Here is a 140,921-nt window from a genome sequence, read left to right as displayed (position 1 = left end):
CCAGACAGTTTGGGGTTTCATTTTCTTGATGTCAAGTAGCTGGTGAAAGTTTTATCCCATGTTAGGTGAGCTTGCTGCTCCTCTGTGTTCCACAAAGCTCTCAAAGCTGCTGCTTCATCCACCACTGTTACCTTAACTTGTGATCCCCTTTGCTGTGTTGTTTGGTTCTCTTCACTGATGCACAGTCAACAGACACTCCTGTAACATCTAAAATTGTTGTGAACGTGGACACTTTGACTGTATGCTTACTTGATAGCATGGAAATAAGACAGCATCTGCAGAAACATGTCTAAGTTGAGCTGCTTCCCAGCACTGCTTTTCTGAGCAGCATGAGCCTTCCAGTCTGCTCTTAAAGAAACATTTCTCCCTTGATATTGCTTAGATACAGTCTGCCTTTGATACAGTCCATGTCCTTTCTCCTAATGTTTTGCTTTGCAGTGAAAGGTTTGCTAGCTGCAGCTCCATACTGCACAATAGTCTTAACAGAGCAATGGTATTTGCATAATTGTTGTTACTAGAGAATTTCTTAGCTTTAAAAAGTGTAAACTCATTGTCTGCATAGATAATAGATTCTGTTGATGTTTGTCTGTGAAATAATACGGGCTTGGGCGTTGCTAGGAGAATAACTAATAAACATCCCCTCTTCTCCTTACTGCAGTGTATTTGTAGAGCCAATATTAAGCAGTTTCCTCTTTGTACCTTGGCTGTGATGGCTGTGTGTGCAGCTGGGTCATGTACTAAGTTAGGAATTTGATCTGCTTGGAAAAAAAGAGTGCGAAAATGCTCTTAACCTGAATTTTCCTTGATCTATTTTGTCCTGTGACCACACACACTGTCCTGTTTGGTACAAACACAGAGTAGGGTCGAACTGCCGAAGAGAAAATGAGTGTAAGAACTCTAATGCTGACTTAAGTATCTCTGTTGCTGGAGGCAAAAAAAGGAGCCTGAGGGTCATGGAAAAGAAACAAGGGAAAAAAGCCTTTGTAGCTAAGTTACCCCAGAAAAGCATATGCCGTGTCCTAACTTTTTTTTCTGCACAGTGTGCTCTGATGTTGGTACAATGATACTCTCAATTACAAAACAAAGAAAAGTGAAGGCATTCAGACTTTCTGAAAAATGGGAACTGAAACTCTTTCAACAGGTGTCGTGGGGAAGAAAGAGTAAATAATCCAATAACCTTCCTGAGAGAAAAGACTTCTTTCTTATCAGGATCAGAGCTTAAGACATGGCACTGATACCTTGTTGTTAGGGTAGCTGGGATAGCTAGGGTTGCTGCAGCTTTAAATCTAGAATTGTTCATAGAAGAAACCCTTTGGAAGAACAGTAGCTGGATGGGTCAAATAGAATCAATATGTTTCTTTCCAAACTAGAGCTTCTCTCATTTATTTTCTCTGAGAACAAGCTTCCAGTAATAAAGTAGGAAAGATTTCATTAATGGGGCTAGCCTGCTGTCTATGATATTCTTACAATATTCACCACGAGAAACAACTTCCTTCTAAGACTAATGGAGCTTTGTCTTCTCATTCTTATACTGAACTATTTGATGCTGCCAGCAAGAAAAGGCTTAAAAATTGCCTTCCTGATACATCTAATGTCTGTACAGAAGTGTTGGAAACAGTTAGACTGTCTACTTTACAGGAAAGCCTCTACTTTATTCAAACTTTGGCTAGATGCATTTGTAGTTGTTGTAGTTGTCAACTATTTCACTGGATGTATCCTGTCAGCCCCATATGGACACCAGTGTACTGGCACACAAGTTGCTTTGAGACCGGGTGTTTCCAATGGAAGCCATATTAAACATAGCAACTTTGCACAGTGCAAAGTGAGAAACTGTAGTGGATAAGTGATTATCCTCTGGATATGTCCTAAAATGTCCTGCAAAAAGTGTGCTGGTGCTTGGAAGGCCTCTTTGAGCCATGGGCAGCTCATGTGTTGGCTTCTAGAAGACCTCTACTGTTCTAAGGAAATCATTAAATTGATGTTAGAACTATTGCTTCTGCTTCCTTTTGAGAGACATCACAGAACTTGTCAGTGAGACTGAACTCTTCAGTGTCCTGGGACTTCTAGCTGAGCAATCAATGAAGTCACCAAAGTGCTTTTCGACCAATTCAGTGACTTCTTACTGTATATGTGGCTTGTGAGCTGGTAGCACTGCAATTTGGAAACGCTTTTTTCTGTTGTATCTCTTGTAAGTTTACAGTGCGAAGGTCAAGTTAATCTCAGTGCTCCAAGTTCACTCCAGCTCCCTTAGAAAATGTTTTTCCTCTCATCTAACTGTAGTATGTTCCAAAGAAGAGTTGTAACATGCCCCAGATAGTGACAAACCTTCTACCTGCATGTTCATGAAATACAATAATTCGTCTTTTTTTCTGATGGTATATCATCTATCATTTGAGAGCATGTCTGGATGCATGAATCTTTCCTTATGCAGAGTGCTCTGTGCCAACAAGAAAAAGGCTTAAAAGGCACAACAAAAAAAAAGAGGTATCGGTTGGCAAAACTAGAAGCGACTTTCTGGAAGCTTTAATAACTTTAGGGGTATGAAGGCTGCATGCCCAGGGAGAAAGATGTCTTTTTTTATACCTTCTCTAGATCCTTCACTTAGGTCGTGCAGTTTTCTACTTACAGTTCAGAGTTTCACTGTGTTAATTTCATAGTCGTCATTATGAAAGCTTCAGCTTTTTGCACATTCAGACTTATTTTTGGATAATTTGCTTCCCTTTTTTTTTTTTTCTTCTATAATTCACTTTCATGAAGATTAAGGATGTACGTCATTATCAGTAAGAACAATGATGTATGTACTATTTTGGGGGTGTCAGAACCCATGGATCAACATGACTTCAATAGGCTCTTTGTGAGGAACGTGAGAGACATCACTGCCACCTGACTTCTCACTGTGTTTCTTGCCCTGCAGTATAATTGTTTGATGTAGTAATGCTTCAGTTTCTTTTCTGATGGATGTTTTCCAACCACTCTAAACTTTAGGAAGTGCCTTGGGTGGGCTGTTTATCAGAGCTGGAATTACGTTTCTTGCCTGTAATTGTCAGGTCTCTCCTGCCTTTACAGTGGTGTGGAATAGACTTTTTTGGGAATCTTTAGAGCTTTGTACCTCAGAAAAGAAGGAACACTGTTACGTATTTTGACTTAAGGAATACATTGTTTAATGATGCTTTTCCTGCAAAGGAGAAAAATCTTTGGAGAACAAATGGAATTGTATTATTCCAGGAATACACGAGGTGAATTTGAGCTATACAGAACCTGACTCATATTCTGGCCAAGGTACATTTTTAATAAAAACAACCAATCTTGCTGTTTGAGATAACCTGACTACTTCTATTTCATTTTCTAACCACTTAACATTTTTCTTCTGTACAAGAAAGGAATTTTTGAAAACAATCCACCCATGAAAAGCCCTGGAAACAAAGACACAGTGTAGGTGAAGATTAACTCTTAGGACTCCTCTTTTTACTAACTGTAACGAAGCTTTTAGTTTTGTTCACGTCCTCATAGGTTGCTAAAGGACTCTTTTTCAGCAGTATTGACTAATTACAACATTACACTGTTGGTTGGCTTTTATTTTTTGTATCTTGTCAGTCCAACTCAGGGTGGCTGCTCGAAGAACACCCCATGTGCTGAGCACAGATCATGGTGGAAGCTTTGGAGGAGCTTAGTGAATTCACCTGGCACATCTCAGGACCACAGCTGGCTGCAGAGCATTTATACTGCACAGGACTTCTCTATATGAGTTAAAACAATGTAAATGCAATCTTGTGCTGTGTTGTAGGCATGAGGAAGCCCACTAGATGTTAAGCTGTATGTTGAAGTCATTCTGACTGAACTGTCCATAGCTTATAGATCTCCTTCTGCTCTTATTCACTTGTTGTCTGTTTTGGCCTACTTGTGAACTGAGTCTTTGGGACTTCTTCATTACATTTAGGAGACTGAAAAAGTTCCTGAGAACTTCATTTAGATTGTGCAAAGTGGGAAAATGAAAGGTATAGTTGGAGGAGATGTATGTTTAATAAGCTTTGCTCTCCTTTACACTGAGTTAAAATCACTACTCATATTTCAGTTTTGTTACCTGCTGCCCTTAGCAGCTGATTGACACTGAAACATTTAATCTTCCTTCTCCTGTTCTGTTTCACGTTTATTTGAAGTTGAGTAGATCACTGAGCAAAGAGCTGCTGATTTCTTGCTGTTTGTTGCTGCAAGTCTAGGTCCCTCTCTTGTTACATAGGAAAAAAACATCATCCCTAAATGGTGCTTCTCTGCTCTTTTATGTGGCTTAAAACATCTGTTATGATATTGCTGTGTTCATCAGAAGCCTAGATTTCCTGGCTGCAGTGATTTGTGCAGCTACTTGTTGTAGCAGTGCTGACAGAAACTGCCCATAGCAGGCTGTAGAAATGCTCTGGAATAACTTGTTTGAATTTTGAAACCCTTGGCTGTGTTGCCTTTACAATTCTGCTTTACTTTCTTGTTTTTTAACGTAATCTATTTTAATGACCAAGCTACGATTTAAAGCCTGAAGTCATAATACAGTGTTTGCTAATTTGTGTTTCTGGAAGATCTGACCTATAATGTTGTTCTTTAAGTCATCCAGCTGATCAGATAACCATTGAAGTATTCAAGTAATTGCTGCTTTTTCATCTCTGGTAGGTAATTTGAGGTGTGGAACAACTCTTTCCTGATGTACTACCACCCAGTGAATGTAGGGTACGATGCTCAGCAACTGATAGAGCTCCTGGTCTCATAATGAGCAAGTTAGTGCAATTTAGTGTCATCTCAGAACTCATAAACATGTCAGGTGTTCTGTGAGCATCTTGATGATTCACGTGACTGAAGAGTGCTGGTAAATGAGGAATTGAAACCCAGTTTTGTAGATGAACTTCTGTAAACAGGTCAAAATCCAATAGCTGCTCTCTGGCTTTGAACCAGGAAGGGCCTCAGCAGATCTAAGTAACACTTGCCAGAGATCAGCCTCATAGATAACACTAGTTGTGCTAAGAGCCCTATTGTGGCTGGTATCTACAAATAACATAATACAATGAGATAAACTTGCAGCCGTATCAAAGCTTCCAGAAATCCAAGTCTGTTCTTGCTCTGTGCCCCAAGGTGGACCGTCAGAGTCATTGCCTTGTAACAGTGTGGGTAAAAGCATCTTCCTACATCTGTTTTGAAGTTTGCGGTCTTGTTATTAAGCACCTTCCAAAAATTGAGCTCTTTTGGTTCTAATTGAAGTTCTGAATCGCCCCTGGCTCTTAAATCTTTGCCCTAATTCATGTTATCTCACAGTTCTGCTCTTCAATTACTCAGCTATTGGTGTGTAACAGCTTGGAGGAAAATAGATGATTTGTCAGGGTTGAGCAGGAGCGACCTGACTAAAGCTCAGCTTACGTTCATCAGGCTGCAGCTGCATGAATTGCTGAGTACTGAGGTATTCCTAATCCCAAGTAGCAGCAATATCTCAAAGGGTAGTTTAGCTTTTTTAAGGCTTTGAAGAAGCTGTGCAACAAGCCTTGTTGTTTGACACTGTACAGCTTAAACCCAGTGCTGTTTGCTGATGGTGAATTTAGTACATGGGAGACCGTGGCCTCTTGTTGCAGCTTTGGGTTACTGCTCTAATTTAGGAGGTTTCTGGACCAGTGGGAAGTTTCCCTTTATTTTCTCCAGCTCTTCTCCTGTTTGGTTCTGTGTGTGACTATGTTTAGATCAAGTAACCTTTGCAGATCCCATGTGGAAAGAAAACAAGCTGCAAAAGCCTGAGGGCATTCTTGTGCTTTTTGTAAGATCATTCCACAGGTCTTGTTTTGTGTGGCTACACAAACAGTAAAATACTAAAATGTGCATGCTTACATGTAATGCTTATATATTTGAGAGATGCTTTCAGTAGAGTCTGGCCTAGGCAAGAAAAGGAGACCTGTGGAATTTGCCTTAGCAAATCCTCCTTGCACCTCACCTAGCAGGAGTTGCTTGGTCAGGGCTGTCACTGGTGCTGCCCTGGCACTGCGTGTTTCCCATATCAGAGCCAGAAGTGCTGTGGGTTGTCTGAATTGTTTGTGTGGCTTTTCAGTGTGGGATGGTCAAACTCCCCAGACAATCAGTTCCTCCACAGCTGAATGTTTTATTAGCATGTTCACCTTCGTCATTTGAAGACCTGTCTGCTGGATGTTCAGAAGGGGTGTAATCTAATAAATGAGTTTAAATGCACTTTGTGTTGTGTAATGCAAGAAAATGGCTGTAAAACTGATTTTCACTTCCATAGGGACTGCTGGAATAGCATTACTTCAAGTTTTTTTTCCTATTTTTGACCCCTTTTGACTGGAGCCACTTAAAGAAATGTTCAAAGTGATGATTTATGTTCTGTTTTGAATTATATCTAATGAAGCCACAATAATAATACTGTGTGGTTCTCCTATATTGGCATAGTTCTAAGTTAGAGAAGGATTAGTGTTCTACTGCTATTGTTTGTTCTTTGCGTGTTGGTTTGGTTGGTGTTGTGGAAGTTTTTTTCCATACAGAAAACAAGGAAATAGTATTGATAAGAAAACACAATGCTGATTCTGGGACTGTTCCATGAGATAAGATTTAGATTTTCATATGTACTTGAACTGGAGTCAGTCATCCTTTGGGTGCTCAGCAGCTCCAGTGTAGCTCCTCTGAGCTGAAAAACACCAATGAAGCCTAGCAATGACCTGCTGAAAAACACCCTGGTGATGGAAAGGGAAAGGCATCAGCAGGACAGCATTGCCTGTAACAGCATTACTGTGAAGAGGTGTGTTGTCCAAACCAGATTAACTTGTTCTGTAGATTTTTTTCCAAGCCAGTTTTAAGTAATCTCCAATTTAGCTCTTCAAATTATTACATGGTGGATCTTGCAATTAAAAGCAAACCAGTTAAGCAAGCACAGAGCATACAAGCATGTTCATCAACCTAACCTCGCACCTATTAATCTCTTTCAGCCCTTCACTATACATGGATGAAGAGGCTATGCTCTTTTTGAGTGAGTGGTTCATGCATTTAAAATGGAAGCTTTATGCAAGTAGTCTGTTGGCAGTTCCTCCAGGTTCTTATAATGTGCTTTTGTGCCTTTATTTTTCAGTTCCTGCCCTTTATCATGCCTGGATGGTTCAGCCATTCAAGGCTATATAAATTCATTTTCATGTAGCATCTTGCTTCTTTTCAATTGTTTACAACCCTCAGAAGTCTGTTTCCTTCATGTGAAATTTGTCACATATAAAACCCTGATTTCAGTTGAGCTCTGTTGATGCACAGTAGGTAGGAGCTTCTCTTTGTCATGCAGTTGATGTGTTTCAGCTGAGAGATATTTGAAGGAATGCTCGTGTGAGGCTTCCTTTCTCACAAGAACCTATTAATTCCCTACCCCTCATACATATTTACGATCGAATAGAAGGAAATCACTATTTTTGTACATCTCATAATACATCAAAGCCATAATTGTTGTTGATGTAATGACACTTATAGCCTTACGTTTCAGAATTTTATGGTCTTGGTCCTTGGAGGCTGATGCTTCTTAGGGGTTTCAAAGCATAGCTAGAGTTCAGTGGTTCTGCCCAAGATCTCTATCTGAACTTGTAGTGTCAGTTTCCCAATCTCCTCCTTTTTGAGCATCTGGATGCTTCTAGGAAGGCATGCCTTCTTTTTATTTCCTCCCAAGCTAACACAGTGGAAGAGCCTCTGTAGTAGTTCGTCTCAAGATACCTTTTCTCTCCCTAGCTTAGGCAAAGTATCTCAATCCTGCTGATATTTTTGCAACTCACATGTTACATGATTTCTCTTCTGATGAACCCTTCTTAGGTTCATCAGAAGGGCTGTGTTGTGCCCAAAGCTGCCTGCACTTCCAGCAGATCTAGGAAGTTGTTGGTTTTTTTTTTATTACAATTAAAGCCCATCTAGTAGGTTGCCATCCTCTTGACAGGGAGGCCACACACTCCCTTTAGACCTTGTGCTTTCTTTCCCTACCTTGTGCTCATTTACACTGCCTGCTTGCACCACTCACTGTCATTCGGACAAGAGTCATGTTGTTCTTTGCAGGGTTACAGTTCAATTAGGAAAGGGTCCAGCGAGGCATTATAGCTGGTATGAGGAAGAAAGCAAGACCATAAAGAGTAGATGAGTCCTCTCTTCCTCTCTACTCTCTTTCTCAAGGCAGTAGGATGTTGGTTTGACTCATCTGAGATATGTAAATTCATCCTAATGTGGCAGAGAGAGCTGATTGGCTTTCACTGGGTGAAAGCTTTGGCTTTCCTGTGCTAGCTTGCTGCCTAGGCACACGAATGCTAGTTGAAACATGAAGGAAGGACTGAGGAGTGCACCCAGATATAGGGGAGGTGGGTTTGCGAGAGCCCTCAATTGCATTACTTTACGCTTCCCTGTTGCTCCTTGACAGCAAAAAAAGAGAAACAGACCCTAGAATGTTTGTGGGGAAAGGGAGTGCAGACAGTGCTGCTGTATAGTTGATGTTCTGGTTGTTGGAGTTACCAGAGATGCTTTGGTTCCAACTGGCAGCAGTGATTTTTTTTTTTTCCTTTGGAAAGGTCAAGAAGAGAACTGCAAAGGTTTCTAGGGCTACCAAGAGTCAAGTGTTTCAAGTAGAGAGCATTGAGTGAGTGACTCTAGAAATGAATGGTCTCCATCGATGTGAAAGTAAACTGCAGAAGCCCATATTGTGATTCAGTAGCAAATCAGTGTCTTGTGTGCTTTTGTGAAGCACCTGGTGGGTTCCCCCCTTTCAGCAGTGCAGGCCCTGGGTGCAGGATTTCATCTGTCCTGCCAATGCATGCAGTTCATGCATGCCCAAAAGCTGTCAGGAAGCAGCAAGAGTACATTCTGTCAGCACCTGGAGTGTTTTTTTTCCTTTTCAGCTTCACCCCATTTGTTTAAGCAGAAATATGCCCTAGAACTTGGCTGGCTTGTGTGGGTTTTTAAACTGCACTAAAAAAAAGTAAACAAAATCTGTTTGTGCACAAATGACCTTAGCTGACTTATAAATCTGGACTGAATTTCAGATAATAGATTGGTTTGTTTCCAAAATTACATCTGTGGTTCTTTTTTTTTTTTTTCTTCATTAGATCAAGCCTCAGAGGTGCAGGTGACAATGATGCTGACTGAAAGTTGCAAACTCAGAGGACTTCATCACAGGTAAGCCAGGCTGTGTTTGGAAGCACCTCTGTGAGCTGACAATACTTGTGTCTTGGTTTTGGTGTGCCAGACTGAGCAGTGACATTCCTTTCATTTTCAGTTACTGCAGAAGCAAAGTGGCTTACACTGCTCTTTTTGCACAGGCTGGTTGTTAAATGTGATGTTTCTGTGATAATGAGGAGAGTAAGGATATAGACAGGTTGATTTTGCTAATTTACCAGTCTGTCTTGTATTTCTTGCATTTTATACGTGATGCAGTAGGCTGAAATTGTTCTTGAAGAGCTTCGTTGCCAGCAAGGATGCAGGGAAGAAGAAACCAACACTCACCATCAGGTCCCATGGCTAGTAATAGTTTGTCCTTTTCACTGATCATGTGAAGGAAGTGAAAAAGTAGTTAAAAGGGAACTGTTAATGCCACACTGGATTTAGAAGCTGCCTTTCTAAGAATTATTATAGTTAAGACCTTGCCTAAAAGACAGAATTGTATCAAAAGGAATAGCAGTGTATTGAGGAAACGTATTTTAAAATGAAAACAAGGTGAAATAACTCCTCTCCCACCATTCAAAAGTGAGTGTTATCCTTTTACAACTCTTTAAATGTCCCACCTTGATAAACATCATGCAGAAGAAAAGCTGTTAGCACCTCTTACTGAAGATGGAGTTAAATGTGTATACAGTTCATGGATGTAATGCCTGACTATCAGAGTTATGAAAATGTGAATTTTCCAAGTTCCAAACAACAACAAACCTCACTGGGAGCTTCCTACTAGGTTTTCACTAGAAAATATAGTGTCTTAAAAATGTTTCATGGAAATTTTAAACCATATAAAGTTTGTTTCAAGTTTCTGTGTTTTTTCTTATGTTGAACACCTCAGAAAGGTGTTTATAAACAATGCAGGAGGAAGGTTATGCAGTCTGGAAGGAGGAGAGAAACAGCCCTGATAGAACTCCTAAATTATTTCTGCATTCATGGTACACCCCTAAATCTCCTGCCGCTGCCCCCACAGCCCCACAATAACATCTTCTGCTTTTTGTCCTTTTTTCCTCCCCAGTGTCTTCAGTTACTTGGAGGCTTTGTGCTCTGCAATCTGTAACACAAAGCTAATGGTTTTACTTGATGTTGAATTACTTTCAGTTAGGATGTTTAGGTGTTGAGAAGATTTAGGTCAAGTTACAGCTTGGTAAAAACAAGAGATTTCTGTCCCTGTCTTCCAGGAATCTGCTGCCTATCACTCATGTCTGTATAGAAGAAGGAGAGAAACCAATGGTGCTGCTGCCATACATGAACTGGGGGAACCTTAAACTATTCTTGCGACAGTGCAAGCTGGTAGAGGCCAACAATCCTCAGGTAAGCTCTGAAATCTGCCACTTCCTGCCCATTCAGCTTTTACTCAGAAATCCTGGTTTGTTGGCTGTACCTTAAAAGGAGTAGCTGCAGTATTCATCCTGTCCTGTGACAATGAAAGAACTGACAAGCAGGTCCTTAGCATGTAATAATTTTGATTCATACAAGGAAAATGTTCTTGGCTGCCTTTATTATAGCTACTGAGAGACTGTACAGCTGAGTTAAAGTCGTGTTCAGGGTAGCAGCTGGTATATCAACCCATCTAACAAAGTAGAGGAAATGATATATGATAGTGGGTTCAAGTTGCAATACACAGGAGGAAGTTGTGTACATAAAAAAATATCAGATTAAATGAAATGTTTTTTGCAGAATAGATGATGTCTGAATGCATGGTAGTTCATTGTTTCATAAGCATAAAGCAGTTCTGCTAAATGTGGGACGTGCTGCTGTGGGTTTGCTTTACAGTAAAACAATTGTACTTATTTACCTTGAAAGTTGGACAAATGTTCAGCCATGAATTTGTCTGTATTTTAAGACTATCCCTCCTGCTGGGGTTGCCTTATCTTTCCTTCTCTTCAACTTCACCTTGGTTTGCCTCTTCGAATTAAATCCAAAATGAATTCTGATTTGCTGAGGGCAGCATTTGCCCCTGTTATGTGCCAAATTTGAAACTCTCAGACAAGATCAATAAATTGTGATAAGCTGCTAGGATCTTCCAGCACTGACTTACCTGCTTTGCTACTTAATCTGGGTTATAAATGTCTGTTCAGCACAGCAATGTCCCTTTCCAAGAATTCAGAAATGGCATTTGTAATCTGCATTACGTCAAATAGGAGTTGCCTCTCAGTGGTATCGCCTTGCTTCCTACTGTACCAAAAACTGGAATGTTAGGTGTTGTACTTATTTGAAGATGAGCATCTGTGGAAGTAACAAAAACAAACTTTTGAGTTCTCTGAAATAATGTATTCTTCTAGTTCTTATTAAAAAGCTGTTAACAGTAATGTATTGGCTTCTTAATTTAGCTTAGTATTTGCTTTATTTTAACCCCTTGCAACTGCTGTATCTACCTACACACTGAAGCTTCAGAAATACTGTAGAAATGAAAGAGAGAAACCAAGATATAGATGTAATGCAAGAGTTTTATGTAACTGTGACACTGGTTTCCAAACAAAAGGAAGGGAAAGTGTGGTGAGCAGGTACAAGTGACCATTTTTTGCCTGCGTTCATTGCTAATCCAAGGAAAAGCTATGTAGCAGTGAGGAAAATTGCAAATTGGGAATGCTTGCCCCTGACATGTCAACCAGGGGGGAAAAAAAAAAGCTAAAAAGTTAAAGAATCTGCATAAGTTTTCAGAAGATGGTAATGTCTGTTCAGCAGATGGTAGTGTGTAATCAGCTCTAGAAAATCGTCGGCTGCTAAAGGTTAAGAGAGGGAAGGGCCCTTAGACTACAAATTAAAAGTTAGCCTGTTGTGTATTGACTGTTGTTCTGTGCTCCTGCAGGCAATTTCCCAGCAGGATCTTGTACATATGGCTATCCAGATTGCCTGTGGAATGAGTTACTTGGCCAGACGAGAGGTCATTCACAAAGACCTGGCTGCTAGAAACTGTGTGTAAGTACCAAACAAGACAGAGTCATTGTGCAAACAGTGTTATGTCAATAACTAGGGCTAAGATGGATTTCCTTTAACTAACCTGATCTCTGCTTCAAAACATACCACTTTTTTTTCCCCCCTGTTTTGTGCAAGTAGTTCTGTCAGTGTAACTTTCTTCTTGGTATAGGGTGGAACAGAGTGCTTGGTTTTTCAGAGTGCAGAACATCCTATTCTGGAAGATTTGTGTTAGATTTTGATTTTCCTTACTTTTTGCAAATGCTCACCTAGCCTAAATGACTTCCTTTAAGCTTTGATAGTAACCTGGAGCTTCTTTGGCAGTTTGCTAATAGACAGATTTTGCACCAGATGTTGTTGGACAGAGAAGGCAGAAGCTTCTACCCCTGTAGCCATCCCTTGTGCTTCTGAACTGATGCCACTTAGCCCACTTAGCAAAATCCTTTGTGGCTCTTGTAGTATGTGAGGATGCTCACTTTGACAGAGTTTCTTAAAGGTTCTTTTCATCTGTTCTTACTACTTTTTCTCTCTGATGAATGTATTAAAGAAGCGATAGCCCAGAAGGCAAACATCATAAGTAGTGCTCCAGGGAAGCTGCTTTGTGACAGCCTCTCATTTCAGTGCAGCAAACTATTTTACTTGTGTCATTCCTGTGCAAGGTTGAGCATTCTGACAACTTTACTCCCTGCCCTTGTAGGGCAAAGTTCAGCTTTGTTTTAGTTGCCGTATGCGTGATCCTGAGTGATGTCAATATAACTCAACTCACAGTACATCTGGCACTCCTTCTCTGTGGCAAATGCAGGCAGGAGCTGAGCTACTGACCTCTTGTTCAGTACAAGAACATTTGGACTAGCTTTGGCTTCTTACGTAGAAAAAAAAATATGAGATTGCCAGTAGCCAGGATTCCATGAAGGGCTTTGGTCATCTGCCACTCCTTTCTTTCCAAGGTTTATTCCTGAGAGTATCTCCATGTGGGGAAAAGCTGGGAGGAGTTGGTATGCAGTGTATCAGATCTGTGTGTCTGTGCTAATATCGGGAAGGGAGCCAAGACTGCGGTGCTCTTGGCAGGTTTGTGAAGGGGTGAAATACTTTCCTTCTCAAGTGTCTTGGGCCCAATTAGAATGGCCATGCAGATTACACAAGTCAGAGCTCGGTAGTCACTGGAAAGGTATCCTCTGTACTTGTTTATAGGCAGATCTTCTAGGAATTTCTGTGAACTTCATCTGCACGCTTAGGAGTGATTACATACGGAAATTTCCTAGTCTGTAAATCTTGAGGCCAACAAACAGACCTGAAAATGCGTAAATATGGGATAAATAAGAAGGTACCTGGGACACTGAAGCAGCAAAGACACAAAATGAGCATTTATTTTTTTTTTTTCTTATGAAAATAATATTAGACCAAAATGGAAGGACAGCAAACACTAGGTTAAAAATAAAAAACCTGCAATATTCATGTTTTTGTCACAAGTTGTCAGAACGAATGTCTTGCCTGTATTCTGAAGTCAAATGTTTGAGAACACTGAGCTTTGACTTCTTTTTTTTTTAAAGCTTAATTCACACTCCCTGAGGGGCAGAAAGGTAGTAGGCAAGTTTATGCCATTAAGAATCTGCTAAAGGCTCCTCTGTGCTAATTAAGGCATCTCTTGTTGATTACAAACAAGTCTTAGTCAGTGTTCAGCTTCTGACAACAGTCATATCTTTTGCTGAGGCAGTGTTTGTGGGAATAAATATTTTATTAGAGCAAATAATCACTTGATTAGGGGCAAGACTTTAGGCCGCAGATGATTGTGGTTGCTTTAACAAGATACTGCTAGATCTTGTTTAGCCTGAGTCTTTAGCTCTTCATTGGTACAGAGGTATCATAGCTAAAATAATTTAATTCTATTGCGGATCTCCAAGGGAGCAATAATAATTAAGGGAGTTGTTTGTTTGCTTTAGCTGTACTTTTCTGCATTTGTAAATGTTTGATTTTATTTAATCTAAGACTTGCAGTGCTTACATGCTGGCACAGAATAAAGACTTCCTTAAGTAGTATTTGATAACCACAAAGTAAGTGTGTCTGAGTCTAGAGCAGTGCTAACCCTGAAATGTTACGAGTGCGATCAGTATTCCTCGGTGGAATTAAGGTAGAGCATAAGTGTGGGCTGTGAAACTGTAGTGCCAAGTTTGCTTAAATGCTTCTATTCTTTTAAATTAGCATTGATGATGCACTTCAGGTGAAGATCACGGACAATGCGCTATCTCGAGACTTATTTCCTATGGACTACCATTGCCTGGGAGATAATGAGAACAGACCTGTTCGATGGATGGCTCTGGAAAGCCTGGTTAACAATGAATTTTCCAGTGCTAGTGATGTGGTAAGTTTGGTTAGTTGGTTTTGTTCTTTTATTCTTTGGGGAAAAAAAAAAAAAAATCGTGTAAATTAAGTGTGTGCATTTATTTTGACAATTTTTCCCTGTAAAACTTTTTTCAGCAGTTGGAGGATGAGAAAAGATAGCAGTGATTTATCCAGAACAGAGCTCTGCTCCTGTTTCCTCCATTTCCTGTGCAGGATAGATCATTTAAAGGCCGAGCAGATGCTTCTCGCATGGCACCATTGTCTGTTGCACCCTGTCCTATTTGGAAGTATCAACAGAAGAGAGAATTAAATTCAATGAGAAACCTGTATTGGTTCATGTCTGCTGTGATTCACAAAAGATTGATGGGAGCTGTTTCTTGAAAGCTTTCAACTCTAGGAGATTGGCTTTGAAATTCTGATCACCAGATGAAATTGTCAGCGTTTTCTCTTGTACTGGGAAGCGCCAAGGTGAACAAAGAACTTGGCAGGCAGGGAAAAGATGGGGAAAATAACTTCCCTTGAGTCACTGGCTACTCTCACACTAGAGATGTAGAATGCAGTTGTCTTTTTGCTTCAGGAACACACTGCTGATACGTTCAACTTATTTACTTAGACCACCTGGTCCTCTTCTACAAAGCTACTTTCCATATAGTCAGCCTCAGCCTGTCCTGGTGCATGTGTTTTTCCATCTCAGAAGTTGGATTTTGCATTTGCTTTTCTTGAACTTTGTGATTCAGTCAATTTCTCCAGTTCCTTGAGGTTCCTTTGCAGAAGGTTTGACCTCCAGCCTCCCAGCAGCTCTGCCCAGTTTGATATCATCTACAAACATCCTGAGGGTACAGCTTGTTAATGGAGATGAAACAGAATTGATTCCTGAGCAGTGATGCTTATAACCAGCTGCTAGTTAGACTAGTACTGCTAATCACAGCAAAATGTGTCCAGAAGTCCAGTTGCATTAATGAGAACATCTCCTTAATTTATCTTTAAGATGCTATGGAAGATGATTTCAGAGGCCTTGCTGAATGTGAGCATGCATCTCACTCCCTCTGTTCACTGTGCTCTTAGCTGAGTAGCAGTCAGCTTAACCTTGCAGTTTACCCTTGGTAAATCCACGCTGACTGTTCCCAGTCACTTTCAAGCTTCATGTGCAGTGGTGTTGTGCATATTGTGCTCTGTGCCCATCACAGGTGCAGATGTTCAACAGCTTGGCCTGTAGTTCCCTGTGCCTTACCTCCTGATGAAGATGCCTTTTGTCCAGTGATCAGCTGCCTTCCCCAGCTCCTGTGGCCTTTCAGCAACATTGAGACTATCTGGATCAGTGGCCTTGTGATGCAGTTTGAGCTTTGGTTTTCCAGATTCCATTACTGCATACCCAGGCATTCTCACTATTTCTCAGGCAGCTTTGTCTTACATCCACCTTCTCTTTTCTTCCTTAGTGCCTGAACTTTGCCACTGCATCCATGGGGGCCTTCTACTATACTTGCTCAGCATTCTGCACAACAGAACAGACAGTTCTGCTGTCCTTGAAGATTATCAGCCTTTGATTTGAGTAGTAATTATCTGAACCACTTCTAAGGGGATGTTTCCTTTGATAAGGATGCTCTCCTTAGAGAGGCTGCATCCAGACATTGTCATCTACTTAGAAGTGGCTATGTTAGGAAACTTGTGAAAAGCTCTGTTGTGTTCCTCCTCTTTGCCATTCTCTCTGTCCTCAAGCCTTATAAACAAAAAAAAAAACTGAAAGAAAAAGGAGTCGGCTGTGCTCCAGAAATACTTGTGTACTCATTGTACTCGTGTGGAGTTCTGTTACACCAAACAAATCAGGAAATGGAAATTGCCCATAAGTGCATGTTTTTATAATACCAAATGAGATCAGTAGAAACATTGATTTCTTCTTACTCACTTCTTGAAATCTGGAATGTGAAAGCATTTGCTGTTCGTGAAAAATGGGCTTGGAAATAAGCTTATATAGCACTGCCAGTACAATTTTGCTAGGAAGAAGGCATCTCAGTCTCATAACTGTTTCAGAAAAATTAGTGCAATTCAGCTTGTATTCTGCAGTATCTTAACACGAAACTCCCATTTGCCTTTATGTCTTCGTAATACAATTGGCTTCTAATATGTGGTTCTGTATTTTACATGCATGGCTAGTGAATTTTACAGCATGTGAAGTTAGATTTTTTTTTTCTGGGTGTAGAAAATGTGTCCCAGGTACTCTGTGAAGTATCCAGGTAAATTCAAAACCAGCGTGCTGTTGTCCTCTCACTTGGAACAGTTCTAAATATCAACTCCATGCAGCTTTATTGGTGATGAAATCTGTTGCAAACAGTTTTAGGTGTTGTCTGTTAAGATGCAGTTAGTGTGTGTTCTGGGCTTGCTTTTTTGGATGTGTTTCTTTAAAATAGCTTTCCTGGCTTGAAACTTTTCTGATGCATTCTTCCTCTGCCAGCAGTTGTACTTGTCAGCCAAAGCATATAAAATCAAAATATAATTCCTGTTGAACTTTAATTTCCTCTCTGTATGAGCGTGAGACTCCATTTTTTTTGTCATTCACATGTGCTTCCTTTATAGATTTAGAAGTAGCTATATTCTCAAAATAGTTTTGCTTGAATTGCTTTTTATTGTAGTTGCAGCGTTCTGCTTGTCAGCTTTCTTAACTGCAAATAAAGGCATCCTCCCATGCCTTCCTCCACTGCTAATAGTTCAGAGCCAGGCCAGATCTGTGCGCTTGCCATTCTCTAGCTCAGGGCTTCTCATCAGTGTCCACTGGCATCATCCCTCAATTTAGAAATCCTCTGACCAAAGCCTTCTTTTCATTAAAGCAAAGAAAGTGTTAAGGCTGGAAGAAAAGGCAGTTCTGCCTCTTTTAAGAGCAGTCGTTATGCTCTTGGCACTTGTAACCTCAGCTGTGAATCTTCAGTGTGCAGTATCAGAATATTCTGTTTTTCTTTGGTCTTTTGATACCAAGTTGTAAACCGTTTTACTTGTACTGTGCTTGTTTGATTGTTCAATTATTTTTATTTGTCATATTTAGTTATCTCATAAGCTCCTCTTAGTAGGAGAGGCTGAATGCTGTGTTGAATGCTGATCCAGGTGCCAGGCCTGCTTAGATAAAATCCTTGTTTTCCCAGGAGTTGTACTTCTGAGCCTATGCTCAAAATCTACTGATGATGTTCTTTAGGTTTGTTAAGTGTTCTGCGTGCTCTCTTTTCAGTGGGCCTTTGGAGTAACACTGTGGGAACTGATGACTTTGGGACAGACTCCGTACGTCGATATCGACCCCTTTGAGATGGCTGCATATTTAAAGGATGGCTATAGAATAGCTCAGCCAATCAACTGTCCTGATGAACTGTAAGTGCACGTCTTTGGAGACAGGGTAAAATGTCTCTGTTGGAACCGGCATTTTAAGCCAACCATATCAATGAAGCGACCAGAACTTCCTCCTCCTTGCCTGTTTATCTGCCTGTATGCTGATTGCTGTGCAGCTTTACAATGACCTGCCTTGAGGAATGCAAACTAAAATTTTTTGTTGTTGAGTTTCCCTTAATTCCCACCCAGCTCTCTTCCTTATTCTGACACGCTGATGAGATGGTGTTAATCAGCAAGATGAGAGGAGGGAGGTCAAGAGGCTAGAGGCTTTCTGCTTAGTTTTTTGGAGGGCTGCAGTAAGAAGCCACTGGTTTTATAGGCAGAGGAAGTTTCAGTTCTCTTGGCAAGGCTGAAGATAGAAATGCTCTGTGTAGTGGAGCTCAAACAGCAGCACTTGCAATGTTTAATCGTGATCTTAATGGAATGGAAGAAGGCAACACAGGCATCACCTCTTGCCTCTCATTTTCTTCCAAATGCCCTTCCTACAAACCTATCACAGAAATGCTTTAGCAATTTCCAGTGAATTATGTATTGGTTCCTCCTGAATTGCCTCTGACGTATCCTAAATCAAACCTACACCTCCAGTCATAGCACATTTATTGGCCATTCAGGGTGTCGGTCTTCTGCAGCAGTGAGTCAGCATAACGTATCAGAAGGGGCAGAATTCTTTTTTTGCTTTCTAGTGCCAAACATCATTTTTTGTTTTCAGGCTTGGGATTGTTTGTCAGGAGTGCGCTCTCATGGCTTCCATTTGTCTTTGTCTTTCAGATTTGCTGTGATGGCCTGCTGTTGGGCCCTAGATCCTGAAGAAAGACCCAAGTTTCAGCAGCTGGTGCAATGTCTAACTGAATTTCATGCAGCATTGGGAGCCTATGTCTGAAACTGCAGGAAAAGATTCAGTTCACCAATTGGGAAGAAGGCATGGCATACATTTGCAGCTCCATGCATCACTCGGACTCGCACACGTGATGTGTATAAAGCAACACTAAAGGGAGAAAGCACTTCTTCCAAAACACCGTGCCTTAGAATGCTTTAGTAGTCTGAAGTTTTTTTGTAAGACCTCTTGATGTTGAATATTTTCTAGATATCACTTTTGCTAAGTTAAATTGAGACCTTTTTATTTGCCAGCAGGATTTTTAAAGTGTAGTGATAGTGAACTTGAACACAAGGTTTGGATGAACTTTGCACTCTTACGACAGACACGTGATTTTTTTGAAGGGCATATGGAACTGGTAGAGAAGTGAGGGTGGGGGAATTAATGCAAAAAAAAAAAAAGAAACACTACAGAAAAAATTCCCTGCTTCTAAAAAACATTGAAACTGAATCTTTCTGACCAGCTCTAGTGTTTGTACTTTGTATGTATCTGGAATAGCTTGTTAGTATCAACTACTTCTATTTTGAGACAACAGCACACTGTGGTTGGATCCACAAGCGGCATCTCTTTTTTGGTTTTTTTTGTTTTAAACCCATTCATGAATGTGTTTTGGAAAAGCTGGTCTTCAGGATGCAATGTTCCCTTTTTAAAGCAGTAAGTGGTGATGTAAAAGTGATTCCAGTTTACCTCATTCGGAGAGTAGTAAATGGGAGGGGATAGGGGTTAAAAATGGTGCCCCCCCTCCCTTGCAGATGAAAGGCTGATGTCATTTTTAAGATGGTTTTATGTGCTAAATAGAGGCCTTCAGAGAAGTGCCAAAGCAGCCCTTGTGTTGGGAGTCTTTCACCTCAGACTTCTGGATCACAGTTTCTCTTGTTGAAAAGGTACTGGTTGTTTTTTATGGGCTTTTATGGCCTGAAACGGGCTTAAATATATAAATATATATTTGTAAAGACACTTGCAGAGTAAAGAATGTTTTTCTATTACATCTAATGTGAAAGCTTGGTCCCTCGCATTGCCCTGTGTGTTAAGCTTGCAGGTTGGTGGTTGGTGCTGGGGTGAAGTTGGTATGAAGGCAAGGTGGGTTGCCTGTCTCCCTGCAGAACCACTTCCTGAGACTTTATATATCATCCTGCTGCCTTCATTAACTCAAATATCCATTCCATTCCCAGGTTACTTTGATTGAATATAAAGAGGACTAAACAAGATGCTCCGGGAAAATGTGTAGTGATGCACTGACTGAGAGTCAATGACTTTCAAATTCTATAACACAAAATTACATATGGGATAACCTTCAGTTCTCCACCATTCTCCACATCTATTGTAGGCTGTGCCAGGAGACAGGTTGCACCTTAGTGCAATATGAAATGTGAAAAATTGCCTTTTGTGCCATCTTCTGAGTAAAGCACCCATAACCTGGTGTGTTTGTGCAACTGCTTGTTTTGGGAGCACTGCCCTGACAGGTTCCATAGTGATTGTGGCATTTTAGGAGATTCTAGTTCGCAAGTACAAGCAGCTGGATTTGGTTGAGTCCTGCATGTGTGCAGCTTTTCTTCTTTCCAGGGTTTCTGAAAGCTGAACCTAGTTGAAGGCAATTAGTCCTTTCTAATTAGTACAGCACACTGTTCTCATTCTGACAGGCTTTGCCTTGTTGAAGTAAAACGGGGTGTCCTTCAAAATGCAGGAGCTTTGCTATCTGGTGCTACTTGTCTGTGACTACTGATCCAAGTCTTGCTTTATCCTGGAAGGAAATTATCCTGCTGGCTCCAATATACCTCAAGTTTGGGCATGTTGTGAGTGGCTGTGTTTACTGGAGTGAACTGTAACTGCTTTTATTTGGTTGGCTTTGGAATCATTGCCTTTGAGGGTAGCAGTAAGGGTTTGTTTTTGTGGACTTCTGTGGTCTTTCTCCTTTCTGACCCAGAAAAACTGCCCAGTGTCACAGTGTCAGTACTTGCTTATGATGACTTTATTGTTAGAGCTATCAGTTGTTTGGATCCAGGTCTTCGGTATGATGGGATCTAAAGATTACCTGAAATTAGAAAACAGCTCAAAGTGAAGATGGTATGCATTATGCAGAACAGCATGTAGTGGTCACAAGTGAGATGTATATCTTGCAAGATGAATTCACCTCTGATAGGTACCTGAAGTGACAATTAACTGCTGTGGTCTTGAGATGGGTTATGGATGAGCTGCAGTTCTAGCTGCTCCATTTGCTCAGCGCTGGCTGGGGGTATGGTAAGCTACATCAGCAGGCAATTTCTTATCTGCTCTCAAGTGAGTGTGAACATCAGTAGAGACAAGGAAGTGTTTAGTATTATGTAGAGTTGCCAAAACAACCTCAACTTTCATCCCAATGTGCTTCACCTACAGGAGTTGAAGCTAAAGTATGCATTTTACTGACAGCAAAAGTACTTGACTAGATGCTGTGCAGGCACTTACTGTAGCTAAGATTCCAGATAGCTTTCATGGTGACATTTTTCTTAACTGCTGCATGTTAGATCTTAGCTCTGTGATGCATTAGAAAAACTGAGGAGGAGGTCATTTAGGTGAAAGACTGAAAATAGAGGTGTTTTGGATGGAGAATATTGTTAGTAGCTGCTGCTTCTTTAGACATGAAGTGTAAAGACGATGTTTTGTGGAAGGGCTAGGAGATGAGGGCTGAAGGAAACAGCTGAGAAAGCACTAATCAGATTTCTGGAGAAAGGCAGGATGGGCCGTGAAGTTTTCTCTCTGCTCACCTCTCTGGAGCATGGCAACTGCTTGATGTGGATCTGCTGTAAAATAACATCACTGGAGACCTCTGCAAAAGCCATTTCAAATGAAGTACTGGTGTTGAAACTGTATGGGAGGTGTTAACACAGGGGACTGGGGAGGCTCCTTAGGGACAAATGAGTAAATAAAGTGGGATGAATTGTTTTTGGAAGCTGTAGTGTTCCTATCTTGAAAAGAGCCGAAGGAGAGGCTTAGGAGAATTCAGTTTGTCAGCAGCGACAGGTTGAAAGGTATGGAAATGATACATAAGGGATATGAAAGAGAGCTGGAAAGCAGTTCCAAGGGAATGGCTGCTCCATGAACAGTGTTTTCATGCAGCTCAACCAAGAGAGACCTCAGAGGATCATAGCGTTCTTCTTACCTGTCTTGGCCAGCCTTCACGTTCACGTTGTCCTCTGGTCCCACCACAACAGTTCCTGGGTTTTCAGGGAAGGGTGAGGCTGACATGGCAAACAAACAGAGCAGTGTGAAGGTGTTGCCACTTGTTTCTACTAGATATGACCTTGTTTTATTGAAATTTATTTAATTTTCTTCTTGAATTTGGCACTGGGCATCAGCACTCCACCCCAAAGTGTTAGTCTGTCAGCCTTTGTGCTAGGATTTGTGAATAGGTTTTCAACTCTTTTGCTGGAAAAGATGTACATGGTGTACTCTAAGCATGGGAAAGGACTTGAGTCAGCTTGTGTTTTCCAGAAGAAAGTAGAAGAACTGCTGGGACTGTGGAATCTATGTGAGGGCACTGAGTTCTGTGCATTTTTTTTGCAGCGGAAGACAGATATGAATCGTTCTGGAAAAAAGCAGGATTATAAAGGGGGCATTGGAAAAGCTCCACAGAAAGATTGGTATGAATGCAGCAATCTATACCAGTGCTCCTTGCAGGTAAATCTGCATGCTGGAATACTAAAGCAGGCAAGTCATACCACACAGAAATACCATAATGTGCTGACATTAAAACTCTCACTTGACGTGAGAACTGATGCGATTGAGGTTTAGTACAAATAGTTCACCTGAACCACAGAGAATCTGATAAGGAGTGATCTGGCAGCAAGAATCTGCAGTGTGGCTGTTAAGGGAGTGAGACTCCTATATGCTTGCATGTCCAGGTAGTTAGAACCAGATAAGGGCATTTCTCCAGCCATTTGTGTGTTTCATGTGGTGATGCTCTTGGTAATTTCTTCCTCCTCCCTGGTAAGGATGTGGAGAGCAAGTCTTTTCTCTGCCATGCTTCCATGCAAATAGCAGAATGAAATGGCCTTGCAGGGAGAGTATGTTCTGGGGGTGGAGGGAATGTACTTCATTTCTGATGGCTCATCTGTCTTCTGTATTGTAGCTTTGTTCCTGTAGGGAGTGGACCTTGCTTATCGTGACCTGTAACTGTATCCTGCCATTAAGCAATATCTTGTGTCCAGCACTGCTAAGCATTTACTAAATATTGCCTGGTGGAATGAAGGAGCTTGTATTACCATGCAGCAGCTCTGACGTAGAAGGCAAGGTTTAATTGTAAGACACGGTGGGTTTTTTGGTCAGTTTTTGCCTGATTGATGTTGAGTATACAAGGCTTAGGACCTAGCAGAGCTCAGTATGTGTTCTTACATGCTGGCTTATTCTGGTGGCATACAGTCCCACCAGGGCTGCACCAGTCGGGTGCTCTTTTGCTTGCTCTTGTTTCAGCCATCTGAGCTGGAAATGGCAGCACTGTTAGTTCTGTCTTCTTCCTTTCATGGCAAAGAAGCTGTCCCCAGTTGCATAACTAAATGAGCTTGAACTCATTAACTCTAAGCTAGGTCTCTTTCCAAGTTTGCTCCAGATAACAAGTACCCTTTTTAGGGCTGCATGACTGCTGAAGCAATTGGTCAGGCTTATAAAAGCTCCAAAACATTTTCCACTGATAAACCCAAGAAAAATGTGAAGTTAAACCTCATAACTACCCCAAGTGTATTTCTGATTCAGCTATCTTGTTTCCATGCATTCCTGGGATAGGAGAAGCTGGGTGCATTAAATAACCCTGTCCTCTCCTCTCCTGCCCCCAGCCTCCTTTTTAGCTGAGAAGGCTCATCTGTAGCCTCAGCCTCCACATTTTCCTCACTCTCAAACAAGAGATACCACCTTGCAGATGGCAATTAAATGGACTTGGACCAAAAGGAGCACACCTTGTGGCCTCCATGCTTGGTGATGCTTCTTCTACAGGCTGCATTTGAGCTGAGCTTTTCCAGGCTCCATCCTGTCTGCTTAGCAAGTGGGGGGAGGCCATCAGTGCTGTTTATGTCAGTTCCCCTTGCACCTCAGATCCCTTCTTTAAGGTACAGTGAAAGCTGTCGATTTTGGCAGCCCCTTGGGACAGGGGCATGCTGTGATCCGGAGGAACATTGCATGGTGAGAGACCTGGGTCGTGTGCACGGGGCTGCCCTTGGAGAGCTGTCCAACAACTGCGAGAAAAAACAAAGGTATTTTCAACATTTCTATTCTGGAGTGGATTTTGAGAGGTGTGTTTTTGTTTCGTGTTGGCAGTGGTGATGGGTTGCTTTTTTTTCTTTTTCCAACCAAGTTTTGTGCAGATCCTGGGCTTGCTTGTTAACAGAAGCTGATCACTAAGGATGATGGGTAGGGATTAAAGGTGAGGCAGAGACTGCAGTACGTTAGTCCTGCTTCTTCCTCTGAAATAAGCTCAGGGAAGGCTGGAAGCTGGAGGTCTGGGTGCTGACTACATTTTTTGCAGTGAGGTTTGCGTGAAAGCAAGTAGGAATCTCTTCTGTGTGTGCTTGACATGCAATCCCCTGTGCAGGCATATTATCTAATGGCTGTCATTGAGTTTGCTTGATTCCTTGGGGCTGCCCTGCCTGCTGCACTGTCCATCTCCACCTCACACCCCTGTCTCTACACCCTTAGTCTTGTGCTGCTGTCACTGCCGTGAGCGCTTGGTGATGGTCTGAACCCTTTACCCATACCTCTGCCTTCCAGGTAGCAGATTGGTTCCAGAGATGCCCTTCCCCTAAACCAAAAGGGAGCTGAGGTGGTGAGACTTAAAGTAAAGCTGTCCTTCAGCTCTTGGTTTTGAGCTAAGAGAAACCCGCAGATATGAGAAAGCAAAGTGGGGGATGATTCATGCTCTAGAAGGAAAACAAACAAATTTTCTGTCCTCAGTGATGCAGATGGCACAGTAGCTGGCAACACCTTCCTAGGAGATGCTGTAAAGCAACTGAATAATAGTGTTTGACTGAGACAGGGCTTGAGAAAACAGGGAAGTGGACTGACTGAACTTGTCCTTGCACAAGTGTTAGAAGTCTTGGAGGAGGGGAGGCAGAAACCTGACTGTAAATGTGAATATTGATTTGATGGGTGTACGAGAAGGAAGATAAATGCAGCAGAAGCAGTGAGATAGGCAAATAGCAGGTGGTGACGGGAATGTTGACTTGACAAGAGACTTCGATCTTCTATATTGGGCAAATGTTGTGGCATGACACTGTCCACAGGTTTTTGTTAATGCATAAGCAGCTGTTTCCATGAAACAGCTCAGCAGGACCCTGCACAAGGACAGAAAAACATTTCTGCTTATCTTGAGCAGTGCGTAGGGCCAGCCATAAAACTGCTGAAGAGCAGTTTGTAAGCTGAATAGCTGCTTTGTACCAGTGACCAAACTGTGCTGCAACTGTGCAGCAGCCCATTTGTCTGCCTAGCTCTTGCAAAATGTGCTTTTGCTCTTCATCATGCACAGACTGGTGCCACCTGCTTTGTAGGGCCAGAGGAAGGGTCTTGGGTAGGTTCAGTAGAGTCAGTTCTGCTCCTGCTTGTGTTTAAAACTGTTTAGCTTTGAAGAGGAGGATTTTGAGTAAGAACAGAGTGCAGCTGATGGACATGCTGCTGCCTGCGTTGCAGTATTGCCAGCGAGTTGGTAACAGCATAGGGGAAATAAGCGTGCGAAGAGGGATTCCTGGCAGGAATGGGATGTTTTAGGGTCCAAACATGGTCACTGTCAGGCAGCCCTCATCGTGGGATGAAGTTAAACCAAAGGCCACTTCAGGTCAGTCACCTTCTCTTCCCATGTTATTTTAAGTTGGGATGTCTCAGCCCTATCTGTGAAGGCTTTGTTTTGGCAGTGTCCATGTTGGGATATAGCAGAGAATGTGAGTTCTGGGAAGAAGCTATGAGTTCCAGCTCCACTCAGTATTTGGAGAAAACGAGTGGCTCTGACGTAAAATCGTGTTGTGGTTCTGTAGGAAGTTCTTGTGCCTCAGGGAACCTTGCATTATGTGTGCTCCTGCTCCTTGAGTAGCTCAGGTTGGAGTCGGCCCTTACCCAATCTCATTGCTTGGTGCCAACTTTTGCACGACGTCTGACCACGCTCATAGCTTGTGCTTTGGCTCTTCATTGCAAATGTAAAAAAATTCTTAGCCAGAAAGGAGAACTGGAAAGGAAACAGAAAGGAGAACAACTGGAATACCTGGGAGCAGCTTCTTTCCTGGAAGTAAGAGGATTTTGCTGGGTCAGAACAAACTGCCCTCGTGTTAACGTCATGGATCTTCAAAGTTTGCCTATTTATGTGAGGGCCAGCTCTGGAGCTGTTTGATGCACCTGCTGCATGAGGGTGTTTCAGTCCAGCAGCAGTGCTGTAGGGACTGCATGTCCTCTGCCCTTCCAGTGGCTCCCAGCTCACCTCAGGTGCTATCTTCCATTCATTACTTTACTTCAGCCAGCAAATCATACAGCACTAGCAAGATAGCTGAGGAGTCATAGACTCAATGAGGTAGGAAAAGACCCCTAAGATCCCCGGGTTCAATCCCAGCCCACCCCACCATGCCCACTAAACACGTCCCTCAGTGCCACATCCCCACGGCTCTGAGCATCTCCAGGGATGCTGACCCCACCATGGATAGGCTGTTGATTTACCCGGTAGTAGAGAGAAAAAAAAGAAATGCCATTGTATCTTCTCTGTTCCTAACCTGACACTGGGTTTCCTGCTGATCTGATCTGGTGTTTCTGGGTGTTGGAAGTGCACTGAATCTGTTCCACATCAGTGGCAAATGAAAATGCTGTGTTATTGCCTGTCTGCGTGGCTGTGTTAGGACTGCCCTTCTTGTGCAACGCTCGCCTAATGAGCAGCGCATCTCATCATCAACAATTATCCACAGTGGGAGCTTAAGCATGACTCCCAAACAAGTTAAAAACACTTTAATAACAATAAAAAGAGAACTTAATGACCATAGCTGTTCATGCAAAGCTCCAAGTTTTATTACAAGAAGGGACTTGTGGATATTGTCTGAGTCTTCATAAAAATACATCACTTGCAAACCTCCTTTGTTCCTTTGGATAGTTAAAAACCATTCTGGGTGTGTTTCTCTAATCTTGAAATCTATGAGCTTTAAGGAAAAAAAAAAAATTAATTACAACATTTTTTTTTGCACATATTCTTTCCTACTGTGGTACCAAACTGTGCAGCTGGCTGCAGGACAGATTCTTCCATCAGATTCTCCTGGCTCCTGTCCTAGGGCAGTGACCACTGCAGAAATCTTGTGCTATTATCCTTAAATCTCTGCTTGAACGTTCGTATTTAGCTTTTAGTGGATGATATCTTATTTCTCAGCGTCTCTGCTCAATAGAGGCTGAGTCCCAGGGGGCAGATTTGGAGCCATAGGAAGCAGAGGTGGGTGGGAGAGTGTATCAAGCCGCCTTCCCTCCCACAGCTACATTTCCTTTCTGCAGCCCTTGATGAGATGCTCTGTAGTCCCAGGGAGTTCAAGTGCTGCCACTTCTTTTTATCTTGTTCCTGTGTTCTGGCAAAGTTCATCTGAGATGAATTGGCACAAGGCTCGTGCCTTCCTCTAGCTCCACGGAGCACAAACGTTCCCCCTTTTGCTTTGCCATTGCCAAACTGACTAATCGTTAGTGTAGGAAAAGACCCCTAAAGTCATCATGTCCAACCCCAGCCCATCCCACCATGCCCACAGATGGGGTCCCTCAGCGCCGCATCTCTGGAACACCTCCAGGAATGATGTGTGTTAGCATTTTTCTTCATTCTCCTTCTTAAAACACCTCATCTGTGTCTGTAATCGCATCAGGATGTGAACCTTACCCAAGAACCCCCAAGGCTCTGGCCCTGGACCAGTTCACCTCAGTAGGGAGTGAGTTGGGAGCAGCGGGTGGGTGGGCAGGAACCCAGCTGTGAGCATCCCTGGGGGCAGCGCACAGCCATGCTGGGCACTGGAGACGTCTCACTTCTACATCCACTTCATTTGCTGCGTATAGAGAAGCCAACAACAAACAGGATCATTCCTCTTCTTTCGGAGGGCTGTTTTTCAGTTGTGCAAGGAGCAAATACCGGTAAGACATAAATCCTCCAGCAGTGCCCAGGTCGCCTGGACGGCTTGAGCACAGGAAATCAGGAAATTGTTGCTGCTCAGCGCTCGGCTGCAAAAATACTGTGTCTTTCGAAACCATTTGGGGGAGGAAGTGGGTTTTAAGTGTTGATTAATTGCTTATATATATATCTTTTTTAATTTATCTTGAGCATTTTGATTTCCCACCCTCAAGTTTTCATGCTGTCTCTGTCCCCGCACTTCGCTCCATTTGGCTGCAGAACCCCCCAGCAGCCCTTATGCTGCCCAGGGAGCATTGCTGGGGCTCCATGCTGGCAGCAGGGTGCTTGTCCTGGGGCTGTGTCCCTGGGGGGCCTCAGGGACCTTGGCAGCACAGTGAGGAGCTGCACGTGGCCTCAGGCACACCAAACACCCTGCTGGCTGGTGGAGGGGTGCAGGCTGCGATCTCCTCAGGGACCATGTGGACCTGGGCAGCCCCCCACCATCACCCTGGCGTTACCAGAGCATATCTTCAGGGTAAGCTCCTTTACAACTCATGGGTTCATCTCAGCTGGAAAAGACCTTCGAGATCAAGTCTAGTTGAATCACACAGAGCTGACAAACAAGAAGCAAGCACTTTTTTGCTTGTGTGGGCGCGTTTTTGATTCCCAGAACGTTTCAAGTCACCACCCAGCTCTTTGCCCTCTGATGGAGGGTCACGCATGCAGACTTGCTTATGTCCTTGTGCTCCTTGGGACTGTGTTCTGGTCCATCCACCAAGGTCTTGATGGCCCCACAGGGATGTCTACTTGCTTCATGCCCTTTGTGTAAACAGAGAGATAGGAGCTGTCACGCTTACGGTAAGGGATGGTGCCGTGTGCCCTGAACACACAAAGCATGAGGCAGCTGGTATGTGGGTGAGGAGGGCTTGCAGGATGAAGGCACCCAAACGGTGAGCTCTACTGCTGTCCTCAACTTGGCTCACTGCTGGCAGAGGGATGCTGCAGCCCTGCAACCCAAAGGATGGTCAGGCAGAGCTGGTAATTATCAACCACGTGGCAAACCTGGGCTGAGGAGGCCTCCCCTGTGCGTCACTACAGCGTGGTCCCAGGCAGGTCTGTACCACGCATCGGACGCTGCGTCCCAGCTCCCTCACAGAAGACGGGGCTCACGTCAGCAGGATGGTTTCACTCTGCGTGCAGAGATAAGGCAGAGCCGCAGAAAGTCCTCCCAGTTAAATTGTCGGGTGACTATTTTGTTTTATTTGCTGACAGAGATAAGGCCAGCGTGAGCTCAGCAGTGTGGGGCGCGTGGGGTTTTTACAATTGCCCAGAGGACGTTGGACTGTTGCACAACACCAGGGCACGTGAAAACAAACTCCATTCCTTCCTCTTTTCTTCATCCTCATCCACGCTGTTCAGGGGAAATGCTGATTTGTTTTGCTGGCTGAGATTGGTGTTGCTTTTGTCTGAGCTCTTTCCAGGAAAGCTGCCGCACTTGAAGGACAGAGAACACAGCAAAGGTTTGGGTTCTTCGGGGGAGGAGGAGGTGATAGGAGCAAGGGCAGGAGCTGGTCCATCTAATGGGGCCAGCAGGCAAACTGCAGCCTTAGGGGAGGGATGGAGGAAAAGTGGATCAACAAACATTTTCTTTGTCAGTCTGTCTTTACAGGATAGAAACCTGCGTGGGAAGTGCAGAGCTGGGGAATGGGTGAAACCACAGCCCAGAGGGCACGCAGAGGTCTGGGGAGCAGCTGACATGGCGTAGGGCTTTCGGTGGCCATCTGCTACCTGCCCATATGACACTCCGAGCTGGCAGCGCTGGGATGGAGCCGTTGTGTTTGCCAAAGCACAGGATGAGACTGCTGGGATGGCTCGCCCCGTTCCTCCCTGCAGTCACTGCACACAGATGGCTGCAGCCAGGGACAGGTGGGGGAAGCAGGAGATCTCCTGGGCTGCTGAGGATGTCACGATGCCCAGAGCCCAGCTGGGAGGGCAGAGCTGGGCTTGGCATGGGGCTCTGCAGGTACACTGCTGATCCTACTTGCTGCTTTGCCTTGGTGATGGGTCAGCATGTGTGCACTGCAGCTTTTTCCTTAGAAATATCTCATCCAGGGTTCCTGTGGCAGCTGCTGTTCCCCCAGCTAGAGGTGTCCTGGCCTGCTGGTACCACTACATGTTTTGTCCAGTACCACTCTGTTCTTGGACCCTTACTGATGGCCCCATTGAATTTCCTCACTTCTTGTGGTCCACCCTGGAAGCTGTACATATCGCCATACCTCTATTCATGGTGTCCCTATTCCCTGTTTCTATTTCCTGCTCCTGTAGTTGGTAAACAAGCACCTTAGGAGATGTATGGTGCTTCTTTACACCATCTCTGTTACTACAGGAGGAGCTAGCAGCTATGGCTGTGCTACCAGCTTCATCCTCCTGCTGTTGGGACACCTCTTGGATGTGGTGGTGGTGGCCCTGGTGGCCCATTCTAGGAGGGCCTGGAAGCATCTCGATGAAAGAGGAGCAACTATTTCAAGAGTTGACTACTTCAACTTGGTTGCCTTAGCAAATGCCATCAGAAACTTTTCAGCCCAGTTTGGGAGCATCTTGAGTGCAAAAACTTAGGTGAAATTGAAACTGCCATCACTGTGCTTCAGCAGGTGAGCTGTCACTATTGGCACATTTAGCTGACTTGTTCCATTTGTGCACCACTGGTCAGATCTTTCTCCTTGAGTGGTTGCCTCCAGCACAGCCCTGTGAATGCATGTCGTGCTGGATACCCCTGCTTGTTGAAAATAGAACAAATGACCTCGAGAGTTTTCCTTTGAAAGTATCTTGAGGGAGAACAAATGAGAAGGACTCGATTGAGCCATCTGCTCCCCTCCCATCCAGCTGTGTTGGGCCTGGCCCTGCGATAAGGTTGGGTGAGAGCAATGTATGCCAGGAGGTTTGGCTGCTGAGAGCTGGGTTGGGGATTTGCAAATCCCGTTGGATCGTGGACTGGTCTCAGGGTGTAGGAGTTGATGAAACCTGTGGGCAGCTGCTGCCCTTCCAGCCTGCTGTCCCTGGGCAGCTTGGACTTCTGAAGCCCACCTTGGCTGGGCTGTAGTGTGGGGCTCAGCAGACACGACCAGGACCTGGTATCTCCAAGGCCATTCTGATCTCTGGGGTTGGGCAGAGTGAGCCTGGGAAGAGCCCTTGCTCCTGGCTGGGTGTTTGTCTCTGAGGAGCCAGGTGCTTTCCTGCGGACATCCCTGCTATTCAGCAGATAGCTGATGCTGAAAGATCTTCCCTATTCGGCAGGGCATGAGCCCAGCAGGACTTGTAGTTTATGTTGGAGCTGTCAAATCCTTCTGTTTTATATCTGGGCGTAGTGGATCATGTTTCTTCCATGACCTCAGGTGCCCTTGTGTGTTTGCTTGTTTGGGTAGGAGTTAAGGTCAAGAGAAACGGTGGTGCTCTGCTCTCATTTTGGGTTCAGCTTTGGTTCTGGGGCTATTGCTGCATGCCCATGTGACAGAGGATGGCCAGCTCTGGGTAAGAGCATGTCAAACCCAGCCTGGGAGCTGGATGCACCTGGCTATGGTGAGGGGAAGAGTTAGCAGAGGCTATGCTGGGTTACCGCTGCTTCTGTGGCTTTGCTGCCTCGTTATTGGGGAAAAAAGAGGTCCTGGCAGCAGGGAGGAATGGGAAGGAATGGGAAGCTTCATGTGCTTGCCCATCTTGTGGTCCCGTTCTGCATGATGACCAGCAGCAGCTGCCACCTCATTTTCATGAACTCACAGAATGACTGAGGTTGGAGGCACCTCTGGCCCCACCTGTTCTCCAGCAATGCCACCTGGAGCAGGCTCTCCTGTGCTGTGTCCAGAAGCTTTGAAGATCCCCAAGGAAGAGGTGCACAAACTCTCTGCGCAGCCTGCTCCAGTGCTGGGCCACCTGCATGTTAAAGATGGTTTCAAGGCCCCAGCTGCCTCACAGAGCTGGCACCAGCCCATCTGCTCTGCACGCTTCTCCCCAAACACCAAACGACGCAGGACACCATGTTCTCCAGTCTTCTCTGCCCAGGGAGAAGCCCTGCTGCAGACCCCAAGGGCTGAACAGCTGTGCCATGCTTCTGCAAAAGGTAACATGTCATTGCCTCTGTCCCTGCCCTGACAACAGAGAATGATGGTGCCCTCGACTTGTTCTCAGCACCATACACCTCTGAGCACACAGGCTGGCCTCGCGTGGGCTGGGGCTGCACTCAGCCAGCACCAAAGCTCTGCTCTGCCACTAGCAGCCATTGCAGGAGGCCGAGGTGTCCTCACCACGTGGAGCCCCAGTCCCTGGGATGTGCGTGCAGGGGACCGCAGGGCCCCACCGTCTGCCCCTGGGCATGACTTGGCCGGTGCTGAGGATCAGGTTAGGTCTTGTGTCCAGGTGCAGGCGGCCCGGTTGCTGCAATGTGCCTGTTCCTGCTCAGAGGGGAATGTTGCTCACCTGCCTGGGGAGGCACAGGCACTTGCATGGTTTTGCACAGCCTGCCAAGCCTTAATCTCCATTGTTTGACAGCTGGCGTGCTGCTGACGTCAATCCCATGGCTCAGGGGGCTTTTTGGGGAGGAATGGGCAAGTCTCCGCATACGCGTGCTTGCAGACGTACCAGAAAAACATAGCACCGAAACCACAGAGGGAGAGGGAGGTGAAGAAGACGACGACACGAAGAGGGGAGTGCAGCATGAAGGCTGCTCCTGTACAGCATGGCCCTGCCCTGCGAGCTGCTGGCTGACTCACAGCCAAGCCTACCCTGCTGGGTGGCATCCCTCATGGGGTGGAGAATGCCACTGTACAGCTCCAGCTTGCTGGGAAGTGCTGCTCGGTGTCTGCTGCCTATGTCAAGGGTCAGTGTGTGTGTCCTGGAAGCATCTCACCTGCCTTTCTGGTCCTTCTCCATCTCTTCCATCCAGCTGAGACTGCTGATACTGGGAGCTGGATGCTGGGTCACTGCTGCCCTCTTGTTCTCATCTGGTGGCCCAGGGCGGAGGTGCAGCTTTGTCCCTTCCTTTATTAGATATCATTAAAGAAACTGTTCTTCTGACATGGGTTGAACCAGCCCTGTACGTCACTGTCCTGCCTCATGAGACCGTTTCAGGATGTTGCCTAGAAGCCATGCCCAGATCACTGTTGGTGTTGGCCAGTGTGTGCCCAGCTCTGCTGCTTTGCTTCCACAGAACAAGCTCTGCAAGCCATGGGAGCACCACCCCAGCCATCCTGCAGGCTGACCCCTCTTCCATGTGTCAAAGGATGCGAGCAGCATTCTGCATGCCAACGGTGCTCCAAAGAAAGCAGAGCGTCCTTCGTGCAGGAGTGGTCCAGCTCCTCTGTCCATCTCTCAAAGCTGCACCATTTGACTCTGGAGCTTGCAAAGGGCTCTCTGGGGACTCTCTGGCATGGAGATCGCTGCTTCCAGGCTGAGCCACCGGTGCTTCTTACAAACTTGTGACCTAAAAAACCACATCCTGATGGTAATTGTTCTCCTGAGCTGGAAATCCTGTCTGCTCTGCGGTGGACTTCAGCTCCCAAGTGGCTCGCGGTCTTTGGTGAACGCAGTTGAGCTTTCCCGCAAGGGAAATGACACTCGTCCTCTGCTCGGCAGCAGCCAGCCAGGGGCTGCTCGTGTCACCAGCCAGAAGGGCTCCTCTGACACCACCTGCTCCATTCCCTGGCACAACCATCTCTAGTGGCCTTCAATATTTCTCATTCAAAAAAAGCAATCCTACAGGAGACGAAGGAGGAGGAATCTAGGAGCCGCCATAAGTAGCTTTGAAGGGAATTTTTTCCTTTCCTGGCTCATCTAAGCCACTTGGCTGAAGCTGTCCCAAAGCCCAGCCTTTGTCATACCTAGGAAGTAGAAACCCTTAAAGCCATTTTGGCTCCGTGTGTAGAGCTGGAACCCCACAGCCAAGAGGGTCAAAGGGCTCAGAGAAGCGGAATCACAAAATGAGTAATTTTTCTTTTCTTTTGCCTCCACCCCTTGATTGTGTGAAGGAATACAAGCAGCCATTCGAGCAAATTCCTTAATGTCTTGATTCGGGTTGCCTTTGCGTTATGTTAGCACCACTGGCATTGATCCGTGTTCCTTCCTGACCACATATTTTTGAGGTCTTGGAAATTGAAAATTGGATGGTGTCCACCAGGGAAGGGTTTTAGCAAACTATTTGAGTTTTCAGCTGTTTCTTGGTGTGGAGGAAGGGAAATAGGAGAAGTTGTGCCTCAGTGAGTTTTTCTGGAGGCAGCTGGATTCCTCTGTGCAATTAGTCAAAGGCCATGCGTCAGCCCTCCCCCAACAAATGAGGCATCCAGAAGTATGCGGGGAGTTCCTCTCGCCTGAAATTCTGATCTGGAGGGTTAGAGCTGTAATGCCAGTTTTTGTTCATGGATGTAGAAAATGCCACTGATCACTAATGAAATGCCTTGTTCTTTTGAAGATGTTTCTTAATATTACAGAAAAAACAGCGTGCTCAGTCTCTAGCCGTAGGAAAGACAAGGTGAACCCACAGCATCCTCTTGTTGTTGCGATACCTTCTTGCCCACGCGCTGACTCTCACTCCTGGGGATCAGCGGCAAAAAGCAGCATTTCCTAGCTAATATTCATCAGAACTTCACTTCTCTCGTTCCCTGCCCACGACCAACCAGTTCCAATCCACGGTACGGCTGTCGTGCCCGTGCCAGGCTTCCACACGTGCTGAGGAGGATGAGCGCTTGTGTGTAGGATGCGCTCCAGCTGCCCAACCCTACCACCCCTTCTGACTGCTCAGAAAACATTTCGTGGAATCTCTCAGCGCAATTAGCAGATTAGAGGAAATTACTGTAAGTGAGTGTGTCAGAAGCTCTCCCAAAAAGTGCAATGGAAGGATTGTTTTGGCAGTTATTCATCTTCAGCACCACGTTGGCCCGCTGATGTTGGTTAAGAGATGTAGAGCAGGGGTGATGTTTTCTCCATAACGACTGATGGAAAAACGTTCCTTTCTTCTGCAGACCTGACCTCAGCGCTGCAATGATAGCAGTGTTGGTAATTGGTGTGTGATGGCAGGGAGATGATGAATCTTGCTCTCATCTGAAGAGTCAGCAAAAATTGGTGTGGGAAGATGAACTGTGTCTAAAGGATACAGCCAGCCTCATGACACAAAAGCAAAGTGTCAGGAAAAGGCGAGGTAAATGGGTTCAAAACCATACGAGTGAGGAATTGGTTGGTCTGGTTCTTTGTTTGTTTGTTTTAATCTCTTTTCCTGGATTTTCAGGCCGTGCTTATGGTATCTATAAATGTTGTTGGCACAGTGATGATGGAAAAATTCCTCTTTTCCTGACTGCACTGTCATGGGACCACAAAGTTGCCTGGAAAAGAATCATAAAAGATCAGTCCAGGTCCTCCTGCTTGTCCTACACTCCTTTCAGATGTGCTCCTCCCAAGAATCCAAGACCATTCCCTGTTCTCTCCCCAGCTCTTGTGCTACTCGGCTGCTCTGGTTTGGTTTATTTAGAGATTGTCTTTGTATCCTGTTAACGTGTCTCCTCTTGAAGGTCTGTCAGTTCTTTGTCCTTCTATCCCTTTAAGAAGTGGGATCTTTGGATTGTTTTCTTGGCTTGTCTTTTGATACTGCCTGGAGCCTTGTAGGGTCTGAATGGCTGGAAGCTCTCCGGGGCTGGGAAGATCCTGGACCATCCCCTTTCCAAAATATCCCCTGGCCTAGGTTTGAGCTGAGCAGTCTTGTCTTGAAGATGGCTGCACTAGTTATCATTTCCACTATTGAGCAGCGTGATCTTAACAGAACTTGGCTTTCTCTCAGAGTTTTGCTGGCAGGCACCTTCCCTCTGATGGCCAGGGGCTGGTGGCACTGAGCTCCTCTTTGAGGAACTCAGCGTCAGCTTGAGATCTCCCTTGCCTTTTGAGGCTATGGCCTCTCAGTAGGGCCCCATCTGGATTAAAGCCCCAGCAGTTGGCACTCCACTGTGTCTTTTCTGCATCCAGCAGTGACGTGGTGGGGATTGGAGGGCACACAGTGCCTTCAAGGGGGTCCTGGCCTCGTGCCTTGCAAGAAGGAGACAATCTCATCCTTCAGCAATGCGAATCGCTTCTGCCCTGGGGGGACCTTCAGTATCACCTCCAGCCCATACACGTGGCCGCAAGCCAGCACCAAGGTTTTGCAGAAGCTTATCCAGCAGCCAATAAGCACGGATGTTAATAAGCTGAAAGACCTGGGAGCGGTAATTAGCGAGAGGAAGAAGAGGAGGAAAGGAGGAGGCATGTTTTTCTCTTGTTCCAAACAGCAGTTGAGAAAGATGAGGTTTTGCATGTGTACAGCTGCCATCATGGGGGAAGCCATGGGGAAACACCCTGAGGCCATGCACATCCTCTGCGAGGAAGATTTGTGCCAGAGTTAACCCAGACAAAGAGCTGAGCATGTTTCTTTGGTACTTTGTGTCACGCAGTGTGAAAACTCTCCATTCCTCCTTCAAAAGCCCGTTGCCCCCCAGTGATCCCCTTGACAACATTGCAAATGGCTCAGGAATAGTTAGGCTCAAACCCAAGGTCAAGAAGCAAACGGAGAAGGGAGGGGTGAGCAGGATCTGCCTCCTGTTTGCTGCCCAGCTCACTGGCGTGGCCCCACAACTGGGCATAATGGGGAGACTTGGACAGTGCTGGGGACAGAGGAGGAAAGTAACATACACAAGCATGAATCCATTGGAAATTGGGCTGCTTAACCCCCCTAACACCAGAACAGCTTCTTTGTTTCTCAAGCAGGCAGTTTGCTTCTAAGAAATGGCCTTCCCTGTAAACTGAGATCGTCTGATAAATCTTATTAATTCAGTCAAATGACTCCATCGTGGCTTGTTTGCATGTCTGCGTGCCTTTGGATTGCTTTTTTAAATACAGGTCATCTTTTGGGGAGGAACTATCCTGTTCTTAAGATACTTCCCCAAATCCAGCAGCTTTCAGGAACAAAACAAAAGGTGAGGACTAAGCAAGAGTGGGAAAAACGTTACGTTTCTGAGTTTTGTCTGTTCAAAGAGGTTTCATCCCCAGGGAAGCATTTCCTACCAGGATCTGATAACCTTTCTGGCTTTCCACTTGGCTGCCCATCACCTGATGCTCACATGTTGGAAAACACAGCACCACCAAAGCCCTGGGGGATGGATGGATGCTGTACTCCTTGTTTGCTGATGTCCTCACACCAAAGCCAGTGAAACTTGGGGGAGGAATTCAAGAATCAAATTGGTTAAGTAGGCTCTTTGCCATGACAAGCCTTGATGGGAAGCTCTAGAGTAACCAGTGTGAAATAAAGCCTGTTACTGTAAGAAGTACTTTCTTCCTGCCTCTCAGTAGCCAGCTACAGGGTGTTCCCTGTGGAGCACAAATATTTTCGTCAGGCTAAATTACATTTAATTAGTTTTCATTAAGATGATGCCAACCTGCCCCTTTATTAGCTGCATGGAAACTCACTTCTGAAAAAGCTTGAAAACAATGAGGCAGGGAAAATATCCTGCCGGCATCATGCTTGCTTCCATCCGTTACAGAAAAGAAAGGGACCACCAGACTGCATGGGCTGTGCGGTGACTTTCCTGTCTTGGCATGGCAGGCTGCAGCGTGTTTAAAATAATCTGTCTCCATGCTGTGTTTTAATTTTCCCTTAATTAATAAGTAAAAGTAAAAAATAGCAGGCTGGGATTGTTTCCAGTCCTTCACTTGCTGTGGTGGCTCTTTGGGATGCGACTGTTGCCCATGGCCACTGTGATCACCAGTGATGGTAGAGGTGAGTCCAGAGCCGACTGAGACCACACAGGCATTTATTGCTCCTGTGTGTCCTCCTGTCCCCAAGGTGCTTGGTGGATGGGGGAAAGATGGGGAGCTGATCCCCCCACAGTCCAGAGAGCAGCCTCGTATGAGCGGATTTTTCTTCCAGAAGCTGAAATTGGGCAAACCTCAAGCCAGGAGTGAAACGAGCAGTGGGGTGTGATTGCCTGGTGTGCGAGGCAGCCAAAATACACAGCGACATCCCTATCGCTCCATCTCCCATCAGGAGTGAACGCCTCTGCTCTCCTGTGTGTTCTCCAGCCTGCGTAATGCTGACGTCGTGCTGGACCAGCTGAGTAGGGCATGGGCAGGATCAGGCCAGACCGGGTCCGGAGTCACGTTCCTGGCTAGAGCCAGTGCTGGGAAGCAGGAGCAGGAAGTACTGGCGTGGGAGGTGCCTGGGATCTGGGTGTCCCTTTGGGCTGTGAAAGCCATCAGGGGTCCCGTTGGGGGACAAAGTGGTGTCTGTCGGGCTGGCTGCACAGTCAATGTGAATATAACCATGGTGGCAAATTCTGATTCCTCACTTGTTCTAATTCTGGGCCATTGATTTACGTTTCGTTCTTTCCCTCACTGAAAACAAGGCACTTCAGGCTTACATTGGTTTCTTTAAGTTCTGCCTTCGTGTTTGGATTTCTGCAGTTCTCTGTTGTGTTGGAGCCCAGCACATTCCTATTTAATTGAGGAATGAAAGTGTGGGCAGGGGGTACCTCTTCAGACCTGTTTTCCTCTGTGTCATGAGAAGGTGCCCCCTCCATCAGTGTTGCATCTAATGGAAGTGCTGCAGAAAATGGCAGTGTGGAAGACCCAATGGGGGATACCTTATGCCCCAGGCCAGTGGGGTAAGGAGCTGGAAAAGGACTGGGTTTGCTAGAATACGTTTTTCAATGAATGGGAAATTGTATTTTAAAATGACATTATCTCATACAAGCTTTGAGTAAATCAGACCACAGAGAAGCCTCCACACCTTTCACCTGCAGCGTGGCTTTGCCATCTCCAGCAGCACTTGCAAGCTCGAGCTGAGAAACGATGCATGGGATCCTGCAGCAACTCCAGTGATGCTGTGGCTGTGCCAAACTCTTCTCTTCCAGAGATGGGGTTCCCGTGGCTGATTCCTCTGGGGAAGATGTTGGATGCAGCGTGGTGAGTGGCATAGTCTCTTATCTTGGGTGATGGAGGGCTGCACTTTGAAATGAGGTGTCCTGGGCCAACTTCCAGCTGAATATGAAAACAGCAGGCTGTTTATGTAATGATTTCTTGTGTTTTCGGTACTGCTGGGATTCTCTTGTGAAATATCCTGGCTGAACCAAGCCTGTGCTGATACGATGAGGACTGGTTTTAGGTCTGCAGGTTGGAGGAGGCAGGGAAAGGCCATGGGATTGGTGCGTGGGGAGCAATATCTTCTTCAAGAGGGGAAGAAAGGAGCAGGCAGTGCTTGGGGCTAACAATGGGTCTAGTGTTGCAGGGGGCAGAAGCCTTTGCGTCTTCTCTGAGAGTTTACCTGTCTGAAAAAGAAAGCCATTAACAGGCTGACTGATGTGGCCACCCCTGGCTCTCCCTAAAATAACTCTTAGGGACAGCAGCAGTGTCAGGCCAGTGTGCTGAATCCTAACCAATGATAGTTCCTAGCACAGGTCAGGCTTTGTCCATCCATGTCCTGCAGCTCTTTGAAGGTGGATCTGTGTCCTGGGTGCCACCAGCCCCAAAGCTCAGCTGGGCAGCACTGGGGGCTGTGCTGGGCTCAGCCATGCATGTGGAGTGTTGCAGGGCCAGGCTGTGTTTGTGCGAGAGGCGTGGGGTGTGCAGCAAGCCAGCAGTGAGTCAGGGTCAGCACTGACCTTTTAGCTCAAGCATCTGACAGGTCACGGACCCACAGGAGCTGATGTTTCTGCTGAAACAGAGAGGAGGGCATTGAGGTGACCTCGCCTGTCCCTCGGCAGCCCGCCCCAGCAACCTCTGCAGGAATTGATTTTTCCCTTAATTCTGAGGTGAGTTAGGAACCCTTTTGTTCCTGCTACTTGGAGGGGCTGAGTGCGATGTGTGCTGCTGTTGTGGAAGCAGATAGGCGCTACTCAGTCCAACTTCTCGTGGCATCTCCATCTTCCCCTCCTTCTGCTGCTGTTCCCTTTGCCTCCAGACTGTACTGCTCATGGGACACCAACCTCCCAGTGGGCCCAGGAAAGGAAATGGGTTTCCCAGAGCCATATGCCTCTGCTGGCATCTGTAAATACCAAAGAGAGCATCTTGGGTCCTTGGAAGACCCCAAACACAAGGGCTCTGGGGATGGGAGGAGATATCCTTCTAGTCTGAGTCATGATGGAAAGGAACTGTTACTGGGCTCCACCTAGCCCAACTATGTTAGCACTGCTCAGCTCTCTCTCTAGCAGGGGAGATGCTCGAAGCCCAGAGATACTGCCTATAAGCTGTGAGTCAGTCATTGTCCAGCGAGTCTCCAAGGGACAGACATCATAACAGCTTCTTTCCTTGGCTGCCGTCTCAGAAACTGCATCCCGCAGCTGGCCTGGCTGCTGCTTCCCTGCTTTGTTTGCTTCCTCCCGGCTGCGGCGTGCTGCCGCTGGACACCAAAGTGTCCATGGTGCCTTTCAGTCTATCCCACCTAAATTTAACTCGCTATTTTTGTCTTTGCAGGCTCATTGTGTCCTGTTTTAGAGTAGGAGCGAGCAGCCGCGAAGGCGGGTGAGGAAAGGTGTTGTCTGTTACGTGGTGCCGTGGTGGGACGATGGCTTTGTCTCCTGCAGTGGTTTCCCAAAGGAGAGGGATGGCGCAGGAGCTGCGACCTGTTCCTCTTCCCATATAGCTGCAGGGAGTTTTTCCAGTCAGGACAGCCTCTCAGAAGAGCGCTGAGTTGCAGACAACACAGATGGATGCAATTCAGGCAGTAGTTCCCAGAAGCGGCCTAACGTTTCTTATTGGTGTGACCCGAACCAAAAGCAAAGCCAGGAGTCAAACAACAGGAACAGGCACTGAGGAAATGATCCCTGGCTGAAGTTAATGCCCTTGCAAAGATAAGGATAATGTGCCATTCAGCATGAGTCAGCTTATCCTGTCACGGTGCTTAGGGTGGCACAAGGGTGTGGGGCTGCTCATCCCCTGGGTGTCCTGGAGGAGTGGATCTGCACGGAGGTGGACCCTTGTTGAGAGGACAGATCTCCAGAAAGGCTGGTTTGGCATTATCCACAGACACAGTGCCTCCAGCAGTTTGAGGAGGGCTCCACACCTGATCTCAAAAAGTTCATAAGTGTCCATGCAGGTTTCCATCATCCTTACCAGGGATTTCCTGGGCACTGACCAACCCACTCTGTTCTTCCTTAAAATCAGGTCCTTGAGGAGAGCTGAAGAAAGAGGGGAACTGTAGGAATTCACAATCCAGAATGCTGACCAAGCCTTCCTTGTAAGAGCCTTGACTTCTGCCGTCCCACCCCTGTGGCAGGAGTTCTCCATGAAAGATCAACAGCATCTCCCTTTGTTTTGCTCTGAGGGACAGCAGGTAGCTTGCTCCTTGAGCAGCCAGCTTGCTCTTGACATGATTGCTCTTGGACAATCCTCTGAAGGCCACTAATGTCCTGCAAATCACATATTTCACATTTTGCAGTGTATTCCCTTATGGTTCCTCATGCCCTTGGCTCAGTGTTGGGATGTTGGAGCTGGAGTGGGCCTGCTGTGCAGCCAGCCTGGCTCCTTTAGCTAACACAAATCATGGTTGTCAGGTACAATCTGAGCAAACAACATTCCCAATTCAAAACAGAGGATTTCCAAGGTAGGAAATTCCTGCCCCATCAAGGACACAGTGTCTGTCTTGGGAAGGATTTCTTTTTGGTTAGAGTAGTCCATTAAAGCATCTTTCTTTGTTAATCTCCTAGTTTTGGGGTGAAGCTAATTAGCTGTGGAGCAGAAATGTACTTGGAAAGAAATCAGCCCGTTGTCTGATGGGATGGCTCTGAAGCACCACCAGTGAAATGTAAAGGCAATCTGTGGATGTCATCAGAGCTGAGAGCTCTTTTCAAAGGGTATACTTATTTCTTGATGCCCTGCTTTCACGTTTACATGAATCAATCACAATTCTTCTTGGAGAAGCTATGAATAACACTGAGAGCAAACATATGTTTTCTAGTGGGCTCTTCTTGAGGCAATTTAATCCATGGTGTTAAGCACGATTTTGAGGAAAGACTCGGAGTAGCCTCTTCTCAAGAGCACCCAGGGTCATAGAATGGTTGGGTTGGAAGAGACCTCACAGCCCATCCAATCCCAACCCCTGCCTTGGGCTGGGATCCTGCTGGGTTTTGCCCATCTAAAAGTATGTTTTTGTGTTCTGTGCCCATGGTTCCGTCTCACCCCTGGCATGACTGCAGGATAGCTCTCTGTCCCTCGTGCCCCATGCCATGCTGATGTCTGTGGGCTCCTCAGGTCCCCCCTGCCCAAGTGGGAGCAGCCAGGGAAGGATGGAAACAGTGACAGAGAGATTCCAACGTGCTTCAGCGAAAACAAAACGTCGTTTCCATCGGAAAGTATTTCAAGGTGCTTCAGACTTCAAGATGAAACAAAATCTTCCCTTGCAAAATGTCAGTTCCAGCCATTGTTCCAGTTTGACTTGTGTGTTCCAAGGAAAACAAATAGACTTTGACTTGTGATGCCTCATGTTGAGATGGCCAACTCAAACCAAGCCCTGTCTGCTACACCTTCAGCATTAGGCAAAAATCTTGTGATGGAAAACACTCTTGTTTTTATTCCAGCCCCTCTGAACAGCACTTTCTGTACCACAGGCACTGCAGATCTCATCCTGCATCTATATCCTATTTCCAGCTTGAGAGCTGCCAGCCCTCCCAGTGGCTGGCACTACACGTGGCTGAGCATTCCTCTTTGTCAGGGGCTTTTAGCTGCAAAAGTAAGCCCCAGGTGATGGTTGGGCCCAGGAAAGCCACTCTGGTGGATGGATTGAGCAACATGATTTGGGGTAGGAGAACACCAAAGAACCTCTGTGCCAGGGAACAGGGCTGCAGGTCAACAGCAAAGCCCAATGAGAGAGAGGGAGAAAGGGACATCTCTAGAGGGGGATGGATGAGAGCGTAAAGTTCTGAACTCTTTTGGATGCACGAAAATGAGTTTGTCAAAATGAATTCCAGCAGAGCTGTGAAAAACGTGTGTCAGCAGGACCGGTGACTGCCAAATCCCAAACTCTTACTCATGGCTGCTGCTTGCATCCAGCACGATGAGAACGGCCTTTCTGGCCTTCTTTCGGTTTGCTGCTTATTGGAACTCAAGCTGTTTTATTCAGTGAACCAGCCCTAGCACCATGACAGACAAACAACACATGCACACTCACTCAGTATTGCTCTGGCAGGGGGAAATCCTGAAAGTTTCAAACCAAACAAGGAGGTTTTATGAAAACTCCATGTAGCTGAAAGTATACATTGGAAGATCATGCAACTCAGTTGAGTTGGCTGCCATTGCTATTGAAAAAGCTGGTAAGTAGTATAATGAAAATATTTTGCTGTAAATTAGTGGGGATTGAACCGTTTTCAATTTCTTTGCTACACGGCTCCATACTTAACAGTGCCCAGAGCTTCAGGCCTCGCAGTGGTATGAGCATTGGTATGATGTTAGGAATGGGATGTGTGGAATTCACCCTCTTTTATCCACTTTTTATTAAATGCAGCCCCTTCCAGAGGGAAGCGGACAAACATCGCAGAGCTGTGGTTTAACTGTTCTTCCCACGGCTTCAGGAGGGATCAAAGCAGAGCCCAGGCCATTGCGCAGCGCTTGGATGGCTCCTTTCAGGTATCGGGGTAATTTTCATTGCAGCTTTCTCCTGCTGAATTGTTATTAATTTTCATTGAGATGGTGTTGGCTGTGTGAGCACACTGAGGTCTTTCAGAGGGGGCAGAGCAGCTAATTAGAATCATTTCTAAGGTAAAAAAAAGTCAATGTATCCAACAGCCTTTCAAGAAGGTGAAGATTTGCAGTGGGATGTGGCGGGCTGGGCATGTGGCTCTCATCAGGATGAAGGAAAATCCTTCTCTCCAAGGCCTTTAGGATGCTGTTTCTCAGTGCTTTTCCTCTACAGTCTGAAATATTCCCAGGACACAGCTGAGGGTTCCTGAGCCTGTTCCTACTCGGGCATCCTGTTGCCCCTGGGTTTGTGGATAAAGCATGGTTTAGCAAAGCTACGAAAATGTGACGCTCTCTACCTTTATTAGCCTTGCTTAGGGGCACTGTTCCTGACTTTTTAGTGACTGTGAAGTTCACTGGCAGCAGGCAGAGCTAAGTTACTGTCTCATCATGCTCTCTTGAAGCAGTTTCAAGGAAATACAGCCCTTCTTTGAATGGCACCATCAGATCCTTGTCTGCCTCCTCTAATTGCTCTTACTACAGGATACTGATGCTTCAGATTGTGAATCCTTTGTGGCAGGGACTCTTTGTTCTGGGCTTGCAGAACACATCCTGCAGCAAAGGCTCTGGCCCAACTACAAACACCTGAGTATTTTGAGAACCACACTCCAAGAGCACCAGCAGGACATGAAGGGCATGGGGATCTTGCTGTTGCATGCTGGCCCCTGCTATTGGCAGCACCCATGTTGCTCAGAGCAATGCACATCACCTTCCATCCTTGCCTTTATTCCTGTTTGTTCAAGGTGAGTTTATTCAGCCATGTCAGAATCTAGAGGGGATTTTAATTTCAGTCTCTCACCTCTTTCCTTCACCAACCATTGAACCATAGAATTCTTTGAGTTGGAAGGGACACTGGTCCAACCCCCTGCAATGAACAAGAGCACCTACAGCTTCATCAGGTGCTCAGAGCCCTGTCAAGCCTGATCTTGGGCATTTCCAGCAATGGGACATCCAACACCTCTCTGGGCAACCTGTACCAATGCCTCATATTCTCACTGTAAAAAAACAACAGACTTCTTCCTTATATCCAGTTTAAATCTCCCCTCTTTTAGTTTGAAACCATTTCCACTTATCCAGTCACAACACAGTCTGTCCCTCATCAATACTTCTTCTCTGAAACATGCTGAGCAAAAAGACTCTGAACATGACACCTAAAGGATGGCGTCTCCAAAGGGGGAGGTGGAAGGGGTGGCTGGCCCAGCTGGCTGAAATAATCCAGTCACTGCCTTCTGCTTCCTCACTGTGCCTCCAGAACATGCCTTGCTTCTGCCATTGCCCTGCAGGCATGTGGCCCCATGGGATGGGTTTTGTGCAGGATGGAGAGCAGGGGTAAGAGAGTCTCTAAACTGCATTATTCGTTCAGATGTCCTCTGCTTTGAGTCAGCCACAGGAGGGCTGGTTTGGTGCTGACACACAGCTGTGCTGCAGGCTCCATCTCCGCTTTCACCCAGCCCTGACCTCACTCCTAATCCCCGGGCGGTGGCTGTGGGCTGAGCAGCATCACCTCCTGCACTGGGACCCAGCCATCCCTTGTCCCCAGAGCTGTCGGCATGCTGTCAGCCCCAGGGCAGGTTGGCCTGTGAATCAGCCAAGCCTGTTCGCCTGGTGGGGCTGAGCATCCCTCTGACCGGTCTTTCTGCTTCAGATCAAACACAACCTGCTGGGAAATTAAACCCAACCTCTCACAGTCTGTAATTTCCAGTGAAACCTCAGGCACAGCTGAGAGGACATGGGCTTTTCTCCCTCCTCTCTCTCACAGAGCCTCCCAAGGGCATCCCGTCACGGCATGTCTCTCTCGGTGTCCCTATCCTCACTTCCCCTTGCACCACTGACCAGAACAAAGAGCAGCACCTCTGCTTTCAGTACAAGTTTCCCTTTGGGTCAGGATGATCTGTGAAGTTGAGTGTTGATGATGGGTACGTGTTGGTGTGTGAGGGAACCACTGTCTCCTAAAGGCCAGTGGGCAAATTGAGAGGAACGGGCTGTAGATGCATGGATGAGCACTGAGATGTGGCCTTCAGTTCATCTCAGATGGAACACAGGTAGAAAAGCAGAGAGATCCTGGGCTTTGCATTAAAGCATCACCCCACGCTTGATAGAGGGAAATGGGGTGGCTGATGCAGGGAAAGAGAAAAACTCTGGTCAGTCTGAAAGAGTTTGACCCATTTTTTCCTGCAGAGAGGGCACAGGTCTTGAGGCTCTGATGCAAGTAAGGTGACCATCCCCCCAGTGAACGATTTACATGGCCGGGGGGGAGGGTGAGGGGTGATAAAAAGCCCCACAGTGGCATTGAGGTCTCCTCCCAGTTTATGCTTTGGCCTTGCACTCCTCTGGCCCTGGGAACCTATCCCAAAGAAGAAAATTGACCCCGGTAGCTGCATAAAATGGACTGAATCTGCCAGCACAGGGCTTCTCCTGCCAGACCCAGGACATAAGAAGTATCGCCTAATGAAGCACCAAGATGAGGATCTGCAGCCAAGCTCCCTCCCCTTCTCAGCGCCATAAATCACAGTCCTTCTGTGCACTCATCAGCAGCCAAAGCTGTAACACTGGAAGAGAGAAAACACAGTGCAGGCACGGAGGCACAAGCCTTGTTTTCTCCTCGGAGAAAGCCAAAAGGGGATCGCAGCTGGAGTTTCCCTTTCAGTGAGATAGAGGCTGGGAGCCGTGATGGTGCCCTGTGGTGCTGGGTGGGCTGGGCAGAGGCTGAGCACACATCTCTGGGGGCATTGTAGGGGAATGGCCATGACAGTATCCCTCTGCTTGGAGGGGAATGTGCATAAGATGAGGTTGTTATAGCAAAGTGAGCATCATGCATCTGTGCAGGACAAACTGAAGTGCTGGAGCTGCTTGCCAGTAGGTCAGGTGTCCCTTGGAAAATGGCTTTGGCAGCACATGGGGTGATGAGGAGGTGAGTGGAGGGCTGTGAGTGTCACAGAGCTGGGCTTTCTTTCTTTGCTGTGATGCTGAAACTTCATAGCCATCGCATCTGCTGGGGGGGGGAGGGGGGAGGAAGGAGAGGTGGATGAGGGGGCTGAGTTCAGAGCTAGTAAATCTGGGAATGGTGGCAGTTGGGGAGAAAGGGAGGTGGGGAAGCAAGTTGATTGCTGTACTGCAGACTGGGAGTGCCCACATGTCCCTGCATATAGTGCTTGCAGGGCATGGGGAAGGCAGCACCCTAAAGAGTTATCCCATATCAGTGCTGATTTCCCCACAGCTCTGCAGCTGAGGGCAGCCTGCAGGTCCCTCTCCCATGGTGTCAGGCCCCCTCTCGTGGCCAGCGGGCACCTGTGGGTGGCACTGGGTGCTTCTGGGTCTCCTCCAACCTCCTCTGCCCTCCTTTGCTAGGAACCCCCCTGTTTGGGGAACTTGTACCCGTGGAGAGAGGTCACACCCACCCTGACACTGCTCTACCATTGCCACATGCTTGGGCAGGGGCTCCCCCTCCTCAGGACCCACCAATGTTGGCCCTCCAACACTGTTCTAGCTGGGATTTGGGGTCTCCAGGCTCTGGACAACCTATCTGGCTCACTCTCTCCTCACTTTACATAGGGAAAATAATTCTGATGAAGCGCCTGACACCAGCTTCTCCCCCCTCCCCCAGCCCTTCTCCCTCTGACACTTTTTCTCCTTTGCGACAATAAATCAGTGCTCCGCATAAACAAAGCCCTGGAGATCTATTCCTTAAAACAGCTCCCAGGAATCACACAAACGCCATTCTTCCACGCAAGAAGGGCGGGAGGAGGTTGGGTTAATTTTCACTCTGTGACTCCTTGCCGGAGGGAGGGATCTCTCCTGCAGTCCCCATCCCCAAAACACCCAGACCCGATGGGCTCCCACCGGCTCGCCGCACGCCCGCGCCGGCTTCCTGCAGCTTTAAAGTTCCCTCTACACCCAAAGGAAAAGAGGGAGGAGAAAGGGTTTCATCATCGCTCCCGAGTGTGGACTTATAAAAACTTTGTGCTCACGCTGCCTGGCTCACTCATCGGCTCACCGTTTTCGGAGCAGGACGGGCCAGAGCCCTCACGAGCATATCTGTTGGGGTGCACCATGGGGGTCCATCCCGAAGCTGCCAAGTCCCCAGTGGATGCCCCCAAAAGCTCCAGCACCTGCTCCCGTGGTATCTTCTGCAACATCAAGGTAAGGAGCGGCGATGCGCGAGGAGGAGGCTGGCACAGATTGCGGTACCAGTGCTGAGACCAAGGCTGATAAAAAAGGGGCAGAGAGCAAATCCTGCACCCCGGCCCCAGATGAGGTTGCAGAGCACCAGGGCTCGGTGAAAGCAGCATGATGTGCTGCGTCCTGTACACGGCGTGCTGCTGCTGGGGAATGATTAACCACATCCTGGTGCGAAAGCAAAATGCTGCCCCAGGACTGCGTCCATTCTTGGCGGGGAGCGGGGCAGCTTTGGGAGCGGTGGAGATGGCTGTGGGGTTCTCTCATGTTGTTTCACAGCGCTTGAGGCAGCGGGGTGCAATGTTGGGGTCCTGGTGGGGGACCCATCCCTGGGTGTGCTTCCCTAGCAGCATCACTGAGCACACGTCTGCAGTGCTTTTTGGATTAGAGCAGCTTTAGTAAACCGGAGAATGAGGTCTGGAGTGGGGAGGAGTTTGGTTTGCTGTCAAGTGCTGATGTTTTGGGGTCACAGGCAAGCGCACCAGCAGCACACAGGGAGCTGGTCCTTCCAGTCCTGCATCCCTAAGTCCCTGCTGCTGCTGTCTGAGCAGGTGACACAATTGCCCTTGCTGGCTGGAAAGACCCATATAACAGAGCATAGTGTGGAACCTCTGATGTGTGATGGGACAGGGGGCAGAAAGTGTCCCAGTGTCCTTCAGGCTGCTGCAGTGGGTAAAGCCGCAAAGTGTTCCCATACCATTAGCGTGCAGGGGTTTGTCATTGCACATCAGAGGGGTGATGTGCACTGTCTGGATGGAGCCACGTGTTGGGGAAAAGCTCCTGGTTTTAAGATCAGATGTGTATAAAGTGACAGGTGATGTCTTTCCTGAGCTGCTTGCTCTTCCTGCACTGCAAGGTTTGTTTTAAAAATATGCGTGCCTTAAAAAAACAAACCCTGCTTCAAGGCAGTAAAGAAAGTGGAGGCTGCCAGTGCTCTCAGTTCCCCAAAAAGGGGTAGAAAACAAAAGCATCAGGATGGAACTTCTAGATCTGGGAAGCTGTTTTGAGATGAAGGACAAGGTGTGCAGTAAACATCCTATCTGCACAATAAGCCCTTGGTGTGCTGCAGGCAGTGCGTTGGGGAAAGTTTGTGTCTGGGTTATGTAGGAGGGCAGAAGGATGGAATGTCCCAGCGAGGTCCCCCCTGCTACTTCCCAGCACTGTGGTCAATGCAGAGGGAATGCTTCTGGTGGGAAGCAGTGGGTTTGAGCAGGCTGCGGGGATTTGAAAGGCAGGACGGGGTCGCAGCTCTGTGGCAGCCCTGCTGGGATGCAGGAGGAGATGCTCTGTGGCTGAGGTGCTGACACACAATCCCAGGTGAGTGCTGTGCCCCACGGGGACACGGCTGGGGGCAGTTCCTGGTTGGTTCTGTGAAAGTTACTGTGTGTTGTGCATAGGAATCAATGACCAGACTGCAGTAGCTCTGGGGCTCCCTGCTGTGATACTGAGCAGCACCACTTGGTGCAGCCCATGGGGTTTCTGCCTTGTATCCCCTCTCTGGAGCAACCTGATCTCTGCCCCTGTTTCTCTGTGTGGAACATGGGGGTGCTTGAAGCCCTTCAGAATTTGGCTTCTCATTGCCTCAAAGAAAGATAACAGGGTGCAAAATGCCTTCCAACAGCATGCCAACCGCCTTGCCCAAACTTAGGGTTCTTTCTGAGTCATTATCTATTTGCAGTGCCACTTTCCAACTACAAATGGTTCAGCCTCTTTTTGCCTTAATTGTCTTAGTTGTCTTTTGTGCACTAATCTAATTGGTAGCTAATTGTTTGTCCTGGGTCCCCAGGAACATGCCAAGGAGGAGGGCTCTCTAAATATCCTGTTCTTTAGCTGAGCTGTGCTGGTTTCAGCTGGGAGGCACTGGGGAGCAAGCGGCAGGAGGTATTGACCCTGTGTTGAGTGGGAGAGGAGCCAGAAGGACAACAGAGGGTTACTGTCACCAGTGTCAGCTGAAAGAAGCTGAGAGTAGGTAGATCTCCCCTTTCTAGACTGTCAAGGGGGTCTTCTGCAGGAGAGGAATGAAGCCTTGCCTTGGGGTCTGAGGTCCCAACAGTGCCAGGGCAAGTGTTGTTCTGTTCTTCAAAGGAACTGAAGGAATTTGTTGAGGAGAGTGCATTTCAGAAGATAGGAGATGTAGGAGTTGTTGTGCTCCTGCATCCTGTTGGAAGAGATTAGGAGTCTCTGTTGAAATGTTGGCCAGAATAGAAGATGCATCGAATCAGTGGTATTTATCCTGAAGACAGAATGGCTTGATGCTGGCGAGCAAAGCATTGAGCATTCATGATGTGTCGGGGCCACCAGACCAATCAAGAAACTCAGGGGGTGTTTCCAGTACTGGGTGCTGTGCAAGGAGGGATGGTGCCTTGGAGAGATATGTGGTAAAGAAGCAGCAGGATGAAGGACAAGTAGTGAGAAGCACCTGGAGCAAGTGGGGTCCTCAGCACTTGTGGTTCTGGGCTTTGCGCATCCAAGGCTGTGTTTTACCTGGGTTTCACGGGATTGCATTCTAACTTGGAAAAAGTGCCTGGAAGAACATCAGCAGCAAGATGGGGAAGAGCCAGAGGATAGAACAGGTTGGAAAGCTTAGTGGGATCAAGGTCTAGGAGACACGAAGCGAGTCGATTTTATGAGGGGTGAGGTGGTTCTGTGCCCAAACACAGTCAAGGAGTGGTCAGCGGAGATAAGATTATCAGAAGAAAAATAGGAGAGGAGTGTCGCTGATAGGGAGCTGTGGGTGTGTGGGAGGAGTGTTTGCACATGTCTGTGGGGTTGGGAAGACAGAATGAATCTGAAGCTGCCTCCGGGAGATCGTGGTCAGAGCCTCAGGCAGCGCACAGAGAAAGTGAAAGCGAAGACCCAGCCATGCAGCTGGTCTGCCTGCAGGAGTGGGATGGCTGCTTGCAGCATGCACCAGATATTGCAAGCAGAAGTGCTTCCCAGGAGTGAATACCTTATACGCTGAGGTCTGACCCCCACCAAAAAACTCCTTCTTCATTCTGCAGTGCACCTGCGCCGCATGGCAGCCACATGCTGTCCCCTGGAGCCTCTCCCTGTGCAGTTGAGCAAGGCAGGGCTTGCACAGAGCTCAGGATCCGCCAAATCCCACGTGTGCCTGGGCTGAGAGAAGAGCAAATATTGTCTTTGCACTTGACAATTGGTGGTTGTAAAGCTTGGATTACTTGGCAGTAGATGTTATTGCAACTAATCACTAGGGAAGCCGCATGCTCTAGACAATCCCCGGCTGTTTTATTTGCTTATTTGTTTATTTTTTTGCAAGAGAAATAAGATTTAGGAGCCAGCTTTACCATTGGACCACACTCCTGGCTCTGGGGTGTTGTACTGAGGAACGTGGTGTGTGGCAGGCTATTTGGTTCCCTCGATAGAAACTGTGGGGTTTTTCTGCTCTTTTTTATTTCTACAGAGATGTAGGCACTGCATGTAGAGGGCTATCTCCCCCCGTGTGCCCGTGTATATCCAGATGAAATGGGCAGGTTGGGGTCTCCTGCTTTGGGTGATAAATTTAGAGCTGCTCCAACCCTCCAAATGGGAGAAGGGGGTGAATCTCAGTACAATGAGGGCAAATTCACGACCCAACATTCCCAAGACTCAGCCGGAGCCTGTTGGTCTCCAGTAATGGATGACCCTTTCCAATGAAGTCAGAAGGTTTGGATTTGGCCCTCAGAAACACAAAATACACCTCCAAATAGCACTGTGTGGACAGAAAGAGCTCACAGAGCGTCCTTACTCCTCATCCTTTCCAAATATTTACTCCAGCCAGATTCACTGTGCGTCTCCCCGCTCTTGGCCGCGTCACGCCTCGGTGTCATTAATCAGTGGAGAGCAGTTTGATGGGCTCTGCAAGGATCTCCGCTTCTTTTTACGGCTCCCCAAGCAGCTGTTGTGTCCACCTAATAAATTAGGCTCTGGCTCTTTCCATCCGAGTCGTTAGCAACCGGGCTGCTCCCACATTAGCACTGATGTGAGGGCAGTTGAGACAGGGCGAAGAGGTTGCACAGACTGGAACATGGAGCTGCTGCTTCTGGGGGCCTCCAAGGGAGACTATTGATGTCCATTTGTGTCGGGCTTCAATCAGTTCTAGGCATCTTAAGAGCAGTACAAAGTAGCTCAGTCTATGTAGTGAGAGCAATGGATTTCAAAACAATGCTGTTTGTTGTGTTTTTTTCCCCCCCAAATTATTCCATCATCTGGAAGGGAAAGCCCTTCCTTTGGCACTCGTTTGCTTCTCCAGCACACTCCCTCCAGGCAGGGCTGCCAGGGTGAAGACACTGAGGAAGAAGGTGAGCAATAAGTTTGGAAAGGAGTGGTGTTATCAGGGCATGAAGTTGTGGAAGCAGATAATGGATCCTTAGCTCACTGCTCCAGGTAGTAGAGAATAAGGGGCAGTGGTCGTGCTGCACTTGGCAGCACCTTAGAATGAAAGGATCATGTCAGGCTGGATATTAAGAAAAAATTCTTCTTGGAAAGAGCAGTGATGCACTAGAATGGGCTGCCCAGAGAGGTGGTGGAGTCACCATCCCTGGAGGTGCTCAGAGCTGTGGAGATGTGGCACTGAGGGATGTGGGCAGTGGCTGGTGGGGTGGGCTGCAGTTGGGTCTGCGGGTCTTATGGGTCTTTTCCTACGTAAATGATTCTATGATTCTATGAAAAAAAACCCTTAAGATCATTGTATCCAACCATAAGCTCAAAATTCATTAAGCCACCATCTTCCTGAGCCCTGGTCCCCGCAGAAATGTGCTGGGCTCCCATCCATAGAAACACTTCATTCTTTGAAATAATAAGAGATCTGAATCTTGTTACCTTGCTTTGACTCTGACCCATGTCAGCACATGCGTGGCAGGTTCATGTTCTTTTCTCATTTCACCCAACTTCCCAAGCATTTTATTGGCTGCATTTATGATGCCAACCCAAAAAGCCTCTTACGAAACAGCTTGTTTTTCATTACAGCCTGTTTTAAAGTCCAGTCTCAGCATACTTTTAGTTAGCTGTCAGCTAAGACCAACGACAGTGGTGACAGTGTGCTATCTTATGTAAGCAATAATGGAGAGAGAGCGCCAGGAGATACGTGAGTAGGGTTGGCAGATGCAGGAGGTGGTGTGGGGCAGTGCTGCCCCAAGACTGGCAGCTCCAAGGGCACACATCCAGCCCCAGGAGCCACAACCTGCTCCGTTCCCCAAATGCCCACCCAAAGGATGGGCTCACCCCCTCCCTCTGACCTCTCCTCTGCCAACCCCTGCACTTCTCATCCTTAGAGCAGACTGACACCGCTGAGCTGAACCCAGCCACCATGATCCATCCTCCTCCTTCCTGAGCACCACACTCATGCCTGTGCTGGGAGAGCTCTCCTACAGCTGCTCCACATCTCAGGCGGTTCCGGCTCTCCTCCGATTCCCTAATGCTTCCTTATTCGAATGACTTCAGTAAGGTCTGGCCAGAGCTGCGGGAACAGAAATTAATGTTCTCTGGCAGCAAGATCCCCTCTTCATTTCTCATCCTCAGAGTCAACTCTGCATCAGGCCAGCTTGCTTGGGTTCATTAATTACACACAAGCCCAGGCCAAGACTCGGGAAAGTGAAGGGGTAGGTCCAGCCATCAGCAGAAGGACATGTGCTCGGAGGTGTTTTTGGGTGCAGGAGTGGATGGATGTCTGGTTTAGCTGTTTCTTTTCCATTTTGTCATCTGCCCCGTTTCCCAAGTCACATCCCACATTATCACGGAGGCATTTTGTGTTGGTAATGTCCCAGCCTGGGACCTTGCCCTCTCTTGCTCAGCTGACACAGTGCCAACTGTGCACATGGTGTGTCTGTGTATCTGCACATGGTGCTTCTGTGTGTCTGCTCACGCTCTGCCAATGGGGAGCTCCTGGTCATCACTGTGACCCCTCATTCCTCTTCCTCTATCCATCTTCTATTTCCCTGTGGTCTCTAGGTTATTATGTCTGCTCTTGTCTCCTTTTCTGTTTGTTACTCTTTTGGATGTCAAGCTCTGCCATCTGACTGGTTCCATTTCCCTTGTGGAAGAAGCATCCCAAGAAGCCACCTCTTTGTCCTTAAGGACAAGACATGGTCAATTTCATTCCTTCTTCATGCCAGGAGACCAGGCTGCTGGGTGCCAATGCCATTTCAAATAAATAGCCTTGAGGAGCGTTGCTGTTCCCCTGTCCAGGACATAAGGAATTTGTCAGCACTTCAGTACCTTTGATCCCCCCATCCATCATCCTGGCCTTCCTGCCGTTATCTCCATGGGACACGCTTCCGGTGTTCAGCAAATATTTGATTTCCTGTGAATTTAAATAAAAAGACCTTTTCCCTTTTTTTAAAAAAATGATTTTAAAATACTTCTGGCACCAGACAGGACACATTCCATTCCAAAGAAAATAAAGGAAAACTGTTCTGACTAAATATAGATCAAAAGACACTGGTGAGCTGCCTCCGCATCCCCAGCCAGGAATGCTTCCCTCTCGCCGGCCACCCTGTCTCTTCCCACCATGCTCCTGCCCTGGCCCATCAGCTCCTATGTTCCCTCCTCCACTCCAGGGATGCTCCATGACCATTTGGTTGGGTTGCTGGCCCGGCTCCGAGACTGGCGTGGGGAAAGATGCTGTTTTTAGAATACCACGGAGGTCTTCCAGCAGCAAGAAAGCATTGGAAAGCATTGGTTTTGTTCTTTCCCTCTGGGGTGTTTAAGGCCTTTAAAAATGCTTTCCTCCATCACCCCGGCCAATTTGCCTTACAGCCAAGGGAACTCAAGGGACCACTGGGAAGGAGTGGGTCTCGGGGAATGGAAAGCAGAGCAGCTCCTTTTTGGCTGCAGTATGGCACCATGGCACCATTGCTGCATGCTAACCGTGCAGCCATGTTGACCAGTTGCCCACCTCTGTCCCTGTGCATACATATCCCAAGCCCCTCACGCAGTGCCCAACAGCTACCTGTTGGCAGGGCAGCTGGTGGTACTGATTGGGTTGACACTTTTTTGCCCACAGGTTTTTGTGCTGTGCCATGGCCTCCTCCAGCTGTCCCAGCTCCTCTACAGCGCCAACTTCAAGAGCAGCCTCACCACCATTGAGAAGCGCTTCGGGCTCTCCAGTCTCTCATCGGGTTTCATCTCCAGCTTACATGAGGTAATTGGGTGAGGTGTTTGTGTGTGGCCCCAAGGGGTGTTCAGAACAAGGGGAGCTTCCCAGAATAGGGTCTCGGGGTTGTTCTCCTGGTGTCACCAGTACCCAGCCCTTCCCCCATCTCTCCCAGCTATTGATGGCCCTATGGCAAAGCGCTGTCTGTCACTGACACCAAGTTACTGAGCTGACCTCAATCTAAACTGTGTCCAAAGTGCAGATCAGCTTCTTAAGAAGCTTCAGGGTGGAAACAGCCTTGATTTAAACCTGACACTTCATGAGTGGCCACTCAATGACAAGATCATTAGGCAGTTCTGGAAGTATGGGCAGATATGCCACCCTTTGAGGTATATGCCATTACTCACTTACTCCTCTGGAATAAATTCTCTGGATTGTGTTGTCACAGATTGCATCCTTTCTGCTAGCTCTGCACAGCCAAAAAAGTGCTTGTTGGATGCCCAACTTGCCTATGGCTGCTCTTCTTGCATGGGATCTTTGACCAATGAGCTCTGGGCACTGAGAATCCTCCTGGGACCTTGGAGATGTAGGTACCCAGATCTTATCCCAACCAGTGCATGCATCCAAGGCTAAAAAGAAAAATTCAGTGGAGGACTTCCCACTGATTGGAACTAGGCCAAAACCACAAAAAAGAAGAGATTCATTGTAGAGAGCTGTAGCATGTCATCTGAAACTGACATAACAATGTCTTACAAAGTATTCTCCTGCTCACAGCAGCAATACATCAGTAACCCTTGTGCTCCTTATCCAAATTGTTTAAACTCATGTGACTTTATGCTTGGAGATGTAATACCAAAGCAAAATCCAGCATCCCTTGGATTGAAATCTTTGCTTGTCTAGTCTGCAGCAATTCCAAGAACAAAAACCACAAAGAGACAAAGAAGGGAGCCCATGTAAACATGTATAAAAAGAGTATATACATACATATGCTCATATACATGCTAGGGTTAAAACGTATAGCTTGTCCCAAGCTGAGAAAAAGCCATTAGTGGTAATTTTTGTGTGCTCATCCTGTAGTTACAGTTTGCATACCAAATAGGCTGAATATTTACACATCTTTCAGCTGATCAAGGAAGATGAGACTGTTGATTATGTCTGTGGCTGCAAAGATCTAGTGTCACAAACATTTGCAATGAGCTGTACTTTGTACCTTATCTTGTGTTTGCTCAGAATTATGGGAATGCAGGTGATGAACTAAGTTTCTTGCTGGATTTGAGGGAATCATCAGGTTTTTGCCACGTCTCAGGAAGTGGGGAACATGTGGGTGGTGAGCAGAGCCCCAGCCAGATCCCAGGCAGGTCGTGAAGCAGGCAGTGATGACAAGGGATGCACACAGGGAGCTGGGGCCTGCTGGCTTTTGATAAGAAGGAAGCAGTCATTGCTACAAATCTGTGGGCTGAAGCTGAGGGTTGTTTTGTTCCACCTCTTAGGAACCACGAGTGACCGAACAAGCTCTCTACTCATTTGGACATGATCACGGGGGGCTTGATTTCTCTGTTACATCTCCTAATGTCCTCTCTGTTTCACTTTGCTCTTTCCAGATTGGCAATGTGGTCCTCATCATCTTTGTCAGCTATTTTGGTAGCCGAGTGCACCGCCCGCGGGTGATTGGAGCTGGGGGGCTGCTGCTGGCACTGGGAGCCTTCCTGGTGACCCTGCCCCACTTCCTCTCAGACCCCTACAAATACACCACACATAGTGTTGGTAAGTGCCCTCACCCTTCCTGAGGAGGGGATATTAGGAGAAAACAGAGCTGGAGATCTTCCCTTGGTTCTGTTGTGACCATGTGGGTAGTAGCCATGCACAGGAGAAGAGTAAACCAAGGGCTAAGGGCTAACATCACTCTTGGCTCTACAGATAGTTGCATCTTGAATTCATCCTCCGTGGGCACATCAGTGCTGTGCTCCACCAGCACAGCTCCACCAGTTGTCTTGGTGTGGGATGAACAACCTCAATTCATCCTCTGTGGACACTCAGATGTCCTGGTCTCCTCCTGCTTGTGTCTTCCCAAAATACCTTATGGTGTTGTAGGACATCTGAAGGAGCACACATAATTGGTTGAGGCCCAACCACCTCGCAGGAGCAAAACTATGAGCACAAAGCACAAGTACAGGATGTAGCAATCCATTGTACAGTTCTGGGTGGTGACACCACTTCCAACCTGTTCTTGCCTGCAAAAGTCAAAGAAAGGCCAACAGCAAAGATGTGACTGTGCTTCCCCAAGAAGGGGAGGGCAGTTGTATCCACCCCACATAGAATTCGGAGTGCTTGGAGGGACTTAAGGCACAGATTTACTATTTGAAGCCCAACTTTGGTATAGGTTTGCAACCCCTTCTGAATGTGATAAAAGCACGGGGTATCCCTTCTGCTTCTTCTGGACATCATGCTTGGGCCACAGTTTTGTTTTTGGAGACGATGCTTATATCCTTATAACTTTGGATGAACCCCTTCAGTTGTGTGATTTTCTTGGGGGGAGGGCAGTGGTGCATTTAGAAATTTTGGATATTAGAAAAAACTCAGAAAGAGAGGAAACGCATTGTCACACAGTGCCCAGGGAGGTGAGGGAGATGCCTGCAGGTGTTCCAGAGCTGTGGAGATGTGGCACTGAGGGATGTGGTCAGTGGGCATGGTGGGGTTGGACTTGGAGGTCTCAGGGGTCTTTTCCAACCTTAATGATTATGTGATTCTATGATTCAGATTCCCAGAGGTGCTCTCACCGCAACAGTCCTGCCCCCATCAGTCTTGTAGGGATGGCTGGTGTTTGGCAAACTCAAGATGTTTGTAGCCAGGGTGTGTGTTGGCTCTCACGTGCTCTGAGCGCAAAGCAGTCCATCTGGCTGATGAGAAGGCTTCAGAAAGGAGGGCTGATGTGTATGCCCTGTTCCTACTTTAGCCAGTAAGAGACTTAATGGCTTCTGATTTAACTGAGCAGGCTTTGGGAGCCAGCTGGTGTGCGTTGATGCCAGCTCCTGTTTCAGAATGCAGTACTCAGCCAAGCTGCGTTCCCCATGCTGTATCAGCAAGGGGATGGCAAAGGCAGGAGCCATGGCTTTGCCGGGAGCCGTTGGGTCGCTTTGGCTGTGAGTTTGCCACCACAAGAGGTGTTCACGGTCCGCCTGCTCAGCACAATGGGACTCCAAGCATGGGCAGGGAGCATAGCACAGGGAAGAGATCTGCTCACAAGTTCCTCCCACCCCTGCTCCCCCCTGAACTCTGCTCTGCTCTGCCAGGTGTGGGAAGGCTGGTGCAACCCAACCGGGGCTCCTGGTCCCACCAGTGAGCACAGATTGTTGGCATGGAAAAACCAGTCCTGGGTTAGATTGTCCTTGTTTAACTTCTCTCACTGTTGGTGCCATAAAATCTTTATTAGCCAAAGAGGCTCCTTCTGTCTGGCAGCACAGACCCTCCTGGCCACGCAGCTGCAATTGAGCTCGCACCAGGAATTTTGTGGTGACTATTAGGAATGTACTGCCACAATATGCCAATTAGAGCCCCTAACCACCGGGCAAGCATTTGGATCTCTCATTTCTGCTTGCTCAGAGGCATATTATGTGAGTTATTATACGAGTCAGGAAGATCAAAATGTTGAAAAAAATTACAAATATCAATAATAACAAAAAAAGCCAGAAGAGGAAGAGCTAACAGGAGAAGACCAGAGCTTAGTTTGTTTGCTCAGTAACACAGTCATTTTGCAGGCAAAACAGGTTTTTCCATCCATTGCTGAATATTTACACTTTCCCACCAGCTCTGACACCGTCTGTCCAAGGGCTGCTGTCACTTGGCTGAGCCCAGCACTGCTGCAGCCACAGCAAAGAGGTTTTTATTCTACGCTGACAGCCTGAATGTGACTCAGTGGAATGGGGCTGCAGGGCTGACCTTTCTCCTCAGCAGTTGCAAAAATTACTTTGCTCCCTTCTTCTTTAATGTGATAAAACCCACAGCTGGACTCTTTGCTACCCTGAGCCAAGTGCAGCACCCCAGGGGGGTAAAGGTGATGAGGAGTGCTAAACAAAACAAGCAACCCATCCCAACTCCAACAGCATGCACCTAGGAACGGGCTTGGAAGACACCTAATGTTTGCAGATTTAATGCAGCTGTGCAGAGGAGAGGTGGGAATTAGGGTCAGCCTGAGCCAATTTATCACTACACTCCCCAGCAGAATTGATGCAGGAGCTGGAGGAGGCAGGAGTGTGCTTAGCTCTGTAATGCTCTTTCTTTTCTATTGCAGGTAACAAGAGCCAGATCCAGGCTGAGCTTTGTTACGTGGAGAACAAGTTTGTGTGCCCGAATGCCACCCAGGACCCTCAGAAGGAGGCCAGCAGTATGTGGGCAATGATGGTCATCGCTCAGCTCTTGGCTGGAATTGGGACAGTTCCCATTCAGCCCTTTGGGATCTCCTATGTGGATGACTTTGCAGAAGCAAACAATTCTCCGCTGTATGTTGGTGAGTGGGAAGAGTGTTGTTTTGTGTCAGTTTTTTTTCCTTCCAGCATTCAAGCTGAGCTGGAGAGGGACTCCTGGCCTCCACGGCATAGGGTGAGCATACAGAGGGACTCAGGTGAGGTCATCCCCATGACAGTGCCCCATTCCTTGTCAGCCAGCTGTTCTATATAAGGTTTTGTTTATGGTGTGAGTGCTAGGAAGCTAAAGAACCAGAGCAAGGGGATGAGATGGTTGAGATGGAGCTTCTCACTTGTGTTAATGTCTGGGAGAAACATTCCACCATCCATGGGCAGAAGTAGTAAGGGAGCCTTCCCTGAGGCCATTGCCTGTTCTTACAGAGCATCAGTTCACTGGGCTTTAACCAGAGGTATGATGGCCTATAGGAGCTGGTTAATGCAGGTTTTGCAGCAAAGCTGACAATTTTGCCATGGAATTGGCCATCTGACCCTGCCTGGTGCTTGCTCCCAGGCTCAGGAGGACTTCTGTGCCCAAAGGGATGGGAGCTGGTATCGGTCTACACTGCCCTTTTTCCACATGAATGGCAAAGCCCAGCTGGGGCTGGTGTGCTTCAAGTTTGGTTATTTGAAAATCTGATACTGTTAGTTATTTTAAAAATCTGATTTCCCCTGAGTGGCAAACAATGTCTTCAAAGCAGCCAATGGCGTCAGCGTGATTTAGGAAATCAAAGCAGATGCTCCAGAATAAGATAGGCACTTAAGGAGAAGAGAAAGCCTTTGGGCTTGGGCTCCCAAGGACAGGCATTGAACAAGCCCTGAGGAGCTTGGCAGCGTCTTCAGACTCATCTGGCATCTTCTATAAAGGGCTGGTTGGTTCCTGACTGCATAGGTAGTCATTTTAGGGCCATGGGAATGTCCCTGTGCATCTAGGTTGCCTTAATACAATGTAAATGCCATTGGTGCTTGAGTCTTGTTATGTTTTAGGAGAAAAAGGAGCCTCTTCCAAGAAGGAAAGTCAGATCCTCTCATTCCAAAGAAGTCAAAAGGAAACATTTTGACCTCATGGGTTTGGTCTGAGCTATCTGCTTTCGGGGCAGGAATAGGTCAGAAGAACCAAGGGTGATTTGCTGCCCTTTCTGCTCCCCCTGAGTCATCGTGTTTCACTTCCACTGATGTTTTGAACAAACAATTTTTGCTTGTCTCTAAAAGAGTGAGGTGACAGCTTTGTTTTTTGGGTTCTTTTTTTTCCTTCCATGTGAGGGTTAGAGTCTTAATCACCACAGGAGCCCCAGAACCACATCGTTACCTTCCTGCAGTTCAACCTGCAGCTCCCTGCTTGGTCACAGAGAATCACCAGTACTGTCCGTATAGCAAATCCACAAGATAACAGGAAAGACAAGGGGGAATGGCTTTAAACTAAAAGAGGGGGAATTTAGATTGGATGTGAGGAAGAAATTTCTTACTCAGAGAGTGGTGAGGCCCTGGCACTGCTGCCCAAAGAAGTGTGGGTGCCCCAAACATGGAGGTGCCCAAGGCCAGGATGGATGGGGTCTTAGGCAGCCTGAGCTGGTGGCGAGTAAGGATGGAGCTCAGTGATCTTTAATGTCTCTTCCAACCCAAGCCATTCCATGATCCTACAATTTTTCTTCTTTGCATGTTGTAGCATCGTTGTTTCTCCACGTCTGAATGAGGCTGTGATCTACTCACGCTCTGCTCTTTTTCCCAGCCATCCTCTTTGCCATCGCAGTGTTTGGCCCCGCGTTTGGGTACCTGCTGGGCTCTGTGGTGCTGCGGCTCTTCGTGGACATTGGCAGAGTTGACATGGGTGAGTATTTCCCAAGTCAGGATGGTCTTCCTTAAAAGTTCTCTGTGAATCAGAAGATTGCTCTGAGAGGACTGGAGGTAGAATGCACTCCTTACTCTTGTGACCCAAATAAATGGACCTGGGATAGCATTCCAGGATCACTTCTACATCATCTCCCCACAAGGAAGGCTATAGGTGGACCTGTGGTCACCATGGAAGCATTGCCTTGCAGCAGGGACACCCCAGTGTCCTGCTCAGTATGGTGGTCATTGCTGCCCGCTGCTCCCATGCTGAGGAAGTGCAATACTGCACAGTGCCAGAGAGGATCAGGAACACCTGAAGCATCCAGCAGGGAGAAGACAGCCATGGGGCAGCCGTTGTCCTGCATGTCGGTGGGAAGTTTTGATTCAGGTTGGATGTGAGAAAGATCTTCTCCTAGAGAGTGGTCAGACACTAGAACAGGCTGCCCAGGTGGGGTCACTGTCCTTGGAAGTGTTCAAGAACCACCGAGGAATGTGGTTTAGTGAGCAATACTGGTGGTAGGTGAGCACTGGACTAGATGACCTTAGAGGTCTTTTCCAACCTCAGTGATCCTGTGATTCCACTCAACCTCCTGCCCACCACCCTTCACCAGCATCTGCAGGTTTGGAACCAAGCTGGCACCACCGCAGGGCTTATTTCCTCTATCCACAGTATGTGCTTATTATTCCTGGTAATTTAATCACTAAAGAATTCTCCCTGGCTTCATCAATAATGTGGCTTTTCCTGTGTTTCCTTTGAGAGATCAGAGCCTGCCTGACATATTTGTCCCGTGCCTGATAAGAATAATAAATGAACCCAAGACAGGAAACAGCAAAAAGCCTTGGCTCGCACCCTGTGGCAGCAGACAGATATAGCATCTCCTGCCTGGTCGCTCCATGATGACGTCCACATCCGCAGTGGATTGGTGCCTTCAGGGCAGTGAGGAATTGTTCAGTGGGGTGGGGGTCACTACTTCTGTGTCCTAGGCAGGAAGCCGACCCTGAGCCCTCCCAAAAAGTCCCTGCAATGGGGAGATGCACTACTTGTGCCAAGCCAAGCAAGCCTTCGACCTCTGGTGAACAGCCGGAGGATGTCCACATTGGGATGGAGCAGTGCTTGTCTCTCCTCCTTTTTCCGGACCAAGGGTGTGAGCACCCGGGGTTTTGTCCACTCGGGAGCCATTCTCATTAGAAGTGTTCTTCTGCCAGCACTATGTGAGGCTATGTGACTTAGTGAGCCTGAAGCGGTGGGAGAACAGACATTTCCAGGAAAATGGCTGTGCCTTTCCTCAGTCCCCATCTCACCCGGGCAGCCAGGGAAGATAGCGTGGTCCCAACCCAACCGTGTGCCCGGGTAGAGGAGGTTGGAGCCGGGACCCTGTTGTCACCTTCTGGCTGCAGTGCTTGGGCCTGTGCCATCAGTGTGCTGTGATGTTGATTATATGTGTCCCGTGGGTACTGGTGAGGCTCAGAGCAGTTTGGGTGGGGACTAGTGAGGAAAGCTCATCCACACCCACATATATGGGCAGAGGGACTCACTGATTCCCAGAAGCCAGAGCTCATCTTGATATGAGCTGGTAGGAGCTCTCGCCTCCCTTCATTTGCCACACCAGCAGAGAGACCCATAGGCTGTGCTCTTTGTCCATATTGACATGGACATTTTCCCCTTTTACCATTGGACTTGTACAGGCAGAGCTCTGATGACAGGTCTTTGTGTCTTGCAGCAACAGTGACCCTGACCTCGCAGGACCAGCGATGGATTGGAGCCTGGTGGCTGGGGCTGCTGATCTCCTCCGGGTGCTTGGTGCTCACGTCCATTCCTTACTTCTTTTTCCCTCGGTACATGCTGAAGGGAAAGGTGAGGCTCCATGTCTTAGCATGGTGGCTGCAGGTCTTCTTAGAGTTCCTCTTCGGTAGGGGTCTGTCCCCGGTGACTTCATCCTGCCAGAGTGTTCCACTCCCTGTCAATGGCAATGACCGTATCTCAACACCCTGCCACAATGCCTTCTGTGAGGTTATAGTCACTGTTTGAAAAATGGGCTTTTTGTTTGGAAAAAAATAGGAAAGAAACAAGGCAAGTTTCCCATTAAAATAAATAAGAAAAGACATAGAGCTATCAAAACATTCCACTTCGGTATTTTCAAAGCCAAGCCTCATTGGTTTCGTTTCAAAAAAAATAGTGTTTTGGGGGATTTTTGGTCTTGTTTAACCATTGATTCTTTAAAGGTCAAAATCAAATCCCAAATATTTCAGGATTATAGTATAAGGATGCACCAGACCGGAGCTGGCCTGTCTCCAACTTCCATTTCCCCCTTTTTTTTTTTCCAGAATTTAAGAAGAAATATCTTCCTTTTGGTCAGAGTTCAAAGCTTTCCAAACTCTTATAACCTCTCTGAGTTGAGTCTTGCTGCTCTACTCAAGAGTCAAAGATGCCCATGATGGGCTCTGCTGCTCCCTGGCCTTGCTGAGTCCTGGGGCTGCACCAGCCAGGCACCCGCGCTCCTCTCATGGCTGGATGCTCTTCTCTTCCTCTCCAGGACCCAAGCTCAGAGGATGGCATGCTGAGGAAGATGGAGAAGAGGGAATTTGAAGAAACCTCCCTGCTGGAATTTATCAAAAGTAAAGAGCTGACATTTACAGGCGAGGGTGGATGGGGGTGCAGGGAGGTGGCATGGCCTGTATCCCATGTTAGCCTGGGCTGGGTGGACACTAAGACATCAGCATTTACAGGTTGACCTCAACTGTGTTGGGTGGAGATGCCAGTCAGGCCCCTCCAAGGCCATAGCACATAGGCAACATCCTTCCCTAAGGACTAATAGGATGAGAGAAAATGGCCTCAAGTTGTGCCGGGGGAAGTTCTGGTTCAATACTAGGAAAAACTTCTCCAAAATACTGGTGATGCTGGAATGGGCTGCCCAGGGAAATGATGGAGTTACTCTCTCTGGAGGTGCTCGAGAACCGTGGAGATATGGTACTGAGGAACTTAGCGGGCAGTATTGGCGGTAGGTGGATGGTTGGACTGGATTATTTTAGTGGTCTTTTTCAGCCTTAATGATTCTATGACTGCTGAAGGAGGGACGCTGCTTCCCTCCTGCTCGTAGTCATCAGTATTGATGTTTGAATCATTTCTGATGGTAGTTTTGAGGTTTTTACATGACATGAGGCTCCATAAGGAGCCATGGGGCTGCTGGTGCCACAGCTGCTGCCTTGAGGTTGCTGCACCTCGGCTCACCATCTTGTTTATGAGTAGCTGTTGGGATTTCACTGGTGAGAGGGATTGCATGATGACCTTTCTTAAGCTCATAATGACTTGTTTCCAGTTGAAGTCACTCCCTCTCCATCCACTGCAGTCACATCCTGTGGCCATCAGCCCCCTCCTCTCTATCTCATTGAGCTTTGATGGATGCTGGCACTCAGCTAGAAGAGGAAAGCTAATTAGAGGCCAAATAAACAGACCTGCCTCTGAGAGGCCTGGAGTCAGTCTGCCTGGGCTGCAAGACCAGGATGTCCTGGCCAGGCAGGGGAACGCAATGTCCCATCAGGAAACCACACTCTCTTCCTCAGCCACAGGAGCCATGTCGGGACCTTGTAGCTAAAATTTGCTTTTCCTGCTGTTTCCTCACAGGATTCCCGAAGATCTTCCTCAAGCTGCTCCTCAACCCCCTGTTTATCCTCCTGGTGCTTGCTCAGTGCAGCTTCTCCTCTGTCATTGCGGGTCTCTCCACCTTTCTCAACAAGTTCCTGGAGAAGCAGTACGGTGCTACCTCCTCTTATGCCAACTTTCTCATCGGTGAGCAGGGAATGACCACATCTGTTCACTTGCTCTCGGGGGCCAGAGCAGCTCTTGTTGGAAATGCACGTGGGTGAAGCAGGTCTGCATAGCTCTGATGCTGAAAGAAATGATTATGCACCAAGGCTTGCTTCTACATCTCCAAGTGAAACTCCTGAGGCTGAGATTTCCTATAGGTGCCAACTGTTTGGGTCTTGGTCTATCTTGAGTAACAGTCCATGGATTCTCCCAGCCACCACGAGGTCCCTGACCTCCAGCCAGCAGCAAGGTGCCTGGCAGGCAGGATGCCTGCCTGATGCCTTCGTTCCTCTGCAGGAGCCGTCAACCTGCCAGCAGCAGCACTTGGGATGCTCTTAGGAGGAATCATCATGAAACGCTTCGCCTTCTCCCTTCGGGCCATCCCCCGGTTCTCTGTGGTGGTACTGGTTTTCTCCATCCTCATCTGCCTGCCCATTTTCTTCATGGGCTGCTCCACGGGACTCATCGATGGGATCTACCCCTCCAGGTAACACAAGCACTCGGGTTGTTCCGAGCTTTGTGTTCCTCCCCTCTCCAGCTCTTGACTTGATTAAGGGTCACTCCTGGAGGAGAGATAAGCACTATACAGCACAGAAAACTTGGAAAGGCATTTATTCCTGATTTTTCAGAGTATATTTTTCTCTCTAGCCCTGGATTTCTAGGGGGAGAGTAGTAGTGTTAGTGCCCATGTCCACATGGAACATGCTGCTCTTGTTCCAACTGGACTTTCTGCTCGCTTGGGTGAAAACCATTAATTGCTACCCCATTTTTTTTATTTTTATTGTTTAGTTTTTGAAGTGATATTTAGACTCTACCCCACTCCACAGGCTTTCTGTGAAGTGCATCATGCACAGGTCATTTGCACCGTCAGCATATCTGCAAGGCACTTTTGTGCACATTTCCCTTTGCCAGCAATAAAGCTCCCATCCCATGGTACAGTGAGGGACAGAGCTCTTCATACCCAGTTAAAATAAGACAAAACAACAAACTCATGCCTGGACAGCATTTTAGTATTTTGTCTGTATGGCACGTAATATTAATTCAGGATCATGCAATAGTCTGCTGAGGCATTGTTATCCCTGTTGGCATCCTCATTGGCTTTTTGCTTGAGAGCAAGACTTTGTGCCTTCAGCTCAAGCTCAGATGCCACTTGCTATACTTTGGAAGGCATCTTAGCTTCACAGTGCTCATCTCTTACTGGTAATATTAGCCCTGCTAGCACTCACTGGACTTGATGGGGTTTGCTGGTGGAATGGGAGGCTGGTAGGTGGACTTGCATGACAAAAAGGAGGCTGGAGGAAGGCAGAGTTTGATTTCATGTTTGCAGCCACTGTCCTTAGCTCACCTTCAGCTTTTTCTGCAGTTCAGTGTAGCACATGAAATGGGCGACATGAAGCTGTAGGGTCTGGGGAACTTGGTAGATCTTTCAACCTCTAGCAGCTCTGGAGCTCACAGAGCTACATGCTGTCTGCATGCTGAGACATGAGTCCATCTGAGAGGCATGGGACTGCTTGGGAAAGGCCATAGTGGAGTTGTCAGTGCTCCCATTTGCAGCAGCTGCCTTGTGCTGGCTGGAGAGGAGCAGGAACATGACAGCATTGCCTAACCCACCCAAGGGATCGTCCCTTTGGATGTCACATCCAAGCAGATCCTTCCTTCTCATCAAAGACTTCAGGAGGGACATGCCTCCCAACAACAGTTGCGTTCTCCATTTCCCACAGTCCCAGTGCTGTCATCTTCTCCCCTCTGCTTCTCCTGCAACACCTGCAAGAGTCCAATACTCAAGCTGCTCTGACCACTCCTAGCTGTAGCCCTCAGAAACATGAAAACACCATTCCCCTTGGGCTCCAGGTGCTGTGAACCAGGTGGGCATTGCCCACCAGCCCAAGGATGGCCCCCAGGGCAGCAGGCAGAGGGTGCTGCTCCAGCAGCTGAGCTCCTTTGGGTAGTGAGGCAAGACAGAACAGATCATTCAGCTTATCCTCTTGCCTTACACACTGTCATCAGGTTTGTCTGGAAGCGAGCCCATCTCCAGTTGTTGTCTGGATGGCGTTTCCAGCTGGGGCTCCTCGCACATCTGTTTGTGCGGTTTTGGATGGAGCCCAGATAACATTTCTCCAGGCGTTTGCTGATTAGTTTTCAGCTGGGGGAAAAAAAAAAAAAAGTGTGTGAGCACTTGTTTGCAGACATAACATAATTACAGGCTGCTAAGTTCCCTGTACACTGCAGAGGTACCTGCAGGGGATAGGGGTCTGGCACAAGGCCAGCCTGCTCCTGGCAGCATCCCAGCACACATAGGAACAGGGAAACTGGCTAGCTAGGAAGAGGACTGGGGAGGGACATCTTTTTTTCCTATTTCTTATTATTATTACTTTTTTTTTTTTTTTTTTTTAAATTTTTTGTTTATTTTCTCTTTGGCAGAACACAGAGTTCCCAGCCACAGGTTAAGGCGCCGAGTGGGTGCCGCTGCTCCCAGCACATCTTTCACCCGGTGTGTGGAGAAAACAACGTGGAGTACATCTCACCCTGCTTTGCTGGCTGCACCAACAGCAGCACTGACTCCTCAGCTCCCACACAGGTGGTGAGTAGTGGGAGCAGGATGTGGCCACCATGCTGAGCTGTTGTGGCCGTGCCAAGAACCAAAGAATTTCCAGAAGGTTTGAGGTTTTGCTATGAGTGCACCTTGCTTGTTGTCACAGTGAAGACTAGCAGTGCTGTAGGAATTTGGATGCAGTAGAGCCGTTTAGATATTTGAATTATTCTTCAAGGAACTAAGAGAGACCTCTTGATCAACTGCCCTTGTTGACTTCAACTTGATAGGACAAGGGATGATGGCTTTAAACTAAAAGAGGGGAAATTTAGGTTGGATGTGAGGGAGCAATTCTTTACACAGAGAGGGTGAGGCCCTGGCACTGCTGTCCAGAGAAGTGTGGGTGCCCCATCTCTGGAGATGCTCAGACTGGGCTGGATGTGGTCTGAGCACTTGAGCTGGTGGGGAGCAGCCAGCCCATGGTAGGGGTGGGACAGGGTGTTAACCCTTCTAGATCTGTCAATTCTGAACAGAGAAGGTCTTGGGCATGAGGTGGTGATTAGTGGTCATATTGGCCATAGTGACCATGAGGTAGTCAAATTTAAAATGAAGAAAGCTGCTACAAAACCTCAACCCTGGTCATGGGAGAGCAGATATTAGGCTGCTCAGGAAACTAGAGTTAGTAAGATCTCCTAGGAAAATTGCTTTTGAGCAGGAAGGCTTGGATCTACCTGAAGGGTAGGCAGGCCCTACCTTGACTGGAAAGCCCTGGGTAGGAAATGGTGGCATGTCCCCTTGCAGGAGGTCAGGACACCCAACAGGATGCCATGGCCACATCATTGGAGCTGATGCTTCCATCGCTCCTTTATCAAGTGGTGTGGTGACATAGAACCACAGAATCATTAAGGTTGGAAAGACCATTAAGATCATCAGGTCAAACCCCAACCTATGCCTGTGCCCATTCCAGACCGTGTCCCTCACTGTGGCATCTACCCTTTTCTTGAACACCACCAGGGACAATGACTCTACCACCCCCTTGGGAGCCTATGCCAGGGTTCCACCCCTCTCATAGCATGACTAGGGGAGTTTTACATGTTGGTTTGTTTTCAAATGTTTCCAACAGATCTACAGGAACTGTTCCCAGATCTCTGCTGGTAGTGGGTTGTCCTCTGCCAAGACGGGCTCCTGTCCACTCAGCTGCTCCCACATGCTCCTCCCTGTCATCTTCCTCATCTCCTTCGCTGCCCTGGTGGCCTGCTTGTGTCACAACCCCCTCTACATGATGGTGCTACGGTGAGCAGTGGGCAGGGGAGTTTGTGGGGCGACAAATTTCAGCTACGTAAGGATCTGAGAACAGTTGTTCACCATTTGATCAAGTTTTGCAGGTTTCTCTTTCATCAGTAACAGGAGGGTCTCAATAAGCAGGAACCCCCTTGTTTTAATGCTTTGAGTGCTCTTGCTGAAGAGCAACCCCTTCCTCCACACCCCTGGCTATGAAATATGGCAATTCCCTAAACAGTAGAATGTTTCCTATTTCAGCAACTCCTATTTCAGCTCTTCCTTACAGTTTATATCAGGGAGAATGGAGTAGAACCTCATTTAAGAACAAAACCCTATGCTGTAGCATCCCCACAAATTTTCATCCCAGCAGCTCTCTGGGCTCCTCCTAATCCCCATGGGGTCATTCAACCACTGTTCTCCATTCCAAACTGGAAGAACGGGGGAGAAACCAGGTCCATGGCTATGAACCTGACAGTGAAACCAGAAGAGCACTGCTGCCACCAGCTCTGACCTCACCTGGCTTCTCCCTTGCAGGGTGGTGAACCAGGATGAGAAGTCATTTGCCATTGGCGTCCAATTCTTGCTGATGAGGTTGCTGGGTGAGTGACCGCCTCCTGATGAGGCTGGGGGGTGACAGGGCACTCTGAAGCTTGCTAGAGGCACAGGAGGCGTGTGACCTCCTTGGAGGCAGCAGGTGAAACTGGCAGGAAGGGCAGAGAGCCTGACCCAGCCCTCTCTTCTCCAAAGCCTGGCTGCCGGCTCCAGCCATGTTTGGTGCCCTCATCGACTCCTCCTGCATCTACTGGCAGAAACAGTGCTCACAGCGTCGCTTCTGTGCCTACTACAACAATGACTTCCTTCGCAACAGGTACCTGGCCTCAGCTGTGGCACGCGGAGCTGCCATGGGGACAAGTCCCCAAAGCTGACCTCTGGAGCCACCTCCAGATAGGGCATCTCCCTCATCTTCTCTTCACAGATACCTGGGGCTGCAGGTGGGATACAAAGTGGTGGGCACCATCCTCCTTGCCCTCATTGGCTGGAAGGTGAAGAGGAGCAAGGAGTACAACGTGCAGGAGAAAGCGGCCGGCCTGGTGTAACTGCACAAAGACTGACTGCACTTCATTCCCCACCACCAGCACTTTGCCTTTTGGGGAGTTTGGTCGATTTCTCATTCTTTTGTAATGGAGCAACTTCAACATAGCAGCTCCTCACTCCTCTCATGACAACCCAGTCTGGGGAGAGAGCATCTTTGTGATCCCAGCAAAGGACAATCCCCACCGGTCCCAGCTTTGGATGCAGCCCTGGACACATTGGGGACCAGCTCCTCCAGGTGGGTCATCCAGGACTCACCCATTGCTTTGCACTCCCAGGAAGCAGATGGGGGCTGTGTTCCAGCCTGGACCCACATACACAGATGCAAGCAATGGTCCTGCTCCAGACAGGATAGGAGCAAGCAAGATTGCTGCCACATCCTGGTGGCCTCCCTGTCTGCCCCTGCCCATCCCTCTTGTACAGGTCAGCACGGACATGAAAAGTCATCACTTGTGGTTTAGTACAGAACATTTTGGAAAGGGTTTGACTGTTGTGTTTGTTTGCTTTTTTTTTTTTTTTTTAAATAAAGGTCAATTTTCCATGTGCTGTGTCGATTCCCCCACACCCTGTTCAGAGCTATCCCTATGGGCAGGCACAGGGGAACATCCCTGCCCCAGTGATGGGATAGAACTGAGTTGGGGGAATAGAGCTGAGTCTGGAGGGCTGAACTGGGCCTGGGTGATGAAGGGAAGCTGCAACAAGACAGGGTGGGGAGGGATGGAGCAATGCAGGGAAGCTCAGCATGAGCCCTGTGACCCTAACACTGCTAAGCAGAGTCAACGCAGAGGGCAATAGGGAATGACCAAACCAAGACTTGAGAAGAAACCTTCTGTTAAATGCTTTATTACAGAAATATTTTTCAAAAAGAATAACTTAAAACCAAACAGGGCCTCATGCTACTTTATCCCACCAGATGGCGATGCTCAGTCTCTGCTTTCAGAGAAGGTAGCAAGCAGAACTACCACTCAAGCAAACAGCAACATTCTCCAGCAAAGGGAGTTGAAGCACAACAAACACACTTCAGCAATACATTGGCTGCAGCAAATACCAAAATGTAACACACTCCCTAAGTATAATCCTCCCCCCCTCCTATGTGGAACAGCACGTCTCCCAGGTTCTCTTTAGAGCTCCACTATGAGCACAGGTCTTTGCTCAAGCCTGTTTTTGTTCCTCCCATCAGTACTAACATTTGGCAATACTACAAGGAGTCAGAGGATGCCCAGAAAGAAAGGAAAAGAACATAACAGAGCAGACGAGCCATTAAAAAAGCACTAAATGAGAGAGAAACCCACAAAAGACAGAAAAGGTCCATTGGGAGCCATAAGCTTGCTCCTTGTCTAGAACTAAACAGGAAATAATAAAACGAGAGGAAAAACTTCAGTGCAGTAGGACCTTGCAACTCCCAGCACTGAATCCTGCAGAGCAACCCTCCTCACAGAGATGTGTGGAGCCAGCATCCCAGCAGAGCATCATGCTGCTGGGCAGGGCAACTGACAAGTGTCTTAAGGTTACTGTTCAGAAAGGAAAAACTGAAGCACGGGGTCTCATCTCCCACCTGACCAATACAGATGCTTCTGCAAGTTCTCCCTTTACATAACTAATGTTCCCAGCTACAGCAAAGAAACAGGAAAGCAAAGGATCTTTGGAAAGTTCAGGCCTAAGGCACACCGAGTCAGACTCCGCTCCAAGTCTCAGAGCAGCCAGCTGAGCCTCCCCAGGAGCTACAGCAACAGGCATTCCCTGAAGATTAACTGATGAGATCACCCACAGCAGCAGATTTGGCTTTAATCACCTCAAACAAACAGGGAAAAGATCACAGGATCTTTTCCACCGAGCATCTTCCACATAAGGAAGAATCATGCTCACATTAACGTGCTATCAGCTCACCTTTCTCTATTCATTTTGCTGCAACTGCTGTGATGAAAAACACAAAATGGCCTCTTTATTGTAGACATTGGAGAGGAGACAGGCAGGAGACACAACAAGCATGACAAATCTGACTCCTAACATACACATGAATCCAAAAATATGCCACTTCCATTGGTTCAAGCAAGGACCATTCTGTAACTGTCATTCACAGGGAGTGTGCTTACAAAGTCTGTTGGAGAAGAGCCTGAAGTACAGGAAGAGGAACAGAGTGAAACAAGCTTTCAAGACACAGCCCTAACAGAAAGAAAAACTCCAAGAACTGTCCAGCAGAAGTAATCAACCAAAGACACAGGCACCACAGGCACTGCACAGTGACAAGGGCAGATCAAACAGCTTGCCTTTGAAATTCAACAAGTTACTCCAGGTACACAGAAACTGGACTACACCAGTCTGGAAAAATAAGGAGATAGAAGACAAGAGGACAACAGCTTTTTATATTCACCCTAGTGATTACACTGTGGAGAGAATCTGTGCACACTGTCAGGGCAGCACTCCCAGGCAGCAAGAAGCTGCAGAAAGAAGTCAAAATCAGGAGGTGATCAGTCACTCCACGAAGCAACAGCAATGCAATGCTAAAACAAAGCAGAAAAGGACAAACTACAGGTTCACCTGGCAGTGTGTTCCTTCCTAAGTTGCCTGGCAGCTGGATGATGAAAAACACAAAAGATTTCAAGGAAATACAGAAGCCACAGCAGGGTCAGCAACACAGAATAAAAAGTAGAGAAGGAAAAAATGTGGTGTTGTGACAGAGACAGCAGAAATCACACCAGTAATTGTTACATGCTCCCAAGCAGAGAAAGACAACGCAATGCTTTTCCAGCTTTCAGTTTCTCCTATGGTAAGATCCAAGTACTTCACACCATCTATTTTCTTTCACTCCCCCACCTCCTCAGGTCTCTTCCTCTCACCCTGCCCTCCTCTGTTCAGGCAATCTTGGCCAGCCATTTCTCAAGGCCCTCAAAGTCAGCATCTCCCTCCTCTCCCTTGCTGCCACGAGCGCTGCACTCCACAAACTCCACCTTCATGGGCAGCTGAGAGAAGTCAAAGTCCTTGCCCTTCTTTCCCAGCTGAGCAGGGCCCCCAGTCCCTGAGGCATCCAGACTGGTGGGGGCTGCAGAGCGGGTCACTCGTAAGGTGTTGCTGCAGAAAGAGAAGATCAGGAACTGTGAAATAATGACAACCTACATCATAACCAGAGATGCTTTGGTTTTAGCTGTCAGCAGAACATCAGCAACACCAGGGACAGAAGGCCCCAGAAGCACACCCATGTCTCTGCCCCATGAGGCACAGGCAGGGACAGGCACTTTGTCCATTGTAAACAGCTGCTGCAAGGCACAACTGAGAGAGGCTCAAGAGAGAAAGACAGATCATGGGTTTGGTGAAGGAAACAGAACTTCTAAACAGGCAAAGGCACTTCCCATTGGCAGGGAATGAACCCAGACTGTGAGAGCTGCTTGTCTAACTGAAGGTGCCTAAAGCTAAAAGGATGCTTGGCCCACAGTGCTCAAATCTGCACTGTTTTTTGACAGGCTAACTGGGAAAACAGGCACCCATGACATAAGGGATCATGCAGATCTTCACCCCATAGCCACCTAAATGTGCCAAATATTTCTGGAGACTGAGAGGTGGATCCAGCCTCCCCAGTGCTCCAGCAAACAGTGCCTGACCAAGGACCCCAGGCTGCAACACTGCTGCTGTTCCTGCCCTTCATCCTGTGGCAGATCTCAGCAACCTGCTACCCATACAGAGGCAAAACTTCACTGCTCACACTCAGACATCCTGCTCCCACAAAGTACAAACTAGAGGCAGCATGGGGACAAACAACAGCCTGAAAAGGGTAGTGAGGCACTGCAGTTTGATGGCTTTTGTCAAGCTTCATCAGGCTCAGATACAAACAAACTACCCAGGACTTTGTCTCGCAGAAGGGAAGGTGGATACTCAGCAGTGAAAACGCAACAGTACAAATCACCCTGCTGCCACCCACTGGCCAAACAGGCTAGCAACAAGACAGCTGAGGAACACTCGTTGGACACCAAAGAGCTGCAGATGAACCACAGGGCACTGATTCTCCACACCACAGCTTCAAGGAAGCAATATCTTTTTTGTCAATTACTAGATCTTAGTGCTTAGCAGTGACAGTCTTCCCTCACCCTGATTACACCTCCACAAACAAAACAGACTTCTCTTTATATTCAGTGAACTATATATATAGTTCACCATATACAGTGAACACAGATATGCTCAAAGGACTCACTAAACACAGGCAGAAGAGACAGAAAGGAGAAGACAGAAGCTCAGAGGATGATTTAAGATCCAGTCTCACACTTACAGCTCTTTCTCCAGCTGCTGTTGAATAAGTTTTGCAGATTTTGCCATTGTGACATCTAGAGAGAAAACAGAAAAGGAAATAATTAGCTCTTTGGTATTATGTCAGAACTTGCTTCCTGCTCCTAAAAGCACAGCTAGGCTTGATCATATCATGCTGTCATAAGACTTAACGGGACAACAGCAGTAGTGTCTGTGCTAGAATAAGGGACAGAAGAGCTTTAGATCTGTTGGTAGGAACGAGAGCAATCCCAGGACCTGATTTAAGGCAGGGAATTAATTTCTTTTCATGGTCTGGAAACAGGGCAGTAAATCACTTCAAACAAGGCCCAGCATGCTCACCTGTCCTGGCATTACACAGCTCAGCACAGTGCTTTCTACAACTTGAAAGTCCCAAGACAGTCCTATGATACTGCAAGAAAAAGCTAGAAAAGCAAACATGGCACTAGCAGAAAGTTTCAAACCGTCCTGCAGGGATCCACATCTCTGCAGGAAAAGCTGTACAGACTGGGCTCTTAAGCCTGTCTAAAGAGCCTTAGCTCTTTAAGTGGTGCTATTCTGCAGAGCTATTTGACCTCTGACCAAAGAATTCTTCCAATCACTGCTAGAAACATTCTTGCTGAGCAGCTTGAGTCTACACAACTAATTGCCTGCCTTCGTTTTGCTGAAATCCTGACCCCTAGGAAATTCACCATGCGTGGCGTAACAATATAACGTGACAGAAAACACAGCAATGACAGCAAGGTAGCAGAGTCTCGTGCCTCTGCAAGTGAAGATAAGATGAACTGCAGCAGCTGCAGATACAGAAACAAAGAAAAAAATCTGCTTACCTTCAGAAGGCCCCAGGCAGGCAGGGCTCTCCAATGAAATACCCTCACCTCCTACTACACCAACCCTTAAGTGAGGTCTGGTTCCATCAGGATTACATTGCATTGCATTCCTGAGCTCCCCTCAGGAAGGCCCTGCCTTCCACCAGGTGCTCCATCACCGCTTCAGGCTGTGACTTAGCATTTCTGCCACACAGGGCATTAACCCTAATAATCACTGGAGGACCGAATCACCACTTCCACCTTCAGGGCAGCACCCAGTACCTTGTTTATTGCAAGCGATCAGCAGCGCGGGTGCATTTTTGAGAACAGTGCTGTCAACCAGGACCTGGTACAGGAACTCAGCCACATCCTTCACCTCCCTCTGGAAGGCTACGCTGTCAACCACAAACACGATGGCCCTGAGAAAAAGAACACGTGTAAGACATGAACCTCTGTAACACAAAAAGCAGGTTAGCACAAGGGGACTGTAATACATCTTGTATTGATATCCAGCAGGAAACCTGTTCCTCTCTGTCCCAAGGACATACTGCACGTCCCAAGCCTCCCCATTGCATTACCTCCACACCTTACCTCCCCTACCTTACTAGGAAGTAGGCAATCAGAACGCTGTGCCCCAGCAATACACGGCAGTGCTCTGACTCCCTGGGCACACAAAGCAAAGCCCCCACCTGGCTCACAGCACCCTCACGTGTCCCATCCCTGGTACTAACACCTGGCACCACCACCACCTCACCTGGCTGCAGCCTTGAACCTCTCCAAGAATTGAAGCCGCAAGCTTTCGTGGCCTGGGAGATCGATTAAAGTCACATTAGTGCTCTAGGAACAGAAAAGAGGGCTGTTAGCAACACTTACACCAGGAATAACGGCAATCACACCCTGCAGAAAACCAATCTGGGAGCAGATTCCAGTTAGCTTGTGCCAGGGCAGAAGCACATGAGTGAGCCCCACACTGGACAGAAGTGTGTAACCCACCCCAGGATGCAGGCTGCCCACCACCCCCAAGAATTCTGACAGGCAAAAGAAATTGCAGAGGAACAACACTCATGGCCAGGACTCTGTAAGGACAGCCAACACCAGCAAACCATGCAGCAGAGCTGACAGAATAGAGCACAGTCACAGAGAAAAGAGCATGCTCAGCCCACTTTTCTCTTCCCCATGACTACCCACCACATCACAATGTGAGTGGCGGATCTTTGTGAGCTCCTTGGTCATTACACCAGCAGATTTACTCTGTCTCTGTTAGCAAGCGTATCTCTGCACAACAAAATCATAGACTCCTGTTCTGCAAATCCCTGATGCAGAATAATAACCCCACAATCTCTGAATGCAAATTTATCTGAATTTAAGCTGCAAATCAACCTAAATACTCAAAACTTTGCTGGAAATAACACAAGAACAGCCTTGCAAGATGCTCTCTGAATCGAAAATAGTAAATATTTCCCTTTCCACAGGCAACTAGACAGACAAAACAGTGACATTAAAGAGAACAAGTGCCTCTCACAGGTTCCTAGTCAAGATGTAGCCACTGAGGGCCACATCAGCATTCTCAGGATAACACCTGTTGTTACTCAGAGGGGAGAGAATGTTCTGTAAGGCCCTGTCTTCTGGGCTGCTTTTGTGTTTCAACAGAAATTTTCAATCAGAAAAGCAGCAGCCTGTCACAGCATCCCAGCAACTCTCCCTCAAAACATCTCCTGCCTGCTCAGTCCCAGAGACACTAAAAAAGAACTGCAGACCTTCTGACTGTTTTTTATCTCTTGCTATTACTGTTGTCAATAAAGATCGCCAGAGAAAAGGCAGAAAAGCATCCTCTACTTTCACAATTCACCAGCAGACACCATGCTGCCACCTCGTGCTTCACTGCCACGTGTGCACCCGGCAAGAAACAGAAATGCTTCTGAAACTAAAATGATTGCCACAAAGCAAAAATAAACCAGGGTCTGAAAGTAACCAAACCCCCCTGGGGACCAAATGAAACTCTGCTGGAGGCTCTTTCCTTCACAAACCTACTTTCTACTCCACGTCAGACCCTCTCCTTCTGCACTAACAGAAAGCTGCACCACAGGGGCCGAGCAAAGGCTGCTTCCCAGCTGGGAGCCTGCAAAGCACAAGAGACATAAGCGCAGCTCGGCACTTGGAGCCCCAGCACAGAACGTCGGTGGCATCCAACACCTGAAGCACTGCGCAGCGCTGCGGCTGCCTGCTCACCTTGTCGCTGCTCACTCTGTAAACGGCAGAGCTGTCGGTTATGGAGGTCTGCGTATCTCGATATTTGCCTGTCAACAGCTGCACAGGGGAAAACAATACCAGCAATAAATCCAACCATTTGCTCACTGAGGGTCGTGAACGCAGCACGCGGCCGAACCGAGCGCTCACCCGGGCGAACAGCAGCGTCTTTCCCGCATCGCAGAGGCCCAGCAGCAGCACGGCCCTGCGGCTGCTCCTTGCGCCTTGCGCGAGCCTCCAGAGCACTGCGGGAGAGAAGAGAAAGCGCCTGAGCCCCCGCCGCCTCCCGCTGCCGCCTTTCCCCGGCCGGGCTCGCCCCGGGCCGCGACTCACGGAGCGTGAGGGCGACGACGATCAGGGCAAGAAGGACGGAGAGAGCGGCAGGGCCGGGCGACTGCAGTTCCCGCCGCAGCGAGTCCAAGTACGGCTCCACGGCGCCCGCCATGACCGCCTGCACGCACACGTCCCCACTGCGCGGCTTCCGGCCGCGCCACACTACTTCCGGTTTCACACGCCACTTCCGGTCTCTCCGCGTGTCGCTGCGCCGCGGGGTCTGCTGGGAGTTGTAGTCCGTCAGGAAAAGGGGCAAGGATGGAAGGCTGTCCGAAAGCAGCCAGCGTTTGTTGGTTTGTTCGGCCCGGAGCGCGGGAGCCGAGCGGAGCTCCCCTCGTGGCGGCTGCAGCTCCTCACCGGGAGCGGATGGGCAGCGCCGAGCTGTGCGCTGAGGGAACGGCGTGGAGCTGCGTTGGGGAGGGGCGGCTGGGGGCAGGGAGAGGTTGTGCAGCACGGGGCGGTGGGCACGGCACAGCTCCAGCGGGCACGGCCCTGGTGCCAGAGCTCAGGGAGTGCTGGGACACCGCTGTGAGACATCGGGTTTGGGTGGTGCTGCGTGGGGCCGCGGGTTGGCCTCAGTCATCCTTGTGGGTTCAATCTGCGACTCTCCTCAACAATACATAACTGCTTTTTGAGAGTACTGCTTGGTGGAAATAACTGCTTCTGCACCATTCCTGTCCTGCCACTTGAGAGATGAGGTGGAGTGACTTCCATTCACACTTTCCACTATATTTCTGTGGGCTTTTTGTTGTTGTTTATCTTTTCCACCCTTCAGCTGCCCTCATATAAACACCCTCTCTCTTCCCCATATCCCAACCGCAGTGGGCAGCTGTTGACCGCTGGGGAGACACTGGGATAATTTAGGTGAAACCGAAGCACAGGTAATACAAAACATCTGTTAATTAGGATCTAGGACATATTTAATCCATTTTTCTTTGGAAAACATTGAATGGGATTTCTCTCATGGGCAGCAGGAACCTCAAATGGCATTAGCCAAGTTGGTGCCTGGCACTGGCCTGCAGCAAGGGGTGCTGGGGAAGGAACGTGCTTAAAGACTCTTGAAAAATCTCAGGAAACCCATGTAGATGTTGAGATTTTATTTCTTGCTGTGGCAGTAGCAAAGAAGCCACATTCAGAGTGATGAGGATGGGCAGAGGAAGCAGCAATGGCAGAGGGCCCTCTGTACATCAGTGTTCCGTGCAGAGGACACGAGAGGAGTCATGGCACGAAGTTTCCTCCCCCTTCAAAAAGGGCCCTTCTCTCCCGTTACTTGTTCTGAAGGAAGGTGCACACCTGGAGGAGATCTGAAAAGGAAAAGGACAGGGAGAAGTTCAGACCTTGCACTGAAACAGAAAACACAACACACTCCTGTCCCACCAGCACGCACCCAACCATGCCAACATTGTCACAGCATGGGAAACATGTCCAGCATCCCACCAGACGTGGGCCTTAACCACAGATGACACTGAGTGCACGCTAACAGGACACAGTGGGCTGTTATACTACTTCTCAGATTGCCTGTTTTCTAAAGGCAAGAAAAATCTTTCATTCTCGTTGATGCCAGAGTAACACATTTCCAACCTGGCTTCAGTTAGCTCAAGAAACTCGAGAAAAGTATAAAGACAGCATCATGTGTTATCTTCTTTTTTTCTATTAAGAAATTAAATGGGCAGCAACAGGAGTAACTGTTCATGTCTCTGAAACTAAGCACTGCAATTGACTGACATTTTTTTGAGGCTGTTACATTTACCTGATGGGTTGCAGGCATTGAGGCTGGAAATCACATTATAGTATTTATCTCCGAGGAACTCCTTGTATGTCACTCCTGGGCGGAGTGTCATCAGGCACTTGGTTAAGTCTTTAAACAGAAGATCTTTGGTTTGAGACTCAAACATCATGAACTTGCTTTTCTCACTTCCATTTACTCCAAACCGTTCCTGAAATAAAGTCACAAAGAGGTAAGTGTATGTAAAAAGTAGAAACAAAGCAAGATTCGGCTTGCACAAGCCTCTCAGTAGCAGTTCTTCACCATGATGACCACTGTCATTGGGAGCCGTTCTACCTGCCTGTAGTGGGGGGTTCAGGAGGGATGGAGGAAGGGGAAGCTTAAGGGATGAGGCTCTGACCCTGTATCAGCAAGTCAAAATCTTCCACATTTTGCTGACGTGAAATGCAGAGCATCACTGCTCTAAAAATATCAACACACGATGTAAAAACCACCCCAAAACATTTGTTCCACTGTCAGGGCCACCAACCTCCTGTCTCTCCAGCAGCTCACTGATTTTCTTTGCTTTCTCTGGGCGCACGACCACAGCGTGGGTCGGAACTTCAGCCAGGTTGCACTCCCTGTAATCCATAACATTTGCCCGTCTCCCATCAGTGCACAGCAACTCAAAGTCGTCCATCTGCAGATCCTTGGCCCACTCAGCTTTGTTTTTGCCTATGAAGGGAATTGATTTGAAGGTTCAGAGATCTTGTGCAACAGAAGCACACTGACAGCAACCAGCAAAGTGTTTTCCCCGCACTGGTGTGCACTGACCCTTGGATACCCTGTGTGTGCTGAAAGGGATGCAAGTAAAACTCAGGAACAGTCAATGGGCAGGGGGCTGTGGTTAATAGGCCACTGGAATAAGTGTATATCCAAAATGAATGCTTTGGGAACAGAAAGAACGCAGATCGGGGGAGGCAGCCCACCAAGCCCCATGCAATAGGACAACCACGTACCGCCAGTGTTTTCCTCCACAATGGAATGCTTGATAAAGGCCACATCACCCCTCTCAACCAGACACCTGCGGAGTACAGAGACAGGAGGTGCACATTTCAGTAGCCAGGCAAGCTTGCATCAAAGTGACTCCACCCCTGCAGCATCTCTCTGCTATTAGATACAACCAAAACGAGATTAATTGCCTTTCTAATTCATGCCCAATCTGAATTACCTAGACTTGAGCTGCAACTGTGTCGGTACAGACAGACAGAACCACGGCTGACCCTTCTGGCCCCTTCTCTTTTCAGGGGGCTGAGCACTAGCTGAGCATCACCCCCACCTACCGTAAAGCTCCAGTATATCCATAGTATTTCTCGTGGCTGCTAGCGACGCACTTCTCCGGTGGGATTTCCCCAGAGCCCTGGCACAGTTGGCAGAGGCGAGAGTCAGGAGGAGACCCAGGAGCACAGCCCTCGCTGAAGTATTCATCTGAGGGCAGGAATATAAGAAATTCACTTTCTCTACTCTGAAAAATTGGGGTTTCTTTTTGCAGCACATTCTGGGCCGCGTTATGTTTGGCAGGAATCTGAGAGCTCAGGGGAAAAAGGGGACCATAGAAAAAGCAGAAAGGAGGTTGGAGAGGCTGTGTAAAACTTACTAACACCAGTAGGTCCCTGAGGTTACGTTTCCCATTAATAATTATATGTTTATTTTTCCTTGGTTCATAATTTCACATTATTTTTGTTGGACTGTAATTCTCACTGATCGGAAGGTGGACGTAGAAGTTGAGCTGCAGACTTTTCACCCACTGCTCTTAAGGGAGTCATATCAGACCCTTGAAGATTCTTGAACTGAAAACAGCCTCTGTCCCCTACGCCCAGCCCCTCAGGGACTCATAAATCCATCCTTCACTCCCATCCTGTGCTTTGCACAAGGAGCAGCCTGTCCTCCTACTTGGGGAATGCTTTTTGGGCTGCCAAAAGGGGAAGGGGAGAGATGTGAAAAGAAAGCGAAGCCCTCCCAAAGCAGCTGATGCACTGCATCCTGCTTGCAAGCAGTCACCAACAGCCTGAAACTTTGCTCACTGAAGTCTTAAGCAACAGATTCATTTCATTTTCCATCTCCAAGTGAGAGTCTGCGAGGCATGAGAAGCTTTGAAAATCAGAGGGTACGCTTTTCCTCATGGATTTCCATCTCAGACAAGCAGATGCATGACCCCGACTCACCAAAATTGCAGCTCCCTGTTCTGTTGTGAATCAAGCCCATGGGGATGTTCCAGCCAGCAGTCCTCCCCACAGCGGTGTGGCACGACTTCTTGCCCTTCAGATTGTTCCAGTTGACATCGCTGCCTTTCTTCACGACAGCCACAGCGAAATACGATGCTTTTGGGAGAAAGATGGAGGAGAATTAAGGCCTGACCCCAGAGTCCCACTGCTCTGTCTTAGCAGAGCGTCGGCAGAGGGCATCTATGTGCAGCATAGCAGAAATATTTTGTGCTTATTAAGGACTAGCCATGCAGCAACAAGAGAATGGTTTGCAGATGTGATACATCTACTCCCACAGCACTCCTGGGAAATCATTATCCCTGTCACTTTTCCCCCACTAAAACTCTGGCACATTGCTCTGCAAGAAGGCTGTAGCAAGATATATATAATGCATGTCTCTCCAATTCACATCCGCCCTTTAGCAAAGGATGAAATCTTCCCTCTTCTTGGCTTTTACTTCTATAAAAAGCAATTCCCTAAGGCTTCAGACCCCCTTTCCCTTTTGCAGCTCATGGCTAAGTCATGGTGTGGCCGTGCTCCAGAGAGCCACAACTCCACACAAATCTCTACTGGATGCTTTGCTTCGATCAGCAGGCCCAGAATTTCCATGCATGTGTTAAATCTGCCACCCAGATTTTTAACATCAACACTGCACACGGTGGTTCTTACAAGACTCTGTGTAGAGACTTGGCCGTGTATTCTCAACCCATGACTGCAGATGTATTTTTCTGCTTCTATCCAAAAGGACTATTTCCTGCTCCTCTGCTGGGACTAATTACCTGGTTGTGCTTCTGCTCTGCCACACTGGCTTCCATCTGTGAGAAGGAAAAAGATGATATTAGACAGAAGAAACATAAAATCCCAAACTGAATCAAGCTCACTGATTCCTCAGCTGGCTTTTAAGGCAGTATCAAGTGCATCAACAGAACAAAGAGCAGCTGGGATACAACACCAAGGCGGCTTTCTGGATTTCAGAATGAAAGCAGTGCTTTTGCATCAGCCCTGTCCCCTCTGTGGGGCTGCACTCACCATCATAACGTTCTGACATCACTGGCACCAGGCCACAGACACCAGCCGTGTAGACCAGACCTCCATCAAGGGCAACAGCATCTGCTTCACCTTTCTGCAGCAAAAATTGCACAGTGATGAAATGACACCATTTCCCCAAACTGGATCATAAAAGAAGCACGTGGTGGGAGGACGACAAGCTGGGGGCAAGGGACTCGAGAAGCCATTCTTTGCATACAGACAAATGAGTTCTGTCTGATGTGACAACAGGGAAAACTTTGGAGACTTGTCAGACCCAACCCAATATGTCAGACCATATCTGCACTTGGCATTAGAGCCCTACTGGGCAGCATCAACTGGGAAGGGGACATGCTAACTGCAGGAGGTTTCCCTCTTGGGATCCTGCAGCCCTATTTGTTCTTCAGTCAAGGCACAACTGATCCAAGCAAGTCAGTCTAAATAACCTTTCTCAACTAATTATTCTTTTAGAAACCTTGGCCAATACAACCATTTCATTTTTATGTGAACTTAATATCTCCTTCTCGCTTTCTTCTTTTTATATTTTAGCATAGTTATCTTCCTTTTCCAAGTAAAACGCTGCTTCTCACCAGAAAATTACTTTTTAATGGGGAGAAACCAAAAAAGAACAGCTTCAGAAATGTAAATCCCTGAAAAGCTCATCAAGCCCTTTCCCCATGATGAGGTTGGTTTCTGCCTGCTGGTATTTCTCACAGAGTCCCCTACGTTTGCAGACTCCTGCCCCACATCTACTCCCAGGCTGAAAAAGGCAATGCCACTCTCCATCTGAAAGGAACCCAGGCTGAAGGAAGGCAAAAAAGCCATACCATGATCTTAATGATGCAGTCCTTTGTCTCGTCTACCACGGTGCACTCCACGTCCCCGTTGCTCACCACACTCCAGCGGTCACACTTGCTCTTCTCATCCTTGCCTACTGCGCACCACTGGATCCTGTTTTCTCTGGGGCTGGGAGTCAGCTGATCTATCAGGTCAATAAGGAAGAAATAATTAGTCCAGAGCTCTGTGGAACCACAAATCAGGTGGGCTTGGGGTTGAGAAGGGCTCTGCTATGAAATCCTTTGTGCACATGAATGAGAAGACCTGACCTAAGAGTCTCAAGACGAGGAGCAGAGATGCAGAAGCACAACCTACATTTCTGTGAGGCAGTACTTGAATGACCTCTTCTGATGCTACTTGAAGTCCATGCATCTCCTTCCACAAACACCAAAGTGGCTGATCTTATACCAGCGATCTCTGCCAAACTATGAATTTTAAGTGGCTTTTGGAGGTCCTTTGCAGGACCTTTGACTCAGAAAACCAGCTTGGAAATGTGTGGTGAGTCCAGATGGAAGAAAAGCGCCCTGCTGCTCTCATATGGTCAATTCTGGGCTTGATGTCTTGGGATGTTCCTTCTGATACTGTACTCTTACGTACCAGAGATAGCTATTCTGAGCAGCAGTTCTGAGCATACCAATTCCCTTCCACCCACACAAGCCAATACCTTTCACAGGAAATACTTGATGCAGAATACTCTCCAGACCCAAAAAAGGCCATTCCTACCTTTCCTCATGCTCTGGATGGCACTGTAGTACTCAAAGCCCAGGTAGAGCTGAGAATCCATCAGCGAGGGGACACGCTTCAGCATTATGGCAGAGTCTTTGAAAAGCAAGTCTTTGAAGACTGGGTCCTTCTTTCCAGGTGGCCCAAAGAGGTGGAAGTTACTCTTGGTGTCCACGCCAAAGTCAGTCTGACAGGGGAGAAAAAGAATGAGCCAGTAGCATTCCAGAGAAGTTGGAAAGTGGGAAAGAGCAAGCAAAACCACACAGGGCAGAGGAGGGGGGGGGCAGGGGAAGGATAGCTGAGCTGGAGGATACCTGTGCTTTTGAGAGGAAGCTCCAGATATCTTCAGCCTTGCTGTCATCCCGAGCTACAACGGCGTGAGCAGCCACTCTGGCCCAGTTACAGGTCTTGTAATTGTCCACAGGCTGCCGGCTGCCATCCAAGCACAGCAGCTCGTACTCATCCTTCTGATCTGGGGCATTTTCTGGAGGGAGGGGAGAACCACAACTTGCATCTCCACCAAAATACACAAGTACACACACAAAAGTCCAGCCTGGGGCAGCGTTGTAATGAATTGATTCTTGCTGAAGGCAGGAGAGACAAGCTGCACGCTGCTCTTTGCAATGGCAATAAGTCTCCAAGTATGGAGACTGCACAGACTTCTCCAGACTGACAGAGCCCAGAGCATTTGCTGTGGCAATGCTATAGCTATCTCTACAATGTGGCACCAATTGTAACTTTTGAATTTAAATCCAGCAGGTTTTCCTTCTGCAAAGAAGAATCCCAAAGAAGAAATGGACCCCACCTCAATCGTGTTTTTTAGTAACTAGGATGAGTTCGTTCAGTAACACATCCAGTGGGTCAAAGATGAACAGACTGGAGGTTTTGGACAAACTAAGGTTTGCACAATGCAGACTAATGCCAGGATAGAGGCGCAGCAAGAGGTCAGACAGGAAAGAAGAGAAGCCAGTGATTCGCAGGCCCACCTTCAACAGTTGTGTGCTTCACAAAAGCCACGTCTCCTTTTCCATCTTTCAGACAACTGTGGGTGGAGGAAGCAGAAGAGATGTTAAAAAACCAACAACGAACAGACATTGTGGCTTCCTAGCTCCTCTTTTAGCAAATTGCTTCAGCTAGAGCTGCAATCATAGAGCAGTAAGCAGTCTTCCCAAAAAAGTTATGCTGGCAGAGAAGTATTCCTCAAGGAACACAGGCTTAGCACAGTGCTAGTGCTGCATACTCCTAAGTCTGTGCAAAACAGAACTGCTGAGCTCCCACTCTCATCTTCATGCCTGCCAATAATTACTAATTGGACTGCTAATTACAGCAGTCCCAGCTGTTTTCAGCCCCTGGTTACAACACAGCATTGCCTGTCATAATGGGAAAAACAAGTTCACTCACTGGAAAGCTCCAGAATATCCAGAATAAGGTGCATTGCGGGCACACTTGGTTTTGGGGTCCCCTTTGCACTGTCGGCACAGTTTTTGCTCGGTGGTGGCACCAGGCACGCAGCTGGCAGAGAAAAACTTGGCCACCGCTGTGGATGAGAAACACACAATAATCATCTTAAAACTCACATCCACAATGACCTGGGAGGGGAAGACATCCAGGAAATGGCTTGGCTGCTGTGCGAGCTGCCTCTGAACTTCTGCAGAAGATCCAGCAACACTGCTTCCAGCTTACCACCCCATTAAGTAACATCAGCCCATTTCTCTCGCTTTACCTTGCTCCACAGAGCCTGAGTCTATGCCTTCCCACTCAATGGCCCCGCGGCGGATGAGCGTCCCGATGGGGATGTTCCAGCCTGCAGACCTGCCCAGCCCTGTGTGGCAGGAGGTCTTGCCCTGCAAGTCATTCACGGTGAATTCGGTTCCCTTTTTCACAACAGCCACAGCATAGTAGCTGGTTGTGGAGCCTGCAGTGGAGGAAGAAATGAGAAAACGATGAAAAAGCAAGGATTTAGAACATTTCGAGTCCTGGCAAAGCTCTGGGTTTAGAGAATGAAGAGCTGCACTTCCAAGTAGGGCTCGTGGTCTGCCCATATTCCCAGCTGCAATGTCAATATGCAACCAGCGCTGCATGTTGCAACATGTAATAAATAGTGACCTGAAAATGCTATTCCATGCAAAATATGCCATGTCACTGCACATACATTAGACTGTGAGACCTCAACAGTTCTTTTGGCAACTCTTTGGTAGGTCTTGCCTCAAACAGTGCTGCCCACTAAAACAAGCATGCAAGCCTTACAGTGACAGGACAAGGTGGAATGGTGTTAAACTGAGACAGGGGAGGTTTAGGTTGGAGATTAGGAGGAAGTTTTTCAGCCAGAGGGTGGTGAGGCACTGGAACAGGTTGCCCAAGGAGGCTGTGGATGCCCCAACCCTGAAGGCATTCAAGGCCAGGCTGGATGTGGCTCTGGGCAGCCTGGGCTGCTGGTTGGTGACCTGCACACAGCAGAGGGTTTGAACTGGATGAGCACTGTGCTCCTTTGCAAGCCAGGCCATTCTATGATTCTCTGATTATGATTCTGTGATTCTAAAGTTTCATATTTAGCCTTTAACATGACACCAACTCTGTCACGTTACACATTAATGAAGTGGCTGAGCTTTAGGAATGGTCAGGAAGGACTCGGTCGCGTTGCTTTGATCCCAAACATTGTGTACAAACAGGCTGATCTCCAGAACAGAGGTCAAAAGGGACTGGGGGCCCTAGATATGTGGCATTGCTCAAGGTAATAAGGGCAGAAATGGAGAAATAGTGTCCATCTGGCTCCCAGGAGAAACATCAGAGGGAGGAAGGACACTGCAGGGAGTGGGGAGGAATGGAGAAACAGAGCTAACTTATATCAGTGGTAGAACTCTATTATGCCTCTCTACATTCTTGCTGTGCATTTCTGCTACCACCATTTAACTTAAAAACGCCTTGGGAAAACCTACCTTCAGTTTGTTCGTAAACCTCAGCAGCAATGGGCTTCAGTTTGTACGGGGCAAGGCCTGCCTCAAACACTTGACCGCCATCCAAGCTAATGGCATCTGCCTCGTTATTCTAAACAACAAGAGAGTTCAGTCAGTTGGATATTAGGAAAAATTTCTTAGACAAAGCAGTGAGGTATTGGAACAGGCTACCCGGGTTGGAGTTACCATCCCTGGAGGTGCTGAAGAACCATGGAGATGTGACAGTGAGGGGACGTGGTCAGTGGGCATTATGGGGTGGGCTGGGGTTGGACACGATGACCTTTGAGGTCTTTTCCAATCTTAGTGACACTATGACCCCCATGGATGCGCCCTTCCCTACAGCAGGTGGTGATTGAGGGATGCCTCTTCTCCAAGGGATGCTGAAAGCCCCCAAGGCCCAGCTCAGGCTTTGGCAGCCCACTCACCGCAATGGCTTTTATGCAGTCAAGGTATGTTGCTTTCTGCACACAGGTCAATGTAATCCTCTCTTGTTGCGTGAGGTCCTTGAGGTTGTTGCATTTCTTCTCTTCTAGAGAGGATATGGTGCACCATCTGATGGCTGTCTTGGGGGGAGCAGCGAAACACACAGCTGTGGGGAGAACCAGAACAATCAAACAAAAAGAAGGAAACAGAAAACAAATAGTCTCAGAGAGGGAGAAAGGCACCAGGGGAAGACAAACAGCATCTTTGTCTCCTCGCAGTCATGGCCTTGGGTGAACGGCAGGACCTCCCCTGCATACCTCCAAAGGACCCCCCCTTCAAAGGTCTCCTTTTGGGACCCCCTTGCCCCTGGGTGACACAGCACTGCAGTCCCAGCAGCCTAAGCTCTCAGCAGCACCCACAGGAGCAGGAGAACAAATCCACACACTCCAGCAGAAATCAAACTCAAAGCACATTGCAAAAGCAGAAAGAAAATGCAGTCCCACTGAAGCAGTCTCTTTGCAGATAGCCCCAGAGGGACAGCAGCTCTGGTCTGGGCAGACTGCATTCACTACACTGCCATGCACATTACCCTGGCAGGTGATGGGATGCATACACTTCTGCACTTCCCATCTCCACCAGCACACCCCATAACAGCAGTACTGTGTCCCCTTCACCCAAACTCCTCTTGTAAGAGTCCCCCCAGCCAGTAATCTCTGCTCTGAGAGACTGCATCAGAGCACAGACTTTCACCCTCTTCAGCAGTCTAAGCACTAGAAAAACGGGAATCTTGCAGATAAAGTACAGGTAAAGTACAAAAAAAATACACAGCAGGTCTCATACCAGTATGGGCAGCCTGTGCTTCACGCTTCCCTTCAGCTGTGCACCTACCTGACTGAGCCCCTGGATGCACCCTTTGCCTTCTCTAGAACCCTGATGGCACATTTTGTTCATCCTCTGGTTAACCCATGCTGTCTGCATTTTCCTTTTCACTTCTGAAACATACTCTAATACTGGCTTTTGGAGGCAGAATTCTTCCCACAGACACCTCCCTTCCTCCCACGCTGACTGTGGTCACAAAGAGGAATTCTAAGCCCTAATTCGCACTGCTGTAAGCTACGGTTTTCATGTTTTGGCTGCACAAAGCTGCCTTAATGTGCTTTGTGAGGCTGCCCTGGGTCCTCCCGGAGCCTGGTTTCACAAGCAGGTGTGGCAGGGGGGGTCCTGTGCTGGTTTCTCCCCCCATGCACGGATGCTTCTTTCACTCCCTGCCGAGCTGCTTTGTTAGGGCTCAGCCCAGCATCTTCATGTGCGGATACCCAGAGCTGCCAACGGAAGCACCTGGCAGGTTCTCAGTGCTTCTGCCTGGTCTGGCACACGTTGCAGCTCTGCAGAATAGCTGCTCTGAGGGGAGAGCCTCCTGCAAGGCTGAGACCCTCCATTCCCAACAGACACTGCCTTACATGGGCACTTACCCACTATCCCCAGGGACAGCACGGTGCAGAGGATGAGCTTCATGCTGGGACAGGGAGCTGGGTGTTGAGGAGGGGGAGCAGCAGTGTTGGTCACAGACCGTCCCCTCTGGATCTGTGATGGCTCTGGAGCCTCTTTCTTCCCCTTTTATAGAGGAGCAGCCCTGGCAGTGTTTGCAGAAGCAATGACCTAACACTGTTTGTCCTTCCTTGTTTCTCAATAGCTCCCAAGTTGCCCCCCTTCCTGGCTCAGCCCATTTTTAGGAAGCCTTTCACTCTTTGGCACCGAAACCCTTCACAGTCAGGAGTTGGAGCAGGCAAGGTGCTCTTTGTTTTTACAAGGGGCTTCAAATGGAAAATTCCCAAGTTGTGACATGTGAGTTCCCCAGCAGGCTGCAGTGCTGCGGGAGGGGCTGTTTTCTTTGTCCTGGCCACCCCCTGCCTTGCACAGCCTAATTGCAGAAAGTCCCCGCAGAATCCAGTGCTGAGGTTCACGTGTTTGCCAGTAACTCTCACTGCTGTGCCCGGCACCCTTTGGCTTGCTCTTTCCCTTTCACTCTCTTGGCAATGGCAGCAAGATCCAAAGGCAGTAACGTCCCTCGCAGATGGGCTGGAGAGCAACTTGTGCAGGCAGAGGAAGCCAGCAGAGCAGCCAGGCAGCACAAGGGCAGCCTGCAGCCAGCAGGAAGCATTGCGCCTCATCTTCTTCAAGTCGTTGTGATGAACCTGGAAGAAGTGCTGAATTCAGAGCCCTCTTTTCCTGCAGACCCTCTCCATCTGATTCTACCAGCACACAGAGCTGGGTGCCACTCTGCATTGGAGCAGGGCATGTGGCTTTGGGGCAGCCAGTCCCAATGTTGGTCATGGCATGGTTCCATGTCCACATCCCTGGGAAGAGGGCCTCTGGTAGACCTTTGTCAATGACCATCCATCACACACTGTGATCGTGCCAGACATGCCACTGTGGCTGCTGGAGGTGCACTGGGGCAGCAGCATCTTTAGCATTCCCTCAGCGTGGCTGGTTCCTATTTTGCATCCTTTCATCTCCTTCTTTCCCAGAAGAGCAATGTTTCTCATGTCCAGAGCTCCTCTGAACGCAGCACAAGCAGGAGGGGAAATGATTTGTCCCCACAGCGAGGCAGTGCCACTCTTAAACAGCCTTCCTCCCTTTTAAAAACTGGAATCTCCCATGCTTATTTATTCCATTGAGCTGGAGATCTCGATTCCACAAACCGAGTGGTTACAACACAGGGGAAAGCTCACAAAACATAAAGGAGCGCTTCAAACAACAGAGGAGAAGTTGCTGGAAAAGCCTGTATTGTTTTGCTTTAAGTTCATGGTTAGAGAGCCCACGGGGCACCTCCCAGTCTTTTGGGATCTTCCCTAAGGGACCCAGATGTCTCCAAGGCATCCTTTTCAAGGAGCACTTTCCACCAAAGGATGCAAAGAGCCAAATGCCTTGCCTTCTGCTGCCCTGTCTGAAGTCCACTCTCTCACATAAATATAGGCGCACGATTCAACATTCTACTTACATGCATTACTCACTGCCAGCTTGCACAGTTTTGTGCCGAAGGAGAGCTCTTTCCATGTCTCATATTAGGCCTAATAAGCTGAGATCAAACAGCAGAACTGATCCTTATTATTGATGAAAATTCTTGTCTTCCAAGGTAAGGGGTCAGTGCTGAGCATGCAAGCAGGAGCTGCTTGATCAGAAGGAGAGCTAAGGCAGTGCTTCTTGGACTCCAGCCTTGTTATTCAGGAAGTATCGGGTCTTCTCCAGGATGTCTTCATGAAACATGCTGGGATATTATTGCCCATCACAAATCCACCTTGTTGCAACACTGCACATCCTGATGGTTCTGTTTTCAGAAAGAAGATGCTGCTAAAAATTACACGAAGGATGAAGAAATACCAGTGAACACACCCTCTGGCCAACTGCAGGCCACTGGCAATACACAAACACGCGTCACCTCCAGGAGAGCTGGGCTTGGACCCAAGCTAGGTAACAACAATGGCAAAATAGAATCACTTATTTCTACATGTCCACGTGGAAAGAATTAATCCCCTGACTCCGTATGGATATGCTGTAGCTTGTGGTTGAAACCCGGTTGGAGTTTTGGCCGTGTCCTGAGGAAGAATGCTTGCTGTGATTGGGCTGGGATGAAGCTGGAGCTGGCATGGTGAGATTGGCTGAGGGCAGAGAGCAGCATACGCCAGTGCTTCAGGTTTATCTGTAGCGCTTGGCTTGTTTCCCTCTGGAGATGGGAATATGTAGTTTGTGTCTCAGCCATGGCTGGAACCTGCCCATGACAAAGGTACCAACGTGATCAGATCCAGCAGCTGGGCTCCAGTTCCATCCTGTGCTTTCCACAGGTCATGTCACAGCAGGTAAAGGCCAGGAGGGCAGCTTGATGGGAATGCATTTTTAGAATAGAATAGGATCATTAAGATTGGAAAAGACCTCTAAGGTCCCCAAGCCCAATCACCAACTCATCCCCAGCATGCCCACTGACCACATCCCTCAGTGCCACATCTCCACAGTCCTTCCCTTCCCTTCCCTTCCCTTCCCTTCCCTTCCCTTCCCTTCCCTTCCCTTTTTCCAGATCTCCCTCCCTGCTCCCTGCTGGTAGCCCAGGGGGGACAGATGACACAGCCTGGCACTCAGCAGGCACCTGCTTGACTCCCAAGTCAGCACAGGGTTCCAGCAGCAGTGCCAGCCCTACCAGTGTGTCTGTGCCCAGCAATGACTGAGGTCAGCCTGGCATTCCCAGTGCCTGACGAATGCCCCAAGAACATCCTGCAGTCTTTCCAGAAACATGCTCCCAACACTTCTTTGGACCCAGAAGCCACTTTTGAGGCTGTGTTCCAGCTCCAGAGCCAGTGTGGTTAGTTTATTTTCAGGACGTGCCATGAACCTATTTCCCCACTGATTAGGAGAAATGCTTGGTGTCAGGTTTGGGCTGTGTTGCAATATGCTGTTTTCTACCTGGGATGAGCCAAACTGGCCAGTGGAGAGTGGGAGCAGATGTTGCTTGAATCAATATTTACTTCTAAATATTGCTTAATTTCTAAACCACACACAGCAAACAAAGAGCCCTCTGTCCACTTTAAGCAGCTCTTTGTGGCTCAGAGCACTAAGCCTAGCCGCAGGCTGTAGCCTCTTGCCCAGAGCTGCTTACCGTGTCATACCAGTACAGGTTTGCATTTCTGGCTAGGTGCTAATGCTGGCCTGACCAGGAGGTACCAGCAGCTCAACACCTCCTACCTTGCACAGTATCTCTGCAGGACAGTGCCACAGCCCCATGACCCTAACCCTAACCCCGTGCATGCTCTCCTTCCAGCAAATGCCCAGCATTGACGAGAAAAAGGTTTTCCTGGTGGAGAAGCTGCCTCCTCTCAACCAAGCCTCCAGCAATCCCCCAGCCCCACTGCTGAGCTCAGCAGTGATTTGTGCTCTTTTAGCTCCTCAGCTATGTAATTAGTGACATTCCTTCTAATGAAGGATTCCGGTTTGCTTGATTAACCCAAAGGTTAACAGGGTTACCAGCAGCTCCATGCAGCCCTGGGAGCTGTGATGTTCATGGTGAGCTTTGGGAAAGGAACACAGGAAGGCACGGTGGGCTGATTCCTGCTGGAATCATGGAGCTGTTGGAGGCTTTTCATGCCTGCTTCCTCGGTATTTCCTAAAGATTGGTGGGAACAAACCAGCAAATACTGATAATCAGGAAAGAAAGGACTATCAATATCAGTAAATTATACCAACATATGCCTGTGGGGAGATACTGGGCCATCCTGGAGGAGCAGAACATAAGAGAAGGAGGCACAAAATGGCTGCGGTTGGGTCCTTCTGGCCCAATCCCTGCTCCAGCAGGGCCATCTGGCTCAGGGTGCCCAACACCACCTTGTTTCCAGTGGAGAAGGGAGCTGGGGCTCACAAGGACATCTAGGTGCTGGGCAGAAGGAGCAGGAGCACAGACGTTCCCCAATGGTGACAGATCCCAGGCCACTGGCCTGTGCGGGAAGGGGACAGGAAGGAGATGGTGGCAGAGTGGATCATAAGACATCGCAGCCATTCTCAGGTGCAGCCAGATCTGAGCCACATCCACTGCACCTATACAGGGAGACACTCAGCTACGTCCTCTGCTTTGGGAGCTCCTTCAGCTGCTGTTTGGACATCCAGGGGCTGGCAGTGCTCAGTGCTGCTGGAATGGGCCCATGGAGCAGGAGCTGAGCCTCTCATCGCCCTGCACAGCCCATGGGCAGCCCAGCTGGGTTGGCACAGCCCCCACCAGGCATTGTGTTCAGCTGCAAGATGGCTCTGCAGCCAGAAATGAGGTTTGGGCATCAAGTGAGTGGGAAAGGGGTCAGGTCACCAATAGGTCAACGTGAACTCTACCATTTGCTGTTCAGCCCCTTTCCAGTTAGCTTATTCACGGTAATCATTAATACCAAACACCTATCCTCATGCAGAGCCTCACAATGGCTCATTTTTAACCTGTCACCACCACCACACGTTATTACACGTGTCCTGGCCAAAGCCACCTTCCTTGGCAGCAGTAAATGCTCTTATGGCAGTCCCATCTCCCGGCTGATCAGCAGTGATTTTGTAACCAACAGAACATACGTTGCCCAGCATTCCCTTCCATTTTGTCATTCTGAATCAGCATTGAAGGGAGTTAATGGAAACTGGGCTTCAGAATAACAGCGAGGCTTAGTCTTTATTGGAGACCTTTCGACCTCTAGTTAAATTAATTTTTCTCTCTGTTTGAGGTTCTTGAACATGGCAAGGGCAATCCAACAGCCATGAGCCATGCAAACACCACATCCTTCGGAGCAAAATGCCCAAATGTGACACCAGTGGTTAAATATTGGTAGCACAGTGTTCTTCTGGAAAAACCGATGCAAAGAAGTTGAGGAATGACCTTCGTTAATTCATTAACTACCAAGAGTCATTTTCTAGGTGCTCTAGATATGGAGTAGAAAGAGATTTCCTGGAAATCCTTAACTGGATTCTACCAATCTCTGCATCATGTAACCTGCAAGTCCACCTACAGTGTTCTGCAGTAACCCCAGGGCTGCTGGATACTCTCCATCTGTCTCCCTGCTTTCCCAAATCCCAGTGTTGCACTTACTGCTTGCAGTCCACAATGAGAGCAGAGTTTCCCCCAGCTCTTTGCAGGAGTAGGGGAAGAAAATGGCTTCATCCTGTGCCAGAATAGGGAAAGAAGGATAGTGGTGACCTGCCAGCTCCCCTTGAGGCAGCACTCCTTATTTCCCAGCTAACACAGAGACAGGGATCCTGATCCATGTGTAAAGACTGGGATCCTGCTGGATCCTGTATGGTGCACTGCTCACTATGGATTAGGGTCCACCACTCCTTGCATAGCCAGCAGAGAGGACTGCAGAAGGCATCTCTTCCCTACCAGTGCTAATGCCCACCATAGCACTAGCAAGACCTCCCCTGCCTGCATTAAGTCTCAAGAACTCTCAGGCAGGCTTGACCTTTCAACCAACCCCCCTGTTCCTCCCAAGTGGCACAGGAATTAGTTTCCTGGTCATCAGTCAAGATGTTCTCATCAAGATAAAACCCTGGCACATGTGAGGAACGGCTCCTCCCGTCCTCACCATGCCGTTCCTTGGTCATATAATCACAGGATGGTTTTGGTTGGAAGGATCTTTAAAGATCATCTAGTTCCAATGCCTGGCTCTCAAACCACTCTGTCCCTTCCAGAAATTGCTGTTTTGCAATATGGTAAATAATAAAACTCTGAGAAATACCAAGAGTCCCGGGAGGAGCAAAGAGTGGGGAGCAAAAGGCTAAGCTAAGCAGATTTCAAATCCCCTCCTGAAGACTTTTAGACACCCCCCCAGCAATTTAATCCTCTTGGGCATTTCCAGCTGCCAGGATAAAGGAGCAGAAATCCTAGAGAGGTGCAGGGGCTTCAGGGCACGTGTCTGGCTGGAGCTGGCTCCAGGAATGGAGTTTGGTGACGGGGTGGTGAAGGAGAAAAGAGGAGACTTGTGGCTGGAGGTGGCTTTGCTGAAAGTTGCATAAGGGGGGGGTAATGAGATTTCATTCCATAGTTTAATGACAGGTTATACTACAGACAAAGGACACCGTATGGGGAGAAATAGCGTCATGCCACCAATCTTCTTATCCCAGAAGGAAGTGAAAATTAACTCCTTTGGGGAACTGGCAGTGAATAAGGGTTGTGCCCATAGCTTTAGAATCATTAAGGTTGGAAAAGGCTCCTAAGATCATCAGACCCACCAACAACCCACCCCACCATGCCCACTGCCCACATCCCTCAGTGCCACGTCTCCATGGCTCCGAACACCTCCAGGAACAGTGACCCCACCACCTCCCTGGGCAGCTGTGCAGTGCCTCACTGCTCCTATGGACAGAAAGATGCAAAATGCCTTCAAGAATCACCAGTGCGTGGTCATCAGTGCAACACTGTGTGAAAAGTTACTCACCAAAAGGGAGAACACAGTCCTGACCTTCGAGTGGGAAAGTGAGACCATACCTCAGTCCATTTATGGCCCGCTTTGCTTTGGGCAGTTACATTTTGTGCACATCAGTGATGATTTTGTCACCAACCCAAATGTTTCCGCTGAGTGCTGGCTCTTGAAGGAGCCCCACAGCTCTGAGCAGACAACACCCCGCCTGCTATAAACATGCCTTGGAGAAATAACATCAACAAACAGCACGAAAGGCTTTGTGAAGATCCAATTGCAAATAACACGTTTGTTCCTCTTGCACATTCCCCTTGCAGTGGGAAATCCCCATGAAAAGACCTGGCTGGCCTTGCAACAAGGATATCACACTTGTGTAATGGCAGTGCATGCCAGGGGAGCTGCAGCCATCAGCCCATCTCCTCTCCTGCCTCACACAAAGGATGCTAGCACAAATGGGAGCACTGCAGACACTGCAGTGGGGCATTTCCATGGAAGTATAGAATGGCTTGGATTAGAAGGGACCTCAAAGATCATCTAGTTCCAACCTCCCTGTCATGGGCAGGCAACTAGGCTTGTTTTAATGGAATAATTTGACTAGTAGAATGCGAAGGCATTATCTGAGGAGAAGCAAAACAATACAGGTTCTTCTCACTCTGTTTCAGCCCTCTGAAGTGAAATCTGGCCTTCCTCTGCTATCTAAGGGATAGGCATCTTCCGAGGGCAACCACCCTGCTGCAGCACCCTGCTGTAGTGGGCACACATGGTTGTCAGGGACAGCTTGCTCCCACTTACCATTATCAAAGCCAAATTAAAGGATTAATTGATGACAAGCCAAGCTGTACAGGTATTAAGGAGAGACATAGGCACGAGGAGCAGCTCAGCCCAGACCCAGCAGAGGTTAACACTGGGCTCTATCAAAAGAGGGGTGGCCAGCAGGGACAGGGAGGTGATTCTGCTCTGCTCTGCTCTTGTGAGCCCCCAATACAAAAAAGACAGGGAGCTGTTGGAGAGGGTCCAGAGGAGTCACAAAGATGATCAGGGGACTGGAGCACCTCCCCTATGAAGACAGGCTGAGGGAGCTGGGCTTGTTCAGCCTGGAGAAAAGAAGGCTGTGGGGGGCTGTGGGGTGACCTCATGGCAGCCTACAGTACCTAAAGGGAACCTACAAACAGGAGGGAAATCAACTCTTGGTAACTGCAGGACAAGGGGAAATGGTTTTAAGTTGAGGGAGGGAAGATTTAGGTTGGATGTCGGGGGAAATTCTTTACAGAGAGAGTGGTGAGGTGCTGGAACAGCTGCCCAGAGAGGCTGTGGATGCCCCATCCATCCCTGGAGGTGTTCAAGGCCAGGTTGGATGGGGCCCTGAGCAGCCTGGTCTAGTTTTAAATGGGGAGGTTGGTGGCCCTGCATGTGGCAGGGGGGGGATGGAGATTCATGAACCTTGAGGTCCCTTCCAACCCTGGCCATTCTGTGATTCTGTGAACACATTGCAGCATGAACCAGGGTTAAATCCACCGTACTCACAAGCACCAAAGTACAGGTTGCCCATTGATCCGACAGCCGCAGTGTAATTCCTCCTGGTCACAGGTGACTGCTTAAAAATAAAAGTGGGGAGGCAGAAAGGCAGGGGTGGAGAGTGCAGGAAATGTGCCCTGGGGGACAATGCTGGGGCATGCTGATGGAGAGGTCAGGGCTGCCACTGGGTCCTGCCTGGCTCATGCACTGAGCAGCACCATGGGAACATGGCACCTACAGCATACTCCAGGAATGCAGAAATTTTGTTTGCCATCAGTGTTTCCACCACTGAAATCCGAACAGTTCCTTCCAGCTTTGTTTCTCTCCCTCTTTTCAAGTTCCTCTTCATTGCTGTGAGTTGCAGGAAGGAGGAATTCCACCTCTTACTGCTCTTTTCCTACCGTCTTCAGGAGAAGTGCAGCTATCAAACCAGACTCCAAATCACCCCCACTGCCTCATCTTCTCTGCCTCGGTTTACATCCACGTCTTTCAATCTGAGTAGGGTTACATGTGAGGACCACACGGCGTCTTGCCCAAGGTGGGTACATGCAGCTTGAGCCAGGGAACAGCGGGTGAATGGAGGAGAGGGGCCCTTTGCTGCACCTCAGCAAGGCAGAGGCTGATGGGCTGAGTTCCCTTCTGCCTCTGTCCTGCCTGTGACCTGCTACAATGTGCAGTTCTTCTGACACAGACACAATGCACTGTACCCACATCCATCCTAAAATTCCTCAGATCTCATGTTGCTCTCTGGGCAGCCTGCTGTCTCAGCAGATTGGTCAAAATAAGCTGTCTCAGCAGCTTGTTACACTCCAGAGCCCCATAGAGAGGCACCAAGGAGCACATTGTCCCTACACAGTTTCTTGTCTGAATGCAGAGCCCTTCATCCCGATGTGGCCACAGGAATACAAACAGAGCCTGGTAGGCCAGGAATCCCTTGGTGCTTTGCCAACAAACACCAATCAAAAGCAGCAGAGAGGAAAATAAATGACCCAGAAGAAGGTCATTCCCTTGGCCCACGGTAGAGGAAGGGAGCTGAAGCCTCAGCAGCAGAGGAGAAGGGTGCAGGTTGTAATAATGGTACAAAGGTCTGCAGCCCAATTCGGGTCCCCTCTGAGCAAACAGCAGTGCTTGCTCAGCAAACACACCTATCCCAGCCCTGGACAGCTTTTTGGAGCTGCCTCCTTTGGGAAGAGGGGTGTTTGAACATCTGCAAAGAGCAATCATGGCTTCGGGGTGCCTTCCCACGCTACTCACCCCCTCCCCCATGTTGAACCAGCAACAGCAGACACACAACTAGAGGACCCAATGGGAGGGAAAACATCCATGCCCAAAGCACAGCATAACAAAGGCCTCCATGCCCACCTTCTGCAGCTCCTGGGCTTTCTGTAGGACTGCATTTGTGGCCACAGCAGGAAACGCTCAGTGGTTGTGTGCCTGCAGCACCCAGCTCAGCCCCCTGCCCACCAGCCCAGCCCTCCGCACCACCTCCGCTTGAGCCTGCAGCTCTCAGCCCTCGCCCAAGCCATGGGTTCCAGCTCTCCTCACACATAGACTCTGGACCCAGACCCGTCCTTCTGAACCTCTGACCTGCTGCCAATGAGAAGCAGTGGCCTTGGCCCAGCACGTGGTGTGGTTTGCACAGCCTGTGCTCAAACACAATGGCTCTGCAAGAAATGCCATGACCTCGGGCCTGCCACAGCCTGCTGCCTTAGCCACAACTTGTCATAGAATCATTAAGGTTGGAAAAGAGCACTAATGCCACCTAGTCCGATCAACAGTATGGACGTGAGTGGTGATGGGATCTGGGTTTACCCGCAGCCCCAGCACCAGCTGGGCTGCAGCAGAATTGAGCAGATCAACTGGGAGTCCAGCAGGAGCCTGACCTAGAAACAGAATCACAAAGGTTGGAAAAAACCTTTCAGAACATCCAGTCCAACCGTCAACCTGCAGCTGCTGCCGCACGCAAACGCTCCCCATTCACACCATGGGCCACGGATTCCCCAAAGCAGCACCATTCCATGTAAAAGCAGCAAATGGATTCGTTCATTCACTGAAAAATAAAGGACTTCTGCAGACACTTCAGAGGGAGCAGCTCCCCCATAGGAGAGCTTCAAGCCCAGCGTCCTTCTGGCCAAAGGGAGAAGCAGCAGACCCCGACGTTTTGAGCATGCTGCGGGTGCATTTATAAAGGCATTCTGAATCAAAAAGCTTTTCATTCTGAAAAACAAAGCAGTAGATACATCCCAGACTTTTCCACTTGAAGGTGTTGCCAAAAGGAAGAACCCCTTCTTTTTGAATGACACCTGTGCTGCTGAGTGCAGCCATTCAAATAGATGCTATGAAGTCAACCTAGTGTGGGAAAAGTGTGGTGAAGGGCAAGGCAGAAACAGCCCTTCTTTGGGGCACGGAGCTTCTGAGCAGTCCCAGACATCCCTGGGCAGCCGATCAGCCGTTTCCATGCTGCTTCGATGACCCCTACAGGGACAAACAGTGAAAAGTCCTGAGTTTTGCCTTGCCTGTAAAAGCTATCAGAGCCAGCCAGCTCCTCCTCCCTGCTGGAAGCAGAGCTTAAACTCACACACACAGTAATTAAATATCACGATGATGACAAGGCACAGACTGCGATGATCTGCTCCCCAGTGGTGGAAAATCCCAACTGAATATCATTCTTTCTACACGGCCCTGTGCTCCCAGTCCTCCTTTCTGTCTGCTCCCGAGGGTGTACCTGGTGCACAGCACGTGCATTTCCCAGGGCTGCCCAGAAAACACATGGAGATGGAGTCCATCTGCACGACAGAGATAGCCTGCTTCTCCTTGCCACCTGTGGGCAAGCTGTCTGAGAGCACCAACATAAAAACAGCTGCAAGAAACCTCTCCACACAGTGCTTTTGAGACCCACACTCCCAATCTGTGCCTTTCTGCTTGGCAGGGAACGTGTGGTTGGGAGGAGCAGCTTTAGGAAGCAAGGTGGGCATCAGGTCCCTACTGCTCCTCCACGTGCCAGACCACAGTGCAAACCCTGACCTCTGGGGCAGCTGTTATGAACTTACATGCCAGTGCTTTCCTAGAAGTCATAAACTCTCTCCTTGATTTCAACATGGTGTTGTTTTTTTTTTTGTTTTCCCAGGTAAGACATCAGTGTTTACCTGAGCTCCTCGTTCTGCTTCCAATAAATAGGAGGTGACACGAGAGCATGAGCTCCCCACCCTGTTTGCACACTGATCTGTTCCCAAAGGCATTCTCTGTGTACATTCCTGTTCTGCCTGGTTTCCCTCAGTCAACACAGCTCTTCTAACTGGGCTTCATCTGATGGCCATTTCCACTATTTTGATATGTGAACCAGGCCAGGCTGGACCAATCTATGTCTTAAGACACACAAGAATTTTGAGTCAGCAGGCAAAAAAAGCCAAAATTTCACCCCAGGATGCCTTGGAAAGGACATTAAAGGAAGAGGGGAGTCATGGTTTCCCTGCTTCGCTTGCATCACCTCTCTCTCTTCTGTTCCCCTTTCCTTGCTGTGCAGCATTTGGTTCTTCCTTTATCCATTTTTCTGTCTCTGTTCATCTTTGGCCTTTCCCAGGTTAAACATGATTTTCCAAGCCACGTCTGCAGCACCAAGGCTCACTTTGTGTTCCCCAGGACAGCACAAGACAAGGTGCAGTAACCAATCAAGTCCAGCGCAGGGCCAGTGATGCTGAAGGGTCTGGAGCATCTTTCATTCAAGAAGAAATAAGAGAGCTGAGACTGTCCAGCCTGGAGAACTGCAGACAGAGAAAGGCCTCGGCAGTGCATGCAAACATCTGGTGGGAAAGAATCATTAAGGTTGGAAAAGATCTGTAAGATTCAGAAGTCCAACCCCAGCCCATCTCACCATGCCCGCTGACCACATCCCTCAGTGCCACATCTCCACAGCTCTGGAGCATCTCCAAAGGCAGGAGGTAGAAGTCAGCCCCAGGGGAAGCAGCTGTTTGTGCTTTGCATCACCACCCTTATCATCCAGGATGGGAGGCACAGCAGGACACATCACAGATGGCAGGTGAACCCATGCAGCCAGCCAGCTCTGAGAAGAGGCATGTTGCCATGGTCTCCATGGTCAAAGAGCGCTGGGAAGGGCAAGTTCATCCCCTGTGCCTCCAACTGCACCCAGCTGGTTGGGGAAGGCAGAAACTGGCCCCCAGTGACAGCTAGGACCCCGCCAGGGCTACAGGCCTGGGAGACTGCCAGACAAAGTCCGGGTTCATGAGGGATCACACTTATCTCCAAGGTCCCTGGCAAGGAAACAAAACCAACCCAGAAGAAATCGCAGAGCCTGTTTCCAAGGTGATCAGAGATGTATTTTGTTGTTCAAAGGCTTCTGATAAGGTGACCAAGATTAAAGAACAAACAAGCGTGGTAGGTAAGTAAGGGCCAAAGTCCTAATGCAAACCAAAGAGCGTAAGCCAGAAGCAAGAACGTGCTTCTCACCACAACCTGAGCACATCCAGCAGCACTGCCTCCTGCACACCAAAGAGAAGCTCTGGCTGGTGGTTGCACCACCCTGTTTTATCCTTCTGCGTGGTCCTTCCCACCAGCAAGCTGGGAAGATGCTCACCAGAGCACAACCTGTCCCTGTACCATCACTACCCGGCATCCACACAGCTATTGCCATGCTTTGCTCCCAGCTTCCCATCCTGATGCATTGGCTCCAGTGCCCTCAGCACCTTTTATGGGGGGCCTGGTATTGATGAGCACTTCCCTGCAGAGGGACCTGACTTCATTTTCCCAAGGGAGCTGTTAATAGGAACGCATTAAATAAGGGTGCCTCACTCACTCTGAAGAGTACAGACGTAACAAATACGAATTTAAGTAGGCACTAATTGTGGCTGCCCACAAGCAGAAGGGGAGGCCCTGGGGGTGATAGATTTCAAAATGACTTGGAAAGCAAACTTGCACGTTGCTGATAACACAGCACGCTGAATTCCCTGGGGAAAATCATGTCAAAATTATCATGGGCTGTTTCATGAATACAGCCGTCTGGAAACTGGGCTGAAAAGCAAACAACGCTGCACAAAGAGTTTGTTGTTGGGGGGAAAATAAAAGGCTGTTTCCCCCACTGGGATTTTGCAGGATGGACTGCAGACCTAAGAAAACCCCAGGTTGTGGTGTCCACCCTCTGTGCTGCTACTGGGGCCCATCTGACCCGCAGCACTGCCGCCCCCCCAAAGGCCAACAAGCTTCAGGATACCAGAGTACAAATGGGTGACCACAGGTAGGCAGGATATGATGCAGGCAAGTCCTTACTTTGGTAAAGCACACACAAAAAGGAAAGAAATTAAGACAGGGGAAAAATAATACCAAAATGATGAAAGCAAGAGCAGTCTTAGCAGCATGCAGGACTCAGACACAATTCTTCTCTTCTCAGATTCAGGATAATGAAGACCTCATGGCATTCCTCAAGACTATGGTTTCCTGCTCAGGCTGTGCTTTGGTGACTGGAAAAGGCAGGTCCTGCACAGCACATCCCTTAGCCACAGCTCACCTACGTCTTGCTGGTGGGAGGAGGCATGGCACAGCTGGAAACCAAGACCCAAAGCAAGAGGTAAAAACGGGTTTAAGGTTGTCCCAGCAGGCTGCTGGGGTAGGCAGCATGGGAAGCACAAGTGTTGTGGTGACAGACTGCAGAAAATACAACTTGGTAGCCATCTCAAGCAAAGATGCTGTCCCAGTTGAATAACAGATGTATTTTCTGCAACTCCTCCTTGTGGGAGCAACCTCCAGGTCTTTGAAGTACCTGAATGGGGCAAGGGAACAACAGCCTTAAGGCAGGTACCTCCAACTTCAGGCATTTCAGTAACGTTACTCCTGGTCCTTCCCAAGAGAAGTCTAGCCCTGGACATGGCTTCTCTGTAGCACTGTGATGACGCTTTTCCCTCTTCAAGGCATTTAAGGAGGGCAGACCAGTTCTTTTCAATAAAAGCAGGTTTCCTTTATTTTGCACAGGTTCTGCTTTGACTTTAAAGTAAGAAGCCATTTCCAGCAGGATCTCCACCACTCTCCATTCCCTGTCAAGGAAAGCTCTGTGGGCCACTTCCACCCCAGGAAGCCCACAGCTCCTGTGTGCAATGCTCATCTTAATTTTTTCTAGCCAACCTGGAATGGTAAAAACACCTTGGCCAGCTCTGCCGTGTTCTGCAGCATCACTTGGCTCTTCTTGGAAACCATCCCACCACTGACACTGCTGCTGCCTCTTCAAGCAGCCAGACACTCTCTTCTGATTAGGGAGGTAAAATCACAATGAACCACGAGCTCCATGTTAGGCAACCAGTGGTGCTTGTTTGAAAGGAACCACCAGAGTGTCTTTTCCAAAAGCCAGGCAAAGTCCCAAAAGACATTTCTTCATCTGCTCTGGGACTCCAGGCCTACTCCTACAGACAACCTCCCTTTCTGCCTGCACTCTCCAGGCTACATCCCCATCCCTCCTGCCAACACATGCAAGCACATCAGTCCTGTCCTTGTTTGACAAGGGAAATCACTGCATTGGAGAGCAGTGGTGGCCTTTCTCCCACTTCTTGCTTTCACAGCACCATAACAGCATCCCAACTGGAGAGCAAAGCTTTGTTACTCCTTCTGTTGAGCCTGGAAAACCATTGCTTGTTCTCAAGCTTCGCAACAAGACCCATGCCAGCTGCTCTGCCATATCTCAAAACCGCACCCTTCCGAACACATTGGCCTCGTTGTGAAGGGGAAGGAGAGCAAGATTGGTCATCGGCTCTTGATAAAACCTGGGTCTGAGGAGAATGAAAAGGTCCTTTCAAACTTTGTCTGTTTGTTTGAAGAGGATATGAGTAGTGCCTTAGGCTTGTCTGGCCTTGTTACGTATTAGTGATGCACCTCACACCTCTAGGGAATGGTGGGAGGCTTGTGGAATGCCCTCACTGAGCACCCTGCAATGCTTGCTGAGTAGACCAGCCCCAGGAGATGGAAATCTCAGCTTGGGTCTCCATTGCTCTCCACCAGAGCAGTGGTCACCTTCCCACACATTGCTACTCACCCTAACACCAGGTGTAGGTTAGCAACTGGATCAGAGATGCCTCCCTTGCCAACAAAGGAGCAATATACCCATAACCTTGGGATAAGCCCTCCAGCATCCCCCCTGGCCCAGCCCAGCAGAGCAGATGGCTTTCCCTTTGGTGTTTCTGTTCCACAGATGTATGGTCATGACAAGGAAAGAGGCTGCACAGCAGCAAAGAGGAATAGAGGAGGTGCTGATCAGGATGACAACCCCAAACTGGCACTCTCGTGGGGTCCCCATCCATGGACAAATAGCTTTGTCCTTAGGGAAATGGCTGAGATGAGCAGCAGTAAATCCCACAAGTCCATGAAGAAGAAACACTCCAACAGGAGCAGGATCAAACCTGGACACCCTCACATTCATGAGCCTCTCCTCTCATCGTGTCTGCGTGGATGCTGCCAGGAATGGATACCCCACGCCCTGCAGCAATAAGATCTCTCCTACAGTCCTGCTGACCCTACAGCATGGCTCCCTAGATGGGCTCAACCATCTCAGACCACGTGAGGAGAGAAGCTCCATCCCTCCATCCAGAGTTCCCAATAGTAGTAGTGGGTTTGATCCACACACCCAGCGAGCCCACAGCTCTCACCTGGCCCCAGGCTCCAAGATAAGCTGCCGGCCCGTCAGATAGCAGGAGCACAGGATGGGTGGAGAACGCAGCAGCCCTACAGCAAACTTGTGGTTTTGATGAGGTGAACGGGGAGAGGCAGCGCTTGCCTGTGCCAGGGAGAGATGACAGGAGGGGGAAGGGAGCAAGCTGGGCCCTTCTGTCACTAAAGAACAAGGGACCTCAGACAGGTCTGTCTGCCTCTCTCAGAGACATACGGCCACAGGAGAGGGGACAACACATACCACCAGGGCCCTTATGGTACACATCACATCCTTCACTCCCACTGCCTCAGGTGTTGGGTGGCCAAACACAAGCAGCATCTGGTCCTGCTGTCTGGGCTCAAGTCCCAGGATCGTGGCTGTGTCCCTGCTGGTGATGAGTGGGATGCTGGGCCTTGAAAGGAAAGGGTACAGAGAAAAAGCTGCTGAAAAGGGAGGAGAACCTGGACTTTTGTCATAGAAGAGAGCCTCCTGGTTCTCCTTTGTCTTGCACTGTTCGCCAGCCAGCAAGAAGCTGACACAGTGCTATACTGGGACTGGGAAGCACTGGCTTCCAAGCAGGGGAGTCCAGCTGTTGTTCATTCTGGCACAGCACAGTCCTGGTATGGGGGTGAAGACTTCAGGAGGAACACAGGAGGCCAGGCTGAAGCAGGGATGAGCAGGATGACCTCCAAGCCATGTAGACACAACCCAGTCTGCACAGGATCTCCCCGCAGTACAGACACAGAGATCATATCATACAGTGGTTTTCAATGGCGAGGACTCAGGAACAAGCTGTGTCTGCCCTCGACTTTGCCAAGAAGGCAAGGACACAAGATACGGAAAAAAAGGAGCAAAGATCAGTTGCAAAGAGCAGAGCAAGAACACATGATAGGAGAAAACAGAGCATCAGAGGTCCTGGATGAGACCAAGGAGGGCAGCAGGGACACAAACACAGGTGGCACCACCACTCCTACCCTACCATCCCTGGTCAGCCTGCCCATCGCGGTGCAAAGGACTGCTGAGGGCCACCACAGCCCCAAGACCGGCTGAGCAAATTGCCACCAGCCGGAGCAGAGCCGGGGGCAGGCGCTGCAGAGCAGGGCACCAGAGGGACAGCACCCAGGGAGGGGCCACCAGATGCAGGCACACAAGCCAGGCTCTGCATGTTTGCTCTGCCAGACTCTCCGCGCTAACCCAACGGCAAGCACCCGCTGCTCGGCCACGGCTGCAGCTCACCATGCTGAAATTCAGAAGGTACCTGATCACGTAAGTGGAATTTTATCTATTAATTACGGCGTTATCTCCTTCAGCACTGGTTGTACTGTACCCAGAGGTCACGTCCTTGCAGTGCCTCTGTGCTGCGGAATGGCTGGAGATGGAAGTAGTGGTGGGAATGGTTAAATGTGGGGAAGTTTGGGGCGACAGCAAGTTCTCTTCCTGCAAAGCCCCCAAGCACAGCATTTCTTCCATGTGCTAGACAGGAACAGCATCTTCTGAAAGGCCCTGTAATGCCGTTTGCAAACAGCAAACACAATGAACGCACTCAAAGCAAGGTGGGCTCCTGGGGAGGCTCCGTTTTGGAAAGATGTGTGAGGAGCAGCCTGGACAAGGTTGGACTTGGGTGCAGTGCCCATGGGCAGCCCTCCTGCTGGGAGAGAGCGCTTCAGGGCAGGACAGCCTTTCCCTATGCACCTACAGCATATGCATAGCAGTCCCGCGTGTCCCATTCTATCCTGGTTTTGCTGCCTTTAGTGCAGCTCCTCAGCATCTCCACTGCCACAGCTCCTCCTTCCTCAATGTGCGCTCCTTGATCCCAAGTAAGCAGCCTGGAGGAAGCACCCTGCCTTTGTGCAGGCCCAATCAGACTGGAAATGGCCACAATGCATGGCATATTTGGAACCACTTGCTCAGTCACCTCCAAAAAGGCAGCCAGCTCTGAGCCCAGATCTTTCACAGGTATGGTAAAAGTTTGGTGCCACCTGGGGAGCACAGTGGAAGCAAACCCAGAAGTCAATCTGCATGAAGCACACATGCATGAGCAGCACTGTTTGCAAGGAAGCACTGCACTGCTGCAGCATCACCAAGCCTGCTGTTCCAGATGGCATCAAACCTGTTGAAGAATCTGCAATTTAGTCTGTGCTCCACAGCCAGTGACTTCTGCCTCTTCATTTTCGGGGCTCAGACCCACCACCTGAGCCTGGTGTTTCTGCCCTTACTGAACTCCTGCCCCAGACAGTGAGGTGGCCATGGGTACCTGCAGGTTGTCACCAAGTTCTGGGGAGGCTGTGCTGGTGGCAGCAAGCTTGCTCACCATGCTTGCAAGCATGTGTCTTCCATCAAGCTTTACTGTCCTAAATGCTTTAGATAGTAAAAACGTCCCAAAAGCTTATCATTTCAACCCAGTGAGCTGAGATCCAAGCAGAACCATGCCTTTGTCTGAAGCAGTGCACAACCACTGGAAGCAAATTACAGTTAGTCGCTACACTTGATTTTGTTTTTCTGGAACAAAGTCAGTTTAATGGCAAACCCAAATCAATGGGATTCATGTGATCACTTCAAAGCTCTGTGCCTGTCACCACCGGTCACTGGAGCAGGGAGAGCACCCAGCATCCCTCTCCCAGCAGCTCTGGGACCACCAGGTCTGTGCACAGTTTCAGGCCCCTTGTCCAAAACTGCCCACTGATAAAGGATGTGGACAGTGTCGAAGAATGAAGATTAGAGTGCAGCTTCTGAGTGCCTTCATCTTGCCGCCCTGGAACCCTCCACTCCCTGCTCAGCAGAGACCACAAAGCAGCACACAGCCTCTCCAGCAGCATTCCCACCCACAGCAGAGGATTTCACCAGGTCCTCAGCACAAACCAGCCCTCATTACACAACGACAGGTCGCCAGGTAGTCATCAGCAGAAGCGCAGTGCAAAATGATCCTTTCCCCAGGAAGCTCAGCCCTCCGGCTGCCTCACCGATTCCCCATTGGTAAGGTTAGCATCGAGATCCAGCTCCACCAAGCCCTGTGAGCAGCACAAAAAAGCTTTCCAGGACCTGGAGGTGCCCACGCTCAATGTGGCCCCATAGCAGATCTCAGCAAGAGCCAAGAGAAACAGAAGGTAGGGAAGAAACAGCTTCTCCTCTTTGTTTATAGAAAGAGACCAGACATCTCTCGGCCAGGCAGGGCTGAGTGTGAGCAGTGCCTGCTCCCGTTGTTAAAGCCATGCTGGCAAGGCATCCCTGAGCAGCCAAGCAGCTTTACGGTTATCACTGTTTACCTTTTGGTGTGATATCTGTGTCCTGGCTGGAAATTTCCACTAGGCTCCACTACTCAAGCACAGCTGTTGATGTCCATTGGTTATCGCTGTCTCGACACCACTTCCACCCATGGAAAATGACCTTAAAGCTAGATAAAAATAAATAAAAAATAAACAGAAGACAACTAATTTCTGATGGATGTCGCGGGGAAGCCTTGAGGTCTCTTTTCCCTCTGCCTTGTGCCTAATGTATTTCTTCCTCCGTGTGATGCAATGAGTAGTCTGAAATGTCTGCTTCCCTGCAGGAACCTGAAGGCAATATACAGGTGCCAGCCAGGTTGCCTCTGGGTCTCCTTCAGCCTCCTCATCCTCCTCATGGTCTCGTTTCAAGTTGTGGAGAAGTTGCAGCCTACCAGGTATGTCCCAGATAGAAGGGCAAACCTGCACCTCATCCTCCAGCCCTTCACCAGTGACTGATAGGGGTTAAAACACCCAACCAAGAGCACAGGAAAATCTGGGTGGGAAACAACTCCACTGGGGCTCTCTCATCCAACCCCTGCATCCTGCTCAGAGCATCTGAGGTCAAACAAGGCTGCTCCAGGCTTTGTCTTGTCTGGCCTCAGAACTCTGCAGGATGCAGGCTTTGCTCCTTCCCTCCAGTGCAGCAGGGCATGGCAATGTTGATGCTGAAAGACCTTCACATCCTGCATCCACCCCGACCTGCCAGGCTGGTCGTGCCACGTGATTAAGCTCTACATCCAGCAGCAGCGCTGCCCACCCCAAATAGAGAAAGAGTGGCATTGCTCTGGGACAGCTGCAGAGGAGCTACCCTCCTTGCATGCTCACTCCCTCCCTTCCTCCCCTGCTCCTTTGAGTTGATTACCAGCAGCCCCACTCCCATAGGACTGCTGGCTACTCTTCCTGCAGTGGGCAGGAGAAGCTCCCCATACACTTGTGGAGAACAGTGGAGGGCAGGGCAATTCCCAGACAGCAGAAAACAGTTAGAGCAACCTGGCCATTGCCCAACAGCACACTCAGTGCTCCTAGCAGGGATCCCATACCTCCTGCTGCCGGTTCATCTTCACCCTTTTGCAGGAACTGTCACTGTGAGCTGGAGCACGCCCTGCAGCAGACCACAGACCACAGCCAGGAGAGCCCTATGGAGGACTATGTCCTCCAGAGCCACGGCATGCCAAGGGAGGATGATCACCCATACAGGCAGCCCTCTGAGAACACGCGGCGTGGTTTCCAGATGCACCTTTACTACAGACGGGTGACACCACAGAAGAGCAGCCCAGACAAACAAGAGGTTCACTGGGCTTGGCAGCCTGCAGAGAGCAGCAAGATGAAAGCCCATCTTTCGGCCCCGCAGCTGAAATCCCAACTCTCCAGCCCCAGAAAAGCAAGCACAGGGGATATATTTCCAGGTGTTCCTGAAAGTGCCACCACAGCTCTAGGAGATACTGATGTCCTCTTCACAAACAGCATTGCTGCAGAGGAGCACAAGAAAATAACACCACCCCAGATGATGCGGGTGACGTTGCAGAGCCCACCTCAGCATCAAGCCATGGGTTCTCCACCCCAACCTTGGGGTGACTCAGACAAACACCCCGTGCTCGATACAGCTCAGCTCCTAAGGGCAGATGACTTCTACAGGACAGAGCTGGAAGGAGGACTGCTCCCGAGCTGGACAGAAATCTCTACAGATGTGATGGCCCTGGGGGATGGTGGGCAGGTAGAAGACGCCTTCTTTCAGAAAGTGTGCAAACCCAAGACCAACATCGTTTTCCTGAAGGTCCACAAGAGCGCCAGCAGCACTGTCATGAACGTCCTCTTCCGCTTTGGTGAGATGCACAACCTCACCTTTGCCTTCCCACTCAGGGGCGGCCACCAGCTCTTCTACCCACACCACTTCATGGCGAGGTTCGTGCAGGGCTTCTCCCCTAGGAAGCCTCCTCAGTTCAACATACTGTGCCACCACATGCGCTTCCTGCGGCCCGAGGTAAGGGGCACAGCCTCCGGGCCTTGGGTGTGGGGCAGGAGCAACGTGGGGTACCAGGAAAGCATGGAGGCGTTCAAAGATCACAGAGTTGTAGAACAGCTTGAGTTGGAAGGGACCTCAAAGATCATCTAGTTCCAATCCCCTGCCATAGGCTGAGTTGCCAACTGCTAGATGGAGCACTAGATCGGGTTCCTTATGGCCTCATCCAACCTGGTACTGAACACCTCCAGGGATGGGGCATCAAAGCTTCCCTGGGCAGACTGTGCCAGGGCCTCACCACTCTCTCAGGGAAAAAACCTTCCCCTGATATCTACTCTAAATCTCCCCTCCTTTAGTTTAAAATCATTTCCTCCTGTTCTTCATTATCTACCCATGCAAAGAGTTGATTTTCCTCCTGTTCACAATATCCCTTCGAACGATGGAAGGCCATAACAAGGTCTCCCTGCAGCCTTCTCCAGTCTGAAGAAGCCCACCTCCCTCAGCTTGTCTTTGTGGGGGAGGTGCTCCAGCCCCCTGAGCATCTTCATGGCCCTCCATGCTCATCTCCTGAGGGCTTCTGTAGACAAACTTGATGAAACCCTTTCTGCTTTTCCAGCAAGCAGGTCCCTTTACCCTTCCCCACCTTTAAAACTCCATTTTTTTTTCTCTCTCTGCAGGTACAGAAAGTGGTGCCCAGCACAGCCGTCTACTTCTCCATCCTGAGGAACCCCGTGCAGCTCATGGAGTCCTCCTTCGTGTACTACAAGGGCACGTCAGCCTTCTCCCGCGCCCGCAGCCTGGAGGAGTTCCTCAGCCAGCCCTACCGCTTCTACGACCCCAAGGCCGGTGACAGCCATTACGCCAAGAACCTCATGACCTTTGACTTCGGCTTCAACCCCGACGCGGAGGTCACGGCCAAGAGGGTGAACTTAATGCTGAGAGCCATCGAGGCGTCCTTTGACTTGCTGCTCATCTCAGAGTACTTTGACGAGTCCATGGTGCTGCTGAAGGAGACGCTGTGCTGGGACCTGGACAGCGTCGTGTCCTTCCCACTCAACAGCAGGGACAGCAGCACCAGGTCCCCGCTCTCTAGCATCATAGCTGAGAAGATAAAGGCCTGGAACAGGCTAGACTGGGAAATCTACACCCACTTCAATAGGACCTTTTGGGAGAGGATCGAGCGGGACATCGGGAGGGAGCGCATGTGGCGCGAGGTCAGGGCGCTGCGACAGAGGCAAGCGGAGCTGGCGAGGACCTGCCTGCAAGGGACGGGCAGCGTGGGCCCAAAGGACATCAAGGACTCCTCCCTGAGGCCGCTGCAGTATGGCAACGCCAGGATCTTGGGCTATAACCTCAAGCAGGGCTTGGACGAGGCGACGGAGCGCATGTGCCGGCGCCTGGTGACCCCAGAGCTGCAGTACAGCACTGCTCTCTACAAGAAGCAGTTTCCCCCAAATCCCCCGCAGAATACCCCCCAGAGACCCCTCCAGAAGCCCCCTCAGCTCGCTCCCTCGCTGCAGGGCATGCAGCAGGGTAAAGCCGTGCGGTACAGGCTGGAGGGCACCCAGCACTGAGCCCCCGTCCCGGCCTCGTTCTCCAGCTCCCTCAGCTGAGGCCGGCCAACCACCCACCCCTGGGCTCTGGGGTCACTGCTGCCATGGTGCAGCTCAGGTGGGATATGAGGTCTGCAGAGCCCCTAGAGCAGGCCCCACGGGGGGCCTAAGGACTTACCTCACTTGGACTCCTCTGAGGTCATTCCTGAGCCAGCAAGGATGAACCCCAGCCTCCATGGGAGGAGGAGGGGATGCAGAGAATGAGGATGGCAGCACTGAGGCTGCTTGTCTCACAGTGAGAGGACTCAGCAGAAATGGGACACTAAGCCGTCACGATGCCAGGAGGCAAAACAGGCTGCAGCTGGAGGTGGTGAAGGGGCCAGGCTGTCCATCAGGGCTTCATTTACACCTCAGGAACGTTTCGGTCTGTCCAGCTGCATCTCTCCTCCACCGTGCCTCAACGCTGGGGGAGCAACCTCTTAATTAAAAACAACAGTGTTCACTGTCACTCCTATTGAACTCCCCTTCATTATGGTTGATGATCTCAGCAGCCCAACAAAAAGACACCTCCATGGAAAAACAAAAGGGTTGCATGAGCCAGAGCCAGACATGAGCCAGACATCCCAGCCCTCTGCTTGGAGCAGCTCTAGGAGCGCTCCATGTCTGCCCAGGGAAAAAAATACAAGCATCAATCATGGTGAGGCATTCAAAGAAAAAGCAGGACCAGCAAATCAGTTCAGACAATAAATGAACCCCATCCCTAAACTCTTACCCAGAGCCTCGGTGTCTTTGCTCTAGGCTCCATAGCTTAGATCTGAAATAACCTCAGTACAAATCAGGATTTTTCATCTTGATCAAAATGGAGAGATCCTGAAACTGCCCCATTTTCTGCACGATTTCCAAACCAAAAGTTGTTCAGAAAAAAAAAACAGGTGGAGGATCTGAGTTCCCCACAACCGATTGGACAGGGAACCTTGAGGGTCTCTGTGTCCAGCAGGAGAGTAGGGGAGGGCACACCACACACCTGGGTACCAAACCCACATCTGTCACTATCACTGCAGCTGGGTGCCGCTTCGTTACTCTGATTGCCTCTGAGCTAATCAGGGCTGGATCCTGCCTCCTGCTGAAGGAAGGAGCAGGTCTCCTTCAGCCCATGCTTGAGCTCCCATGAAGGTCACCAGGAATTCCACATCCAGAGATGCTGGGAAAGAAAAAAATCTCCCTCCCTTTTCCCCAAGCAGATTTCTTCAATTTCTGGAGGAATGACACCACTTGCCTTAGTGCCAACTGTAACGTTTATTTCACAGAGCGCTGTGTTAGCAGAGACATTTCACATAGCCAGAGAGCAGCCCAGGGCTGGGACTGGCAGGGGTCTGCATGCAAACACCCACCTGCACCGCATACCAGAGCCACATATTTTAACCAAAGATGCTTTATGAACCCATTATTGTCACCTTGCAGCTCCCAGCTGCATGCAAAACACAGGCTAAGAATCACACTGGGGGAGCAGGGCGTGCTGTGCCCTGCTGCTGTGAATTTCAGAGTATGTTAAAGACGTGTCCCTGAGCTGTGCAATTCAGGGACCTCGGTTGAGCTCAAATAATGCCAAACATTACAGATAGTTTCCTCTTCATCCCAACTCTCCAAGACTTATTACACTGTTTTTATGGCTGTAAGAGACGCACACGGATTATTTCAAACATGGCATGATGCAACCACCTGGGAGTTGCCCAAGCATGCCCACGCAATGGTCCTGAGTTTCTGCAAGCTTCCTGCGTACACCAGACAACCAGTAATTTCTGCAAACACATTAGTTTCCCCCCCACGACTGGCATTGTAGGCTTTTAGGGTGTACAAAATGCTCCATGCCAGAACTGCTCCCAGCAGAGGGGCTCAGGCACGAGGCGTTGGGTTGCTCTTCTCTCTTTTCCCCGTCTGCCGCTGCTCTCCATCTTCTGCATGCGTCACCCTGGCCTTGGGTATCTTGTATTTGCTCTTCTGGCCATACAGCAGGTTTTTTTGGAAGAACCTTGGGATGTTGCCTTGGTAGAGCAAGAGGGCGGCGAGCATCCCTGAAACGAGAGCGTGCCTTCTCATGTGCATGCACCCTCACTACACGAGGCTTACAGTGACCCAGAAGGGCTGTCAGCTCTTTGCTGGGAAGCATTTGGACAGTGGGACCCACTCCTGACACAGCTCACCTGTGAGGGGCCCCAGCCAGTACACCTGGATGTAGTCCCGCAGGCTGCTCCCCGCGCACAGGAAGGTGCTGGCAGTGGCCAGGGCAGGGTTGAAGAAGGCTCCCGTGGCCGGTGCAGCTGCATGGGGAGGAAAGCAGGGCTGTCAGCATCCTGCCATGTGCCAACACACCACCTGCTGCCCAGACGCCAAAGTAAGTAGAAAACAAACGTTGCAGCAGTCATCCCCTCTCAGCTTGAGCCCTGGAGGAGGGAAGAGGGGCTGCTCCTCCCCATAAACCAGGCTGCAGGAGAAGGAAGGGGTGCACTCACCTACGTAGGTCAGGAAGGTGACAGTGGCTGCCAGGACAGGCACTCGGCACACGGCAGGGCTGCGGCGCATCCTGAGGAGGACGAGGTGGAAGAAGAAGGAGCAGGCGGCCTCCACCAGAGCTCCGAGGTGGGGGGACGTGTGGATGGAGGAGCTGCACTCAGAAGCCATGATGTTCTGGAAGAGGTGGAGCTGCGTCAGCTCCCAGGACCAGTAGATCTTGGTGAGGGCCCAGCCCATCCCTGCACCCGCACACTGGGCCAGTAGTTTGGCCACAGTAGCCACAGAGCCGTGTTCGAAGAGAAGGAACTCCTGGAGAGAGATGGTGGGGTTGGCAGCTGCTCCATTCGCGCCGGCGGTGTGAACCGCAAAGAGGAGGAAGAGCAGAGTCAGGACCACGTCGGGGCCGAGGCCGCCCCACGGGCCGATCTCCAGCAGCATCCTCAGCTCCAGGCAGCCCGAGCACAGCTGTAGTGAGCCAGCCAGCTCTGCAGCCAGGCTCCCCAACAGCCCCGGGGCCAGCAGCCTCTTGGAGAGCCGCCTGAGCGCCTCACACGTGCCAAGCACCAGGAAGAAAAAGGCGATGGAAACGTTCAGGCCGGCCATAGCGAAAGGTGCATGAGGGAGAGGCAGAGCCACGCAGCTTTCAGCCCCCGGGGAGAAGCAGAAAAGCCTCCAAGCCTCTGTTTTATAAGGTCGTGCAAAAGCAAACGTGGCACCTGCCCAGCGGCCAGGAGGCTTTGGGAAACGCCACACATGTGAGCTGCAGGGGGCACAGGGACAAGTGCTGCCCAAAGCTGCTCCAGTCTTTCAAAGTGTTGCTTGCCCTCCTTGCCTCCTGCTCCAGCACCCAGCTCTGCCTGCTGCTGTGCCATTTACCAAGCACTGGGCTGCAGCTCAGCTATTTGAGGGTGCCAGCACACACACCCCTGCTCCCCTCTAACTGCCTCTTCCAGGCTATTTCTTCAGGTCTCTTCCAAAAAAGAAAAAAATCCTTTGTTCCCCAGCTCTGTATTTTTAACAAGAACTGGAGCAAAGCTGACTCCATGGTTTCCCTGCACCTCTATTTAGGGTGCCCAGGGGCTCAGCAGAGCCTTCCTTCAGCCAACACGAGAGCCTGGCTGGCATATTGTTCCCTGTCCTTGTTGCCATTGGGACCCCACAGTGTGTGCTGCTGGCACTGGCTGCACTCAGTGTGCGCCCACAGGTGGGTTTTAGTGGCAGGGACATTTCTGCTGGATGGGATCTCTCCCAGCTGCATTGACAGAACTGCTGTCACCACCAGATAACGGCAGTGCTTCTTGGGTTCTGCCCCCATTTCCCATCCTGACAGTGGGAACAGCAGCTCACTCCTCACCACAGGGGTAAGCGTCCCTGTATGATGAGAACCAATGCTGCTTTCCTTCCTCAGGATGTTCATTCCCCCAGGTGCTCACCCAGTGGTGGTTTTGGGAAGCTTCCTGGTAAGGGCAGCACACGGTGCTTGCATTGGGAACCTTGGGAAGCCCAAGCCACTGTCAGCAACTTCTCCCCCAAACCCTCCTATCCAAAACTGTTAGGCTGCAGTCACCCTGCCTCAAAACACGTCAGCATTCAGTATTTAACCTATTTCTCCCAACAGAACACAAGTGTGCACCTTTGGCCTAATATGAGCACACCCTGCCCAAATACAGAAAGGGAAAACATGCTTCAAAAGACTCATAACTTTTTTTTTTGCTCAGTGAAAATCCTAGCATTGTAAGAACTGCTCAAGATATCCAAACCCGATTTCCCATCCACCATCTGTAACTATGGCTGTGGCATATCCTGCAACTGTGCCATGCTTAAGTCAGCCTTGAGAGAGCAGCTGCGCATCATGGTGCCATCATGCTGCCATGTCACATCAGCATCTTCTCTTCTGCTGTGCTGTTGTAGCAAGCTGGATTCATTGCTCTCAAGCTGTTCAGAAAGCACCAGGATCTCGAGGCTGGGCACTGAGTTGCGCTGCTTCTGCTCCTTCAGTCCCATCCTGCCTCCTACTCACTTGATGCATCTCCACATCACTTGGTTAGACCTGACTTTTCCTATCTCAACGATTAATTTTCTCATTAAGTCCAGCCTGTTTCAGTAATCAGATCAATACAATCAATTGAAATGCAGTTACAATGTGCTGGAAGATGTTCTCCCTGCAGGCACCAACAGGTGGGTAGGAAAGGGAAAAAGCAATGCCACCACTACAGTGGACAAACAACAGCATGAGAAGCTCTACCTCTGCTGCTCTTCTCCCTTGCCACAGACTGTAAGGAGAAAATCCACTGTTGTTACTTGTTTGAGAAGTTTCCATATAGCTCAAAGTAAGGGGAGATCTTCAAGAAACCCTCCTCCTCTGCACAGCCAATAGTTTAGCTGAGCTTGCATCTCACATCCCGTTCCCACACGACTGAGGTCTGCAAGATACTGCTGGGACAGTTGTTTTCACCACAAACAATCTTCATAGCAAAGTGCAGGTTGCAAAACAAGGAGAAATGCAGCAGTGCAGGTTGCTGGGAGCATGCAGGGTGCTGTGCTTGTCCACCAGTCCCACGAAGCACAGCAAAACCCAGCGCTGCTCCTCACGGCACTGCAGGAAACTCTCACTGGAAGTGAAGTTTGTTTTTCAACCATCCCGTTTAACAAGCATGCTGCTGGTGTGGCTCAAAGAACTGCGCTCAGCTCTGTGCTTTAATCCATTGCAACTGAACTGCAAGACATCTTCCCCAACTTTACAGCTTTAACCTGATGCACAGCAATTAAAATATCCAATAGGTAAAGAACTGATGACCAAACAATGGGTGGTTGCTGCTTTTAGTCAAGGCCACGTGTAAGAAAGTGAAAAACAAGTTCTTACAATCCTCACTTGGATTTATCAAGCAGGGATAAGGAAGTTTCAACCTGTGCAAACCAAAACCAAGCCAAAATCCTGCTCACCTCGAAGCAACTTAAGTGCCAATATCCAGCTGAATTAGTTCTGCAAAGCACCTTCTCTCCTCCTGTCAGGTGTTTCCACCATAAATCAATGCTAACATCAGCTAAGAGCATTTCTTACGTCTGGCTGAAAACATTTCCAAAGTCAGACTGTTTCTTCACTTTCCTCTGTCAACAGTATGAGCAAGGTTCACATAACATGTGAGAAAGGGAACAAGGTGATTTCCCAACAACACACAGGAAATGCACAGCGTGGTACTTCAAAATCCACAGCCAAGCCAGAAGCATCATCCAGATTTCAACTGACCCAATCCTAAGCCCAAGAGAAGCTCATTTCAATGTCCTCTTCTTTAACTGGCCTGCATTTTCATGATTCCAACCACAAGTGTGAGCAACAGTGGAAGATGCAGTGATGACCAGCTAGGCTGCTGCTTTGCTCCACTTGCAAACAGAGCACGGGATCTCTCTTCACTGATGGATGAAGAGCTCCTCTCTCCCATACGCTACTCCAGAGCACGGAGCAGGAGGTGCAGCATGCAGGGATAGGTGCATGTGAAGCTGCTGAGTAATAACATTGAAAAAGAAACAGAACAGGCTACTATAGCATAAAATTACATCCGCCACCATTAAAGCTCAATTACAAACCAACACATTCTGCTAATCTCATTAAAGACCTCCAAACATTTACTCTTTCCAGCTATTCTTGTCTTAGAAGGCACAGGGAAAGGGAGGAAATAGATTTTTTTTTTTTAGAAGTTTATTTCTAGCCCTGAAAGAACAGTTATTAAACAAAGTCAACAAATACAGTAGTTAATATTGCAGTAACAATTAAATAACATAATGGGATTAAATTACACAAAAGGCAACATTAAAATCTGAAGACAGTTAAAAAAATAAAGAGAAAGCTTGCACCCACTTCCATTTCCACTGATAGCGTGAGGGACAGAGGGAAAACGGACCAGAGACGCGTATTTAACACCAGCTGGAGAGACTTTAGCAGCCTTCTGGCTCCCCCAGCCACCCTCCACCACAGGAGCTGCCTCACTCAAAGCGCTCCCAGCACCACGGCTGCTTCCCACGAGCAACTCGCTTTGTTCCACGGTAACAGAGATCCCAAGAGTTGCACCTTTCCTGCACACGTGCATCCCAGCCTCGAGCTGCCCAGCGAGTCACCCCGACCACAGGGCATCCCACACACACGGCACACGCGCTGGATGAACAGGCCAACCTGGGGTGCTGCTCTGCACCCGAGAGAGCGAGGCATGTGGGAACCCCAGCACTTCCCAAAGCAAACTCTTCCTTTTCAGCATCCACTCAAACTCTGGCTGTTCTGTTTCTCTGCGTTAGCCAAGTGGAGCAGCAGCAAGTGTGACAAATGCTCATCTCCATTCAGAGGAAAAAAGCACGGCTCGCATCCTTGTTTCGCAGACACGCAGCTGACGTTGGCAGAGAAACCCCCAGACACACAAAAGCAGAGCACAGCAACCCCCTCATGGCTCTCCCCTTCTCCCAGCTCATCTCTGACCCCACCTTGCAGCACTCCTCAACTCAGAGCTAACACCATTCCAGCAAGCATCAAGATATGTTTTGTAACTCTGGGGCCGGGCTAAGTCTTGTTTGCTAGGATGGCTGTAAGCTTGGAAACCACCTCCTAAGTAGACTAAATTGGACAATTTTCATAATACAAGTTTAAAACCGTTCTCATTCATCAATAAAAGTGAACTAATAAGTTAAAATTACTTATGATCTCATGTTTTTTTTTTTTTTTCTATTTAAAAAATTCTAAATTTATCACAAGTTATACTTATCTTACTGTCTAGACTGTGCCATCAAAGAAAAAAAAGATTAAAAACAAAAAAAAAGAAGAAAAAAGAAAGAAAGGAAAGCTCCCACCTTAACTCTGGCACAAGGAGTTTCACAAAGTCCATTGCCAGCAATGGACAAAGAGGGAATCATCAATAAGACAGGTTTTTTCCTTAGCCAAGCTTCCTTGCTACTTCACTGATCAGGAAGCCAGACGCATTCAAACCAAGAGCAATGCCATTCTAGTGTTTACAGCGACCACGGCCTGCGACACGTTCTGCCTGGGAAATGCACCTAGATTTACCTGCCTGGAATAAGACGCTATCTGGAACTTAAAACCACAGCTATTCTCGCCCATACAACTAGAGAGATTTTGTCCTCCGGCGGCGCAGTTACCGTAACGTACTTGGGTTCCTACCACAAAAGAGCAGAACATAAACTGAGCGGTGGCACTGCAGATCCCTGCACAGTAAGGCACCTGGGTGGCACAAAGCCATCTCCTGGAAGCTGGTGAGTCACTGCCAACATTTTGGGACCGTAGTCCTGCTCACCTTCCCTCCCCAACAGACGCAGGCTCAGCAGTTCTGGCTGGCTGCTCTCAGCTCTGAGTTTCCTCATACCTTGGCTACAGTCCCCAAGACTTAATTTTTTCTCTCTCTCTGTACAAAATTATCTGAAAATGACTTCTAGCTCCTGCCAGCAACGCTTGTAAAGGTGTGTACAAATTTTACTCAGGGTCCTCTGTTAATACCCAGCAATAACCCTATCCATCCCAGGTCCTGCCCACTGCAAAAGTGATAAAATCCCAGTAAAGTAACAGTTACTCATTCACAGAATCATTTGGCACGTTGTAACTACAGTTAGTTCTTCATTAAACTGTTTGGGAAGTTGAAATGCATAGACTGTAGCACTAAAAGAAGCTGGGGGCACAGGCTCTTTTACACTTGCCCCATTGACACACCAAGAAATCAGTCACTGAAGGCGCTCACTGTCCCTCAAAGGGAGGCACTTTTTCTTGCATTGAGAAAGGGTCAGTGTGATGATGCACCAAGTCTCTTCAGCTTCAAACCAGCCAGCTAAATAAGCCCCATGGATGTCTGAAGGCACTGCTCTCTTGTCTCAGCCTCCTTCTTCTCAGAACAGCATTTTGGCATTTCCAGGTGTTTGTAATCTTCTGTTTGAGAAAACCTGCATCTTCAGTGTCCTCAGATCTGATGACTTGTTTTCATTTCGTTAATACAAACAGAGCACATACAAAACTGGAAAAAAATAGCTCTAATACTTAAATTCTGACAACTCCATACTTTGATGCATTACTTGCTTGGGGGAAAAAATTACAACATATACAAAAATGTATTTGATACAAGAAAGAAAATGTAAAGTAAAAAGTCAAAGGCACCAGCATAACTTCCAAAGCCCAAGTCAGAGCACAGATGCAATACATGTTTTTGAACCACCCACCACACCAAGCAAAATACCCCTTAAGCTTCTGGCCAGCAAGTCTAATGGGAAAAAGAACACACAGGAAGACAGCTGGAATTGTTTTCTTGCCCTGACTATAGCTGATCATTTGATCATAAATAAACTATCTGACCCTTACCTACATATCCATAAACTGACATCCAAAGACTTGACCAATCATGAGGTTTCTACAGAGTAGCCACATCTTCGATTAATAGTCCACAGAGCACAGGCACATGAAAAGCATCTGGATACTTCTCTTCCCCCTCTCTCCACACGTCTTAAAAAGCAAAATATATCTCATGTTGTGATTTCTTGAGTAGCCCCACTATTAATTAAACAGCTGAGTGACAGCTAATTTGTATAAGGAAGAAGGGGCAAGATGTACCTTCACATCAGTCACATTTGCCGTGAATCTTGTCATTTGGGAGCTTACCAGAGCAATTTACAGGTAGAAAGGAGGAAGAGAAGAATGAAAGAGATCAGCTGGTAACATTAGTGCTGCTCTCTGAAAGCTTGAATCGGTCATTCAAGTACTAAAAGCACCCACAAGGGTACAATGAATGGGAGTTGTTACAGTAAAGTCATTAAAGCCCTTAAAACCCTGGGCATGCTAAGTGGCATTTCTGGGCTGTCTGGAGAAAAAAAAATATAGGAGAAAAAGGGTAAAAAAAAAAGCCAGTAATTCAGTCCTCAATTCCTTCTGGACCCCAGAAAGGGATCACTAGATTCACCACAATTTATGTCAGGTGTCTTCTGGATGAGAGTTGCTTCCCTTTTGCAGATGTTCCCCCCGCCCCATCCCACCCGCAAACCTCTTCCCTCCCACCAGAAGTGTAACAATTTCATATATTAAAAAGATTTGTAAAAAAACAAAACAAAACAAAACAAAACCAAACGTAGGCCACGGCAATAACGTTAGCGGTTACTCTTCATTGCTTCTTTGGCTGCCAGGATCAGCGGCGTCAAGCTAGACAGAGGTTTGGCCAGTTTCAAGAAGGGATGCTGCCAGGAAGAAAGAAGCACAGTAAATTAGTGAAAGACAGTTTAAAAAGCCAGTGTAAGGCACACGTTCATACAGCTCTTTCCATCCTGAGATACAGAAAGCAGTGCAAATATTACCAGTGCTTCTAAAGGAACAGACCGAGTGGCTCGTAGCACTCATAGCCTACATTTAATCATCCCTCCTCTTCCCAAAGCAGTCTCAGCCTTTTGCTTTCCAGTAAGGCTTTCTGCTCAAATTCCTTCTCTCAGTCCTATTCTGCTCACTTTAAAGGCTCTATTACAGTGAATCACCAATCATTAGATAGTGTGGCAGAACGATGGCACAGATTACTGCCAGAATGACTTCAGAACAGCCAGTACAACCTCTGACGACGGTGGTTCCTCCTGACCTACTGCCCCCTGAAGTCCTTCCCCCTTTGCTCAGAGGAAGACACAAGACAGAAGGCAGTGTTAGTCTGCAGTGCCTTTTAACACACGCTTACCTTAAAAGTGGCCTCTGTACCTCAGACTCTGAGAGAAGCTGACTCTTACCTGTAGCAATTCTTTGGCTGATCCTCTTTTCTCAACATCCATCTCCAAACATCGGTTTAAGAAATCCCGGAATATTGGGGACAGTTTCTCAGGGTTCTGAAGCTCTGGTGTGCCATTAGTTGCTATCAAATATAACGCCTGTAAAACGAGGAATGTGGTACAGCCAGCTCAAGCCTTTAAAAGATAACAACCGACTGGCCTAGAGACAATATCTCAGTCTAGATGAGTAAGAGTCTGCAGTCTATCCCAATGAGACGAAACATTTTAAGAATGTCACTTACAGCAAGTTGCAATGTATTCTTGCTAGTAGTAAAATAACCTTCTAAATCTTTTGGCAAGTTATTCAAGAGATACGTCTGTATATCTTCCAGAAGAAAGTATCAGACTGACAAAGCAGCATGTTTCATATCCTAATGGATTTACCTTTCCTAAACTAAGGCAGAAGGCTGAATTCCAAGTCTAAGGTTTCAGTTACATGGTACAATCTGCACTTATATTCTGAATAGAACACAAATTCAAGACAGCAGTCATCCGTTGGATGGAATTTCCTTGCACTACTGAAGCTCGTTGTCTGTGGGCTTTACTTTTTAAGGTAAGGTAAGACGCCATCAAGAATCACACTGAGCCTGCTGAGGAGATTCACCTGATAAACGCTCACAAACGGTCCTAGCCATGTCTGTATTTCTTACCCTCAGGGGGTTTTCATTGAGGTACGGGGGTTCTCCTTCCACCATCTCAATAGCCATGATGCCTAGGGACCAGATATCCACTTTAGGGCCATAGGCTTTCCGTGTGACGACTTCAGGAGCCATCCAGTAAGGAGTTCCGACCATAGTGCTGCGCTTGCTCTGCTCTGGGGTGATCTGAGCACAGAAACCAAAGTCCGCTGTAGGATAACAGAATTTAAAGAAGTTACCTTGGTGCATCCATGGAAATGGACTTCTTAGTCTTGTCTATTACTACACACATACGTTACTCCTCCACACTCGAGGGGCTTCTGATGGAGGGGGAACATTTTTTCTCCCCACCATATTCTCCACATTACAAACTACAATGTGCAAAACACACATAAAACCTTAAGATGTTTAAGCAGGGCAGACTTATGTGGGAAAAAGGTAAAGCTTTCTGTCCTCTCAAAAAGGGACATAAGTATTATCCTGTACAAGAATGGTATTTTGCCCAGTCCTTCCTTCAGTTCCTAGACTGGTACCAGCCAAAAGAAACGAAGCAGAACAGCAAAGGCAACTCTTCTGTGCATGGTATACACTGCCCGAGCTAAAAAAAAAAAAGTCAATCTACAAACCATGGATTCTGCCCTGCTAAACAGATGTCATTTCTGCAGCTACTGAGTTCAGCGTTTCACAGCAATTTGGCCATCAAATACAGGCACTACAGCTGACAGAGACATGGAAACTCAGAGGAAGGAGCCTGGACAAGCAAACCTTTCCACAAGGTAACTACTTGAAGAGAACAACCACACTCAAGAAAACAAGAAAAGTCACCTATTCCTATAGCCTTCAGGTGCAGCAGCAATGCATGTTCCATCATGTTACTTTATCCAGCTGCAGCACTCCCACTTCCCAGGCATGTAAAGCATCAATAAGAACACAGTTAAGGCAGGAAGAAGATTTTACTTTATTATTGACACTAAGTTTAAGAGAGAGAGAGAGAAAGAGAGAGAATTTTAAATTTTGAATCAATTTTGAAGTGTTATGCCAAGCAGTACCAACAAAAGAGCCACAGTTCTCAAAATGCTAAGTTGTACTAAGAGGACAGTTTAATTAAGAACTATCCCACCCCCACTGTCAAAGTGCTGCCTGGAAAAGGAAAAACAAAAAAGAAAAAACAACCCTATAGAAGCTACTGAGTTCCTCACTAGCATTTCTTTCAGTCAGGCCTGTTGGCAGGTATCGTGCCCAATTCAACACACAGCCTACTTCAACAAACACACCAGAGAAGCAGCAGCAGTGTATGCCTCCTGCTACCAGCAGGGCCTTCAGCACCATCCCACCAGCCAGGAAAGACAGGCAAGGTGTAGATCCCAGATTAGCCAGTAAGTATGTGCAGGCATTAATAGTGAGGGCAGCTTTACAGCAGCCCCTTTTCTGGGCAGGACACGTGTCTTTAAAGCTCCCACTGGCTGCTGCTTCCTTCCACAAGATGTTCTCTCATCATCATCTAACTGCTTGACATCCCTTCCGAGACTCAGGCAGTAGGCAGGCAGACTGGTGTCTTTTCCTGCTGCAGATTCCTCCAGAAAGGGAAGAGCTTGAAGTAGATGCAGCTTCCACCCTCCACCTAGACAGCTGGTAGAAGCTCTACAAACACAGCCAGAGGGCTAGCCTTACCACAGCTACAGGACCTTCCCTTTACCCAGCACGTTTTCAGAGCCAACTCCTGCTTTCTCTCCCTCCATCATCTCTGCACAGCCTCTCGGAGGCAGTGCTTTTCCCCACAGGCTGCTGCCCTGTCCTCTCACCACACTTCTTTGCATTGACAGCTCTTATTTTTGAACCTTCTCCAGGTGACTCTACTGTAATCATTCACTCTGGTTTCTGAATCCATTCTGTTTGTTCACAAACACACAACTCCTTTAAACAAACAAACAAACTCCTACACAAGAGAGCAGAGCATCCAACAACACTGCTAAGCAAGCCAGGCTGCTCATAATCTTTCTTCACACTCCATCTCACGACCAACAAGAGACTGCAAACCATCTGAGTAAGGAATACTGCTGAGATGTGTTTTTATGGCATTGCAAATTCTTACTCAAACACATCCCTTAAGTTTTTGGTTGTTTAATGCTGTGTATATGGCTGTACACCAAGAAGGCAGATCACACACCTCTCCCAGCATTCCTGACAGCCACTTTATGTAGTTTCAACGTTCTTTTTTTTCTGCCACGTTTACACACACCAGAAACTGACTTACTAAAGACAAGTTCATGCATGCATGACAATTACCTGAAAAGTAAGCAGTTTCTTTAGTCATTTCATGATTTTATTAATGAAATTGTATTACACTTTCAGTCCAAGAAAAGGACACCCAGTACAAGTGCAGTGTAAGACTGAACTGCAATATAAACTGTTAATAATAGCCAACTTCTGTGTTAGTGACCTTCTAATGAAAAGGGCAAAACATTAAAGGCAAGTCACGACAATCTGAAAAGATCAACACAGTAACTGCAGTTTCTTGCAACTCTTCTCTTGCAATCATTTCCATCTTTGCATCACTGCATGCTGCCAGTTACTTCATTTACCAAAAGACTCACATGACAACAGGCTTGCTTCAGCGTCCTTTTGGAATAATACTCTCAGAATCTTAAGCATTAGGGCCCTCAGCACTTCCATACCAGCTACCTGCAGGTTATACACTTTATAACAAGGAATTAATTTCTATCATTCATCTGCAATAAAAAAAAATCACCTCAGATTTCCCTGTCAGCTCTCTTCCTACCAATGTAGGCTCACTAATGCAAAGCTTATTGGGAAAGTGAAAGCAGAACACTGAAACAACTGCCTGGTACTCACTTAGTTTAACTGATCCATCCATCCCTAGCAGCACGTTGTCGCTCTTTATATCTCTGTGGATGACCTGGTTGGCATGGAGGAACTCAAGCGCTTGCAAGCACTGGATGGGAGGGGAATAAAAAAAAAAAGAAAAAAAAAAAAGAAAAATTTAGCATATGGAAATGCAGTTTCTGTATCTCAACATCAATCCCAAAACACTGCTTTAACTCATAACCAGCATGGAAAAACAGATGCTATAGGTTATTATTTAAAACAACCAGCAGAGGAAGCTCTTGTGCTAAACAAATACATAAATTCATTAAATACTCTTCAGATCCCTAGAAGTCAAAGATAACTGAACCACAGCTTCTCTGCTACCTTAACAAACCCAGAAATCCAACCATCATCATCACAGATGTTCACTTGGCTACACGACATTTCCACAAGTGGAGGAACTGAACTGTAAGAGACTAAATGAGAGCCCTTCAGCATGAAATTTCACCAACTGGAATGCTTCATTCTCAACATGGAAGTAACCACTGTGACAGAGAATTATGAATGTCATCAATACTGTTTTTGCTCATTTCTAGATTAAAATCTTTCACACGCAGTTTCCTCATAGAAACGTAATGAAATTTACTTTTGCAGTTTGAAAAAAGGCCAAAAAAAAAAAAAAGTATAAAATATTCTCTTTTAACATTAGCAAAAGATCTTGCATTTGCCACTTGTGTCACAGCTGTAATCCCCAGCAGGCAGCTTGTACCTTTGCTTGGTTTAGCAAAGCAGTATTCATTTACAGAATGGCAGGTATCTGGCAGTGTGGGCAGCAGGGTTCTCATGAAGTACAACAGCTCAATACTCAACTTTTACCTCTGAAAAGATTACTGTAAATAGTCTTTCTCTGCTTCCAGCTCTGGTTTCTCAGGAAATCATTACCTGTCCATACAAGTTAATGTAATGTAAAGTTTGTTTTCCATCCCCTCCCTTTGGATGAATCATCAAAAGCAGATGTCATGTTCACATAGCCAAGTGGGGCTCTGAAAGCCTATGCTTCTTCTGCACAGCAGATAATACAATTACTTCTTCCTTTGCCATAATAAGTCAAGCCTGAGCTAGATGCTGGCACTCTGACTGAGGTCAGAAGTCACTGATAACTTTTCCATCATCACACATTTTTAACTCTCAAAATCATACTTAAAATTTCTCCAGTTAGAATTTTCTGGAGAATTGTTTTCCTACCAAATCTACAAAGAAAGCAGAACTACAGATTTACCATGCAATGAAAACAGCTACTAAAACAAGACAGGGACAGTCTGCATCAAGTTCATCTTTGTTTGCCCCAGTATTTAACCCAAACACCCAGCTCAAAACTGGTGCCATTCTTCTGTGTTCCAGGTTGCACACACAATTTTATGGGTGAGATTCGCTTCGTTATTTTCCACGTGTCTCTCTGATTTTAATATTGAATCATGCTCTTAGTATCATTCGTTCTTCCTAACTGAATGGATCCAACAGCAACTGTTGCAATTACTTGTGATGTATGTGCACCATAAAACCTCTGTGAGCAGAGCACACTTGCATTCCTCCACTCCTCAATTTCAATACTCACTTCTCTGCAAACAGCAGCAATCTGTGCTTCATCCATACACGTTTCTGTGACCACATCTGTTAGTGAGCCTCCAGCTAGATACTCCATCACCACAAACAGTTCATCTCCTACGAGGTAACTGCAAACACAAAACAAACAGCATGCCCACGTGCCATCAGGAGAGACTGAGAACTGAAAAATGACAGCTAAGAGCACTGTGACTTCTGGTCAAGGAAATGATTCACAAACACTTCGAGAGCATATATAAAGAAAGCTGATCTCTGGCAGGTAGCTTGAAATGTTTATGCTGGCAATAAAAGCCCTGTGCTTTCTAAATGGGCAGGATAACACCCTACATCACAGCGTTTTCCAGCTGTACTCTTGTCCACCACTGATGCACAGCTACACACAGCACTGTGTTCATGACAGAAAGCTTCATACTGAACCGTTAAGAGCACTCCTTATAACAGATGACTTTAAAAACATTTTTTTTTAAATGACAATATAAATATAACCTCATTTGTTTTTAAAGACCCTGATAAACAGGAAGTCTGGGTCTATGACTAGAATATCAAATTGAAACTTCTGAAACCCCTAGGAATGAAGGATCAGCCAGCTGTCTTCATTTACCTGTCCAGGAAGTTGACTATGTTGGGGTTCTTTAGCTCCTTCATTACCAAGATCTCATTAATAATCAACTCCTTCTTGGGCTGTTTCTGCAGGTTTATCTGCTTGATAGCAACCTGACAAGGACAAAACGAAACGGCAATCACTCAAACTTGAGTATCAAAACCTTGCAGTCATTCTTAATACAGCAGAAGCTTAGAAGAGGCGAGAGATTCCATAACAAAATTAGGGAGTTCAGCACAGCTTGTTTGGCAGCTGGCAAGCTGACTTCTTACTAGCATACAACTTGAAAGAGTACAACTTTATTAGCATACAACTCATACTGATAGCCAACACCCTACTCCAGCAGCTGAAACAATCCAAAACCTTCAATCTAGCAAAAGCCAAAACAGATAGCAAAGGAAACTTTCAGGAGATAAAAAGACAGCTGCCTAAATTCATAACAGGCCTAAAGCAGAAGAGATGCTTGTAGCTACTTAGAGCTGTCACCCAAAGCAAGGCAAGCAATTATTTTTTTTTCATCTTCTGAATAGCTTAGTGTTTGGGTCTGAGAACGCTGGAAGACAGAAGGAGCTGCAAAAATTATTATGGACAGAAAAGATCAATCAAACAATTCAACAGAGAAAGCAATGAAAGAATAAGATGTAGCAAACTATCAAATAGGGAAGTGAGAATGTTCAAATATACAGCAAGATAAATAGTTTCTCAATGTACAAGTAAAGGAATTAGCCTGAGAGAGAACTCAAAATCAGAGAACCGAAATGACCTCCAGGAAGCTGTACACAGGTACTGGTGTAGTCAAGGAAAGGAGAATCATCAGTTGTCTGTAGTGACTGTCATAGGGAAAATACTGTCATGAGACATACCACTCTACAGAGAAAGAAAGCCCAGAAAAGTCTCCAAGCAATTAAGACAATAACCTATTCCAGAAAGAGAAGGGAAGAACATTCTTGACCAAGAAATAAGCTCATTAGATTATGTATTCCAGACTCTTAAGACAGATTTAAAAGAATTGTTAACCCAGTAACTGACACAATCTTGCAGAAATGATTCCTGCATATAGCCAAAGGCAGCAAAACAAGAGAACATGTGGCACAGAATCACAGACTGAGACTGGAAGGCACCTCAGGGCCACCCCTCTGCCCAAAGTGGCTGACTGTGAGCAGCCTGCTGAGGGCCTTGCCCAATGGAGTTTTGAATGGAGATCTCAACAAGCAAGGATTCCACCAGCTCTTTGGGCCCCTGTTCTACGTCTGGTCACTCTTTTCTAATTTCTAATACCTAAATTTCTAATATCTAACTTTACCATTCTTTAAGGTGTGTGTTATCTTTTGTCTTGTCAATGTGCATCTGTAAGAGCAATCTATCCTCCTCATTCCTACACCTTTCCCCGCTAGAGAACTGAAAACAGCAGTGAAATCCTTCTTTGAGCTTCTCACACTGGACAGAACTGTCAGAGCTTCCTTCTCTTCCACAGACATTAAGCACTGAGGAAGTCAGACTATGGTATCAGTTTAACACATGAAGACAGAGAACACAAGCAATCAATTCTTAAACCATCTGTCTAACAGGACAGAGAAGCTCTAAGAAAGGAAGTAAGGCCAAACCTTCACTCTGCAGTAAGAGGACACGAAGTGCTGCAGGGTGCAGGAAGCACATTAAGAGACAATGCACCAAGAAACTGAGAGGCTTGCATTTATTACAATGTAATATTCTACTACAGTACTGGTAGATGTGGTTACTGATGAAAGGGCAATTATGTACCAGCAACAAAACGAACTCTTATTTTCAGACTTTCCAAGGAAGATTAAGGAAAAACTAAAGCATTTAATTCCCAGTGTTTTAGTTCTGGGGAATTAAGAGACTGCACCTGAATGACAAGGATGCAGAATTCTGTTGATGTCATCATCTTTACTACGTGAGTTTGGAGGCATCAAGCAGTGAAAACAGAGCAGAACGTGGAGAGGGCATTTTAATTAAAAGAGAAAAGATGGGGACAAGCTATTTCCATATAGATAAGGTGCATCAAATCACCTCTACCAAAACAGGACTAGAGGAGAAGTATTGAAAGACCAGATGTTTTATTTCTGAACATCTAGAGTATTATTGCCACCAATATTTGAAAGATAAACTGTTTTCAAAGCACGTGTCTGGAACATCTCACTCCCTGTGCTCTACACTGGAAAGGAAAAAAAAAAACACCTCTATTTTTAGCTCTCATCATCTGATTACTACAAAACAAGGCACACACTGTTACAAATGACCATGACATTCTTTTGGGAGGTAATAACAAAGATTGGAGCCACTGAAAGAAATGCAGCTAGATTATTTCAGCCACTAAAGAACATATTTATAGGAAAAGTACTTTCAACGCCATAAGCATGGGAATCTTACCTCCTGCCCAGTAGCCACATCAATAGCTGTGAAAACGGTACCTGAAGCCCTGTGAAGAACAAAAATGTTACATGCACCCGAACAGACAATCACAAACAGCAAGTTGTGTCAGTCTTCAAAGTTTTAAGAGCTTAATAAAAAAGAAGGTGTTAAAAATAAGCAGTATCACAGAAGTGTCAGCTGGTGCAAATTCATCAGAAGTACTCTCATTTATGAGCCAATCTGTGCCTCCTGAGCTCAGCTAAGGCCCTATAATTTGTGCTGCTAACTGCAAGCGGAAAAGCTGAGAAGCCCTTTCTGCAGCATGTATTACTTTTCATCTTCCTCCAGGGGAAACCCTTTCACAAACACAAAGATATTTGGAAAGCATATAGCATGAGTCAGCTACATGTAATGAAAGCTGGATAAGCTAGAGTTTGATATTTTTTGCTCAGAACACTGCACACAGGAACACTAGAGCAGTAAATCGGTCAAGGTAACGTTGTTAGCTTAGCACACGGGAAACCAACCTCAAGAGACTCAGTGGTTGTATTACAAAATGGTTGAATGCATCTTACTGGAAGAGGACTAAATACACCCAGAGAGCTGTCACAGGGCTGTGCTTTTGCAATTGGGAACTTCCAGCACTGTAAAGCACCCATCATCTTTTTATCAATGCCTAATAAAGCCAACGCTTCTGCTGGGCTTCAGAAAGTGGCAACTACCTGACAGAACAGCACACACTGCCTTTAGAACCAACTCACAGGGAATAAAAGTTGGGACCAACACTTACCCCTGCCCAATTTTTTCATATCTGGTGTATTTTTTCTTGGGATCGCCTATGCTCACAATAGTACCTAAGAAAAAAAAAGAAAAACATTACCTCACAGAATCTTACCATGGGTTTTGGAAACGTTCTCTGCTGTTGTAGCACAGCCAATTTCTGCCAGCTCATGGTAAAAAACACATCAATCCCACTGCTCCCCTTCAGCAAGACTGCCTTGGCCAAGAGACCTCCAAGAGCGGATCAGCACTAATAGCACAGAACAGCCAAAGGCTCCTGGTTCAGTTCACAAAAGGCCCAGCTTCAGACAATCATCCTGCTAGGCTTTACTCTTAACAAGACAGATCATGCTATTTCCCATTATCTCAAGTAATAATAGTCTTCTACATAGCAAAACCCCACATGAGATTATGACAAATCCACTAGGTTAGCTTGCTCCAGAAACCAGTCAGTTCCTGACTAAAGCACAGGAACATGACTGTGGTTAAAAATTATCTTCAAGAAGATTACAGAACAAGCTACAACAGAAACAAGAATATTCTGAGGTATTATGGATATACTATACACGCTGATAGCAGTGTTACAACCAACCTTTAAATTAAAGTTCTACAAGCCTTTTTACCCAACAGACCTCCAAAGCACTGAAACGTCTGCATGCAGCTCCTCCCAGCTACTGTCTGACACACCACCAACCAAGCACAGTATTCACACAACCCTACACAGAAATAAGGGTCCAGGGAAAAAGCTTAATGACTGCTGCCCCAGAAATCCTGAAGTCTTTGCTTATCTGAAATGAAAAACACCTACGTAGTTTCTCCATGATCTCTTCATCTGACATTTTGGTCTTCTTTTTCTGCTTATCACCTGACTTTGTCCCACCATCAACAGAAGCGTCACCAGCTGGTGCAGGGATGGGGTCAATTACAGACCGTGTATAAATCTGTTTTGAGGAGATAACATTCACTCATTTAAATTGTGCATTTACAATCACAGACCTTCAGTTAAAAGCAATCACAAATTTTCCAAGATCTCTAAGCACCGCTTTACCTAACAGCTTGGAGGCAGAAATTAGGCATTGTATTTCAGTAAGACAAGATGCTGACAACCCAACTGGCCTCTGAAAGAAAGATGCAGACTCCTTCTGCCCAGAACAGATGCTTGCTTGGAGATTAACTGCCACAGACAGACATTTTTGGGGTTTTCTACCTGCTTATTCTTTGCAACCTATGACAGCTAAATAGTTGAAAGGGCCCTTCCTTTTACTTCCTTGCTGCAATTTTCATCTTTCACAGAATAGGAATCAATACTGGATAGTGAGGATAACTACCCCAAAAAAGACAAAAGAAAAGATCTGTGCTTTAGCATGAAAAGCATCATTAATGCCTGGGAATTTCCCAGTTGTCCCCAGTCCCAGGGATTTTCTTAGAGCTTTATTCTGTTTCCTTCTGAGTTGTTCATACAATAGCCATACATTTGAAAAACAATGCAAGTTCACAGCTGCAAATGACTACTGCAGCAATACCAAACTGCAGCCTTATCTCATCCTGCAAGTTTAGAAACATCATTTCAGTCTGTGTGAAGCAGAATCAGCATCAACTGATGAGTACAGATAACTCACATGTTTGTGCTGCTGGGGTGAAAATAACAGAATAGCAGTATGCACATCTACCAGGGTCAAACGAATCAGGGAATCCTGAGACTTAGCAAGCTGGATGGGCAGTGCAGGATAATCACAAAAAACAAAAGTTCTGTGAAATGCAGGTTAGCACCATCAGTTGTATCACTTCTCACCGATTTCGTGTGATCTGGGCGCGGAGCAATAATAGGAGGCGGGGCTTCTTCATCATCATCATCATCATCTGCCACAGCTGTTGATGGCTCTGAACCTTTGGCATTGGTCTGCATTTTTTTCCCCAAGTTCAAGAAAACACAAATACAAACAAAATTGTTTTCCTCGCAACATTAAATTTTTGTTTGGGGTTTTTTTTTGTTTGTTTGTTCTCCTATAAAATCTAAGATTGTTCTTACTCACGTCAAAAGAAAAGTACAGGTTGATGGGTATAAGCAACCTGTTACAACTGATATAAGATTTGGTACACAGGAAAAACAGGAGACCTGCAATAAACGCGCTTAAGACGACACAGCGTAAAGTAAACTCACTCACCGTTGGTGTTCCTGAAGGGAAACCATCTTTTTCTAGATAGGAAAAAATGAAAAAGACAAAATCCTCAGAAAAAAAAAAATCATAGCAAGTAAACTGCACAAAGAACAGGGATCACCTCAGATTTCTTCATTTCTCAGAAAACAAAATCCGAGAGTAATAAATAAAGAAAGCAGTACTGCACTCTATCTCCAAGCAGAAGGAAGTTTCCAAAGCAGACAGCACTATTTGTTTCCCCACTTGCTCTTCACCTCACCTGGACACAGTTTTCCAAACTCAGTACTGCCCACCGCACACCTGCACCCTTGTCTTACTGAGATGTGAATTAGTGATTAAATAGAGATGTGTTCCACTAGCTGTATTTTGAGTCAAGGATGAGGACATTACAAAGCCTTATTACTAAGCTATTTTCTGACTGCAAGTCCTTTGGAAGGGAACTGCATAAAAGGAACTGTGTGCATTTGTAGGACAGTTGCTCTAAAGCCCCGTCATGTAGCTCCTGACCTAGAGCAGTAACTTATTTTACATCTTTGGTGTCATTATGCGGGTAAAAGGAACATGCAAGTTCACAGATAAAAAGCATCTAGATACACATTTCAATCACAGACCAGAGGAGCAAGTTCTCCACTACGAAACCAGCTGATCAGTCACAGATCCCCAGCTTCTTCATGGGCTGTGCTTATATTTGGCTGCTACTTTGAATTAACTGGTTCCATTTCTTTCCCTTTCCACTTAAAGTGGGAAATTTACTGGATAACGACAGTTTCCAGTAAGTGTTAAATCCATCTTCAAATTTCTTGTTCCTTACTGAAAAGTAGGCTGCTCTTTCAGCATTTGAATCAGATTAACAGTTCACAAAGAGGAATGCCCAATTCCCCTTTCAGGATGCTTTGTGCATACTTGCATCTCACCTGGAGCAGAAAAGCTCAGATATTTCTGTTTTGCTGTGTCTTTGGAGTCGTAGAATTTCAGCACATCAAGTACCGCCTGAGGGTTTTTCTTCTGTTCTAACTTGGTGATATTTGAGGTCTGTAGCAACCGAGCCCATTGCTCTGGCATTCCCTGAAAGAAAAAGCCATTTAAAAAGCAGAACAAAAGCATAACATGTGCAGCCTTAAGCACACCAAAATATGTGAGAGATTTACAAAGGTGATGAAACAGATGAAACACAGCTGAAATACCTCCGGATGTCTCAGCATCCCAAGCACTCAGGGGCTCCAGCCCTTCCTAACACTGTGCCTTCCAGGTATATTCAGTTTGTCATGAGGAATGGGAATACAGAAGCACTCAACAGCACCGGCATTACAAACTATGGAAAGCGAACTGAAGAGGGAGGTTTCCTTCCCTGCAGCATTTCTTAAGGAAGGCTCTCCCAGGTGACAAAGCCCTGGATGTGATACTGACACTGCAGGAACACTAACAGGTCACAGTCTCGTTACTCTGTGTGCTTTATAAATACACAGTGTAATTATGTCTTTGATAAGAACAAAGAGATTAACTCTTCATTCTAAAACACCACAATGTTCTCTGTAGCACTGACCCACAGCTGATTTGTCAGCGACTTACAGTGAACTCTCCAGTGACAGCATCAAAGCCAACATGGATAGTATGCTCAAAGTCTGACGGCGGGGAGATTTCTGGTCGTTCCTTTTCCTTCTTCTTGCTTCCTGAAAATGCAAGGAGAGACCTACTGAGTAATGATTTAACGTCCCACTGTCCCCATTTCATATAAGAAATCCAAGCAAAATGAATGGGATGAATGCAACCATTATTCTTTTTGCTGGATGGCAGCATTTACACACACGACACAGGAGTTTGATACCTTCAAGTACAGACTTCATGTAACAATCACCAACTCCTTTCACTCAAATCACTGCGCTGTGGCAGGAATCAAATCAGAGATTACGAGCCCCAGAGCACAGGGAGCTCTGGAACACATGAAACATTCACAAGGGAAAAAGCTGACATTTTCACGTGGATTAAGAACAGCTCTGAAGGGAACTTCAGTTCAATCTCAATTGCACCCTAAAGACAGTTAAAACTCAGTCGTCCCACTGCTTCAGCTCAAGGTAATTAATGCAAACTACGCCTTCCTCAATGAAGATAAAAATTGACAGCCTCAGACCAACTATGTAATTTAAACTGAAAGGGGAAAGAAAAAAAGTATAACAAGAAAGCAAATCTAAGAAACACCAGAAGCAGAAGATAATGAGAAGGACCACAAGCACAACCCAACCCACACTGAATTACGTTCAGATATTTTATAATGCACAAGGTATGGTTTGGGAATTTTTTCCCATTCCCATTCCCTGCAAATTGTCTTCAGTTTCTGTTGAGCTCTAAATACCAACCCCAGTTAGGCACCATTACGTTCTCTTTACTTAGTGAAAAGGTTCAGAGTTGGAAGGTTTCAGGAAACAAAGGCCGAGTCCTGCTTGCTTCCCCCAGGCAGAGGAGCTGCTGTTTGCTCTGCAGGAGACCTGACACCTGAGGCTTCACACTGCAAGGCACTGAGCAGTGGAGCGTGTCTCATTCGATACTGAGAAAACAGCATGTTAACTCCTGAGAATGCCTATGGGCTCAGGGAGCAGAGCTGAATCAGCTGCATTTACCGTAGCATTTATGAAACAAACAAAAACTGCTTTGCTTTAAGAAATGAAAAGCTGTAAAGATTCATTACAGAAAAAGTGCAGATAGAATAGGGCTTGCTTAGTGACTGTGGTTAAACGCTGCCGGGGCAAGTGATGGGGCAAGCTAAGTCACAGCACCCAGAGCCAGGGACTGTCCAAAATCCCCTCTTGCTGGCAGGAAAGGAAGGACGGGAACACAGGACAATGCTTACAAACGAAAAGCCATGTGGGCTGCCTCAGCTGAACAATGCAGTGGAAAGACACAGCTATTATAAACAGGATATCTTTAATATGGCTGCACAGGTCGGAGCCAAAAAGCAAACGGACTGTCAAATGTTCTCATTTAACATCTTTAAGGAAAGCCGTGCTCCTTCCCAACCTTTTGCAGTTGTTTATGTGAAAGCAGGAGGAAGAAGAGCTATATTCCTCAGGAAGATTACTGTACCAGAGCACTTAACAGCTAAGGAACATGGCTTGGTGCTCAAATCATCCAGAATGTGCTGCACAAATAAACCCCATCCTCCCACAAATACACATCTCCCGAGTACACCAGGCAGGAGCCGAAACACAGCTCTGCCCAAGAGAACAGCAGATCAGAGACTTTAAACAAATGCACAAGCAGCAAACTCCAGTCAAGAGGCAAGTCCGGAGAGCCATGCTTTGGCAAGACATACTTGAGACTCTGTTAACAAGGCCACTGTGAGGCCAGGCTATTTTTAAACCTCCAATTATGTTTGCACCACAGCTCTCAGTTTAAATGGGAATCCCTTTAATAAAGGGCAACGGTCATTTTGAAGCACAAGTGAACTTCGGATTTTCCCCATATGAAGCCTGAGCCCTTTGAAATGCATTAGCCATGCACTCCTCCTGCATCACCAACCTGTACCAATGCAAGGGGCCCCTGTGCAAAGCCTTGCATGGCAGCATGCTCCAGCAGGACGGCCTCAGCAGCCCAGGAGGCACTGGCAAACCTCAGGTCCCCAAAGCACAGCTGAAACCATGGGGCTCTGCTCTGAGTCTGCTGTCCAAGCACGTTGCATGCACGACCCTGGGGCCTGGGCTATTCCCTGCAGCACTCCTTCAGTAAGTTCTGCTCCAGAATAAACATTTCTGGGTTGAGAAGACTGCTTCGAAGCTTTCCAAAAATGCACACAGGTTCATCTGACTTCAGATGCTTGGCCAAGGAAATTCACGGCAATTAAGTACTCTAGTAAAAAAGATGACTATCTCATCACTTATCTGGAACAATGGAACTGGTGGCAAAAGCTCCCTGATGAGGTGATTTAAATGTGATTTTTTGCTGATTATTTCAGTACAGAACTAGCTCAGAGTTGGGGCAGGAGCCCTGCTTGTGCTCAGCCTGCTGCTTGCAGCAAGTGCCCCAGCCCACCTCCCATGGGAGGAGCTGAGGGACTCAATGAGACAGCCAGGAGGGACAGAATAAAAAGCCACCTTTTCCTCAAACAGGCCTTTCCCATGGGAGTGCACATCAGCTATGCCAATGAACAAACAACTACCACCAACCACGTTATCATACCATCATATCACATCATTATCAATCATTATTCACTGGAACAGGCTGCCCAGGGAGGTGGTGGAGTCTCCTTCTCTGGAGATGTTCAAGACCTGCCTGGATGCCTTCCTGTGTGACCTGCTGTAGGGAACCTGCTTTGGCAGGGGGGTTGGACTCTATGATCTCTGGAGGTCCCTTCCAACCCCTACAATTCTGTGATACTGTGATACCACACAGAAGTTTTTTTCAGAAGGACACTGTTTCAAATACTTTTCAACATCTAAAAGACAAAGTGGCACAACTTTTGCTGTAAGGACTTCTACTTTGCGCCACCAAGTATCAGTTGATCCACAGACACGCTGAACAAGCATGCAGATGAATGTTGGTATTTACAGTATTTACAGAACAAATTGAAGTATTCACATTTTAAAGCAATTTCAGGTGACCTTAGACAATGCCCCAACCACCCTCATGGCCGTTCCAGCAATGAATGAACCCACTGTCAAGATGGAAAGAGGAAATGTCTGAGGAGAAGTAAAGGCACTGTAACACTTTACAAAGCTCTCCAGCCACCCTGTGCCTGCTTGCATTAGCAGCTCATTTCACAGCACAAGCAAGTCTTACTCAGTATTATTAGTTCAGAGCACTTTCCTTCACAGACCCAAGTCTTGCTCTCAAGGTGTTGCTACCAGCCTGCACTTCCTTCTCACGTTTGCTTTACAGACTTACCTCTTTAAGGCTTTTACCTGTACCAGATAAAAAGACCACCACCTGTACTGCTGTCATGCATCCACAGCCAGTTGCTGCACAATAAGTGACCTTGTGAAATAACTGTTCTGCTTCCAAAAGCCAAACCTTTCTATCCTCTGAAAAGGAAAACACGCCCACCATCCCCAGCAGCACCGCTGCCACATTGTGGCAAGCTATCTGTGAGTGTAGGAAGCCTGCTGCAAGCATTTGTTGCCATTTGTTCACAGCTGAGTAAGAACCAACACCAGCACTGGGGGAAACTCTTAGTGGAGTGAATGAGCTACCAGAGGAGCAAAGTCTCTTTCAGCAGACAAACCTGTGTCAGCACGTCTGAACCAGGCCTACCTAACACATCAGTGCCAACCCAGTGCAGGAAGCCAGGAGCGGAACTGGAAAGCACTGAGAGCAGCCAGGTCTTCCCCGTGACAAGGCAGTAATGTGCAACATCTTTCCTAACACCGACAGAACAATACAACACATTCCTCTGCCTCAGTGTCTGCTCTTCCATAGGGAGCACGTCATATTTCTGTAACCCATTCCCAAGTGTTTGTAAACAGATACACAGCTCAACTGGTCCCAAAATGCAGGACAGGGTGCACTCAACTACCAGTGACAGCTGCTGAGTCAATCCAAAAACACAACTGATGTCAACATGCGTTAACATTTAGTATTGACTGCTGTCAGGAATAAATTTTAAAAAACACTGAAGGGTACAGAGTAACAAAACACACTGCAGTCTCAGGTCAGGCCAGTAAATCTCTGCATGCTTCTATTCTAGCAGGCGTTAGAAGCCATTTCTACACAGAGGTAGATTTTCCCCTGCTGGTAATTAACCTGAAATGTGCAGTTACACAGATCTGATCTCTGGAGGAGCACTTCATTTTTCCCTATTCTCCTTCAAATACCCCCTGCTTTCCCACTTCTTACCTCAAAGGTACCACCTTAACGGTCATTAACATCAAGTAACTTCCAAAACAGATGGATGCTCAGTTTAAACTAAAAATCTGTTCTTAACTTAGCAAAATGGTAGGGAACATGATATGCAGGAATCAGAAACATTTATTAGGGTTGTTGAAAAATGCAGCAAACGTGACAAGTACTAGGTTGAGGCTTTTCTTAAGGACTCATTCAGTTTCTCTTCCTGAGCACTTCATCTTCAAGCAACCCAGGGCAAAGGGAAAGAACAGCTCACTGAACACACAGATCAAACTTCCTGCATTTTCTCTAATACTCAGACAGGCTGCAGTAAAGAAATTCCACAATCTCACTTGCAGATTATGGACTCAAATGCATAACGCGCTACAAAACCTTGGAAGAAGAATAAAGAAATAGATAGAACATTGAGGCATCTTACCTTTTTCAGTGCTAGAGAATATGGAGATGATTTTATTCCTAGGTTTTCTCTCTTCTGGTACGGAGGGCAGAGGTTTCAAGCTGTGGTTGGCAGACAACGGGTCCTTTCCCCCATAACTGCTCATCCGCACAGGAGGAGCTGGTGGCTTGTCTTCCAGTTCTCCGTTGTCAGACATGGTTCTGAACAGCTAGTGAGGTCTCTGAAACAGAAATATTGGTTAAACCATATGAAGCAAGCACGAAAGACAGAAACAGAGCATTTCTTTTGTTGGCCAGTAGGGAAAGGAGGTACAAATTCATCTTTGAAAAGCACAGCAAGCGCTGCATTGCTCAGCACTGATGCTTCCCTCAAGGAAAAGCTCCTTTCCTCCTCCCTTCTGGCTCCCCACTCCCACCCTGGGCCACCCCTTCACAGTGCAAGCAGCAGCACTTGTGGGATGCAGTGACAGGCTTCTCCAGTGATAACACCAAGCCAGTCAGAAACAACAGTTAAGATGTGCATCAATTCCCCAGTCTGGTTCGCTAACTGTTTACATCAAGGCTTCATACATGCAAGTGATAAAGCACATAAGGACACTAGTGTAACCTAAGGGCAGTTCTAGCTCAGTGCTTCATGCTACAGAGTCCTTTCTTGTCATTTATCTTGTGGAAAGCAGAACAGCTTACGTTTAGAGCCATAACACACCGTCCCCATTAAGCAGAATCAAGAATATCTCTACCCAATTTACACAGCCTAAATAAAAGAGCACGGATACAGATCTACTAGATGTATTCCACTTCTGAGCAAGGACGTGCACAGCTTCAACCCTCTATCCCACACTTTCTTCACTTGTGAGAAACACCCATGTAAATGCACACTCACACACTACTGTCATAACCCTACCAGAGTTCTTAACACAAGAGTGAGCACAAAGAGACAGCTACCAGTGCCAACACGCAGCACAACAAAGCATCTGCAGGAGGCGTTCCACATTCACTCAATGAAACCTACAGCAGCCTCTCCTCCCTCCCCATGATATACTGGAGATTTTTTTTGCTGATCGCCAAGGAAAAGGCATAGGCTGTAAATAGCATACAGAAATCATCTCTCCATGTCAGCTGAATAAGAAACAAGCCCCTCATTCCTCAATGTGCCCAAAAGATGAGCAAGCCCCCTGGAAGAGAAGTCAGCACCCCTCCTCTGTTTCTCGTGATGTTGTCAGTGCCATTCAGAGCCAGGCTGGGATGGTGAGTACAACCTGCTATCGCTACCCACGTCTTACTCACAAAGTATAAACACTGCACTGCACACTGTGTGTGGCTTTCACAGAACTGCAAATAGGAGGGCTGTCCTTCCTTGCTGTTACACACCGCAGAGAAGAACGCTGCCAAATCCCAACTAGGAAAAGCAAAGCAGGCCAGCAGCCCAAAGCAGCACGAGAGCAAGCTTTTTTACACTGAGAAGCTCAAAAGAGATTGAAATGCATTACCACCATGAATGCCCACGAAAGCACATCATTTCTGCACAAATACCTTCAGAGGCACAAACAGCACGAACCAAAGTTCTGGCAGCCTCAGTTGAGAAGTGACCATGTGTGGGTTGCCCCACAGACTTACAGACTGATGGGAAACAGCTGTCAAAGCTGCACAACATCCACCTAGACAAATCTGCCTTCAAGCCCTCTTCCTGATGACAGAGTGATAAATAGGCCTGCAGCACTGGACTCAGCTGGTGGGGACGCAGTCGTAGATCAGACCGTGGTTCCTAGCCTTCCATTTTTGCTTACTGATTGCTCTTTCAGATGTTGCAAGTTATCTGCAGGATCTTCTCAATTTTCCAGTACCTACCCTGCAATATGAGAAAAAAGAACCCTGGAATTTAACAGCACGACTGAGCAGCCAATCCACAGGGATTTTAACTCCAATCTCTTTCCTAACAATAAGCACTGCTTTCACAAAAGCATGTGCCACCAGTTTGAGGCATATAATCTCCTTGTACAAATCACCACAGTTGAAGAGTCCTGCTCTACAGAATCAGTTTTTAGGAGTGCAGAGGTAGGACAGTACAGTAGGGAGGGTCTGTGTCAGCAAGAACACAGCTCTGAAGTTGCACTTGGAGTACAAGGGGGTAAAACCCATCTATCCATGCGTTGCTTTGAGCTGCTTGATATAAGCAACAGCAAGATGCAAAGGCAGCCAACCAGCCTGTGTCT

At 47.8% G+C, this 140,921-nt stretch overlaps 5 protein-coding genes across 8 annotated transcripts in view; 2 read left to right on the top strand and 3 right to left on the bottom strand.

Moving 5' to 3' along the window:
* RYK (receptor like tyrosine kinase) overlaps positions 1-19,683 on the top strand; it is a 50,356-nt gene extending 30,673 nt beyond the window's left edge. The window contains exons 10-15 of the mRNA XM_042878334.1: positions 9,093-9,162; positions 10,377-10,509; positions 12,008-12,117; positions 14,314-14,473; positions 17,669-17,805; positions 18,592-19,683. Of these exons, the coding sequence (XP_042734268.1) occupies positions 9,093-9,162; positions 10,377-10,509; positions 12,008-12,117; positions 14,314-14,473; positions 17,669-17,805; positions 18,592-18,703 (722 nt within the window). The 3' untranslated portion in view covers positions 18,704-19,683. The remainder of the gene's footprint in view (positions 1-9,092; positions 9,163-10,376; positions 10,510-12,007; positions 12,118-14,313; positions 14,474-17,668; positions 17,806-18,591) is intronic.
* A 27,623-nt stretch (positions 19,684-47,306) lies between these two features.
* SLCO2A1 (solute carrier organic anion transporter family member 2A1) lies at positions 47,307-70,295 on the top strand. Its single transcript, XM_042878250.1, has 14 exons — positions 47,307-47,633; positions 54,670-54,807; positions 56,361-56,523; positions 59,048-59,263; positions 60,946-61,044; positions 62,768-62,901; positions 63,581-63,662; positions 64,669-64,833; positions 65,149-65,338; positions 67,273-67,432; positions 68,505-68,674; positions 69,197-69,261; positions 69,410-69,530; positions 69,639-70,295. Exons 1-14 carry the CDS (start codon positions 47,322-47,324, stop codon positions 69,757-69,759), a joined length of 2,136 nt encoding a protein of 711 aa, XP_042734184.1. The 5' UTR covers positions 47,307-47,321; the 3' UTR covers positions 69,760-70,295.
* A 273-nt stretch (positions 70,296-70,568) lies between these two features.
* On the bottom strand, positions 70,569-88,929 carry LOC122184038 (ovotransferrin). The gene is made up of 24 exons (XM_042878562.1): positions 88,802-88,929; positions 87,332-87,495; positions 86,889-86,997; positions 85,676-85,867; positions 85,354-85,489; positions 84,939-84,994; positions 84,267-84,436; positions 83,953-84,139; positions 83,220-83,374; positions 82,396-82,489; positions 82,146-82,181; positions 81,328-81,483; positions 80,446-80,590; positions 80,122-80,186; positions 79,653-79,837; positions 79,148-79,334; positions 78,668-78,701; positions 77,398-77,804; positions 77,215-77,309; positions 77,047-77,124; positions 75,572-75,654; positions 75,100-75,236; positions 74,013-74,067; positions 70,569-72,823 (listed from the first exon to the last, which is right to left on the bottom strand). Exons 1-24 carry the CDS (start codon positions 88,842-88,844, stop codon positions 72,607-72,609), a joined length of 3,186 nt encoding a protein of 1,061 aa, XP_042734496.1. The 5' UTR covers positions 88,845-88,929; the 3' UTR covers positions 70,569-72,606.
* A 23,538-nt stretch (positions 88,930-112,467) lies between these two features.
* On the bottom strand, positions 112,468-117,292 carry LOC122183769 (aquaporin-12-like). The gene is made up of 3 exons (XM_042878060.1): positions 113,701-117,292; positions 113,392-113,508; positions 112,468-113,262 (listed from the first exon to the last, which is right to left on the bottom strand). Exons 1-3 carry the CDS (start codon positions 114,302-114,304, stop codon positions 113,084-113,086), a joined length of 900 nt encoding a protein of 299 aa, XP_042733994.1. The 5' UTR covers positions 114,305-117,292; the 3' UTR covers positions 112,468-113,083.
* An 87-nt stretch (positions 117,293-117,379) lies between these two features.
* PAK2 (p21 (RAC1) activated kinase 2) overlaps positions 117,380-140,921 on the bottom strand; it is a 38,440-nt gene continuing 14,898 nt past the window's right edge. For 2 of the 4 annotated variants that reach the window (XM_042878059.1, XM_042878058.1), the window contains exons 2-15: positions 138,731-138,929; positions 134,050-134,150; positions 133,395-133,545; positions 132,487-132,518; positions 132,114-132,221; positions 131,130-131,262; positions 130,332-130,395; positions 129,560-129,608; positions 127,169-127,281; positions 126,560-126,677; positions 124,972-125,071; positions 122,131-122,327; positions 121,442-121,579; positions 117,380-120,910 (exon numbers count right to left, since the gene is read on the bottom strand). In XM_042878059.1, the coding sequence (XP_042733993.1) occupies positions 120,824-120,910; positions 121,442-121,579; positions 122,131-122,327; positions 124,972-125,071; positions 126,560-126,677; positions 127,169-127,281; positions 129,560-129,608; positions 130,332-130,395; positions 131,130-131,262; positions 132,114-132,221; positions 132,487-132,518; positions 133,395-133,545; positions 134,050-134,150; positions 138,731-138,905 (1,566 nt within the window). In that variant the 5' untranslated portion in view covers positions 138,906-138,929 and the 3' untranslated portion in view covers positions 117,380-120,823. Of the gene's footprint in view, positions 120,911-121,441; positions 121,580-122,130; positions 122,328-124,971; positions 125,072-126,559; positions 126,678-127,168; positions 127,282-129,559; positions 129,609-130,331; positions 130,396-131,129; positions 131,263-132,113; positions 132,222-132,486; positions 132,519-133,394; positions 133,546-134,049; positions 134,151-138,730; positions 138,930-140,241; positions 140,558-140,921 lie in introns of all 4 variants that reach the window. The other 2 variants (XM_042878057.1, XM_042878056.1) reach the window with 2 other exon arrangements.

The sequence above is a fragment of the Lagopus leucura genome, unplaced genomic scaffold (genome assembly GCF_019238085.1).
Source record: "Lagopus leucura isolate 7727_CA_CO unplaced genomic scaffold, USGS_WTPT01 Super-Scaffold_100021, whole genome shotgun sequence".
In the NCBI taxonomy this organism is placed as follows: Eukaryota; Metazoa; Chordata; class Aves; order Galliformes; family Phasianidae; genus Lagopus; species Lagopus leucura.
This window is presented reverse-complemented; position numbering and strand designations above follow the sequence as displayed.

Bases quoted from the DNA above. Each gene is read 5' to 3' on its own strand.
- SLCO2A1 (XM_042878250.1), top strand. From the start codon at position 47,322: ATGGGCTCCCACCGGCTCGCCGCACGCCCGCGCCGGCTTCCTGCAGCT. The intron at 59,264-60,945 runs GTGAGTGGGAAG...TCTTTTTCCCAG, and splicing joins CAATTCTCCGCTGTATGTTG to CCATCCTCTTTGCCATCGCA. The intron at 67,433-68,504 runs GTGAGTAGTGGG...TGTTTCCAACAG, and splicing joins CCTCAGCTCCCACACAGGTG to ATCTACAGGAACTGTTCCCA.
- LOC122184038 (XM_042878562.1), bottom strand. From the start codon at position 88,844: ATGAAGCTCATCCTCTGCACCGTGCTGTCCCTGGGGATAGTGG. The intron at 79,838-80,121 runs GTACGTGGTTGT...TTCCCTTCATAG, and splicing joins TGTGGAGGAAAACACTGGCG to GCAAAAACAAAGCTGAGTGG. The intron at 79,335-79,652 runs GTTGGTGGCCCT...ACTTTATTTCAG, and splicing joins AGCTGCTGGAGAGACAGGAG to GAACGGTTTGGAGTAAATGG.
- LOC122183769 (XM_042878060.1), bottom strand. From the start codon at position 114,304: ATGGCCGGCCTGAACGTTTCCATCGCCTTTTTCTTCCTGGTGCTTGGC. The intron at 113,509-113,700 runs GTGAGTGCACCC...CTCCCCATGCAG, and splicing joins CACCTTCCTGACCTACGTAG to CTGCACCGGCCACGGGAGCC. The intron at 113,263-113,391 runs GTGAGCTGTGTC...CTCTCGTTTCAG, and splicing joins CTGGCTGGGGCCCCTCACAG to GGATGCTCGCCGCCCTCTTG.